Source organism: Loxodonta africana, chromosome 8 (genome assembly GCF_030014295.1).
Source record: "Loxodonta africana isolate mLoxAfr1 chromosome 8, mLoxAfr1.hap2, whole genome shotgun sequence".
Classification (NCBI taxonomy): domain Eukaryota; kingdom Metazoa; phylum Chordata; class Mammalia; order Proboscidea; family Elephantidae; genus Loxodonta; species Loxodonta africana.
Genome location: NC_087349.1, coordinates 87048837 through 87193015, shown reverse-complemented (window position 1 = coordinate 87193015; position 144179 = coordinate 87048837). Strand labels below are relative to the sequence as shown.

Here is a 144179-nt window from a genome sequence, read left to right as displayed (position 1 = left end):
ATCATCCAGAGATATTTTTATTGCTGATTGCAGGTGTAAAGAAATTTACTTTGAGACAGAGACTAGAGGAACCCCCCAGACTATGGCCCTAAGAGACCCTTCTGACCTGGAACTGAAGCCATTCCTAGAGGCTACTTTTCAGGCAAACCACAGGCAGGCCCATAAGATAAACAATAACACCTGCGAGGAACGAGTTCCTTAGGACAATCAATTACACGAGATCAAAAGAGCAACATTTGCCCAAAAGCAAAGATAAGAAGGCAGGAAGGAAGGGGTAGAAAAGAAGGACAGAAAGGAAACGAGGAACCTAGGGCAGAAGTGGGGAGAGTGCTGACACTTTATGGGGAATGAAACCAATGTCATGGGAGACTTTACACACAAACTATAGAATGGGAAAATAACCCGCTGTGCAAACCTTCACCTAAAGCAAAATAAAAATTTTAAAACAAACAAACAAAAAAAGGTTTACCTTGTCCAAAGGTGTCTCTCAATGCATTGAGTCTGCTAATCTCCGTTTGAAAACTCGATTATAGCAGCATATCTAATCATAGAACATTTCAACCTGCAAAAGAAAGTACTCTGGGAGAGATCATCTCTGATTCTACCAGGAGGTGAAGAAATACCTGTGCTTCTTAAAGCAGCCACGTTGGCCATTGAAGAATTGCGTTGCCTGTTGCATAGCTTTGGTGGTTCCTTAAGGTCTGATGCTAAAATGTTGCTACCTAATGAAACTTATTATCTATATTTTATCCTCAAGATTGCTTATATTTTACACCAAGGAAACAACTCTGAGGTATTCTGCTGTTTCAGATCAAGAACAAAAGGAAGAAGTGTTTCCTTCATTTATACCATTGCCAGGATGCCTTCTCTCAGGGCCTTTGGAGGACGCTGCACTCTCTGTAGCTCCATGGTATGACGTAGGGAGGCTTTTCTTTCTCAGCCGTTAAATGACCCTTACAGAAAGTCAACCTTCTGCATGCACTCTGAATTTCATTCACGGGAGATGCCAAGTATTTTCTAAGGCAAAAGAAAAAAAAAAATTTTTTTTTTTTTTTTAAATTTCTTTGTAGGAACTCTTCTGCTTCACCTTGGTGATCTGATTCTTTCATGAACTTGGAATGACTTTTGCAATTTTCTGTTGGGCTCTTTTTCTCCCTCCTCAGTTTCTACCTCAGTGGTAGATGCTTCACAAGTTTTAAGTATTGAGACACTAGTACAGCTCACTGGGTATGTGGGACTTGTTCAAAGCTATTTTATTGGATTAGAAACTTGAGATTTCAAGTCAATTGGTGACATGTCTAGATTTAAATACAGTCTACTTTGAGAAATATTTCTACAATTGGGTCTTTCAAATGGCACGAAGGCCTTAGAAACTGATCCTGTTTTTTCTAATAATTTCCTCTCGTTTCAAATTTTAGTGACAGGTAGGTAGGTCCTATTACCTACATATTTAGAAGGATTAGGTTTGCAGTTATTTTCTCTTCATACATTGGTATTATTATACTAGATATACAATTCTGTAGCCTTTTTGTTATTTACTTAACATTAGATCATTCCTTCCTTCTTCATTCGTTTGTTTGATCAGTTCTTGTTGAGTACCTGGTATGGCCCACTTTGCTATCAAAAGCACATAAGCACTTTTGGAATATTAATCCTGAGTGACATAACCTTGTTCTTTCTTGAGCTTCTCCAAGTAGAAACCAAACTCTACAATCACAACAGCTCCAGAAATATCAACTAAACAACTGCTGTGAAGTTAGTCTCAATAATCTTAGAAAATGGTCATGACAAATGTTTGAAGGTGATGTCTTACCAATCATGGACTAACAAACAGCATTACTTTCAACTGGTGCTCATGGTCCCAAATGGGTAATTTTGTTACTCCTGGCCTTCACTGGTATAGAAATATCCAAGATCTCTGACACCTAATGATATATATGACAATCTCGGTCAGTTGCTGTGCTTCATTCTGGTTGAGGAACACACTCTTTCACAATGAACATTCTTCCAGAACAATCTTTACTCTCCCCCTTGAATCTGGGAGTGGATCACTGATGAAGGACTCTGCAGTCTGAGCAAGGGTTCCATGTCCCCAAAGTCCTGACAATAATTTGGGATTGACACTTCCTCAACCCAGGCACTAAGAGTTCTCTGTCTTCATGCTGTTAACAACCTTCTGCTGTCCTTTGATTTCTGAGGAAATTAGAAATTTATTCTTACTGACTAGCCTTTGCTCCATGTCAATGAAACCATCAAATTTGGTTCAGTCATGAGTCCCACCTGAAGGTCTTTGTCACGGATTCCACATACAAGGTAATCACATAGAAAGTTCTTTTGGACAGGTGGCCTGACTGTGAGGTTTTAGCAGAGTGTTCTCAGGCCACTTGCTTTCATATGTAAAATTCAAATATCCACAGAGTAACTGATATGGCCAGCAAGACACCCTTCTTCAATGATTCTATTATTTCACCAAACGCTTTCATCTTAGGGGAGTCACTGGTGACAAGAAATGTTATTATGGCACGTGTTTGGTTCTATAGGCAGTCTGCTTGTGTTTTATTTTGTTTCTAGATAACCTCAAATACCACTTGTAAAACCCTGAGTCTAGAGACTAGGGGAATTATATAATTAAAGTTCATCTAGAAGTTAGCACAGATTTTAGCCAAGTTCCTCACTCTTTGGAGTAAGACAGGCTGGGTAGTAATTTTCAAAGCATACTGGTGTCAGCTTGGAGGGAGGTCTCTAATTAATAGGCCCCAGGGTTCTCTCTTTCTTTAGATAGACATTGCCTCAGTTAAAATGTTTCCCTTTGCCATAGATGAAAAGATAAATGGCACGTTTATCTAGGCCGATGAAATTCATTCAGCGCGTGAATTCCAGGAAACAGGACACTGACACCCAACTTTGCAATATACTTTGGAGAAACCATTGAAGCGTGTCTGTGCAAGTTTGAGAGTGGAGGTAGGATTTAACTGCCCGTGAGGATAATCATCAAAAATGTACACAGCCTGCTGTTGTTTTGTTTTCTTTTTCACTTGTCGTCAGGAGCCATCGAGTCAACTTTCGACTCATAGCAACCCAATTTGACATAGTAGAACTGCCCCATACAGTTTTCTTGGCTGTAATCTTTACAGAAGCAGATTGCTAGGTCTTTTCTCCCGTGTAGCCACTGCAATAGGTTTGAACCACCAACATTTCCGTTAGCAGATGAGTGCTTGACCATTGTGCTATCAGGGCTCCTTCATTCTCACTAGTATCCTCTTTTCTTTGCCAAAACCACATGCAGTGCTTGAGGTCACAATGAGTGGACTGGTAGGTAGTTCCGGCAAACCATAGCCAGCCACTTGCTGTCATCGTAAAGGGTCACCCTGAGATATCACACACAACATAGTGCTCCTAGGCACTAGAATGGAATATAAAGTCCTTACAGGCAAGTCCAAGTCCTGTAGCTCACAGGCCTCAGGATTTTAGAGCTGATAAAAAGGTTAGAAATTATCTAGCCCACATATTCCATTTTACAAATGAGGCACTTTAAAGCAACAAGATTTCCATGACTTACAGATGCCTCATTATAATTCAGCTACAGAGTCTGAATGAGAACCCCAGTCCATCCCAACATCTCACTCCCTTCGCACTCTATAGCTCCTTATAAGTAGGAGGGGTCTCCCCTTGTGCTCCCCATCCTTCCCCACAAACAACCCTTAGGAGCCATTCACACCAGCATTTCCACAAAGCCCCACCCCTTTTGTTTGTGGTTTCCTCAGTCTGGAAGTCCTTCCCTGTTGGTCTGGAAACCCCTAATCATCTTCCAAGATCAAATATCAAATACCTTCCCAGCTCAAAAAACAAACTTTGGGGAAACTTTACTTACTGCTTCCAAGTTGTTTGCTCATGATTCATCTTACAATGAGCACTTTGCTGGTACATCTCAGTTTCTTCCACTGTGAACTCCTGGGAGTGAGGATTAAATGCTAGTCATCTTGACTCCCCAGCTTCAGGTAGAGCCAGGCACAGTAAACGACCAAATTAAAAAGGAAAACAAAACCAAAAACCCTCTAGACCCAGCTCCACGCTCAATTCTGTGGACGCCACAAAGATAAGAGAGAAAGCTTCTGCTCTCAAGGGGCTTACAATCCAGTGGAGGAGTCACTGATAACTTCTCTAAATATTTGCTAAGTGATGAATTAACGTGACCCAATTTTTAATTCCAAGCCTCTCATGTTGATAGCCTAATATCAAAATTCAACCGAGCTCAGTGTGTCTTATGGATCAATCATTTTTTATCTTGACTAACAGGACTTCCTGCTTGGTAGCTGACTTCCATACTTTACTGCTTTATCACTGCCCCAGTGCTGGGCTCCCACCATAAAGCTGTGCCGAGAGCTTGATGGGTAAAACTGACTCACACATAGGAAGTAGCCTCCACGACAACATGCAATGTTGGCCTGGAGTGGGAAAGTAGACACATGTCCTGTTAGTTAGAGTGTAAGGTGGTACAACTATTATGCTGACCAACTTGGCAATATGTATCAACATTTCAAATGTACATCTCTTTATTCCAGTACCTCCACTGCTAAAAATTTATCCTAGGAATATTCTCGCACAAATTTGCAAAAGCAAATATATAAGGACATTCATTGCAGCTATGGTTGAAATAGCAAAAAACAAAAACAAATTGCTACATCCATACCCTGGAACTCCGTGCAGTCATTACAAAAGATGTGATAGATCTAAATGTGCTGAGAAGGAGAGATGGTCAATATATTCACTGAAAAGTACAAGGGACTGAAGAGCAATGTTTAGTATTAACCCACGTGTGTAAACAAAGGATAAATATATGTATTTGTATATGTATAAAAATTACTGGAATAATACACAAAAGATATATTAACTGTGGTTATAAGAGTAGATGGTACAGAAGAGAGAATGGGAGTGATGGAGGAAGAATTTAATTTTTTTATTTCATATGCTTCTGCAGTGTTTGATTTACTTTACTACTGAATGTATTACTTTCATGGTTTTTTAAAAGTGTTTTCCATCTTCTTACCACCATCTTCTCATTTTATAAATTTCACTTTAGCCAAATAGGTTTTCTCAGCACCTAGGGTATTTGTTCCCTATTAATGCGCTCTCAAACTCATATGCATATCCCAAGCCTAGTCTCCCTAAACCACTATTCTTTTTACGTATGATGTTTCCTTGGTCTTCAGCTTATGATTAACCAGGTGAAACTGTCGATACCAGAACCCCCAATCTAGGTACCGAATTCCAAAAAGTACATTTGGGGAAAAAAAGAAAAATTCTAGCTCAATTACTTCAGTTAAAACATTAAATGATATTAAAACAATAACAAACATTAGTGATGTCGCAATGTCATCATGCAGAAGGTCAAATACCCATGCACTCTGCACCGGGAGCCACGGTGGGGCTTAACTGGGACAGTTCTGGTTCTGCCATTAGGACCATGAGCACGCCAATCTCAAGGAAATGCCTAAGATACCGCCATTATCCCCGGATCATTGCCACCATAGACCCAAACAACTCCAGTCTGTCGTGTCAATGTGTATTCGGGGAGCCTTTACCGCACGGATCATTGGCAAGCTGTGCCATAAAAGCCCTGTAGGGGCTGTGGTGTGTGTGGAGTCAATGCACACTCGGGGACTCCCCCATGCCTGGATCATTTGCAGTGCATCGTGTCAATGCATACTCCGGGAGCCCTTACTCCACAGCCCGTGCGTGCGGAGGAACACAATGTACACCAAATATACTTATGGAAGAGTTGTTACAGTGCATACACAGTATTCACTTTTCTGAACAGCATGTCAGCAAGTCTAGCGTGCGACAAATAACTCCTAAAAGGCACAAAACACTCCTGGAGACCCAACTTCCCACACTGGAATGGCCCATGGAACCGTGGCATGGCCATAGCAGGAGTGTGGGTTTTTCTTTACATGAACAAAAAGGAAAAGGGACAAATCGTTCATGCAATCGAAGCCACAACTCCAACTCCATGTCGTCAGGGCTTCCAATGTAACCCCAATTAGTTCCTAATTATTTTCTTGGGCCTTTTTTTGATACTTCAGATCAAGGATCTTCCATCTAACCTTGTCCTGTTCCAAACACCTTGGGTCTTAAGCTCTAGACCAGCGCTGTCCAGTAGAAATATAATGTTAGTCAAATATGTAATTTTAAATGTTCATTGCAGCCACATTCTTGAAAAAAGAAAACGGAAACAGATTTAATTGATTTTAATGATATATTTTATTTCACCCAATATATTCAAAGTATCATTTCAACATCCAATCAATATTTACAAATTAATGTATGTTTACGTTCCTTTTTTCACATTGTCTTTGTAATCCGGTGTGTATTTTATACTTAAAGTACATCCTGATTCAGACCAGCCACATGCGGCCAGTGGCTGCGGTAGTGGATAGCACAGTCACAGAGGCCTCGGAGAACGCATCAGGGGCTCAAATGTTCACGCCCCTCCTTCACTGTCCACTCCCTATCTCAAGCCAGGTGCGTGCGTGTCCTTCCACCTCACTCCCTTACCAGTGCTGCACCTGCTGAACAGCCTTTTCTTCCTACCAGCTGGGTGCATGCGTGTGTTTTGGTTTTTAAAATCGTAAAAATGACCACAAATTCGCATTTAGAAGGAGGGAAGAAAACTTACTTTAGCCTAAAGGGATAATGTCAGTATCCAGGCATCTTTCTTGAAAACGAAGACAAGAGGGTGGGGCGTGCTGGAAGAAGGGAGAGGGAGAGAGAAAGAATGGCGTGAAGTGTGAGGGTAGTGACCTCACTGTTACAATCTTCTTCCCCAAACATGCTGTCAGGAGGGTGGCAGGCCGTGCACCTCGGGGTTTGCGGGCTCCCTGACAAGGTAGCTGGTCTCTGGTGCCCAGTCTTCCCAGAGACCCAGAAGGAAGGGTGGAAAGGGGAGGGCAACAGACAAAGACGCGGGGGACGGGGCCAGGATGGGGAAAGGCAGAGGGAAGCGAGAGCGAAGGCGAGAGCGGGGCGCGAGGTGGTGGTGGAGGCTCTCCACAGACAAAGCGGGGGCGCGCGGGCGTCAGGCGGGGAATGGGCGCAGGGCCGCCGGCGGGAGCGGCGCGGGAGGCCGGCGGGGCCGCGCCAAGCCGGGGATTTGCCGGCGAGTTTTGGGGACGAGGCGGGGAGGTAGGGGGAGGCAGGGCGAAGCGGGCAGGGCTATTTGAATATCAGGCTCTGCCACACTCGGGGCGCTGCTGACAACTTCATTACCTCCGCATATAAAAATGACTGCCGGGGAATGCAAATGGCTTTCCCGTCTCAGCCGCCTGCCTCCGAGCTGCCGCCGGCTGCGGGCGGAGGCCCCGGGAGCCGCCGCCGCCCGAGGCGCAGGCACGCCGCTGTACGAGATAATAAACGGCTCCCAGCTGGCCGGGCCGCTCCTCCGCCCGGGCCCCTGCGCCGCGAGACCGCTGACCCGCGTCCCGACGCCGCCGCGCCGCCGAGGCTGCAGGGAGGCACGGGCGCCGGGCGGGCCTGGGCTCTGAAGGCAGCAGTGGAGCCCGGTCTGGAAAAAGAAAGGGGGTGGGGGTGGGGGTGGCCAAAACTGCTCATCTCCTAAGATGTGCTCAGGAGTGTTCAGCAAATGCCCTCTTAACTTTGTGATCTAATTAATGCTATGAAAACGCCAGAAAAAATGTAGTACTCTGTGGGTATGATTCATTAACATTGAATGAAGCCTAATGGAAAAGGTAGGACTCGCACTCGTCTCGGCCACCCCCCCCATGTTGATTACATTGGACGTGAGCATCCCCAGCACCCTATTTTCACCTGGCGAGTAAGCTGAGCAGGTGAAGAGGACGTGTGACGATGCTGAGTCACTGTCCAGAAACCAAACCCGTTGCCATGGAGTGGATTCCGACTCAGAGAGACTCTACAGGACTGAGTAGAACTGCCCACAGGTTTCCAAGGCTGTAATCTTTATGGACGCAGACTGCCACATCTTTCTGCCATGGGAGTGGCTGGTGAGTTCCACCACCGACCTTTCAGCAGCCAAACGCTTAGCTACTGTGCCATCAGGGCCCCTTCACTGTACAGAACCATCTCCCAAGTCCCTGGCCTAGCTGAGCTCCTCATGGGGCGTGTGCAGAAGGAAGAGCAGTCTTTACACAGCATTTCTCCTTCCTTTGGAATAAAGAGGGGAGGGCTCACACCTTGGCAAGTAGTCACCGCCTTTCTTGTGTGACAGTTCCAGGTATCACATCTGAACTTGCAAACTCCTGGAGGGCAGGGGCTAGGTCATTTTTATTAATAACAGCAGCGGCAACAACAAAATAATAGCAGCAAACATCTTATTGAGGGCAGTTCGAACCCACCCAGTGGCACCACAGAAGAAAGGCCTGGCAATCTGCTTCCACAAAGATTACAGCTAAAAACACCCAATAGAGCAGGTCTACTCTGTAACAGAGGGGGTCACCATGAGTTGGAATCCAATCCACTGCAAGGGGTATTATGCACAAGGCACTATGTCAGGTGGTTTACCTAGATTCCTTCATTTTTGTCAAAACTGCTCTTCTGGAAATTGAGGCCTAGAGAAGCCCCTGCAAGGGGTTCAGGGTATCCCAGCTAGGAAGGAGTGTAGCACGGGTCAGAAACCAGGCCCGTCCCCACTAGAGCCTACGTTCTCAACCACTCTGCAATATTTCTTTTCTGGGTGCAGCTCCAGCAGCTGTGCCCCACACCTGCAGCCATCCCTCCCTTTCCCATGTGACCTGGGGTAGATCCAAGTCCCTTATGACCTACCCCTTCCTTTTTCCAGGAATTGGTTCAGAAAAGGCCATGTGACCAGTCCTGGCTAACCCTGTGCAAGTGTAAATCTGCTGGGGGTTTCTGGGAAATGCTTCCTTCCTCTGAAAAAAGGCCACACAGGAGTGGTCCCCATTTCTTCTGCTAGATGATATCATGGCCAGGTGTGATTCCTTACTGGATTTATGGAGTTAAGTTACACGTAACACAAGGGTTAAAGTTGAGGAAAAGTCTTTCAAGCCCAGTCTGCCAGCGGTGAAATCATGTTGCTTCATGTTTATTCCAGGTTAAGTCCTTTTTGGTATGAGAGAAGATATAAAGAAATAAACAAAAACAACTGAAATTTGGTCAAGTCTTTCCCGTTCTACTTTTTCACCTCTTCATCTATAAAGGAATGAAGAACATCTGCTCCAAGCACCTATGGCAGAACCTCACACTTCCAGTCTCTCATCCTGGCCTCTCATCTCCAACCTCATTCAGTCTCCAGGCTCTAAGCAGCTTTTCTTCAACTTCTTTTCTCTCAGGACAGCGTCTCTTTGCTTACCCAGGCAGGCATCTCTTCTCTCCAGGAACATCAGAAGCCACGTCTAACCTTCTCTTTTCCCAGCCCCAGGCATTTTAGCTTAACTGCTTTTGAATTGTTGTTTACTGGCCTCCAAATGGTCTCTCTGGAGCACTTACGTCTTTGTTTGTTTGTTGAGGTGCAACCGACAACTATTCAGTGGCATTTATTCACTATGTTGGACAACCACCACCTCTGTCTAGTTCCAAAACATTTTCATCACTTCAGAAGGTAAACCCCAGTACCCAATAAGTAGTTGCTCTGCATTCCCCCCTCCTCCCCTCCAGCTTCTGGCAACCAATCTCTGTCTGCCCTTCGTTTGTGTTTTAACTTTTTGGAAGACAATGGTTACCAAACCAGTCACTAGTTTCACCTGGCAACTGCTTTGAAACATAGAACCCAAATTGGAATGGAAAATTGAGCGTGATTTTTTTTGTTTGCTTAAAAATCATGCACACTTTTCATTAAAACATGCAAAAATAAATAAACCATACAAAAATATATACTATAAAAAAAAATACTATATGCTTTATTAATTCATTCCAGGCCAATAAATGATGACCAGGTCAAATATTTCTAACATTTCCCACCACCAAGAAAAGAAAGCCTGAAAACTCCTCAGCAAGGTATTTGTGACTTTCCACAGTCTCTGCCTAACCCATCTCCAGCCTTATTTGCTTGAGCCTTAGTGGCATAGTGGTTAAGAGCTCAACTGCAAAACAAAAGGTTGGCAGTTCAAATCCACCAGCCGCTTCTTGAAAATCCTATATGGTAGTTCTACTCTGTCCTATAGGGTCATTATGAGTCAGAATCTACTTGAGGGCAATGAGTTTGATTTTAGTTTTAACAAAAAAAAATCACTGCCCCCCCCAGTCAATTCCAATTCATGGTGACCCCATGTGTTAGAGTAGAACTGCCCCATAGGGTTTTCTTAGCTCCGATCCTTATGGAAGCAGATCTCCAGGTCTTTCTTCTGAGGTGCCACCTGGTGGGTTTGAACCACCAACCTTTATGTCAGTAGACAAGCACAAACCATTTGGGTAGTTCTCCTCAAGCCTCAAAATGGCTGCCATTGTTCCAGGCATCGCTTGAAGACAAGACAAAGTCCAACCAAAGAAGAGGGACTGTTCTTACCTTAAATCTCTTAAGAATGGGGGAATTACCCCCCAGAGGACCTTTCAGAGGATCTTTTCTTGTATTTCATTGGTCAGAGCTGGGTCACATGCCTATCTCTAAAATTACACTGGCAAGAGAAATGAGATTATCACAATTTGTAACTAGTCAGGATTTATCCTTCAGGCATATGGGGGAAAGAGCAGGGGACAGGCAAGTAACACCAATACAAAAGCTGAATTTTAACCAGTCCACCTTCATCTATTCCTGCATACAAGCCACCCAAAGCATAGTGGCTTAAAGCAATAATTTATTTTTCTCAAGAATCTGGGCTGGGGGTGGGGGAAAGGGAGATGACTCACAAGGAAGAAGGAGGGATTGTTGCTGGGTTGTTGTTAGCAGTGGTGGAGTCTGCACCCGACTCATGGCGACCCCACGTGTTACGAGGTAAAACTGCTCCACAGGATTTTCTTAGCTGTAATCTTTAGAACTGTTCTATAGGATTTTCTTGGCTGTACTCTTTAGAACTGCTGCATCAGGTTTTCTTGGCTGTAATCATTAGGCAAGCAGATCAGGCATTTCTTCTGAAGAGTGATGTGGTAGGTTCAACCCGCTGAACTGATGTCAGCAGCCAATCGCAAACCACTTGCACCACTCAGGCTCCTTCTCCAACTTGTGATGGTTTATTATCTGAAAGTTAAAAATAATCACATTTAGATTATTCTTATGTTGGTTCTTTCTACAAACAAAAATATGTTTGGAAAAAATGGTATATGTTCCTTTAAAAAAACTAATGTTCCTTTACTCAACAGCAAATTAATTGGCTGAATTCAACTGATTTTTTGGTGGGGTGGTGGCGAAATCATGACTTTCTTTAGTTTTTTGCTTTTGTTTTGTTTTGGTTTTTTCAATATAACTATTTCATGGACTGCATGTAGGGTTTTTTCTTTAACGATATTAATGCTTGACTGAATTATACCATTTTTTCCTTCCATTCTTTGTTTTATAATGTCACTTCCCTAACCTAAATAGGCATTGTATTCTCTTTTTAATTCTTTTTATATGTAGGGCAAAAAAGTTCTTTGATGTTGTCTACAGCTAACCATCCAGATTCATGTCATTTACTCAAATAGCACATAGACTTCCTTTTGTGATATCTTTCATCTTTTAATAAACGTATAACTGCTTCTATAACAATACCTAGTCAGATGATAGATGTTCAGATAATACTATTACCTTCTTCTTTTTTTTTTTTTAAGAAGTCCATGGAACTGATTGCATCAAATTTGATGAATTATAACACCAATTCTGTGAATCATTAAAAGCCAGAAACACAGCCCACTAATTTGATAGGTGAAGAAACTGAGGCCCTAGAGTTTAGAGAAGGAGCCCTGGTGTCACAATGGTTAACACTTAGTTGCTAATCAAAATGTTGGTGGTTTGAACCCACCAGCAGCTCCAACGAAGCAATCTGCTTCTGTAAAGATTGTTGGTGTTCTTAGGTGCTGCAGACTCAGTTCCAATTCATAGCAACCCTACATACAACAGAACAAAACACTACCAGGTCCTTCACCATCCTCACAAACTTTGCTATGCTTAAGCCCATCTTGCAGCCACTGTGTCAATCCATCTTGTTGAGGGTCTTCCTCTTTGTCGCTGATCCTCTACTTTACCATGTATGATGTCCTCCTCCGGGGGCTGGTCCTTCCTGATTACGTGTCCAAAATACAGGAGAAGTATCTCGCCATCCTTGATTCTAAGGAGCATTCTGGCTGCACATCTTCTGAGACAGATTTGTTTGTTCTTCTGGCAGTCCAATTACAGCCTAGGAAACCCTACGGGGCAAATCTACTCTGTCCTATAGGGTCGCCGTGAGTTGGAATTGACTCGATGGCACACAACAACAACAAGAATTTAAAAAGGAGTCCCTGGGAGGAGCAAATGGTTAAGCACTAGGTTACAAACTGAAGGGTTAGTGGTTCAAACCCCCTCAGAGGCACCTGAGAGGACAGGCCTGCTGGTCTGCTTCGGTAAGGTCGCGACCTTGAGAACTGCATGGAGCAGTTCTTTGCACACGTGGAATCACCATGAGCTGGAACCAACTGACAGCAACTAACAACATCAAAGAGTTTAGAGAACTTTCTGGAAGTTGCCAGGCTAGTTAGGAACAGAGAATGTCTAGAATCTCATTGTCTTGTTTTCTGGTTGATTGCCCTTTATACCACACAATGCTATTAATGATTACCATTAAGAACAGAACTAACTCCATCCATGTTTTCAAGTGAGACACCTTAATATGGAGTTGGTACCCACTCAGCCAGGTCCCTGCAGGGCAAAGTTCTTACTATATCCTCAGGGACAGACAGTGTGTCTTCTAACCTCCAGCCCATTATACCCAGGGACCCCACCTAGTGCTACTGTCAAGCCCTACTCACCACTGCACGCAAAAACAAACAAACAAACAAAAAAAAAACAACCCAAACCATTGCTGTCCAGTCAATTTCAACTCATCGCAGCCCTATAGGGCAGAGCAGAACTGCCCCATAAGGTTTCCAAGGAGCGGCTGGTGGATTCAAACTGCTGACCTTTTGATTAGCAGCCAAGCTCTTAAGCACTGTGCCACGCGGGCTCCTCTGCTATAGGAGGCCTCCTCAAATCCCTATTTCACTACATGTCCCAGGCAAGCCCAGGCTACAAGGAATGTGCCTGACGAAGTGCTGCTCCGCTTCGCCCCCACTCAGCTAGTGAAGAAAGGGGAAGATGGGAGAGTCTGGCTGACAATCTACCGCGTGCCATCTTTTCACCATCACCTTGAACTTAAAGCCAGATCTTAAGATTAGAATCTGACAGTTGAATCATAAAAGTAATTTTTTCCTTCTCAAATGTTAGCTGAATTTTCCCCCTTAAGCAATTGTTTGCATCTAGAAACCTGGGGCCTGTCTCTTTTTAGTATGGTATTTTTCCATTTGTAACATTTGTTCAAAGCATCCATTCCTAAAGAGAAGGGAAAATGTGCTCCCGTTCACTAACATTTTTGAGTGATTAAAGCACAACTAAGAAAATGAACCCTGCCTCCTCTTCTTTTTCTTTTTTGACCAACAATTGCTATAATCCACACTAATGAGTAGCCCGTGTTAAGAATTTTCTTCACTTAACATTCCTCATTATTAATAAATTTTACGCTGACAACTATAAAGTGAACACTTAGGATTTATGCACCTAACCTAATTACATATGCTGCGTGCACGCATTTCATTATTTACTTGACAGATTCATTCCTTGATATCATAAATAATTAAACAAGAATCAAATATTAACAATCAGATACATGTTAATTCTCCTCAAATCTGTGGAAACAAACTATATTTTTCTCTTCAGTTCAACAAGCACTGATTAAAATTTCTTCATTAGGCAAATTTCATAAGCACAGTTCTTGATCTACTTCTCTTACTTTCACTGAAAATTAAACCTGGAACAAATTATTTCAAGATGACTTCCTGGAAAAAAAAAAACAAAAAATGAATAGAACGGTATTTCCAGCAAAGCCAATGGATTAGTGCTCTTTCCGAAGCACCGCTGTATCTGATACAGGAAACATTAATCTTTATGTTTGTTAAGAATTTTCAAATACGGTTTTTATTATAAGCTAGAAGCCAGCACCATATTGGCTGCCAGTAGTTTATTACCAGAGAGGTGTCTTGTCTTGTGGGATGATGGTTTTAACCTAACAATTATTTTATAACTTGTTTAAAGAATAATTTCTAGGCATTTTGGATGATAATAGTAGAACTAAATTTATTTGGGGTGAAGATTCACCCCAAGGTCAAAGTATGGCTGTTGGTTTTTCCACTTTAATGAGCTGGGTTTAAATTTTTTAATTCATGTATAGCAACATCTTCATTGATCAAACTATTCTCACATTTTTATCAAATTTGCTTTGGGAGAGCATACCATACAATTTCATCATTTAAAAAATATTAAAGATTCATAGATAGCCACATTATTCATAATACAAGATTAATGCCAGGCTGACAGGTTTTTGTAAAGATCTGACGCTTTTTTTCTAAGTGCATATACCGTATCTATGTGAAATGTACCTCTGATGTTGCATATTGATCATTGCCTTCTCTTCTCTTCTGATGCTAAACAGAGAATATTATGGAATGATTGTCAGGGTTAGTGTGCCTCTGACCTACACATGTACGATTAATAATTTATGAGCTGATTTGAAATACAGCACCAAGAAACCAACTGAGGCCCACTGCTGCTGCCTCGAATGACATAGACTTGGGATTGACAGCACATGCACCCAGATTTTGAAGTTCTGTGTGTTACAATACACAGAGACACACAAATGCTCTGAGTGCGGTAGTTAACTGCATGGAGGGGAGCCATGCTTCTTTGTTAGAGATTTCAAGTAGCTACATTTTATCTCTTTCATCCTTTCCTTTCTATGACATGAGATTTCCTTTTTTAAAGTGTTTAATTGGGTTGCCAAGTTAATTTAGTGTCTGTAAACACTAGAGAATCTAAATTCAAATAATATGGAGGTACGTAAAACCAAAATACCAAGTCTTTTTCTTCTTCACCCCATACCTTCACACCCGAGAGGTTATTTGGTACATGTCCTTCCAGACTGTTCTCTATGTCCGTACAAAGATAAAGGAGGTGAAGAGAGAGTTCTTCACACCCTCAAAATGGTGACACACTCAATACACTGTTCTGCAACTTGTTTTTCTCACTCCACAATATACTAGACGTCCTCCACACCAACACATTCATTAGTAGCTCATTTCTTAAACGACAATGTAATGTTCCATTCCCTTACTAATAGATTGTGAAACTGTCACAGATTTTTCACAATGAAAAAGCAAGGTCACATACACTGAATGTATCTGCTTACCCACTTGTTCAACTATGTCACTAAGATACAGTCCTAGAGATGGAATGTCTAGGTGAGTAATTGAGTTTTTAAAAATCTCCTTAATCCATTAAATAGGCAAGAGTAAATAAATATTCCTATTTGGGATTTAAGTATGGCAATCTGATATATGCTAAAATTAAATAGAAACAAATATTTAAGTGTATTTTTGAAAAACTCTACTTTTAAAAATTTAATAATATGAAATAATTTAGGAAAAGATTACCTAAAGCTTTAGTTATGTTAATTTCATGTGAGAATAGATTTATGCAAAAGCAAACTAAAGTCTGAGTTGTTTCTAACGCTTTAGCTATGTCATCAAGCCACACGTCTGTATATATTATTTTGAACATCTATGTCCAAAGCAGCCAGTCTTCATTTTTGCAACGTTGCATTTAACTAACACTTTAAAAGTGTTGATAGAGACTGACAACCGTTAGAGCACTGAATGCTTTTCAAAATATGTCCAAAGGATTTTATGTTTGAAAACATTTCATCTAGAAAATGTAATTAAAAACAATAGCGTTGTGTTTATTGGAAACCACCACAAGGCAAGTATATTTATAAAATTCTCTGCTTCTTACCTAAATTGGTTGAAGCCTTCTACAAACAGTGTAATGGTTACCTAGTGTGTCTGTCAAGTTCTGTTATATGAACTAGAACATGCTTTCAGAAAAGATGCCTTGCATTGGATGACAGGCACTTCCTATTTGCTAGGATTCATAAAAATTGGAACATTGATCATTTCATGTAGAGATTTTCTTTAGCAAGAAGATAAAAGAAAAACCTTGTTATGCCAAATGACTTACTAGTCAAAACTAGCCAGGACACTGAAACCTGAAAACTAGTTAATGGTTTGTAACAAGTCAGAAATAAAGATGTTCAACCAAGAAAATGACATTAAGCAGCACTGGCTACAGGAGAAAAGAGCAGCCTGTCAGAATCAGGCGAGGGCTGTGGTGACAGGTAGACAATAAAATGGGATGACACTGGTTCCTCTCAGTAGGGGTGTTTCAACAGCTTTCTCTTAGGAGTTTCCATGCACTTCCTTTGTAGGAACCTTCCCTCTAAAAATGGCAGCAGATCCCTTGGAGGTCTTATTAAAAATCTCCTTCTGTGTTATAAAGGGTGTTGTATGGGGCAGGTGACAGTACCCAAACAGTTAATTCTTCATTACATGAAGGAAAGTGAGGATGACAGTCATGCCAGTAAGGTAGCTAGCTCTGCGGCTGACATATCCCAGCAGTAATGCACAGTGGGCATCATGGAACAGGAAATGAGTCGGGGGGCAAACGCAGTTCACAGTCCCACCTAAAATGGCAGACAGCATGAATCCAAACAGAGAAAACATGGTACGTAACGAACCCGTCATATTCAGATTAGTATCCATTATATCTGCAAACAAATTTCATAGACTAACTTAAATCTCTATAGTGGATAGTCCAACAGCTTTATTAGGATGAACATTGTTTCCATTTTTCAGAGAAATTTTCTTTCATTTACTCTCTGCCACAAGACTGAAATTCTAACGGTGTACCTCTACCTACCTCAATATGGGCTATAAAGGGTATGCTAGGAATGAGTTGAATGGAAAGCAAAGAACTCAGCAGTTGCCCAATGAGTTCCTCAATATCAGTAATTTCAAAGACTGTATCTCTGCTTTATCCAAAAACGACAACTGTTGCTGTTTTCTTTCTTTTTAATTCAGCCCTATTCCAATGTAAAGTTATATCATTTCATATATGTCTATTTAGAGTGTTATAATACCAGTAAACTCATTTCCAAAAGAGTAATAAACCCATTGCCATTGAGTGGAATCCGACTCATAGTGACCCTATAGGACACAATAGAACTGGCCCAAGAACTGTTTCCAAGGAGTGGCTGGTGAATTCAAACTACCAACCTTTTGGTTAGCAGCCGTAGCTTTTAACCACTTCGCCATCAGGGCTCCAATAGAGTAATAGCTGTTACAATATAGTCTTTTAAACCATCTCTCTCTCTTTTTAAATTCTATTTCCAATGTATTTTAAGCTATGTGACAAAATAAACATTTCGTAACCTTTTTAAGTTAAAATATGTTTCTGCTAGTGTTCATTTCAACCAGTGGGAGGTCTGTTTTCCACACTGCAGTCTACATTTCAAATTCTTTCTGATATGGCTTAGCTGCCCCTTAGTGAGCTATGAAAGACAAAATCTTAGCCTCTTTAAGCCTGTCTTGTTTGACAGCTTGCGAGTATTTACATGAAATAAAAAGCAAATATTTGTTCTTTTCATACAAGCTGTCAGCACAAACTTCGGTTGTTTGGAAACAGAATTTTTTGTTGTTGTGCCAACAAACAGAGTTGGTGTTTACTACATGACAGATGTTACAAGGTCAGAGATAGGTAAAATCAAAGATTATTTAAAAAAAAAAAGAGTTGACACATTTTTGATCATGTTATACCATAAATCAGGCAGTATAATGACAATTGAAACAATAATTTATTCTTTTCATTGCTTCTTTGTTTAACAAAGCATGGGCTTAATTTTAGGGGCTTGCTTAGCAGAGTATTAACTTTTGGTCCACCGAAGAGATAGGTATAAGAAAATGTTGTTTGTTACCCTAAAAAGTTTCCAATTAAAGTTGCTTTTTCAGCTTTTCTCTCCAGGCAACTTTCTAATAACAAATAGGAACATATTCTGAAGTCAGGCATAGTGCCCATTTCTGATGTCGCTGCCACCTAATCAGGGCCTCAGAGCCATTACTCCAATTGCCCAACAAAGCCACACTTCTGCTTAAGAAACTGATGGTTCCTGAGTTTGCAGAAGTAGTGATTTACCAAAAGATGCTTTTAGAGGCAAATTTACTTTCTTCCTACCTCTCAGATATGAACTATCATGGCTTCTTTGGGAAATGCCTCCATCTTGGGGCCAAATTCCACCTCACCCCCAGACCCACTCTGCTCTGAAGGCCCAAGGACACAACTGACTCTGCTTCCTGTGGACAGTGTCCCATCTGCTGAACACACATTTTAACACATAAACTCTATTTCCAGGGATAATACTTATTGCTACTAACAAGAAAATAGCATCGCTACAAGATTCCCTGAAAAGAAACCCTGTCAATGCCACTCATTCTAGCTTCAAAGACAAGCGCCTGTAATTACTTTCTCCTCTTCCTTTCCTTGTCTGGATAAAGCAACCAGATCAAGAGAACCTATCCATTTTCCCTAGATACCTTCCAAAATGTGTGTCTGCTTTGCAGGCTGGGCTCAGAAATTTCATTATCTGTGTTTGTATTAGTAATTCACGGCACAAAGGAAACAGGCGGCCAGAGGAGGAGAGCAAGCATGGAAGCAAACATCAGACAGACAATTGTATATATGCAAATGCTTGCAAATTTCTGCCAGCACCTCCCTATCTATAACCAAGCAACATGGAAGCCTATTCATCCCTCCAGCTTCTCTGTTGCCAACGTGGTTGTGGTTTTGGAGGAAAACATTCAGAAAATGTTGAACTTTCAGCCACTGGGACTAAATCCAACTCAGAACCTACTACATAAAAAGGCTAATGTGTAAATACAATCAGTGGTTTTTCTAGAAAGACAGGAGATGTGCAATCTACTGGCCACAGAGGGTGAAAAACAAGACGCCTGGGAAACGGGTAGGGGAAGGGGATGGTTGCATGCAGCTCTCCAGACCAGTTGACAGAGAGCTGAATTGCTGTCTCTTGTCTTTGTGGTTGTGCATTTGCATAAATAGCCAGGGCCAAAAGGGGTATGGACAACCGGAAGCAGAAGTAATGAGGACAGTGCCCCCAATTCACGAATGCAAAGAGCTCACTTTCAAATAAATATGTATGGTGTTTAAAAATGACAGCAAGAATTGTCATGTAGTTTGTTTTGCCGTGAAATCAATGATTTCCAAATAATTACGTTGATAGAAATCATAACTTACTTTATTTTTATATACTTATTCTCCATATTTATTTTACCCGCTGCAAATCAGTCACAATGGTAATTGTTCACACGTATAGCAGCCCTTTCACATATAGCAATTAATTGTATCCTCAAAATTATGCTTTGAGGTAGGGTCGATATTATATCCATTTTACAGGTACCGAAACCGAGTTGCAGATGTTCAGGGATTTTCCCAAGTTTATATAACTCAGACTCTCATCAGTTGTTTCTGAAGCCTGAGCTCGACCACATGTGCTGCCTTACCAAGGAGAACTCACTCCAAACGTAATGGTCTTGGCCATTTTTTTTTACCACCAAGCAACATTTGACCCTACTACCCACTACTTCCTTCTTGAAACCCCTCTGCTTTCTTCTATGCTTGGGGATTGCTCTTTCCCAATTTGCCTTCTGCCTCTTACACTTTCTTAGCCATCTCCAGGAGCTCCTCTTCTTTGGCCTTCTGTCCACCTTATTGTAAATCTCTGCCCCCAGTGAGCAATCTCATCTACTTCCATTCCTTCATTTATTCATTGGACAAATCCCTTTTAAGCACCTCCTATTTAAAAAAAAAAAAAAAATGAGCCAGGCATTAGTCTAGGCCTGGGGATACCACAGGGAAGAGTGACCTATCTGTACAAACAGAGCTTACACTGCAGTGGGTGTGCAGAAGATACAGATAAAAGCAAACACCTAAGTAAAATACATACAGGAGGTAAGTGCTATTGTGAATATGAAACAGGGAAGAAACATGAAGACAAACAGGGAGGACACAGAGGAGGGGTTGAGAAAAGATTGCAATTTTAAATAAGTGGTCAAGGAAGGCCTTACTGAGATGATGTGTGAGCAAAGGTTCTCTTAGTCAATTCTCCCCTCTCAGGATTTCTAAATTTGCATCTCTGCCCTTTCTCCTGATTCCAACCCCAAATTTTTATCTCTAGGCCTATCATCTCTTCCCGTACCTACATCCCAAAGTCATCATTGCCACACTTGAACTCATCCTCTCCCTCCTTCTTCCTGTGCCTCTTCTTGGGCTCCCCACTCTAATTAACAGTACAGTATCCTTTGCATCATAAATATGCACTTCGTTGATAAATATATAAGGAGTGCCTTCTATGTAAATGCGCCATTCTAGGAGCTAAGAGACTACCACATCGGTCAATACAAGCTATTTTCTCCCTAATAAACTTGTCTAGGAAAATCATATAGGGAAATAATTAAGGTTTTAGAAGCAGACCTGCGTTCAATTCCAACACTTCCATTAATTAGCAGTAGGATCATCTATACAATGGTGATAATGCTACATCCCTCATATTAATGTCACAGGGATTGAATGCAACAATGCAGGTAAAGTGAACAAGTGAGTTGGTGAATGAGTAAACAAAGGAACGACGTGCTTACTGCAGCGCTTGACACGGGAAGTACTTAACAGGCTTACGTGACGTTATTAAGACTCCCTCTCTTCATCTCGCTCCTCTATTAGTTGTTGTGTTGGCTCCATTCTCAGGCAGGCTGTCCCCTTACAGTGACAAGATGACTTCCCATAGCCCCAGGCTTGTCACTGATCCCAGACACCCTAAAGGATGAAAGAGAATCTCACTTCCCAACAGTGGCACAGAAGTCATTGGTTTTGATAGGGTCATATGCCCACCCCTGAACCAATCACTCTAGCCAGGAAAACATCACCGCTCTGATTGGCTGGGAACCCTGGTGGCAAAGTGGTTAAGTGCTACAGCTGCTAACCAAAGGATGGACAGTTGGAATCCGCCAGGCCTTCCTTGGAAACTCTATGGGGCAGTTCTACTCTGTCCTAAGGGGTTGCTATGAGTCGGAATTGACTCAACGGCACTGGGTTTGGGTTTTGGGTTTTAATTGGCTGGGCTTGGGGGGATGGAGATTGAGTCAGGTCCACTCAAACCACACTGATGAGAATGAAGTGGGGTGGTCTCTAAGAATGAGAATGAGAACAACAGTGGGCAGGTAAAGCAACAGAGGTCCACTACCCTCAGCTATGGCATTAATTCAGCCTGTCTTGCGGTATGGTTAGATGTTTTCATATGTATGGGCCCTCAGAGTGAGAGCCTTGGAGAACAAAGACTATATGCTTGTTATCATTATATTCCCTGGACAGGGACAGACGACCCAGTAAGCAAGGTGTGCATGAGTTTCACCCATGTAGGTAGATACAAGTAAACTCGTGCGTACCTTGCTCACTGTAAGCCCTGTATACCTTGCTTACTGGTTAATCCGCCCCGCCCCTGGAGGACCCAGTGTAATCCTCTGAATAGTACATGTTCAATAAATGTTTCTTAATGTAAATTGATTTGTAGTAGTCCCTGGGGAAGCAAACAGTTAAGCACTCAGCTATTAATGGTTCAAATCCATCCAGAGGCACCTTGGAAGAAACTCCTGGCAATCTTCTTCTGCAAGATCACAGCCATTGAGGGGAAAACGATAAATTGATTTGTTGAGCTAGCTCTTCTTTTGCTCACTTTAAGATTGGTGGAGTCTTAGTCTCTTTTTGTTAGATGAAAATACATAAACTTTAAACACACATATACCCTTTACAACCTTAAAAGACATAGGATTACAACAGCAAATGCAAATAGAGCATCTTCATGATTTCCACATATGTTGACTCTTTCTCCTCTAAACTCAGAATCTCAGCTAATTTTACAGTGAAAGAGCAAGATCCTGTTGTGTCTTTCTAAGCCACTTCATCTTGCTGTTCTGTTTTTGTTCAGCAAATGTTGCATTTGCTGAAAACCCAAAGGTATGACTCTCACTGTGGCTTTCACAAGGTATCAAGTAGTATGCAGTTATCATCCCACTGCAGCATAAAACCAACAGAACCAAACCCGTTGCCATCAAGTCAATCCTGACTCATAGTGACCCTATAGGACAGAGTAGAACTGCCCCATATGGTTTCCAAGGAGTGGAGGGTGGATTTGATCTACCAGACCTTTTGGTTAGCAGCCAAGCTCTTAACCACTATGCAACCAGGGCTCCTACTGCAGCATAGAAATGTTCATTTCAGTCTTTATGGTCTTTCAGTGGTTAAGCGTTTGGCTGTTAACCAAAAGGTTGGCAGTTCAAATCCACCAGCCGCTCCTTGGAAACACTATGGGGCAGTTTTATTCTGCCCTACAGGGTTGTTACTGAGTCAGAATCGCCTCTAGGGCAATGGGTTCATGGGTTATGGGCTTTCTAAAGGACTCCCCCAACCCCACCCCTCAAATCCGGTGATCTCAAGTGTGGCATTCTCCCTCCTGGGCACATGGCCACCCAGCTAGAGACATTTGCCAGCCTTGCTTACAGCTGGGCATGGCCATGTGACTGAGTTCTCACCAACCGACATAATGACACGTGCAATTTCCAGAGCACGTTCTTAAAATGCTTGCCCCAGATGTTTGGGATTTGATTTAAAACAATCCATCAAGTACAAAGAACATATTTGGAAAATATAAATGATACAATTTCATCCAATATGAAGATAATTGTTTAAGCTGAGTGTTGGCTACATGGGAATGGATTATACTATTCTGCCTACTTTTGTGTATGTTTAAAAATTTCCACTGAGAAATCGATTAAAAGGTGTTTGCCCCAGATTTGTTCTCACCTTTCCTTCTTACCAGCTGGAGGGGAGGATGACTCGAACAACCTTGGAGAGTGCATGTTAAGGATGGCAGAGCCATTCTGCCAGCCTAAGTCCCTGAGTGACTTCCCGGAGCAGGGTTTACCCGTCTGCCTCGGAGAGTTACCTGAAAGAGAAAGCGATTTCTTGTTTATTTGGGGTCTTATTTGTTTGATCCCTTGTATGTTGGGGTCTCTTTGTTCCAGTTACAGCATTCTCCATGTAATTCCAATTCCCTATGTACTTACATCCCATTTCAAAATATCTCCTTTACTCTAACAAACAGTATTATTTCACCTGCCTTCGCCATTCCTTTGTTATTCTCTGGCTCTTTTTCAGGTCAGTACACTGTTAGAACTCAGTAAATGTTTATTATGGTTATATTTTTTGTAGCTCTGAAGGTCAGACTGGACCACAAGCTACACAAATACCTAGATTGAATTAAGACAACCTTAAACTGCTCACAGTACAATTCACTGTCAAAATCTTTACAAATACGTCCCTTTTGAGTTTGGAAGTCTATTACTTATACTAATAATTAAAAAAAAAAAATCATTGCCATCGACCAACTCATAGCAACCCTATACGACACAGTAGAGCTGCCCTATGGGGTTTCCAAGGCGTGGCTGGTAGATTCGAACTGCTGACCTTTTGGTTAGTAGCCAAGATCTTAACCACTGGGCCACCAGTGCTGCTTATTTAATATATTTGTAGAGAAACTTTTGATACAGGAAAAAGCCATAAACTATTATAGTAAAACATAGGATGAAATAGTAATGTTGAGAACATTTAGACTAGTGAATAAAAGGTTGAGAAAAAACTTAATTTTTCATATAAAATATTTTTATGTTCTATATTTTAGAAATTCATTTAGGCACATTTAGAAAACATGTCTATAGACACATTTTTGTCTTCCCCTCTCCGTTTCTGGCATAGTCCAACGCAGCATTTTAAGACTTTGAGCTTCAGTGTTCTAAGCTGGGGATACTCTCCAGTCCCCCAGTTTCTGCTATTCCCTGCTGCCTCATATCAGGCCCCTCGCACAGTTACGCTGCCTGCCTGGCCCCTGAGGCTTATGTGATCTGGCATAGGTTGGGCCTAAAATGTAACGTGAGGCAATGGACTTAAATAATTTTCTAAAAGAAGTAGTTAATCCTCGTAATGGATTACCAAAGGGGTTGCAGATTTTTTCTCCAATGGTCCTCAGAAATAAGGTAGATTTCACACGGTGGCTTTTAGGTGAGGGCCCCTGTAGGCAAGAGGGGTGAACTTGGTAAGGAGACCTAAGAAAAAAAAAGAAAAGGAAAGCAAAAATTGGGTGCCTATTAAAAAAAAAGAAAAACTAGTGCCTATTAATTGAACCTAAAAATGTTAGGAGTTCCAGGAAACTCTATTTGCTGAGTTAGCCTGCTGGGTTGACGCTGTTCACCACTGTGACAGAGAAAAAAAAACCAAAAACCTGTGAGCACTGCCACTCTCCACGCCTCCCCCACCACAGCCCACTCCCCTCAATCCACCCTCCCTCGTCAGGAGAATTCTGTCTTTGCCAGACGAGCTCCCAGCCTTGGCTGCTGGCCACGCAGGTTGGGATTAGTGTGGGGAGGAGCCACAATGATCTGAGACTGTCTTGATGGGTTTACACCAAAAGCAAGAGGAGTAGCAAGAACAGATATGGAGGGTTAGAGAAAAGGGAGGGGAATACAAGGACCAGTGTGGGCTGGGGTTGGACATTTCGAAAGAGGACGTTTGGACATTGTCAGGAGTTTGAAAAGAAGCTAAAGAAGAATATATACGGACATATACAGGCAGAATGTAAATATATATGTATATATGTACACACACACAGAAAGATATATATGTATTCATATATATCCAGAGAGAGAGAAGGGGACAGATGCTCTTCAGAAGTTGTTTGTAATTAAAAATGACTCTATTGGTGTTTTTTAGGAGACTTCAGTAAAACTCTAAATATCAGACCGGGTGTCTGCTTTATATGGAGTTGTACAACAATGGACTCAGCATACCAAAAATCACAAAGATGGTGTAAGATCGGGCAACGTTTCCTTCTGTTATACATAAGGTCATGAGCCAGAGCTGACTCAACGGCAATTAATAACAATAACAATATGATGTAGCAACATACATCTGGAGAAAATACTAACCTGTCCATATACTTAGAGGTGACAGCTACTTAAATATTTCAGCTTATTCATCAACCATTTATTGAAGAACCATTCTACTACAGAAATCGTTTGCTAGGTACATCAGAAACAAGTTGATTGAAGGAAATATTTCATCAAAAATTTTCATTGGTCTCTTTGATCAATGAGAAGAGTAATCTTGAGCAACACATTCATTTACTGTCATGTAGACCTCACAAATGGGCAGTTATATTACCATTTCAGAGGTATGCCTCCAAAGAGAAATGAGAAACAAGGCACTATAACTTGGACTGTAGAGTACAAGGACAGTGGAAGTTTCTCAAGTTCAAGGAGACACCCATACTGGAATTACCTACTACCATACTCTAAGCTCTTCTTTTGCCACTTTTGCTGGGTCTGCCTCAGGAAAGGGGCTTCAAGAAGCGCCTAAAAGTCCCTGGGTGGCACAAACAGTGAAGTGTTCAGCTATTAACGGAAAGGCTGGTGATTCAAATTCACCCAGAGGTGCCCCAGAAAAAAAGTCCTGGCAATCTACTTCCGAAAAGTCAGCCATTGGCAACCCTATGGAGTGCAGGGAGTCATGGGGTCGCCTTGAGTCAGAATGTACTTGACAGCAACTGGTAACTGGTGAGCCTTTTGCTTTAACTGATAGCTCCTACCACATGACAGTAATTTACCTTTGACTCTGCAAATGTGCTCTGTATTAAACTGTGGGCTGGTGCTGGGGTGAGGTCAGAGATGAAATGGAGTCCTCCCCTTCCAGTGGATACTGGACAGACAGAAGGGCAGTCGAGCAATGCAGTATAGGGGTATGAGTGCTGTCAGAAAGATATGTGGAGATGTGAAGTGGGGAGATCTGCAAAAACACTGAGAAAGGGCCCCCTCACTTGGGGTGGGTGATGGAAGAAGGCATCAAAGCAGAGGAAACATCTAATAAGAGTCAGGAGTAACTAGTAGGAATTAGCCAAGCAAGGTGTTGGGAGGGGGAAAGAAAAAGAGACTTTCAAGTGGAGGGAACGTGCAGTGATTTCATCTGTACCTCATGCCTGCCCTCAAGTTGAACTATCCTTGTGTTGTATGTTGTAAACGAAGAAACAAACTCCAAAAGGTTAAGCAAGTTGCCTCAGGTCACTCATCTTGCAAGCAGTGAAAGTGAGAATTAAATTCAGCACCATACTCCCTGTCTCTCTACAGAACCTGGTCTCTGAAGGGAATCCTTCTCATTTGGTGATGTCCACACGTTCCTTACATCCCTGGCTTCAAGCTGACCAAAGAAGAACAAAATTGTCTCTTAATTATTCTAGACATAATCCAAAGTATTACAGATCCCAACGATGATAGAATTTTAGATTCTCTTCTTGGAATCATTTTAGGAAAGCAGTACACAATACCCACCTCTTCGAGATTTCACAGTGTATGTTAACACACGAAAGGCACTGAGAAGTCCTGCAGAAAATTAATGTTAAACTGTGGTTAATCCAATGTGCCTGAAATGTATTTCACCATGGAAACTTCCACTCTCTCCACCTTTTTTTTGAGTAACACCTACTACCACAGGAGAGGATTACTCTGTAAGCAAGCAAGTACAGGTTTACTTGTGCTTACTAATCTGTAGTGCACAATTGCACATGTGAAATTGTGCACTACAGATAAGTATGTAGCAAAAGTAAGCTCATGCTTATTGGGTGTCATGGATTGAATTGTGTCCCCCCAATGTATCTGTCAACTTGGTTAGGCCTTGATTCCCAGTATTGTGTGGTTGTCCTCCATTTTGTGATTGTAATTTTATTTTAAAGAGGATTAGGATGGGATTGCAACATTCTTACTAAGGTCACATCCCTGATCCAACGTAAAGGGAGTTTTCCTGGGATTTGGCCTACACCATCTTTTATTTTACAAGAGATGAAAGGGAAGGGAAGTGAGCAGAGAGTGGGGGACATAATACTATCAAGAAAGCAGCACTGGGAGCAGAGGGCGTCCTTTGGACCTGGGGCTCCTGCACGGAGAAGCTCCTAGTCCAGGGGAAGATTGATGACAAGAACCTTCTTCTAGAGCTGGCAGAGAAAGCCTTCCCCTGGAGCTGATGCCCTGGATTTGGACTTGTAGCCTACTAGACTGTGAGAGAATAAATTTCTCTTTGTTAAAGCCATCCACTTGTGGTATTTCTGTTACAGCAGCACTAGATGACTAAGACACTGGGTAATCCGTCCCTGTCAGGGATTGTAAATTTGAAAAGAGGCTTTGATTCTGTAGGGAGGTGCTGTGGGGTTGGGAGGGACGGATGCTAGCCACACCTAGAAGCACAATCTTTGATGTGGTGGGGAAAAAAAGTGAAACCGTAAACTACAGATGATCTGGTAAGCAAGGTAAGGACTGTGCTTACCTTGCTTATTGGATAATCCACCGCTGTTAACTAGCGTTCCTCAAAATTAGTGTTCTTGTCCTATATCCTTTGGAACATTCTGTATCCAAGAGCTATGGCTGCTAACCAAAAGGTCAGCAATTTGAATTCACCAGCCACTCTGCTCCTTGGAAACCCTATGGGGCAGTTCTGTTCTCTCTTATAGGGTCGCTATGAGTCGAATCGACTCAACAGCAATGAGTTTGGTTTGGTATAAGGAAAAAAAAAAATTTTTTTTTTTTTTTTTTAATAAGGAAACTGGTTCAGAGAGGTTGGGAGCTGCCCTTGGGTGCATGCTAGGGGCAGATTCAGAACCCACTTCACTAGACTTCATCCAGACCAAAACTCGCTCCAGTAAATCACACTTTAATATGTCCACTCCACAGCTCTAATACAGAAACAGTACACACAGCACATGAGTTGATAACCTTGCAATCGTCAAATTAGGAATCATCACACTTTAAAAAGATACAAAGAAATTCTGTATCTCCACTCTAGGTGAGAGCCGAGATCCTGTATACAAACTTGAAGTGTGTTTATATACACTATTAATCCCCCTTGTCATGGTTTATACTGGTTATCTAAGCCTTCCTGATACCAGTTGTTTATCTTCATAGCTTTCCCACTGAAATAATAATATCAGTAACAACTACTAGCTCTCTTTTTGCTCTCAACGTGAAGGATAACATTAATACATTGATGCAAATTTCTAGTGTTTATCTTTACGCATTCATTTAAATGGAACTAAAGCTGAAGAAATCACTCGTTAACAAGATAATCACAAACAAATCGTCGTACCAAAATGCTACATTGATAGATCAAATCCCATTATTACAAACTAAAAAGAAAATGATGTATTTTGGAATTTTGTTGGCATCAAGACAGCAAAAAAGGGAGGGAGGGGAATGAAAATCTTTGTTTTTGCTAAGATTTATATTGTGGCAATACTCGGTATGTTAAAATTTAGGTTGTGTTTGACTGGAAAATTTTGAAAGGCAATATATGTATGAATTAAAAACATATTTCAAGAGCAGTTGAACATTCAACTTTAAAGAGCATTTATGAGTAATAACATTAGGAAAGGCCAACTGGTGGCTTTCTGAAAGTTAAATATTCTGTGTCTGTGCTCTGCGTTTGTTACCAAAGGCTTCTTTATCAGCAGAAAGAGGCAAATGATACCCTGAAATGTTTTAAATGCACAACTTTGCTTATCTTCCTGTATTAATGATCCTCATGGCAGGTGTTATATTAGCTTTATCACGTAGCACACCAATAAGGGAAACTTACCGTGAAAGAAGAAGGAAAAAAAAAAAAAACAAAAACCACTTAGCTTAACTTCTGGCACCTTTTTCCAACCTAGTAATTTTCCCGTTGTCAAGTGGGAAAAAAATGAAAGTTAGATTTTTACTGAGTTTTCTTAAAATTCAAAGAAGGTCAACATTTCCAAATGGATGAGTCATTAAACATTATACAATGTGAAGGGGACACGTAAGTTTTCGACTAGATTCTTATCATGGGAGTTCCGGGTTTTGTGGGGGTCCACTAAGGAGCTCAGACCAGGAGACAGTAAGTGGCTCTCAGAAAGCCCATCTCTCCTTCAGTGCTTTGAATTGCTCATTTATGTATATGACATTACAAGAAATTCCATTTGCCCCTCACAAGCCTTCTATTTCCTTCTTCATACAGTCTCTGTGTGCACATAGTGGAAATTCAAAGGCTCTGTCTTTTAACTTTGACAACAATACCAAACCTGACCCTGAGACCCCTGGACCTTCTTGTTCTCTTAAGGTGCTTGAGAAACCGCGTAACTTTATGATTGAAATTAACGTTTTCATTCAACTGCAAATGCTTGAGCTCAGTACACATATTAGCAGAGTGAGCACAAGCCCCTTCGGCTCTTTCTGCCAGGTAATATGCCCCCCCCCCTTTTTTTTTTCATTATCCTTTTAATGCAGAGCAGGGCTACTGATTACAAAGAAGCAGTTTGACTCTGGCAATAGGTCTTCTTCACTAATTCTCACTGTCATGGAAATTCCAGCTGCTACAAGAATAAGAGGCTCAATCCATATTTGCCAGCTCTAATATGAAATCTGTCAGAGCCCAAATTAATGAGTTCCAAATTCCTTACATCACGATAACAGGTTAAGACTGGTCAATTAATTACATAAATCCTTCCCGATCCATTGTGCGTTTGCAGCCCAGATCGTGTCTTACATTACTCCATGACACAAGGCCTTTTGGCTCCTGTTGTTCCACAGAAAGGCCCCATTTAAGTGGAGGCTGCCTGCCACCGCAAAATGTTAAATGTCACACGTTAAATTTGCACTTTTCTGTAATTGCTTTTGTTAAAAAAAAAAAAATTAAAGCACAGGGCTCCCAGTACACCACTGTACTGGGATCGTACTGAATGGACCCCAGAGCAGGAAAGTACCTGTCTTTTACCTCTAACAGTTCACACAGACTTCTCTGTACCAGGTGCCTGATAGGCAGAGGAACCCAGAACATGCATATGTCTGAAAAGAGACCCAGTTTCCCTAAGGTCTGCAGCAGAAGATTGTTTTCTTTAGGGAAGGATTAAAACAGGACTCTTTATATAGCCATGAAACCCTGGTGGGGTAATGGTTAAGAGCTACGGCTGCTAATTCGAATCCACCAGGAGCTCCTTGGAAACTCTGTGAGGCTAGTTGTACTCTGTCCGATAGCGTCGCTATGAGTTGCACTCTACTGGACGGCCATGGGTTTGGGCTTTTGTTTATATAGCCGGTTTTCCTTCACCAGTGAACGTATGAGATAGATAAAACACTGTTGACCTAATCATCTTTTCAGGAACATATTGACAAGTAGTCCGTGTGTGTGCACACATTATACTTGTGTAGGTCTTTTGCCTTCAAAATGATGTTGCTGGTGGCTTTGCTATTTGGATTTGTAACTGGTCCACCACTTACAGATGGTAGAATCACTGAGGTTTAGAATCTCAAAGGACCTCAAAAATCATCCAGGCCAATTCCTTTCCCTTTAAAAAAAATCAAAACGTCCTTGGAATCGGTAGTTAGGAGAACTAGACCTAGAACGTAGGGCTTCCAAGCCTATCTTCACCCCACTGAATTTCCTTGTGGAGTGGACTTTAGGAGCCCTGGTGGCGCAGTGGCTAAGAGCTGCGGCATCTACCCAAAAGGCTAGCAGTTCGAATCTACCAGCCACTCCTTGGAAACCCTATGGGGCAGTTCCACTCTGTCCTATAGGGTGGCTATAAGTCGGAATCGACTCAAAGGAAAGAATTCAGGCTCTCTGTATTAAATGGAACCAGGGCAGGTTGTGTTTCCTGCATCACGCAGGCAGCTCCAGGGGTTGGCGCGATTGCGGGCTTGGGGTTCTGCGAATACGTGAGCCAGCAAGTGATGCTCCTGACCACGGACAAATCTATGTAGGACGTAGGTTCCTTCCACTTGGGGGCTCTACCACCAGCCCAAGACGCAGACAACTAGCCAGACTCAAGAAGACGCGTTCCCCGGCAAGCTGCTGTGGCCATGCCAGCCCGGCAGCGCCCCCCTCTGTCTGCCGGGGGCCGTGCACCCGCTATGCGAGCCGGCCGCGCACTTGTTTCCCCAGGCAAAGAACGTAGCTCTGTTTCTGGGGCCCCAGCCTAATGGGGTGGGGGCTGATCTCTCTCTGCTCCCCCATCATTAACCCCTGACTCAGGGTCGTTTCTGGGGAGGCATGCGCTTCTTTCCCAGAGGCCCAGTCCCGCCACTAGGCGCGACTGTCCCCTCCCTCCCCAGTCTGGAGGGGGTAGGTTAATGCGACGGCGTGCCCAACGGACGGCTTTCAGGGTCTTGGGGAGACTAAAAGAAAATGACATGAACTTGTGTAGGCGATGCATATGCAAAAAAAAAAATTGGAACGAGCAGGGTTTGCTCCATCCCCGCTGCGCCCCGGGGCGCTCATGGGGACCCTGCAGGTCCCAGCCACACCCAGGCCCCTGCGGCGCGTCGTCGCCATCTCAGGCCGGGCGGCGGGGCGCGGGGGTCGCAGCGCCGCACGAGCATCTGGAGAACAAAGACTCGGGTCTAGTCCTAGTCTGGGAAGCTCCAACGCCGCCGCCGCCGGCGGGGGCGGCTCCAGCCGGGGGACCCTGACCCAGCTGTCCGGAAAACCCACCTGAGCAGCAGGGGTCCCCGGGCCACGTGTGCACACACACCCAGCGGGGCCCTGGATACGATTAAGCCTGAAGGCCCGGAGTGTCATCGGTATTCAAAGCTCCCCCTCACACCAAACCCACCATCCAAGGCCTTCCTGCACTATTATTACTTTATTATATTCCTCAAGCCCAGAGTTGTCGTTTTAACGCTGGAAAGGGGGCTCTCGGAGCCCACATTTGAAGCAGGTGGGGCAGGGGAGAGAGCGCTGCAGGTCTGCGCTGTAAATCGCTGTCTTTTTGTGGTCGTTGTTCCCACTCACTACCCGCCGCCCCCCTCCACTCGGTTTTCTCCGCAGCGCAGTTGCCATGGGTTACCAGGGCGGTTGCCATGGGTTACCGGACGGCGGCCTGTTGGCTCGCTACCTGCCACCCAGTTGCCGCCGCCGCCAGAGCGGCCTGGGCGGGAGGCGGCGGGAGCGCGCGTGTGCGGGACGCGGCGCCGTGGAGTGTGCGCGAGCCGCGGAGGCGCCGCAGCCAACAGGCGGCCGAGAGTGCAGCCGCGGGAGCGCCACCGCCAGTGGGGTGGGGGGCAAAGCTATAAAGAAGGCCCGGAGGTAAGAAACTAGCAAAAACACAACCACAAGTTATGCCCGGGCTGTGCTTCTAGCAGCAAAGACAAGCGGTGTGGGGTTTTGGATGAATCTACACTTCTCGTCGGGGCAAAAAGGGTATTTTCCTCTTTAGCATAAGCTATTTGCATAGTATCTTTAGACCGGAGTATAAATTCCGAAGAAAACTGTAGCTTAATTTTTTCTCTGTCTTTTTCTCTGTATCTTTTGAAAAGAAGTCTTTGGAATGCTGGAGAAAGAGAAAAGGGTCATTAACTACCAGACTTAGAGCAGCTAAAATAAATTAGTGTCCAACGCACTGTTCAAAACAATGATCTAGAAAAGTTTCCAGCAAGACTGAAGAGCAATTGTGTCTGACTTAAAGGCACAACTGTGACTCGTTTGTAAGATGCATATGGCAAAGAATAGAGCCAAAATCCTTTGTAAATATTTCAAATTTTAAAGAAATTGTTTCTTATTTACATCCTTCTAAATTTTTTTGAACTCCACGCTATTAAAATGTATTAATTTCTTATGACCTTTATTTGCAAAGAAAGTTGTATCTATGCTTTGAATGTCAAATTGCAATAACTTACTTCAGACAGCATTTTGTATTTGAAAATGTGCTTATATGTAACAAAGAAAGGGTCTGTATTCCAAACAAAAACACAAAACTGTTGAAATAAATTGTTTCCTCTGCTGAAAAGATGCTGCATTGTATTCACAGGATACCAACCAAGTAATTTAAATACTAAGAGAAAGACTATTTAGAAGCAGAATAAGCTTTTTGTCTTATTTTTGCCTTAAAATTTTAGAGGCCTTTCCTGAAAACGTTTCTTCCATTACAGCTCAAATACTGAAACCCGTATTTGTACCAGAGTAGCTCAATAATGATGTCCTTAAGACACCACAAAAAAAAACAAAAAAAAAAAGGAAAAAAAACCCCATGAACTGAGTTCAAAACAATATCCAATTTACTGTTGGATATAACAGTAATTGTAGCTTGGATAAATGAATTTGTTTAAGTTCTTAATAGCCATAAAGGAAATTTTTATTCTTTTGCTTTACTATTGCATATCACTTGTTTGTATTTAATTATTCAGTAAAATGTGAACTAGAATTGAACAGCTCCCCCAAGATATTTAATCTTAGAAGACATAAATGCCTACTGATAAAACAGGTATGTTTTCCTTGGTAGTTTTTTAAATTTTGAAATTTTAGCTACAATTTAAATCACTTTCCTCCAAGTGATACTTTAAAAGAAGCCTAAGTAACAGGTTGTGGACTTCCATGGTTGGCACCTTTGGGGTATATGTAAAACCAGTTTTAGAAGAAAACACCAAGTGGCTTTATAGGTGAATAGTCTACCCTTTCAGAGCTGGCCAGGGAGATGCAGTTTTGCTGCAGGTAAATCACAAAACATTCAGAATTAGAATTTTTAAATATAAGTCATATTAAAAAAAATCTTTTTGATAAATATCTAGTTACTTCTACAATTATTTTCTTTTTCTAAAGAAAGCTTTATAAAAATATGACAGGGAAAAATAAGAGACTTGAACAAAAGCAAGAAAACCAGTGGGGGCTACAGTTCAGCTAAACCATATCTCAGCTTCAAGAAACCAGTTTTAAGAAGCCAGTGCTTAGATACCAAAACAAAAGGATAAAAGTTCCAATTTTGTATAACCATAGTGAAAAATTAAACCACATTTTCCAAAGTCCTTTATAAAAAAATTCTGATAATCTAAACACCCTGGATTTAGATCTAAGTCAGAAGAAATATATTCTGTTGTATAAAATAAGTGATCCAACAAACTAAGGTTGTTGTTTCCATGTTTAATGTGAAAACAATGATTTAATGATGTTTACGTGCCCAAGTAGTAGGCATTACGTAGTACCAATTCTGACAGCTATGTTACAGCATCGATAAATGACAATTGGTGGCGTAGTACATGCTTTTTTCAAAACTGCCATAAAACAGAAATATTGTGAAATCAAATACATATTGCAAAGAGGGTTTGGGTCATTCTTACAAGCCTGATGGCAAGCTTTCCGTGTTATCAAGATAATAAGAAATTGCTAAATCCACCCCCCCAATCCTCTGTATTCAAATAATCAGTCTCAGGTAATAGGATCCAAGATACATCAAATCAGAATATTTACAAAAGCTTAATAATATTTTAGACCAAACAAAAACAACAAGAAGGAGGAATTATGGAAATCATTCTTACTCTGAATTTAACTTTTGTCTGTTGGTTCTTACTTACAAGCATTTCAAAGACTTTTAGATAATAGTTAAACTCCTAGTTAAAATAAAATGCATTTTGTAGCAGCCTCTGCGACCCTCCAGTTAGGTCAGATAACATTTAATTAAAGCAACAAGTTATCCCAGTTCCATGAGAAAAACATCTTCCAGTTAGTTTCACAGAGATATTGTGAACCATTCAACAAGGAAGAAACTTGGATAGTTATCTCAAGAAAATGCTGCCTCATCTAAAATTTTGAAGTTCAAAGTGGTTTATCTAAGACACTTATCGTTAGGTCGCACATACACAAAAAAGACATTTTATTCAAATTATACCAATCCTCAGGTAGATGCATAAAAAGAAAAGACTTACAAATGAATTATTAATTCTGAAATTAGTAAGTTAACATCCTTTTCTAAATTACAGGACTATTTACTGGTAAAATTAAATTAATTTTTATAAAATCTTTCTTCTGACTTAAAGATAAGTAACAATTAACCACTACTGATACTGAACGTTACCTAGTGACAAGAAATTGCATATTTAGCCAGAAATAAATCATTAACCTGTAATTCTAATTACATAATGATAATGAAAACAAATGATTCATTTCCAGAAACCATTTGCTTAAGCTGATTTTGGACAATGAAAATGTATTTCTGAGTCTATATATTGTAAGTATAAGTGAAATTACTAGTACTATTTCTTTTCTTCTCTAAGATGTAAACAGTATTTTAACATGGTCCTATTTGTAAGATATATTTTTCATCTAAATGTGAACGAGAATACTGGAAAGGTTAAACACTCTTACTGTATTTCAACAAAACACCCAAAAGCAAAGTGTTTTCCCAGTGCAGGAGAGGTATCCACAAAATACCAACCACATGTCTGAGAGGGGCTGTGTGCTCTACACCGACACTCTTTCCATCGTGGTTAACGTACTTGCTTTCCAAATGGGTTTATGATAACACTGCCCCGTTGATAGAAGGAGGAACCCTCTATCTTGATTTTAAATGCTATGATCTTTTTTTTTTTTTAACTTATCTTTTAAAATTCAATAAAGCCAACTAGGTTTTTTTCCAAACATATAAAGCATTTCATTTGAGGGCCGGATCTTGCTTACCAATAATTTTTGCCCATAAAGGGTCAGTATGGCATTCACAGGCTTTTAGCTTTTTACAGCAGCTTAACCAAAATAAGGCAACATAAAAATGCCACTAATAAACAAGCCAACATCTTTAAGAATTTAAATACCTCATATCATGACAGTGAGCTTTAGGTAAGAATATATTATTAGCAAGCTTTCTTCTCTATGACTGGACAGAATTTGCTATGACTGGGATAGTAACATTAGAAGTGTTCTTCAGGACTCCTGGGGAGCAGTGGTGGTTTTACATCCCTGTGAACTGCTGTCATCACTACTGTGTCCAAGCCCAGAGGATGAACTGGAAAAGAAGAGAGGGGGAAAATAATAAAAAGAGGAAATTGGTTTTCACAACACACTCAAAGCCTGAGTAACAGAGGAGAACTTTAATTATCTCCAGTCACAAAGAGAGACAGGAAATTTGGACTTTTAATTAGCCATTTGGAGTGCAGTTGGATATTTTTTTAGCTAGATAATTTAAACGCGAATAATTCAAGTCTGACTAAATGAAAGTCACATAATCAGAATGCAGATAATTGAATTTCTACTGCATTCATTAATTCAGTGTGGAGGTGTGTGTGAAGACTATGATGAGCTGTCACAGCTCAATAAAATCTCAGTCAATTAATTTTTCCATTATCTTAGTATTACATCAACAAAAAAATGAAGTGTGTGTATATATCTATGCACGCATATGGGCACGATGTGTTACATAAATACGTATGTATTAAATCAAAATGCAAGGAAATACCTTTCTGAATCATAATCTATATCGTTTTCTCTTTTTCTTTCTTCCTCTTCTTCAGGGAAACGTCTGTTCATCAGGGCAAACTTGTGAATTGCTTCTTCCACAGAGTATTTAGTCTGCCCAGAAACGCACGCCTCGATGTCTTCCGAATTCAGGTGGCTCTGCAGGAAGAGGTGAAGCCTGCTGTCCGAAAGCAGAAGCGCGTTCTGTAGGACCCTGTGTGACGGAAAAAGGAAAAAATGACAGGGATGGACAGAAATAACAGGGTGGACAGTGATGGGTGGGAGAGAAAAACACAGTAGAAATATACCAGTGAAGTCATTTCTCTACTACGGCAAACTTCACATCATCACGGACTATGCCTATTAAAAGGATGAAAGCATATGTTAACTTTTATTCAATTATTTGGAAATTTAGGTGAGTGAAAACATGAAGCTAATAGTTAAGAACATCTGTTAAAAGAATAACTTCAAGGACATTTCTTCCATTTAACCATCTGTTATGACCATGTGGATTAATTACGGGACTATTTTGCTTATATAGTCATAGAAGTTTTTTCTACTTAAAAAAAATTTTTACTGCCAACGAGCATGTCAATTCAGTGATCTTTATTGGAGAGGCTGTCATAAAACTTCAAAACTCAGCTACCTGTGGTGCTAAGACTTTTTTTTTTTAAGCCAATACATTTCTCAGCATGTTTTACATTTTAAAACTTTATGAGTATGCTTATATATGTAAGTACATGTTTACAAGGGCTGAGTTGTGAGATGGCTTTTTTTAGTACCTAAGTTTGACTAGAAATTTCTCCAAAGTCTTCTCAGCTATGCTGTCAAAATGAGCAACCAAATAAAGTTGCTCCCAGCCCATCTTACTATATATATGTGTGTGTGTGTATATAGGAAACCCTGGTGGTGTAGTAGTTAAGAGTTTGGCTGCTAACCAAAATGTTGGCAGTCTGAATCCACCAGGAGTTTCTTGGAAACCCTATGGGGTGGTTCTACTCTGTCCATAGGGTTGCTGTGAGTTGTAATTGACTCATTTTTTTTCAACGGCAAAGGGTTTGGTTTACATATATATAGTAAATATGTATATTTAAAATATGATGATTTTGTGATAAGTACACACTAGGCTTCCCACATTCAAGATCAAAGTTTATAAACATTGTACAGATTTCAACTAGTGCGTCAGAACTACCTCATGTGGAAGATTAAAGAGTACCCTGTAACAAAATCTACACATGTTCAAATTCATGTTATCAGTGAATGTGCTTTTTTTCTGAAATGCCTATCTTAGAATAGGAAATCAAGTGAGAGTACACCCTTACATTTAAATAAAAACTGGTTTTATCTTTTTAGCAAAGGTTTGGATGTATGATAATCTAGTCTCTTTAATAGGCTATTAATGACACAACCCAAGATACTAAGACCAGATATACAGGACAAAACTAGAACACTGAAACCCAAGTATAATTCTGCTTAACTTGGGATTTTTCACAGAGAGAACGATGAAATACAGATCATGTATTTCAGACCAAATAAACCTTAGCTTATTTTTTGCATTTTAAAACAAATCATTAGAAAGGTACATTTCTTTCAGGCACTCGTATCAATGTACTTAAAATCCAAGGTTATTAGAATACCACATCCTTTTCTTCAAAATAAAATACAATTATTTCTTCAACTAAGCAAAGGTCAAAAATGCAGAGGACCCAAGCCAAAATCTAGCCGCCGTCCCTTTTGCTTCAAGAGGTTTTTACAAATGCAGTCTGAGAAAAGAGTCTCCATTGGCCTCCTAAAAGGAAAAGTAAAATGTTTGCACTTTTTTAAAGACAAAACCTCAAGCAAAGCAGCTAAATACATCCTGTCCCTCCATGTCCTCCATCCTGGGTTCTCCCAGAAGATGACCGTTTGTGTCACATGATAAAGATTAATTTACCAAGTACAAATAGTACAGTAGTAAATCCCTTTTACAACTCTTCAAGATTTATTTGCTGCATTTCCAAATGTTTACCACTCTTGTTTTAAACAGTTCAAATTAAGAGAAGAGTTATATAGCAACAACTCATTAATATTAACTTTCGTTCGCTGTGAAGTTTGAGCAGTGTTTCCTGTGTCCTTCCGACAGTGGTTTCCTGCCAGCCATCGGACAAGTAACTGTTCATGGGTTATACTGCTTTGTTTCTGCTGGAAATGTGTTTTATTTCCTTTATAAAATAATGGGTAATCTTTAAAATTGATTTTAGATGGTTTGAGGCATTACACCACAAAAGTAATGAGCACTAATGCCAATGATATTGGACACAAATTCATTTTAGCTTTATTTCATGTCTAAAGCAATTCTACTGAGCCTTGAACTGCTTACGTGCTGTTATTAACTTGCTAGTAACCTAACACATGGGTACGGCAAACAAAAGTGATCAGAGTCCAGGTTGATCGGGACCTCAAGGCTACTGTCCTTTTTCCTGAGCTATAATTCAATTTCCAATTTTACTGTACATTAGACTCATTATTTCCCAGGGCTTTCTTTTCTGCTCAATACTGCCATCTGGAGGACATACAGGTGAAGAGAGGGAGCCAAGTCCACCCAGCTCACAATTCAGACAAGAGAGGGAGATGGTCGGTGAAGGGAACATCTGAACACCCACACTGACCCAGGGTTCAAAAGCAGTGCGCCTGCACTCTGACAGGGATCACAACAGAGCGTCCCGGACAGCACAGGAGAAAAATGTACAACATAATTCAAATTCATGAAAAGAGATCAGACTCAGACTGGTCTGATAGAGACTGGAGGAACCCCTGAGATTACGGCCCCCAGACACTCTGCTAACTCAGAACTGAAACCACTCCTGAAGCCCACTTTTCAGACAAAGATTAGACAGGCCTATGAAATGAACAATAATAGATGTGAGGGACATGCTTCTTAGTTCAATCATGTATACGGGACCAAGTGGGCAACTCCTGCCCAAAAGCCAGAGGAGAAGGCAGGACGCGACAGGAACTGGACAAATGGACACAGGAAATCCGGGGTGGAAAGGAGAGTGTGGTGTCACATTGTGGGGATTGCAACCGGTGTCACAAAACAATATGTGAATAAATTTCTGAATGAGAAATTGAGCTATAAGCTTTTACCTAAAGCACAATTAAAAAAAAAAAACCCGCGTCTGCTCAGCACCTGTTTGCTGTCTTCAATCTCCTCTGTCTTTTCGGCTACATTTATGCCACCATATTCCGTGGATATCAGTCTTAAATAAGCAAAAATAAGTTCTTAAAATGTACTTGTGCTTTTTATTCTGTGGTCATTTCATTTCAAAATTTAAAATGCAAAATTTTGAGAGTGCGTTCCCATTTGGTTTATATACGTCAGAGTGTGGTGACTACCAGCATAATAATATTAAGTCTTTTTTTTTTCTCTTAGTCACATTTGTGCCACTTTTTCCACAAACAAATCTAATACCAGAAAATCAACTTCAAACTTAATAGAAAGAGTATTCTATAAAACAGTCAATAAAATGTTATTTTTAAAGCCTCCATAAAACCAAATGTATATGATTTTTAAGCCTTTAAAAAGGGAATGAAAAATAGCCTCTAGAGTTTTAAAGGAATTTCTGAAAAGGTATTTATATTTCTTTCCCTATAAAAACCTTAAACTAAACAAAACAAAATCTGTTTTTCCCCTGAACTGCTGAAAATCTGGTTTTCCTCAACATGATTTTATTAGGTATATTATATATTGGCTTAGTTCAGAAAAACGTATAGCTATGCAAAATCACTTAATCCTAACTGAGGATGTCCTGTGTCTCCTGAACCCAATATAATGATATATATGCACATGTGTGTAATGTGTAGAAGACTGGCAGATGGATGCAGATAAAAGTTTTCCAACTCAGCCTGTTTACCTTTTACCGTGAGAAAAAAAAAATAAACCTACAAATATTCACTGAAGACATTCATGGTCTGTGCTGTGGTGCCCTCTATTGAACACAAAGACATTTAAAAATATATAAATACATATATGTACACACATATATAAAAACCATATATTCATACATATACGTATATACATGTATACGTGTGTGTGCGTGTATACATATATACACATATACACACACACACACACATAAAGCCCTCTGCCGTCAAGTTGATTCCGACTTATAGCAACCCCATAAGACAGAGCAGAACTGCCCCGTGGGGTTTCCAAGGCTGTAAATCTTTATGGAAGCAGATTGCCACATCCTTCTCCAGAGGAGTGGCTGGTGGATTCGAACTAACAACCTTTCAGTTAGCAGCTGAGTACTTTAATCACTGTGCCACCAGGGCTCATATAAACAAACAAAAAAACACCTGTTGCTGTTGAGTCGGTTCCTACTCATAGCGACCCCATAGAACAAAGCAGAACTGCCCCACAGGGTTTCCAAGAAGTGGCTGGTGGATTTAAACTGCCGACCTTTTTGGTTGGCAGCCGAGGTCTTAACCACTGTGCCACCGGGCTCCTTAAGAGTTCTGCTACTTATAAATTTGCCAGTTTATTTATAATGTAGTACCTCCACCTTTTCTATTATTTCCTTATTTATAAAATTGAGATAATAATACCCAACTCCCAAGATTGTTATAAGTACTGAGATTAAACATGTAAAATGCCAAGCTGGTAGCAAGCGTTCAATAAATGGCATAAATTATTCTTACTTGGCACTTAGTCAAAGAAACAATTTTCTAATTCTTCTATGAAGAACTGCCTGGATATGTACTTTGTTATTAAGTATGTATTATTAAACAAATGACTTTAAAATGAAAACACATTTGCATATTTATATTATACACACACACATATGCACAGAGACAGCAGTACTTTGGTTTCAAAGGGTTTGACCATATAGTGCTTTTGGTTTACAACTTCAAAACTTACATAAAAATCAAATTTTAAACATGCATGCTAGACCCCTATAACTCAAGCATATTTCCTCTTCTAACATCATGGTAGCTTCCGTTGCATGTTCCCAAGTGCTCTACAAACAAGCAAGATGAGGCTGTTGATGAGGTGACCCTACTTAATGCGCAGCCAATTGGACTTCAGGGACGGCAGGCAGAGGTCAGCACCACAGCGCCCCAGTTGCAGATCACATCCAGTTTCTCAAGATGAAATGGGGAGGGGGGCGCGGTGGCGGCAGTGGGGAACACCAGGGGCAGAGGCATGGAACTGGACAAAGAATAGGAGAGCTATGCACCAGGTTCTGAAGGGCACAGGAAGGAGGGGAGAACCAGGAGGGGCGCAGTGTTCAGGTCGGGTCTGAATCCAAGCATGTAGTATTAGACTCCTTGTTTCCTTCATATTCAAACCACATAGAAAAACCAGCTTTCATTTTTTTATATAAAACTCATTAGCTTGGAGACAAATGGTCACATAACACAGTGGAACAAATAACATCACAAGAGAACCCAGTGTCCCATGATTTGGCCTCCAGAGGATAAATTAGAAACCAATTGTAATCATAAAAAAAAAAAAAAATTTTTTTTGCTATCTAATCAATTCCAACTCATGGCGACCGCATGTGTTTCAGAGTAGAGCTGTGCTCCATAGGGTTTTGAATGGCTATAAACCTATGGAAAAAAGTCGCTGGGTGAGACAAATGGTTTGCTCTTAGCTACTAACGTAAAAGTTGGTGATTCAAACCTACCCAGCAGCACCATGGGAGAAAGGCCTGGCAATCTGCTTCCATAAAGATTACAGCAAAGAAACCAAACAGAGCAGTGCTACTCTGTAACACATGGGGTTGCCACTGAGTCAGTATTAACCCAAGCCTTTCTTCTATGGAGCAGTTAGCAGTGGTTTTCGCTACCAGTAACCCCAGTACTAGGATGGAAGCTTCAAGAGGACAAGGATTTGTGTCTTATAGTCCCCAAACCTTGCCCAGAGCAATCACTTAATAAATATTGGTTGAATGAATGACAACTGCATGGCTTTCAGAGTCCTTTCTGAGCTATCATTTAAACAACACAGTGACCCAGTGAGGTTGGCAGTGCACGTGTTACATGATCCTATTCTTTATAAAAAACCAAGGTCCAGCGGAATTAAGTGATTTTTTCCATGGTCATGTAGCTAGAAAAAAATCAGGAGCCAAGATTCATGGGGGACCTGGAAGGCCATTTTCTACTATGACATTTGCATCAGATACAACCAGCAAGTAGCTGAAATGTATCGTGGGCAAAAACAACCTAGTACAACATAACCCGACTGCAGCTGAGACACACTGGGCCATTAATTTTGGTAGATCAGCTGTGGAAGAAAGGGTTGTGTTCAAAACAATGAAGTGATTCCTGGTCAAAAACACATGGCCTGCACTTTACTAGCAACATAAACACAGAGACACATGCTGTCCTCTGACCTCAACTAAGGAGACTTTTACTCTACAAAAGACAAGCAGCTCCCCAATGCTGACAGGGACTGCAGGATTCGGCCGCCCCCTGCCCAGTCCTCACTGGTGATGGCCAGTCTGCAGCATCCCTGGGGAAGCACCTGGAGTGAGGGGCCGCTCTGCAAACCTGAGCTGCAGAGACATTTTAAGGGAGAGGCCATCAGCCACCTGGACCTCATGCAGACAACAATTAAAATTAGAGCTGTCCCCAAAGGGAAGGGCAGAAACAACCTGACCGGATCTTTGTTCTGTCATGCCTGTGATACCCAAAAGAATCCAAGCCAAACCAAACCCGCTGCCGTCGAGTCGATTCCGACTCACAGCGACCCTATAAGACAGAGTAGAACTGCCCCATAGAGTTTCCAAGGAGCGCCTGGCGGATTTGAAAAGCCGACCTCTTGGTTAGCGGCCGTAGCACTTAAGCACTACCCAACCAGGGTTTCCACCCAAAAGAATACCGCTGCCATATTTTCCGAGGACTGGCTCAGCCACTGTTTCACTGTAATCGGTTCTTCTGGTCGCTTCTCCTCTTTTTTGTTCTTCTGCCTTCTTTTCCTTTCCCCATCCTCCCACAATTTATAATCTTGGATTATTTCTGTACGTCTCCATGACCCCTTCAAAGGAAAGGCACTATGTCAATCTAATAGCAATAAATATTAATATTCATGTGCATACTTAATATCCAAGTCCTTTCTGAGTGAGCCATATGGGGAGAAGGCAGTGTATTATTTCAGGCTAGCTCCAAGGTACAATTTCGTGAACTCAAAGGAGATTACTTCAGATTCTGAAAAACAAAGAGGGTTCAGGAGACTGGGGCCTGTCACCAACTAGCAGTGACTCAGCCCACTTCCTCATCTATAAAATAGAATGTTAGAAAAATTAGCTGAAAACGGTTCCATTTCTAAGTGTATTAAAATACTTCTAACAGCCAACACTTAGTGCACATTATATGCCAGGCACTGTTGTGAGTGACTTACATACATTCACTCATTTAATCTTCTCAACAACCTAATGAAGTTGGTACTATTATTAACTCCATTTTACAGACAAGAGAAATACAGGCACAGAGGAGGTAAAGGACTTGCCCAAAACCCCAGCAAGTAAGTGGCAGAGCCAGGATTTGAACCCAGGCAGTCTGGCCTCAGAGTCTGCATGGAAACCACGGTGATGTACTACTTCCCATGGGATAGGTATTCTAGAATTCCAAAGAGTGGAATAAAAGGGAGATGATAGCAGTTATGAATTCAAATAGCTTTAACTGCAGTAGCCACCATCACAGAATACTCCAGAGTTAATAACCCACCGAGAAGACTATTCGAATGCCAGTAACTACTCCCTTATAAGCACTCCCTACAAACAGTAGAGTTAAACCATTAACTTAGAGCAGCCCACTGTAGAGCTGATTTTGGTCTGTCAATGGTAAACGTTGTAAATAAAGACCATATCTAAGAAGTGCCTTTCTAACTAGGCACATTTGTTTCCCGGCAAATTTCACTTTTGTCAGATAAACTCCCAAGTAATTTGGAACTGTTTTACAACTTATGGGACTGTATATTTATTATGTGACTCAATACATTGCTTTCTTTCTGGGCTTGGTCCTAGATATGTGCCATATGATATAAGCCACAAGATGGTGCTCTAATATAGGAAATGAACTGAGTGTCTCCCTAGAGCAATTATTAGCAATGCAAACACAGTAACAGTCTCCCCCACGTGATCATGACACCAAAATCTTGCAGAGTGCTTTGTTCACATCTGTGACCCGACCACAAGAATTTCGGTACACTTACTTTCTGAGGAAATCTTCCAAACCCTGGCGACGCTGATCTACATGTTGGCGATTGTTCATGTTGAAAAATAGGTTTTTAGATGGAAGCTCTGGCAGTTGCCTTTATAAGAAAGAGGAAAAAAAAATTTTTTTTTTACTGATCAAATCAGGGCGGTTTGGTTACAGTGAGGCAAATTATGCTTGATAATAATTATCGGACAACTATTACTAAAGGTACGAGGATATCAATTAAGGAGAAGCCTATCTTTTAACATTTCTGAAGCCCTTCACAGTCCGCGTCCATAAAAGCTGGTGGACTTCAAATGATCAATTTTAAATTCAGATGCGGTAACCACAACACTAACTAAAGCTATATACTGTAATCAGGAAGAAAGCCTACAAAGCCCTTCACGCCTTATCTTAATGCGTACGAATTTTTCGTTATTGAATATAATGATGTCTCCACAATACACCTTTTAAGTCACTTACACCAGCAATGCATTGCTTTGGAGCCTCTGCCTCAGCCACACAAATTCTCTGTATCTTCTCCGAACACAGGATGTTTTCATTGTAAAACACATGCTATTGGTCTGTTGAGAGAAATAGAAAAATAAATACCAGCCTCATCTGAGGGAAAAATGCTTTTCTTATATCTACAGTACGCTATATTAAAAAAAAAAAAAAAGTTGCCGTGGAGTTGACCCCACGTGGCTCAGAGGAGAACTGTGCTCTGTAGGGTTTTCAATAGCTATTTTTTTAGAAGTAGATTACCAGGACTTTCTTCCAAGGCACCTCTGGGTGGACTCAAACTGCCAACCTGCCAACCTTGGGGTTAGCAGGGGAGCATGTTAACCATTTGTGCTATCCAGGGACTCCTATAACTTACTATATGCTTCAATATTCATTTTAAATAGGAGTTAAACAACCAAAAGTGTATTTACATTCATTCCAGTACTCTCAAATCTTGCATTTAACCCACCCATACGACCGTCCTGAAGACAGCTGGGATGACATCCATGAGCAGGTGGTATCCTGGGGTGAGTTCTAATCTGGCCACTGCCTAAACCGTGGAACAGCTTCCTGCTTACCTAGCTTAGCACTTGCTTTCAAGAACAGGTTGTCAAAAACAAATTCTAGAGTATTAATGACTGATGAGAGCTCAGAGTCATTTGAGGATAAGGGACACCTTCTCATGGTCCTTGACATGACATCACAGAAGCGTCCCCTCCGGATTATCACAGAAATCCTGAAGTTAAGAAAGGAACATTTCTCTTCTCTACTAGACATGTCGGGAGTATGGTCCAAGTTAGAAGCCTGTGGTGCCCCGGAAGGAAGGTCGGCCTGGAGGAAAGCAGCCCCTAATTACAGCCCAGGCTCTGCTACAGGGCAAGTCGCTGAAGTCCCCTTTCCTGAGTGGTAAAATGGGAATAAAATAGGACATACCTATTTCATAGAGTGATTGTGAGGACTGATAATAAGCACCTGATAAATGTTGTCCGTTAATGTCATTAGTTACAAAATGCTGGTTTCCTTCCAGCTGCCCTAAGGCAGACTTGTAAAAAGCCACCTACAGAGTCCTTGTCCTAAGCTAAACCACAGTGTTTCTCCTTTGGGTAAACATAAGACTGACAAATATGTGTGCTTCTCCTCTGGCTAAAACACAAGACTGGCAAATATTTGTCTACTTGTTTAAAAAAGTATCTCTATTCTCTATATTTATTTCAAAATTCTATTTCACAATCTTTACGCTGCTGAATGAGAAACAATTTTTGTGTGTGTGTCCCTACATTTGTATGATTTCAAAATTGTTATTATTCTACTGGCAGTTGTTTTCTCCTTGGAAATCTAAGCAATTATGTGCATTAATTCTCTAGCTGTTCACATAAAAATGTATAGTGCAGTTCCTTATATTCTGGGTATAAAGTTCAGAAAAGCTCAGGATGCAGTGAGGTTGACAGACTTGTCCCAAAGTAGCCATTAGTCCAAATCCCATTATCTTGGGTGATACGGCAGCAAAGCATACAGGATGGAGCTTGCTGCACAACAACAGTCTGTGGGTGGGGTCCAAAGCACACCAGAGCCTCCCTCTAATGTGTTCCTTGGGGACTGAGCCGGCAGGCTGTGTTACACCAGAATTAGTGCCCTAACAAGGCTGGGGAGGGTCTCCTCTCAGCTGTCTCTCCCCAAAGAATACCAGGCCAGTGCAGGGACTCCTGTTTCCTCGGTTACTCCCTTTAATTCTCTGTTTAGAATCACCGTGAATGTCAGTAACTGGAGATCCACCTGGCACCTACCTATATCAGCGTCTGTAAATCTTTCATTTGCAGAACAAGTTCAGAACAGTTATATATGATAGGCTATCTGGCTTTAGTTTAAAATTCCAAGTAATTGTTAAGATTTCTGAATTGCCTGATATCATTTCCCTTGAGGTTAACTTAAAACAGGTTAAACACCAGCGTCTCTATCTTCACAGCTCCATGGGTATAATCCAGGAGAGGCAGGCTAGACCTGTCCAGCCCAGCCACCTACTTTTCATCATACAACGACAAGCAGAAGGCTCTTCCAGGGCAGAGTATACAGAAATCGCTAACTGATTAAGTTCCTCTAAATTTATTTGCTTGTTTCTGCTACCCATCAAGCCAAGATTTATTCACTGTCATTTATTCATTGTCAATTTATTAGCATTTCAGACAAACACCAGAACACCATCAAACAATATGCGCTGAACCAATCATTTTTGGCTTGAGATGAAGATTTCTGAATGCACTTCATGCCATTTATATAGTAGAAAAGAATCTATACTTTCATTAACTCCCTTAAAAATAATTAAATTTCATGCCTACCATAAAGTATATGATAAAGGCTGACATTTTTTTTTAAAGAAAGTTAAGAGGTAATTTAAAATTTTCATTTTAAATATGCATTTAAAATGCTTATTTTTATGTACTCATGTTATACCTTTCCACACAGAATGCATCTTGGTGTGAGTTTATAAGTAAAACCAAAACCAAATCAAAATACACAGCATACTCTAGCAATGGTCAACAACACAAGCAACAAAAAAGCAGCTCTGAGATTCTACTTTGCTTATTTTCTCAGTTGGGGAACCTTGAAAGAAAAAAGAAAAAAAAAAAAAAAAGGGAAGGAGGAAATAAATAAAAATTTTATGGCTGGTGTCCAATATACCCATTTAGCTACTTACAATGGGAAGATTAATTAAATGATGGCTAAAATCTTACTTCACTTGTGTTATCTGGCCACAGATACAATCTGAGCCAGTTCCTTTGGACTAAAGAAGTCTAGACTAAATCAGATGGAAAAAATGACTATTACCAAGATCAGGGGCTGATAAGTTATGGTGGACCAAATCTGGCCTGCCACCTGTCTTTGCAAATAAAGTTTTATTGGAACATAATCATGCTCATTCATTTACACATTGTCTGTGATTGCTTTCACCCTGTATCAGAAAACTGAGTAGTAGTTGCAACAGAGACTATATGGCCTGCAAAGCTGAAAATATTTATTATATGGCCATTTACAGAAAAAGCTTTCTGACTCCTGTTCACAATGGTCACAGAAGGTCACGTACCACACAACATTGTTCAAGAGATTATGATAGAGTATCAGTTCCAAATAAAATACATCATTTCTAATTATTTGCTTATAAAGTTAATTACTCAGAATCTAAAAAAAAAAATGGCAAATTAATTGTGCATATTTGTTTCCTACTTTCTGATTATACACATCTTTTTTTTTTTTTTTTCCAGAGACCTTTACATCCTCTCAAAACTAAAGATTTATCAGGCAACATTATTCAGAAATATGCTATAACAAATTCAAAAGAAATACCGTTAATGAGCTATCCTCTTTAACCAGGAATCTTAGTTGTGTTAGCATCTTCCTACATGAAAGCAATAAACCTTAAACTCTTAACAACAGTAATAAGGAATTCAAAAAGGAATTTTTAAACTTTAGGAACCATCTTACTACTTCATTTAAGATATAAGCATTAGTTGTAATCACTGAAATTCAGTTCTTTGAACTAAGAGAACTTTTATAAATTTCAAGTACATCATAAGTCTCATAAAATGTATGCTACAAAAAATTACTATGATTTCTATTGACTATTGACTGTATACTTACATGAATACATATCTCATAGTCAATATAAGAATGCCAAAAGTCCTCCTTCTGAATCCTAGGGTCTCGAACCCAGACACTTACAAATTCCTGTAAGGGCATCATAAACAAAGAAAATGTTTCAGAATTTCAAGAAGGCCCAGAAGGAGCGAAGAGGAATGACTGTACTAGAACAGACCTGAAGCTTTAACCAATGTGGTTGTAATCCTTTAAAAAAAAAAAACAAGAAGTGAAGTTAATGAATCAGACACCACAGGCGAGTCCAAAAAGCTTTTTTTTTTTTTTTTTGCCACAGTAGAATTTATAAATTAAGGCAAAATTGGGCTGGGGCACTTTTGGATAGCTTTACATAAGGTTATTTGTAGACAAATAAGAAAGTCTACTCAAACACTGATTTTTAATTTTTAATCATGAAAAATAGGTTCATATTTTTCTCAAATTTTAAAAGCTGTCATTTCTTACTTTCTTCATCTCTCTAAATTAAAACTCTAGGCCCTGGCCCTGCCTGATAAATCACTCCTAGAACTCAAGAAATGGGAGCAAAGGGCATGCGAAAAGTAAGCAATGAGAATTGAAACTGACTTTGTGTATGCAATCCAGCCTCACAAGAATGGGTAGTAATAACTTATTAACAGAAATGTGCACACCTTCTTTTACGTCCCAGTATACTAAGTCATTTCATCTTCATAATAACCTTCTGTTACAGGCAAAAGAGATGGTAAAACAAAAAAACCATATACAGTGGATAATTTTGTCCTTTGTTAAAATAGTAAAATTAGGAATATGGAGTAAAACTTAAAACAATATTTTTCAAAAAACGGTCTTTACTAAATTAGATAGGTTGGGTTAAAAGATACAAAAGCATGGACAGCCAAAGAAATACTCTATTTGTCAGGATAAATGTTTCAAAATTTTAATTTTAAAATGTAGTAAAAATGTTAAGATGATCATAAAAGTTACTAATTGAATTTAATTTTGAATATTTTAACTTTTTGTGAAGATTGGGGCTTAGAGGTTAAAATTTTAGGCATCTCACACTGCTTCACTTTGGCAAAGTTGAGAATCAGGCTGTAAACACTTCAGAGCAGAAGAGGAAAAAAGAAAGATCATGGGGTTTTCTGGATATTGTGGCTCCATTTTGTTTAAAAAAAATAATAATTAGTAGAGAGGATTAAAAAAAAAGCCCACACTTCGTTCTTGCATTTGAGACATCTGCCCCGCTGCCCGTCCTCAGTATATAGGGATTGTGAGCCAATGTCCTAATACACTGTACTGGACGATCTTTTCACTGTGTAATTTTAAAATCATTTAGGAGACAGAGAGAATAAGAACAAAATAACCATACAGCGATGTGGCAAACATTCTGGTCATTATTCCTTAAAAACACATTCTAAATCATAAGAGGGACTATAAAACAATTGTTAAAACAAAATGGCTGTAATACCTCCACATAACTTAAAGGGTGATTGTGTTGGGGATAAAGCAGATCCTGCCAGGGGTGGAAACAGGAACAGTAGGTAACCCTGCTCTCACTCTGTACGCTTTTCACCTCCGCCTCTTGGCAAGCTGTGTCTCTGTAGGTGTGTATTTTAAATGCAAATTCCTGTGGTATTTTTCACAATTCAGTTCTTAGAATGAATGAAACAACCAATTCATCAACCAATGAACAGAAGGACAAGTAGGTTAGGAAAAAGGGAGAAAACCAGGAGTCCAGGGTAGGCCATGTGCTCCCACATATACTCAGGGCTACATTCTGACTTTCGTAGGCCCTGAGCACTTTTTCCGTCATGGGCCCGTTCTGCCACAAAAAGAAAAAAAAATCTATTAAAATAATATTTTATGACTGCATTGGTATAAAAATAAATATACTAATGTTGTTGGCTGCCATCACGTCAGCCCCCAACTCATGCCGAATCCGTGTACAGTGGAACAAAACATTACCCAGTCTTGCACCATTCCCATGGTTGGTTGTGGATTGGACCATTGTGATCCATAGGGTTTTCACTGGCCAATTATTGGAAGTAGACTGCCAGGACTTTCTTCCGAGTGCATTTCAGTCTGGAAGCTCCACTGAAACCTGCTCAGCATCACAGCAACATGCAGCCTCAAGTGACGGACAAGCGGTGGCCATGCATGAGGTGCGTGGTCCAGGAATCAGACCTGGACCTCTCCCAGGGAAGGCGAGAATTCTACCACTGGCCCACCACTGCCCCTGATATATTAATAGTGTATACTAAAACATTTCCTTTGACCTGAAAGTTTATTTTTTTTCTTCTGATTTTAAGAAATTGTTTTCCTGGGCTCCTAGAAGTACAATGGGCCCTGGGCACTGTGCCTACTGTGCTTACTGGAGAAGTCAAGCCCTGCCTACAAGCTGAGCAAGGACAGAACATTGACATCAACTGACGAGGACACCCTACCCCCCCGCCCCTTAAGCCAAACTACTGGGCAAGGCATCTACTCATCAGGTCACATGTAAGCCACACTCCCTCAGAGGGTGTTGGTAGCTCTACTTTCCACTGGAGAGGCTGAAGTTCTTGAATACACCCAAAAGGAGATAAAATATTTCCAACAGCTCAGTGTTCCACATGAACAGTAGAGGGTGTGCAGTTGTTACTGAAATAGTGGGCCTTTACCCAGATTAAACAAAAATGAAAAGACAAGGAAAGACATTTGTACATTTTTTACAAAGTTATACTTAAAAAAAAAATGTTTCTGAACTAAAATTATAAATTCACAGTTACTACAGTGCCACATACCCTCTGACCACTCGCTATATTATTAATTGATGACGGTAGTAATGACAAATAGTTCTAAAAACAATCTGGGCTTTTTTCCCCCTATTTGCTAGCTATTGCCAAATCGTTAACATACAGACTTTGAGCAATCAGTCCCTTTTCATGGAAAGAGCACTGAATTTATGGTCACAAGACTAGGGGCAAATCCTGGCTCACCCACTTCCTTAAATATGAACTTACTCACTGAGCCTCATTTTGCTCGTTAAGAAATGAAAATAATGCCTGCGCAACCTTTCGGAGCTGTTTGTTAACCAGTTGAACTAGTTGCCTCATGTGTATCACATGCTCCATAGGATTTTCAATGGTTAACTTTTCAGAAGTAGATTGCCAGGCCTTTCTTCTGAGGCACCTATGGGTGGACTCAAACCTCCAACCTCTCAGGTAGCAGCTAAGCACTCTAACTGTTGTACCACCAGGGACTCAGCTGTTTGTTAGGAGGATCAAACTATAAAATACACATGTAAGCACTAGGAAAATTTTTATAAAGTGCTATATGAGTGTAAAATAGTGTTATATAGAAAGGAAAAAGCTTATGAAGCCAAAGCATTGAAGTCTTCCCACAGACACTGGCAATAATCAGTTAAGAGAAGCTAAACCAACTGTATACCTTTATTAAAGTATAAATTGCTAATTTAAGAACCCAACAGCAAACACTCTAACACTGTAGTTTTGCAGGGAAAAGCAGAGTGACCTAAAGTGCTTGCTCAGAGCAGGCACTTCATAATATCTGTAGAAGGAATGGGCAGCATAATACCAAATTAAGGCAAAGAATCTATTTTCCTCATCTCAATGGGTTAGAATTCTTGAAGCCTACCATTATTATTGCTCCTGAACTCTAATCATTATCTAGGGAAGGATACGTTGAATACATATTCTAAAACCATGCTGGTAAGAAAATGTCTTCTAAGAACACAGCAATGCATTTTAAATGCCACACTGAAAACTAACTGCTGTGCTAAGACTTCAAATATGTTTTCCCATCCTGAAAACCTTTGTTAACTTGGTTGGAGTGCTGAATATCACAATTCTTTTGTGACTGGCAAACTCTTCTGCTTTCTCCATTCCCTTAAGCATTGCTATGACCCCAAGAGTCATCCCCAGATGCTGATCTTCACACCTTGTTGAAATTCCAGGGTGACATCATCCAAACACATGGTTTTAACTACCCCATGTGAGCTGAGGTGGTTGTTGAAACCATCAACTGCCTCTCCATCCCAGCTCAGACATCTCTCCCACATCTGGCTTCTTGCTTCGACAGCCCCACTCGGAAGACCCACAAGCACTCAGAGTGGAGTCCACGGCCCTCTCTCCACATCACACTGCTCATCTCAGTGACAGACATCCACAATAACCCTAATAACCCAGCTACAGCCCAGTTACCCTGGTCGCTCCTCTCTTTGATTCGCCCCCCAAATCCACCCTGATCAAGACCTTCAGATTCACCCTCCTTTGAACCACCTGCAACTCTATTTCCTCTGCCACTGCCTTGGTTCAAGGACCTCTCGCTCAGCATCAATGCAAGAGCTGCTAATTGATCCTCAGGCCCTTATCCAATTCATCCCTGTGCACTACGACAAGAATGGCTTCGAAGCACACACCTGAGGATGTCACTTCCCTGCTGATAATCCTTCAGAGCCTCCCCCCATAATCTTCATGAGCAAGTTCAAACTCCTTAAGTAGCACACATAACCTTCCATGAGTCTTACTCCACCTTGCTCCAAAATCCAAGCTCAGGTCCCCAGATACAACATGCTGTTCCCTCTGCCTAGACTGCTGTCCCCACTCCACCTCCTGCTTTTTTTCCTTTTCTTTCTTTTTTGTTTTTTGCTAACTTTAATTCATTTTTGAAAATTCAACTTGGTCACTGTTCCCTCTGGAAATCCTTCTAAGATTCACCCAGTCTGATTTATTGGACCCTCTGCTCAGCCCCTCATGCTTTGAGTCATGCCTTGGTCAAGTCCCTACTCACCATGCTGTACTGTGCTGCAGTTACCTGTAGGCCTCCTCTACCAGGCGCTAAGCTCCTTTAGGGCAAGGCTGTCTTGTGAGACTTGATTGCCTAGCACATCCAATGCACCCCATTAATATCACTAAATGAATAAATGCAGGCATGAATGAATGATTTCAGGGGAAAAAAGATCAAACTTTTATTGAAATTAAAACCTCATCCAGTTGGGTTCTTGGACTCTATGAATTAATTATAAGTTTTTTTTTTTAGCAGCTGGCGTAAAGTTTATCTTAACAAACCCATTCCTCTAAGGGTGTGCCAATTAACAGCATAAGGCTACAAGAGCAATGTTTAAGATCTATGAGAACAAACTGTTTCCAAGCACCCTAAAGGACTTCAGAAGCACCTATTTACATAGAAATAATCGAAAATCACTCTGATAGCATCGGTAACTTAGTGATGTTAAGGTCCCTTAAGGCATGTGCCAGACAACAATTTGTTAGCCTACTTGGAGTTAAAATATGTACTTGAAAGTAATAAAAGTACATTTATTTTAAAATATTCTATAATTCTGAGGGGTCTCCCTTCCCCCACCCTGCAATTAGTAGGAATTAGTGAAGTTTCACCACACTTGCAGCTATGAACAGCACACCCAGGAAGCCAAGGTTCACCTACAATCCCTTAATTAGACACATCCCTCACGATGCTGCCCACCATCCTTCAAAGCAACGCTGACAGCCTGTCAGCCACAGAGGACATCTCTGGAGTTCCATACCTAGAATCATATGGATTTCCTATGAAAATTGCCTCCGCAGCAGCAGTTAGTCAATTTAATAACCTTATTAAACACTTTAATGACTTCTTGGGCCTAATGACTACATCTAGTGTGAAAGAAAAAGCCAGGCAGAGTGGAATTAAAAATTTAAACTAACCGATCCCTACTGTTCTCCATGTAAAACAGGCTTCTGAAGAGAGACGGCTAGACTCTGAAAATCTAACTCCAGTGTTCTCTTATAATAACCACTCTTTGATTTCAGTGTACCCTGTTTTCCCATCCACAACCTGAGGTTCAATCTTGATTCATTTCTACTTTGTCTTTTTTTTCTTATCCCTAATACAAGGTGAAGTGTCCCTGGGTTGTGCAAATGATAAAGGCACTCAGCTGCTAACCAAAACGTTGGAGGTTTGGGTCTACCCAGAGGCCCCTGAGAAGGAAGGCCTGGTGACCTACTGCTGAAAAATCAACTGCTGAAAACCCTATGAAGTACATACAGCTCCACTCTGACATACATGGGTCACCATGGATTGGAACTGACTTGAAGGCAACTGATTTTAACATGAGGCAAAATTAATAAGAAGAATAGCTGTACACCTATTCCTCGCTTATCGACTACCTCAATCATCTGACACTTCACATTTAACAACAGTAAGAAATATATTATCTGACTATTTTTGCACATTAATGATGTATGTCTGGCAGTAATGAATGCCGAGGTGAGAGGCGACAGCAATGCTGGCCTCTCAGCAATGATGGTTAAGGTCATATGTCAACTTGACTGGACCATGATTCTCAGTGGTTTAACAGTTATGTAATGATGTAATTTGGCTTATGTGATGATGTGATTTGGCAGTTATGTAGTAATGTAGAAATCCTCCATTTTTGTGATCTGAGGTAGTCATCCTCCATTTTCCCATAATGCTGGTTTTCGCATAAAGATGTGGTCTTTGGAACCTAACCATGTCAATAAGTGAGGAGTAGGTGTACTGCATAGGGCATTGACATGTGCCAGGCACTATACTAAACATTTCACGTGTGCTTTCCGTTCATTCTTAACACAACCCTAGACGTATGCACACCTATGTTCACTGCAGCATTATTCATAATAGCAAAAAGATGGAAACAACCCAAGTGTCCATCAACGGGTGAATAGATAAACAAATTGAGGTATATACATACAATGGAATACTAGGCAAGTATAAAGAATAATGAGGAGTTCATGAAACATAACATGGATTAATCTTGAGGACATTATGCCCGGCTACCACTACTGGCCATTCTGACTAGGGACACAAAAGAAGTTCCTGGTAAAATGGGAGAAAAATATAGAACAAAACTCAAATTCCTAAAAAAGGCTAAAGTTACTGGACCAACAGAGACTAGAGGAACCCCTGAGACTATTGCGCTATGATACCCTTTGAACGTGGAACTAAAGCTACTCCTGGAGGTCACCTTTCAGCCAAATAGTAGATTAAACCAATGCCAATAGTAGATTGGCAAATATATAATATCACTCATGAGTACTGCGTTCCCTTAAACAATCAATTATGAGAGACCAAAGAGTCAACGTTTACCCTAAAGCAAATATGAGACAGTAAGGAGGGGCAGGAAAGCTAAATGGAAACAGAACAAACAGAATAGAAATAATGAGATGGTGACATTACGGAAAATGTAGCCAACATCACAGAAAAATTTGTATTAAAAAATTGTTAAATGGGAACCAAAATTGCTGTGTAAACCTTCACCTGAAACACAATAAAATATCTTTGAAAGAAAAACAACAATTCTACAGGTAAAATTATCATCCAATTTTATAGATAAGAAAAACGAGGCTTCTTAAGCTTAAGCAATTTTCCCAAAGTCAAATGGCCAGTAAGTGGCTGAGCTTGGTTTCAAACTCAAGTCTGCCTTGCTCCAAAGCCTATGCTGTCAAACATGTTATATTTAGTGGCTTTTTAGCAATAAGTCATAGACAATTTCCAATTTCACTGTTACTGTGCTGTTTAGAGAACAAAGACCATGTTGTTTCAGAGGGAAAAAATTATCTACTTTGCTACTAGCTAAAATACCAGTTCAAACTCTGTCCCCTGAACCTCGCAAAGGATTTGTGTTTCATTTTATATTTCTAGCACCAAGCACAGTAAAAAAAAAAAAAAAAGGCACATAATATGTGCTTATTAAATATTTGAGAATTACTCAAAAAATTAATTACAAAAAATATTTAAAAAAGCAAAGAAGGTACAGGATTTGTGTGCTGAAAATTTTAAGATGATGTTGAAATAAATCAAAGACCTAAATAATTGGAGAGACATACCATGTTTATGGTTTGGAAGACTCAACATAGTAAAGAAAAATATTCTCTCTAAATTGACTTATAGGCTTAACACAATTCCTATCAAAATCCCAACGAGATCTTATGAAGACATACGTGAGCTTATCCTAAAATTTATATGGAAAGGGAAAGACCCTATATTAAAATCAAACACAATGCCGTTGAGTCAATTCTGACTCACAGAGACCCTATAGGATGGAGAAGAACTTCCCCATGGGATTTCCAAAGAGTGGCTGGCACATTCGAGCTGCTGTCTTTTTGGTCAGTATTGGGCTCTTAACCGCCGTGTCACCAGGGCTCCAGAACAGCCAAAACAATTCCGAAAAATAAGAATGAAGAAAGAATACCTCCTCTGGATTCTAAGGCTTATTATACAGCTACACTAATCAAGGCAGTATGCTACTGGTGAAGGGATGGACACACAAATCAATGGAACAGAATAAAGAACCCAGAAATAGACCTACACAAATATGTCCAGTTATTTTTGACAAAGGTACATATACAATTCAGTGGAGGGGGAATGCCTTTTCAACAAATGTTGCCTGAGCAACTGGACATCCATAGGCCCAAAACTGAACTTTGACCTAAACCTTACACCTTATACAAAAGTGAACTCAAAATGGATCACAGGTTTAAATGTAAAACATAAAACTTTTAGGAAAAAACCTAGAAAAAAATTTTTGAGACCTAGGACTAGACGAAGAGTTCTTAGACTTGATACCAAAAGCACAATCCATAAAAGGAAAAAGTGGGCCTTATCAAAATTAAAAACTTTTGTTCTGCAAAAGAACTTGTGAAAAAGATGAAAAGGCAAATTACAGACTGGAAGAAAATGTGTGTAAATCACATATCCCACAAAGGAATTATATCTAGAATATATAAAGAACTCTCAAAACTCAATATTAAAAAAGGAAAACAATTCAACTAGAAAATGGGGAAGAGACATTTCACCAAAGAGGATATACGGATGACAAACACATGAAAAGATGTTCAACATCATTAGCCATTACGGAAATGCAAATTAAATCCACAATGACATACCACTACACACTTATCACACTGGATAAAATAAAAAATAGTAATAATACCACTAGAAACTGGATCACTCATGCATTGCTGGTGGGAATGTAAAATGGTACAGCCCTTCTGGAAAACAGTTTGGCAGTTTCTTTTAAAACTAAAAATGAACTTACCATGTGACCTGGCAATTACACTCTTGCAACAACTTGGATGAACCTCAAGAGAATTGTACTGAGTGAAAACAGCCAGTTTCAAAAGTACTGTACTGCAGGATTCTATTTACATAACAATTGTGCAATAACATAATTATAGAGATGGAGAAAAGATTAGTGGTTGCCAGAGGTTAACGATGGGTGAGGGAGGTGAGTGTGGTTATAAAGGGGTAGCAGGAAGGAGCCATGTGGTGATGGCAAAGTTATGTATGTTGATTGTGACGATGTTTACACGAAACTACACACATGAAATGTAACACATAAACATAGATATCCTAGGCATTAGTGAGCTGAAATGGCCTGGTATTGGCCACTTTGAACTGGACAATCACATGGGATACTATGCCAGGAGTGACAACTTGAAGACAAATGGTGTTGTACTCTTCGTTAAAAAAAGCATTTCAAACATTCTGCATCCCACTTTGAAGTGTGGCGTCTGGGGTCTTAAATGCTGACAAGCGGCCATCTAAGATGCATCAATTGGTCTCAACCCACCTGGAGCAAAGGAGAATGAAGAACACCAAGGTCACACGATAACTATGAGCCCAAGAGACAGAAAGGGCCACAGGAACCAGAGACTTACATCATCCTGAGACTAGAAGAACTAGATGGTGCCCGGCCACAATTGATGACTGCCCTGACAGGGAGCACAACAGAGAACCCCTGAGGGAGCAGGAGAACAGTGGTATGCAAGACCCCAAATTCTCATAAAAACACCAGACTTAATGGTCTGACTGAGACTAGAGGAATCCCGGTGGTCATGGTCCCCAAACCTTCTGTTGGCCCAGGACAGGAACCATTCCCGAAGACAACTCATCAGACATGGAAGGGACTGGACAATGGGTTGGAGAGAGATGCTGATGAAGAGTGAGCTACTAGTATCAGGTGGACACTTAAGACTGTGTTGGCATCTCCTGTCTGGAGGGGAGATGGGAGGGTAGAGAGGGTTAGAAACTGACAAAATCGTCATGAAAGGAGAGACTGGAAGGAGGGAGCAGGCTGATTCATTAGGGGGAGAGTAAGTGGGAGTATGGAATAAGGTGTATATAAGCTTATATGTGACAGATTGACTTCATTTGTAAACGTTCACTTAAAGCACAATAAAAATTATTAAAAAAAAAAAAAAAAAGGCATTTCAAGATCTATCCTGAAGTATGATGCTCTCAGTGATAGGATAATATCTATATGTCAACAAGAAAGACCAGTTCATACAACTATTATTCAAATTTACACACCAACCACTAACACCAAAGATGAGGAAATTGAAGATTTTTACCAACTTCTGCAGTCTGAAATTGATCAAGCATGCAATCAAGATTCATTGATAGTTACTGGTTATTGAAATGTGAATGCTGGAAACAAAGAAGGAATAGTAGTTGGAAAATATGGCCTTTGTGATAGAAAGGAAGCCGGAATTTTGCCAAGACCAATGCCTTCCTCATTGCAAATACCTTTTTTCACCAGCATAAACGGCAACAATACATGTGGACCTTGCCAGGTGAGATACACAGCAATCAAGGAGAGGATGGAAAAGTTCAATATCATCAGTCAGAACAAGGCCAGGGACTGATTGCAGAACAGACTATCAATTGCTCATATGCAAGTTGAAGTTGAAGCTGCAGAAAATTAGAACAAGTCCACAAGAGCTAAAGTACAACCTTGAGTATATTCCATCTGAATTTTGAGACCATCTCAAGAACCGATGTGACGCATTAAACACTAGTGACTGAACACCAGACGAGTTATGGAATGAAAACGTGTGAAAAACGCAAAAGGTCATTAAAAGGACAGAAAAGAAAAAAAAAAAGACTAAAGTGGATGTCAGAAGAGGCTCTGAAACTTGTTCCTGAACAGAGTACTAAAGCGAAAGGAACAAATGATGAAGCAAAAGAGCTGAACAGAACATTTCAAAGGGTGGCTCGAGAAGACAAAGTATTACAATGAAATGTGCAAAGACCTGGAGTTAGAAAACCAAAAGGGAAAGTACATGCTTGACATTTCGCAAGCTGAAGGAACTGAAGACAAAATTCAAGCCTCAAGTTACAACACTGAACAATTCTATGGGGAAAATATTACACGATGCAGCAAGCATCAAAAGAAGATGGAGGGAATACACAGAGTCACTGTACCAAAAAAGGAATGGTCGACGTTCAACCATTTCCGGACGCAGCATATGATCAAGAGCTGATGATACTGAAGGAAGAAGTCCAAGCTGCAATGAAAGTACTGGTGAAACAGAATTGACAAAATCCCAACTGAGATGTTCCAACAAACAGATGCAGCGCTAGAGGTGCTCACTCATCTATGCCAAGAACTTTGGAAGACGGCTACCCGACCAGCTGACTGGAAGAGATCCATATCTGTGCCCGTTCCAAAGAAAGGTGACCCAACCAAATGTGGAAATTATCGAATAATATCATTAATATCACACTCAAGTAAAATTTTGCTGAAGGTCATTCAAAAGCGGTTATAACTTTCCCTTAAAGCACAATTAAAAAAAAAAAAAAGTGGTTATAGCAGTACATGGACAGGGAACTGCCAGAAATACAAGCCAGATTCAGAAGAGGACATGGAACAAAGGATATCACTGCTGATGTCAGATGGATCCTGGCTGAAAGCAGAGAATACCAGAAAGATGTTATCCTGTGCTTTATTGACTATGCAAAGGCATTTGATGTGTGGATCATGACAAATTATGGATAACACTGTGAAGAACGGGAATTTCAGAACACTTAATTGTTCTCCTCAGGAACCTGTATGTAGACCAAGAGACAGTCGTTCAAACAGAACAAGGGGATACTGCGTGGTTTAAAGTCAGGACAGGTATGCGCTAAGGTTGTATCCTTTCACCATACTTATTCAATCTGTACACTGAGCAAATAATCTGAGAAGCTGAACTAAATGAAAAAAGAACATGACATCAGGATTGGAGGAAGGCTCACCGACAACCTGCAATACGCAGATGACACAATCTTGCTTGCTGAAATCGAAGAGGACTAAAGCACTTACTGCTGAAGATCATAGACTACAGCCTTCAGTATGGATTACACCTCAGCATAAAGAAAACAAAAATCCTCACAACTGGACCAATAAGCAGCATCATGATAAACAAAGAAAAGATTGAAGTTGTCAAGCATTTCATTTGACTTGGATCCACAATTAATGCCCAGGAAGCAGCAGTCAAGAAATCAAATGATGCATTGCGTTGGGCAAATCTGCTACAAAAGACCTCTTTAAAGTGTTAAAAAGCAAAGATGTCACCTTGAGGACTAAGGTGAGCCTGACCTAAGCCATAGTATTTTCAACTGCCTCATATGCATGTGAAAGCTGGATGATGCATAAGGAAGATCAAAGAGGAATTGATGCATCTGAATTATGGTGTTGGCAAAGAATACTGAATATAACATGGACTGCCAGAACAGAACAAACAAATCTGTCTTGGAAGAAGTACAGCCAGAATGCTCTTTGAAAGCAAGGATGGCAAGAGCTTGTCTCACATACGCTGGACATCTTATCAGGAGGGATCAGGCCCTGGAGAAGGACATCATGCTTGGTAAAGCAGTCAGCGAAAAAGAGGAAGATACCCAATGAGATGGACTAACACAGTGGCTAAAACTATGGGCTCAAGCATAACAATGATTCTCAGGATGGCACAGGACTGGGCAGTGTTTCGTTCTGTTGTACACAGGGTTGATATGAGCTGGAACTGACTCGGTGGCACCTAACAACAACATCAACACATCTGATAAAATTTCACACACACAAACGCGCACACACACAGAGTGCATGTATAAACGCTATAAACTGTACCAATGTCAATTTCCTGGTATTGACATTGCACTATAATTATGCAAGATGTTAACACTGGGAAGACTGAGAAAGGTACATGGGACCTCCCTGGACATTTCTTTCAAATTCCTGGGTATTTATAAATATTAAAAAAAAAAAAAGTGAACAAAGAGAGAGACAGAAACTTATATTTTAACCAGTGATTCAAAATTCAGTGCATTTTAAGAAGGCAAGACTTGGCTTCAAGGCAATTACAAAACAAAAAAATCTCCACCAAAGTTTTTTTTTTAAAGTTCATTTGGTAGTGTTAATTTTTCTTCAGGAATGTTTCCCTTTTTGCCAGAGTAAAACAGTCTCTACTCTCTTCTAGCTTCAATATACTTTATAGCTCAGTAAAGGTGATTACGTGCTAGCTATAAAAATATTTACTCAAAGATTATAAAAAGATGAATACAGAGAAAAGCTAGTAACGCAGAACCTCTCTAGGTACTAAGTATTAATTTTTCATAGTTTAGATAAGAAATTTGACGAAGATTACATTTTCTATCACAAAAATGCAAAGCTGTTTCATTTTGTTCTTACTTTCTCAGGATTTTTTTTTTTTTTTAATTCCAAAGCAGTGTTTAATGTGTTTATGTATTTAAACTGGAGACTCATTCATTCAATTAAAATGACTTATGTACCAATTATGCACTAGGCATTGCTTTACACAGCCAACAACTACAGAATCTAACCGATGTCTTATTTAGCAGGGTGCTATTCAGGTCCCCAACCCCCCTAACTCCCTTCCCTACCCCCCATGTTAGTCATCCAGTGCTGCTGTAACAGAAATACCGTATGTAGATGGCTTCAACTAAGAGAAATTTATTTCTTCAGAGTAAAGTAAGCTAAAAGTCCAAATTCAGGGTGTCAACTCCAGGGGAAGACTCTCTCTGTTGGCTTTCTCATCAATCTTCCCCCGGACTAGGAGCTTCTCCACCAAGGGACCCCGGGTCCAAATGATGCACTGTGCTCCTGGCACTGCTTTCTTGGTGGTATGAGGTCCGTCTCCCCCGCCCCGCTCCACTCTCTGCTCACGTCTATCTTTTATATCTCAAGAGACTGTACCAAGACACAATCCAATCCTGTAGATTGAGTCCTGCCTCACTAACACAACTGCTGCCCATCCTCCCTCATTAACGTCACAGAGGCAGGATGTACAACATATAGGAACACCACACAATACCAGCGATCATGACCCAGCCAAACTGATACACACATTTTGAGGGGAACACAATTCAATTCATGACATTCCTCCCAATGACAATCAATCTTGAAACTAAAATCCAGCCCATTTCACCCACTACTTCCTTTACAAATAACTTGAAAAGCAGATGGAATTACCAAGTAACTTTCCTTTATTTCCTAATAACCACCCACCCACCCAGTGCCCTCGAGTCGATTACAGTTATGACAAATAGCCTTAAAGACATACTATTAGGGATGTTACTTGCCATTTTACAGCTTAAAGTGTGTTTAAATGCCATCCCCTGGTGGTTTTGAAGGATAGCTTTTAAGAAAGCTTTTATTACTTCAGGGTAAACAACTATGGATGAGATTCAGCTAGGCCTGCCTTTTACATGACATAAAAGTTCATAATGTTGCAAGTTTCTTTACACATGTAGTGCCCCAAATTAAGGAGAATTCTGCTTGTGTATCTCAAAACATATTAGGAAAAGTACAATGAAAAAAAATTATTTGCAACAAGAAATAATTGCCAAGCTGTGTTAAATTACACCACATGGATGCAATCAGCAAGAACCAGAATGTGATAAACTCAATAGGACAAAAGATGCAGTTTCTTCAATAAATAAACTGCAAAACGGAAAAAGGAGGATAAAAGACTTAAGCAAAGTATCAACCAAATGCAATGCGTGGGCCTTATTTGGATCATGACTCAAACAACCAACTGTACACATATTTTTCAAAATAATCAGGGAAACTTGAACACTAACTGAATATTTGATGATATGAAGGAATTAATGTTAATTATTGAAGATGCGGTAATGTGGTTTGTTTCTAAAAAGGGTCATTTTTTAGAGATACTGAAATATTTACAGATGAAATTATACGATGTCTAGAATTTGTTTCAAAATTATTTAGTGAATGGTAGTAAGAGGATCTGGGGGAGGGGAGAGTTTGGTCATCAGTTAATAATTGCTGAAGCTGAGTCATGGGTACAGGTGGTACAAAAGGTAACATGCTCAGCTCCTAACTGAAAGGTTGGAGGTTTGAACCCAGAGGCACCTTGGAAGAAAGGTCTGCCATCTACTTCCAAAAAACTGAAAACCCCATAGAGTCCAGCTCTACTCTGATACACATGAGGTCGCCATGAGTCAGAGCGGCAACTGGTACTGATATCTGCTTTGTGTGTGTTTAAACTTTTCATAATAAAACATTAAAACTAAAAAGTAAAAGAAAGGAAGGGAGGGAGAGAAGGAAGAGGGGAAGGGGAGAGGGAGGAAGGGAAGACGTGGGAAAGAACAAGGCAACAAATTTAGGTCTGGGAGAGTGGGAGAGTGTTCTGTCGCTTCTCCTCAAAGTCTCCGGCATCCCAGGACACCAGGTGGAAGCCCTGGGTATGGGAATATTTTTAAATGATATTCACTGGTACCCAGCCCAGTCAGTTCTAATCAGTTTCCCAACATGAAAATCATGCTTTCCTAGGGGAAGTACAGAATGTTATCATCAGTCAACATAAGCATTATCTTGAACATATAAATGCTAAACTTAGAGACAACACACCCAAAATGGCAGCACATCTCTCTCATCTCTCCCTGTAGGGTCCTGTCTCCTCCCTCGGTGGTGGGGTCCTCATGCTCCCTGGAACTTTCAGGAGCCCACTTGGGCCTGCTCCACTCAGGGAATCCCCTGCCAAGGAGCTGATGGATTTACTGTCACTAAGGTGACAATAGCTGCCTGGGAATTAGTATTACACTCAGAATGAAGGAGGTACATTTGGAAGAGAAAAAAAAACTTTAGCCTAAAGGTATAAATTTCTAAAGGTAGAATTCAGTCATCATGATCCAGAATAGCTGGGAAGATATGCCCCACCTCACCCAAACACACACATAAAAGCGGTTCCAGGCCAACCTACAGGTCACATGACACAGGTAAGCAAAAAAACCAAACCTGCTGCCATCAGGTTCATTCCAACTCATGGCAACCCCATGCGTTACAAAGCAGAACTGCTCCATAGGGTTTCTTTAGCTGTAACCTTTACGGAAGCGATCGCCAGGTCTTTCTCCTGCAGTGCCACTGGGTGGGTTCAAATAGCCAACCTCTAGGTGGGTGGTCAAGCACAAAACATTTGTGTCACCCAGAGACTTTTATGACATGATAGAACCATTCTATTTACACCACGTGGGCTCTGGGTTGAGGAACAAGCCCAGTGCCCTTATGGGGGAAACGGCAGCATAACGGGTACATGGGCTAGAATGCCAGGCTCCAAGAAACAGGCCGTCCGGCAGGGGGAAACTGCTTCTTCACACATCACAGAACATAAGTTCAACAACGCTGGGGCCAAACCAAAAAAAACCAAACACACTGCCATTGAGTCGATACCAACTCATAGCAACCCTAGAGGACAGAGTAGAACTGCCCCATAGAGTTTCCAAGGAGCGCCCAGTGGGTTATGAACTGCCGACCTCTTGGTCAGCAGCCGTAGCACTTAATCACTACACCAGCAGGGTGGCTGGAGCAAGGGTTCTTGAAATCAAATTGCTTCTTCTGGACATAAGAATATAAAAAGAACAAAAATGCCTGACTCCACAAAAGACATTGTCTGAAACATGTTCCCTGTCACAGCCACCTGCCTTTTCATTTAGAATCTGGTTTCTGTCTCATTAAACAGAAGAGTTGATTCAGTTGGGTACATCTAATTATTCTTATTAAAATATGTAACCATAATATTTTAATTGTAAATTAAAGTTGCATGCACGGATGAATCTGAATTCTTTTTAATTTTACAGTGGCCCAATGCCAAGGCCTTTTTATGGGGAAAATCCATCAGCTGGGATAGTGCTCTCCTGGGAATTCAAACCAATGCACAAACGGAAGATGTTTAACTAACATGGGAGATTCTTACTTTCTTTTCTCATCTCTCTAGATTTATTACAGTAATAAAGAAATTTTAACAAGAGAGACTGCATTTGACTCCCACCCCCAAAATCTTTAATAAAAAAAAAAAGAAGCCGAATTACCAAACTTCTACACTGGCACTATCAGGTGGGACCGAGATGTCACTCCAGCCTTTCAAATCTTGAACAAGGATGGTAAATAGATCTCAGATGAGGTACCAACCTCCTGATTAATTAGTAATGTCTGCCGTGGACACCAAGAGGAAAGTGTTTACACACATCTCACCCTTGATCTAGATTCTAGAACAATCAGTGATATTGAATTTGGCCTTCACATAAATGATTAAGTGGGACCTGAGTTGTTTTCCACTGACAACCAGTCAACCACTAGGATGTTTAAAGCACTTCTAACATGCATTGACTACAGGGTGCTGTTGGGGTAGGCAGCAAGGTGAAAATAACTTTTATAACCGAGGAATTTGGAAAGCCTCTTCTTGACTTGGAAGCTGAGGCCTGAAGGGTAAGGAGGTGTTAGCCAGTCAATGTGGTGTGAAGGCTGGGGGAAGAGAGATCACTCCAGGCAGAGGGAAACACACCTGTGAAAGCCCAGGAGTGTGAAAGCACACAGGGAACTCAACACTCCAAAATCAACTCAGGACGAGAGGGGTGAGGGGTGCACTGGGGTGGGGAGTGGCAGGAGATGAGCCTGAAGTAAAAGGCAGGTTCAGATCCTGCAGGGCCCTAGAAACCACATTCAGGAGCTTGATTTTGTTCTAGGAGCAACAGAGACCTACTTAGAGTTAAGAGCCAGGACATCATCCTGGCTACATATGGGAAATGGATTGATACGTGTTGAACAGTAATACATTATAGAATATCCAGAATCTTAGGGCAGTGGTTGTTCAGTGGTAGAGTTCTCACCTTCCCTGAAAGAGACCCAGGTTCGATTCCCAGCCAATATACCTCATGCACAGCCACCACCAGTCTCAGTGGTGGCTTTTGTGTTGCTATGATATACTAAACAGGTTTCAGACTAACACAGACTAGGAAGAAAGGTCTGGAAATCTATTTCCAAAAATCGGCCAATTAAAACCTTATGGATCACAACAGTTCGATTCCATTGTGCATGGGTTGCCGTAAGTCAGGGCCCCACTCAATGGCAGCTAATAACAACACAGCCATAAACTAGCCTTGTGATGTTCAATTATTGCTGACAGAGGCTATAAAGTAAATTCCTGAACATAACACCTCTTTTCTACTTGCAGTAGTTTTTTTTTTTTTCCTTTTCAGTTGAAGAACTGTGGTTAAGAGCTTGGCTGTTAACCAAAAGGCTGGCAGTTCAAATCCACCAGACGCTCCTTGGAAACCCTATTGGGCAGTTCTACCCTGTCCTATAGGGTCACTAGGAGTCAGAATTGACTCCACGGTGACAGGTTTGCCTTGGTTTTTCTAATGTTACAATATTATTATGTAATTATTTACAATAAAGGACTTCTTCAAGGTCAATAATGGCTTTTTTATGTAGTTGGTTAAAATCTGTGTCTAGTTTTTATTAACTGAAATGAGTTTTTATAACAAATGGAACAAAAGCCTCTTTTAACTGGAAGAAGTCTTTGCTATTATGATATTACTATGTAATTATTTAGAATAAAGGATTTTTTCAAGGTCAATTAAAGGCTTTGTTTATGTTGTTGGTTAAAATCTGTGTCTAGTTTTTATTAACTAAAATGAGTTTATAATAAAGGGGGAAAAAAGGCCTCTTCTGGTGGAAAAAGTCTTCGTTGCTGCTTTCATTGGTAGTTTCTTCCCCCCAAAAGAAAAACTTTTAAAATATGCCTTGGGAATAGTGCTGGCAGACCCCGCTTCCTGGGCACAGGCTGCCTGGTGGTGTCAGGCCAGTGCCAGTATTTCTTGGAGCAAACATCTCGGTCCCAATGTTGTCTAAGACAGGAGTGGGGAAGTATGCTTGGTCTTTGTACTGTAGGGTTACCTCTTGGGGTTAGAGGCAGGAGGGCTGACTGGAAAGGGGCACAAGGGCACCTGCTGCAGTGCCAGAAATGCCTACACCTTGATTTGAGTGGTGGCTGCACAGATGTTTACATAGGTAAAACTCCATTAAGTTGTACATATAAGATCAGAGCATTTATGCATTTTACTGTAAATATATTGTAGCCCAAGAAAAAGTTAAAAACAAAACAAGCAAACAAACAAAAAAAACCACTGCCTTTGAAAATGAGAGAGCCCAGCCTAGAATTAAGGGTAGAAATGGGCTAGGCTACTGAGGAGAGCCTGAACTCAAAGGTAAGGATGAAAGAAAGGATTTGAGATCTAGCAAAGGAGTTTCAGGAAGAAGTCTCTGAGACAGATTGTTTAGTGTCTTTAACTTGGGCAAGGTGTGCCCAGGACTATGTGACTGTGTGAATGTGTGCTCCCTGAACAGACCCATGTGCAGTTTCCTTGGCTCATCAGACAACCATGTGTGCAGTACTGCAGTAGTCAGGGTGGGCAAGTGGGGACTTCCTGGGCAGGGATCTTCAGGAAAGGTTTGGTGCCACGGTGGTCCTAGCCTTCTCCCAGTCAGACAGAAGCTCAAGAAGCTAGAGTTGGAGGCCTGGGAGGTCAGGCTGCTGTCAGAAAGGAACAGGTTTGTCCGCATTGTGTGAAATCAACCCAAGAGATCCCAAAGACAACAGGCAGAGCAAAACTGAGACTAACAGCATGCAGTTACCCCCGGGGTGTTACCCAAAAATGAGAGGATTCAGGTATGAGGCAGTGGAGTAGAAAACCAAGAAAGCAGACCCAAAAGAGCACAAGGTGGGAGGCTGAGCCTGAAAAAATGCTGAGACACGAGGAAAGGCATTGCTTACAAGCAGTGGGTGGGAAAGAGCTATACAGAGGACTCCACAGCTCAGTCATTGGAACTAAAAATGAAGGCAGAGGATGCACCAATGAAGAGGAGTGGGGAGAACGGGTGCTGGAGGGTAGACATTTTGTTTTTTCAATAGCCCTCCTCTAGGACTGCCCCCCAATATCTTGACTCTCCACCAAAGATTTATGGGTAGTGAACGAAGAACTAACCTCTGGTAAGTCAAGGCTGAGGTTGGCTGCGGTTTTTAATATCAAAGTACCCTCAGGGATTATTTATTTATTTTTGGATTTGTGATGACATACCTCTTTCTGTTGTTCTGGAAACATCTTCAGCACAGGACCCAAACAATCTGAAAAATAAGAAATCCACACTAGGTGATTTGGAACTCCCATCCTGGAGCAGATATGCCTCTAACAGTCTCCCACCAGATCTCTCGTGAGAGAACCGACCTACCCACAGTCCCCAGGAGGCTAGCTCTGCTCCTCCCTCCTATCTGCTGCCGACTGGACCAAGGTGAACATCGGTCCACACTGGGGACTGGAAATTTGGACCATGGAACATCTGAAGCTGTTGGATGATGACAGGCTCTCAAACAGGAAAGCCAGGGAGAACCACACTGAAGCTGGCACCTAAGCGAGTCAAAGGAGTCAGGGTATTTCGTTTATTTCCTTACTTAAGAACTGCAGCCTATATACCACAAAGTTAACAGCGGTCATTTCTGAGTGGTGGGATTATGACTGGTTTTTACTTCCTTCTTTTCTTCATTTTTCCAAGAGTTCACAATACATTTGTTACTTTTAAAGTCAGAAAAACATGTATTTTAAAAAAAAAACCTAATATGTTCAATTACTTTCATAATACCCCCCCAAAAACAAAGTTACTTTCAGTTTTTGTGTTTCATTTCCTCCTAAAATGTTAAGCAATTTTCCTACTTAAAAAAAAAAAAAAATCAACTTCTTACTTTCATCTCCTGGGGATATTCCTTCGGTGAGGTAATTTTAAATTCAAATTTTACCTTAGTGCCAGTTTTCCTTATCTTTGCTCTGGAGGCTCCCTCTATCCTTTGCCCTACGTTGGGCATGTATGTGGCAGTGCCAAAGTCTTCCCAGACCTCATTCTCCTTGGGGGAAGCTTTCGGACCAGGGTTCCTGCTCAAGGGGAGTTGTACAGGGAGCCCTGTTTGTATCATCTTGTACTCTCTTCTCCTGATACCTCTAGAGAAGCCAATCCACAGGCTGGCCAGGTACCTAAGGCGCAGCCTGGCATGAAAAGAGCCGGGCAATGGTTCCCTCCCAGCATCTGGACTAGGAAATACCTTGAGAACTGGCAGTTCTCTTTGGGAACTGAGGCCTGACAGGGATGAGAGAAAGATGAAGAGATCATGATGAAAGGCTTGGAGTTCTGAGGGCCCAGAGGCTGCAATGTAGATAAAAGACCTTGTGACATATTAAAAGCCAAAGAGACTGGCAGCCAGAAAAGCTGAACTACAAGAGACAGCCTTGGCAGTTGACATCTGCAGGACCACCCTGGAACCAGAGCCAGTTGCAAGGTCGCCTTTCCCTGCGGCCTAAGCGAACCTCCTGGGTTCCCATGCAATGTTCTTCCAATAAGCACCCCATTACTGAAGGTAGCTTGAACTACAACATACTAGTTCCATTTATGGTCATGAAGATGATAGTAGATCAAATTTAGGGTTTAAAATCTAGTAACAAGTAAAAAAAAAGCTGTAGAATTTTAGCCTCACAACTATTTTGGTGGCATTTAGGGAAAGTGGTACCTTAGACTTAGACATAGTGCATACTGGGCCTGACCACCACCTCCCTTCATACACAACACACTACGGAGGGCCACTGTGAAGATGTGTGAGGGAGGAAGAAAGATAGGGCTAGAAGAAACAGAACTGAAGAAAAAACACCATAAAGAAACAGATGAAAGAGAGGGGCACTGACCACAAGAGCTGAACTTTCCAACTTGACATCCTCTCCCCTCAAACATAACCCTAACTTAGTCCAGGTCAAACCAAGAATATTTCTCACGCTTACAAAGGTGCTCCTAATTACTGATTCATTTGGGCTAATAATTTTTCTCTTTTAAAAAGGCAGATTTCATGGCCCCCAAACCCTCCGTTAGCCCAAGACTGGAACCATTCCCAAAGCCAACTTTTCAGACAGGGATTAGACTGGACTACAAGAGAGAAAATGATGCTGGTGAGGAGTGAGCTTCTTGGCTCAAGGAGACACATGAGACTATGTGGGCAGCTCTTGTCTGGAGGCGAGATGAGAAGGCAGAGGGGGACAGGAACTGGTTGAATGGACACAGGGAATACAGGGTGGAGAGGGGGAGTGTGCATTCACATTGCGGGGAGGGCAGCTAGGGTTACATAGCAAGGTGTGCATGCGTTTTTGTATGAGAGACTGACTTGAACTGTAAACTTTCACTTAAAACACAATAAATAAAAAGGCAGATAAATCTCTGAAGTTGGGGAGAGTATTGGTAATTTACATATTAGTGTAAATTAGTCCACTCATTTCATTCCTCTTAACTGAGAGCAGCCTCCCCTGCCTGTCCCTGCCACCACACAGGGGTTTTGAAGAGATGAGAAAGAGGGGAAACTGTTTGTACTCGGTTGTATGGAGCTCTCTAGAGGCTGACATATACCTGAGTGTCCTGCCACAGGAATGTGTAAGGCTTGACAACACAGCCTCCTAAAGAACAGCAGAAAATGCCCTGCCTTCTCTCCTACCAACAGTTGGAAAGACATTTCTTTCCAGCTCACTCTACCCCTTCACATAGAAAGAGGACTTTGCAGAAGTATTGCATCGTCTTCCTAGCAAAGTATTACCTAAACATACATTAAACAAATGAATACCTATGTCTACTAAAAGACAAGTACCAGAATGTTCACAGCAGCCTTGTTCATAATAGCCAAGTATCAGAAACAACCCAAATGTCCATTTACTCATTTACAGAAGAATCAGTAAACAAATTGTAGTAGAGTCATACAGTGGGATACTACACAGCAATAAAAAGAATAAGCCACTGATAAACGTGATAACAAGGATAAGTCTTAAAGGTATTATTTTAAGCAAAAGAAGACACATACATAAGTGAAAATACTGAATCATTCTATCTGAATAAAGTTCAAGAAAGGCAAAATTAAAATATGGTGATAGAAGTTAGAACAGTGGCTTGGGGTAGAAGATTGCAGATAATCACCTTGAAGCTCAAGAGATAGGAGGAAGGCTTTTCAAGTACTAGAAATATTCTATATTTTGATTTGAGTGGTGGTTAACATGTGTGTGTATAACAATTTACTGAGTTGTACTCAAGATTTATGCACCTTACTATATGTATGTTATATCCCCTATAAAAAAATTTTTTTGAAGTCCTAACTGAAATCCTGAGCCTGAACTGTTTCATTCATGGCCCTAGTATCCAGATACCTTCATCCTGTGAACCTCGATGTCTGTCCAAGCTGGACAGTCCTCCAGCCATCATCTACCCTCTGGGGTTCTCTCATCCCTACCTGGCTCTGACTCCATCTTCCCCTACCATCTCCTCTTCTAACCTTTTCTTCCACTATACCTCTGTAACTCTCCTTCTAGAGCTAGCAAATGTCCCCACATTTGTATCCATCTCAGCAGCGTTACCTTACCTATGCCCTGGCTTTTCTACACTCCCCTTCCCCTGTAACCTGCCAAGTAAAAGCTGCTCATTTCCGCAGGCACTCCCACATCTCAGGGCCAGGAGAAAACCATGTTTCCCTGCTGACTAGTAGCTCCAGACAATAACCTATCAAGATGTCCTTACAACCTAGGAATATGACCAACTCCCTCCTCCTCACGTATGGCATGATTTATTTCCCTCCAGGACCCTGCTCCTCATTCCTATGCTTTTACCTACCTCCTCTACATGTTCTTCCCGACTTTCTCCTGAGCTGCTCCAGGAAGAGCCTTATTCATGCGTAATAACTTAACATTCCCTAGTCTTGCCTTAGACTGTCCCCTTCATTCCTGTGACCTAATCCTTCATTTACCAAACCCCATGTGGTTACAACACCAGACCTGGAGCTATTCTTTGAAATATACAACTGAAAGCTCCTTCTGAGTACAGAGGTCCCCCTTCCTTATTTTACTTCCTCATTCTCACCCATTCTGCTTTTAGACTTGAATGAAATCACCAGGACCTTGATCTTACCCTTCTTATTTCTCCCTCTGGACTTCAATTCCTTCTACCCAGCCTGGAACTAATGGTCAATCATTTCAAATATTTTGCCCTCTTAGCTTCCTGCTCCCATTGACAGGTCAGCTGCTTCTACCAGACAACCCCCAAACACAGACCAACCTAACCTCTGCCTCCTCCATCTTCTCTTGTGCTGCCCACCACTGAAGAAAAATCCTATCTGTCGTTTCTTAACTGGATCCATCACCAGGTTATGATTTCCAATATCAGTAGGGCCCTCCAACATTCAGGAATCCTTCCACTCATCCCATGTAGCTCCAAAACTTATATCTCACCTCCAGCCTCCTCCCTTCTCTGCCTCTGCTCCCCCTCTGTCCTCTGATAACTGTATCTCTCACTTCATCAAAACAGTAAGACTATCAAGTTTAAATTCCTTCATCTTTGTTCTCTGCTCCCTTGAAATCTACCTATACATACACTCACTCTCCTGCAAAGCAAAGGACCAAACTGTTCCCTATCTTCCTGATCTTATCCCCTCTACCTCCTCCAAGGCCTTTGTTCATGAATCACCCCATTCCCTTAACTACAACCTCTTCCTTTTCACTAGTTCCTTCCTCCTTCCCCAACAAACAAGCTCAAGTTCCTCTCGTTCTAGTTAGATGGGCAGCCCTGGCTAATTCATTCAATCAATATTTACTGAGTAGCAATTAAATACTAGGCACTGATGAAGGCATCAGATAGGACAGTGAACAAGATGACCAAGTCCTGGTTTCAGTTACATCACAGTGGGACAGAAAGTAAACGTGTAAACAAATAAATAAGATAATGAAAAGGTTTTAAGAAAAAAACAAGGTGATAGGATTGAGGGTGACATTGTGGACTTGGAGACTACTTCACCTTTGGGTAGTTAGGGAAGGCTACTCCAAGGAGGTAATAACTGAGCTGAAATTTGAAAGACAAGAGGAAGCCAATAAAAGAGGCGGTGTGGGGAAAGAGCACTCCAGAAAGATTAAAAAACCACTGCCAAAGCCCTCAAGTGGAACAGCCTGGCATATCTGGGTAACAGAAGGAAGCCAGTGTGATTGGAGTATGGTAGACGTGGACAATAAGTTCAGAAAGGGAAGCAGGGACCAGGTCACATGGGCCAGACAGACCATGATAAGGAATCTGAAAGCCTTAGGAATGTTTTCAGCAGTTGAGTGACATAATATGACTTGTTTTAACAGGGTCCCTAAGTAGGGCACGGAGTGTGGGAGCCATGGCAGAAGCAGGGAGACCCTTCAGAGGCTAATGACACAGTCCAGACCAAAGGTGATGGTTGGGGCAGAAAAGTAGCAGTGAAAGTGTGTATGAGGTCAAGTGGTTGTTGGTGTGTTTCCTTCCTTGTATTTATCCAATGGGGGAGAGGAAAGGTGATGATGCACATGGCTTGGAGAAAGGCACCATAACATCTATTCAAGAATGACTCTGTGAGACATGTTGTGGAGGAAGGGAATGGGCACTCAGTGCAGCTGAGGGCCTCACAGGTAACACGGCAAGGCCTAGAATGGGGGAAGGGGCATTCTCCCCACTTCTGCACTGACACCCCAATGGCTGGCCTTCAAATGCACAGACAATGGCATGTTCATGAAGGGGGCTGTCAGCAGTGTCGGTGGTGACGATAATGGCGTGTTCATGGTAAGGGCTGTGACACACCACACATGGCTTCCCAGCAGAAGCCACAGACTCAATGTCATCTTCCACTTCAATAAGGGCAGTTCCCCAGCAGACCCCTGGCAGCCCTCTTTTCTTCCTGCTCCACACTCTCATTTTGGCTACAACTCCCATATCACATGCAAAGCAGTTCAGAAACAGAACTGCTTCTGAGGCCACCACCTACTGGGTATCTCCACCCAGACATGCTATTAAAAAAAGGCCCTGTTGCCACTGAGTTATTCCAACTCTCAGCAACCCAATAAACATGCTATAGGCACTTTAAACCTACTGTGTCCAAACAAGCTGGTTGTCACACGGTATCTTTTCAAGCATCCTTACAGTGTCTCAAGCAAGAATCCCAGAAACTGTCTTTGATTCCTTCTTTTCCCTTACTTTCCAAATCTAATTGGTGAGCAAGTCTTAACAATCCTTTCTCTAAATGCCTCTCAGTCCATTCCTTTCTCGCCAGCCCCATTACCCTTGGCCTAGTTCTGACTCTCTCATCATTTCTCTCCTGGACTCTAGTTAGAATAATAGTAGATTCCAGGACCCAACATATTTAGCAGGTAATCAGTAAATGTGTGTTGAATGAGAGAGTATATAAATGAATGAAATGACTGAATGAGGAAATGAATGAATAAACAAAAAATGAATGCAACGTATATAGAGACAAAGAAAAAATGGAAGAAATGCAACCAAGTAGGCACAAGACATCAGGTGACAAAGAGAGTGTTATAGGAGGAGGAAGACATAAACTAACACTTGTTGAGAGTCTTCCAAACTAAACCAGGCACTTTACATACAGTGTTACTTGTGATTCACTCAGTCAAAAACCAAAATGGCTGCTACAGAGTCAATTCCAACTCATGGCAACCCAATGTGTACAGAGTAGAACTACACTCCATATGGTTTTCATGGTTGTGACCTTTTGGAATTGGGTCACCAGACCCTTCTTTTGAGGTGCCTCTGGGTGAACTTGAACTGTCAACCTTTGCGTTAGTAACCCAGTGCTTAACCATTTTCGCCACCCAGGCACTCTGATTCACTCAACAATCATTGCACTCCAGACAGAGAAAGTGATGTTCAGAGGAGTTAAATACTATTCAAAGTCACCCAACTTTTAAGTGGCAGGGTTCAGATTCAAACCTAAGTCTGTAGGCTCCAAATTCCATGCTGCTCAGTTCGTATAGGGCTTAAAGGATGGGCCAGACTTCAAAATAGCCAACACACAGAGCGCTTCCATCAGACAGTCACTGTTCTAAGCACTTTACATACATCCTCATAAAAATCCCATGAGGTAGGTACTAATATTATCCCCATGTTACAGATAAGGAAATGGAGGCACAGAGAGGTTTTCAAGTAATTTGCCGAAGGTCATACAGCTTCTAAGTGGCAGAATTGGGATTTGAGCCTAGGTAGCCTTGCTCCTCAGCTGGAGAAGGAGGTGGGGCTGGGGGCACCATGGGGTAGGCCTTGCTAGGATGAGGGACTTGTTTAGAATCGGAATCAGAATTAGAGAGCCCCTTCTTGGCTTTGCAGCTTTTCTTGCTTGATGTCTCCTCCCTGGTGAGCGTGGTGGATCTGCGCCTGGTTACCTCGGAGGCAGGGTCTTCGTAGGGGATGTTAAGGCTGTTGCTTGCGGGGGCATTCTGAGCCGTGGCATTGCACTCAGAGGATCTGAGGAGCTCTCACCCCTGGGGGGTCTCCCACTGCACCTGTGAATCTTCTAAAGAACAGCAAAGGCAAGAATTTTGCAAGGCCAATGACCTCTTCATTGCAAACACCTTCTTTCACCAACATAAACGGTGACTATACGCACGGGACCTTGCCAGATGGAACACACAGAAATCAAATTGACTACATCTGTGGAAAGAGACGATGGAAAGGCTCAATATCATCAGTCATAACAAGACCAGGGGCTGGCTGTGGAACAGGCCATCAATTGCTCATATGCAAGTTCAAGCTGAAACTGAAGAAAATCAGGGCAAGTCCACAAGAGCCAAAATATGACCTTGACTATATCCCACCTGAATTTAGAAACCGTCTCAAGAATAGATCTGACGCATTGAACACTAGTGACCAAAGACCAGACGGGTTGTCAAATGACATCAAGGACATCATCCATGAAGAAAGCAAGAGGTCACTGAAAAGATAGGAAAGAAAGAAAAGACCAAGATGGATGTCAGAGGAGACTCTGAAACTTGCTCTTGAACATCAAGCAGCTAAACGAAAAGGAAGAATTGATGAAGTAAAAGAACTGAACAGAAGATTTCAAAGGGCGGCTCGAGAAAACAAAGTATTATAATGACACATGCAAAGAGCTGGAGATGGAAAATCAAAAGGGAAGAACACGCTCGATGTTTCTCAAGCTGAAAGAACTGAAGAAAAAATTCAAGCCTCGAGTTGCAATAGTGAAGGATTCCATGGGGAAAATATTAAACGATGCAGGAAGCATCAAAAGAAGATGGAAGGAATACACAGAGTCATTATACCAAAAAGAATTAGTCGATATTCAACCATTTCAAGAGGTGGCATATGATCAGGAACCGATGGTACTGAAGGAAGAAGTCCAAGCTGCTCTGAAGGCACTGGTGAAAAACAAGGCTCCAGGGATTGATGGAGTATCAATTGAGATGTTTCAGCAAACAGATGCAGCACGGGAGGTGCTCACTCATCTATGCCAAGAAATATGGAAGACAGCTTCCTGGCTAACTGACTGGAAGAGATGCATATTTATGCCTATTCCCAAGAAAGGTGATCCAACCGAATATGGAAATTATAGAACAATATCATTAATATCACAATCAAGCAAAATTTTGCTGAAGATCATTCAAAAACGGCTGCAGCAGTATATCGACAGGGAACTGCCAGAAATTCAGGCCGGTTTCAGAAGAGAACCTGGAACCAGGAATATCATTGCTGATGTCAGACAGATCCTGGCTGAAAGCAGAGAATACCAGAAGGATGTTTACCTGTGTTTTATTGACTATGCAAAGGCATTCGACTGTGTGGATCATAACAAACTATGGGTAACACTGCGAAGAATGGGAATTCCAGAACACTTAATTGTGCTCATGAGGAACCTTTACATAGATCAAGAGGCAGTTGTCTGGACAGAACAAGGGGATACTGACTGGTTGAAAGTCAGGAAAGGTGTGCATCAGGGTTGTATTGTTTCACCATACCTATTTAATCTGTATGCTGAACAAAGAATCCAAGAAGCTGGACTATATGAAGAAGAACGGGGCATCAGGATTGGAGGAAGACTCATTAACAACCTGCATTAAGCAGATGACACATCCTTGCTTGCTGAAAGTGAAGAGGACTTGAAGCACTTACTAATGAAGATCAAAGACCACAGCCTTCAGTATAGAATACACCTTAACACAGCCTTCAGTACAGAGTACACCTCAACACAGCCTTCAGTATAGAGTACACCTCAACACAAAGAAAACAAAAATCCTCACAACTGGACCAATGAGCAACATCATGATAAAATGGAGAAAAGATTGAAGTTGTCAAGGATTTCATTTTACCTGGATCCACAATCAACAGCCATGGAAGCAGCAGTCAAGAAATCAAAAGATGCATTGCATTGGGCAAATCTGCTGCAAAGGACCTCTTCAAAGTGTTGAAGAGCAAAGATGTCACCCTGAAGACTAAGGTACGCCTGACCCAAGCCATGGTATTTTCAGTTACACCATATGCATGTGAAAGCTGGACAATGAATAAGGAAGACCGAAGAAGAGTTGACACCTTTGAATTGTGGTGCTGGCGAAGAATATTGAATAGACCATGGACTGCCAAAAGAACGAACAAATCTGTCTTAGAAGATGTGCGGCCAGAATGCTCCTTAGAGGCAAAGATGGTGAGACTGCGTCTTACATACTTTGGACATGTTGTCAGGAGGGATCAGTCCCTGGAGACGGACATCATGCTTGGCAGAGTACAGGGTCAGGGGAAAAGAGGAAGACCCTCAACAAGGTGGACTGACACAGTGGCTGCAACAATGAGCTCAAGCATAACAACGATTTTAAGAATGGCGTGGGACTGGGCAGTGTTTCGTTCTGTTGTCCGTAGGGTCACTATGAGTCAGAGCTGACTTGACGGCACCTAACAACAACAACAAAACCTTACTCCAGGGTCCATGTTGGTAGTCCCTTTAATTTCCTCAATGATGAAGGTTAAATGGAGAGGTGGAAACCAGGTAGAGGGAACAACATGATCTCATGCATGGAGGCAAGAAAGTGCAGGTCAGGTTTGGGAATAAGAAGTGGTTTGTTATGGCCAAAATTGAGGGTACAGTGGAAAACGGGGTGGGAGAGAAACAGTGGGACCAGACGCAAATCTTCCTGTTGCCTGGTTCATGGCCACATGCCTGTCTTGTTTGATATTTAAAGTGCCTCAGTCTTAGTTTCCTAGTGCTGCTGTAACAGAAATACCACAACTGGCTGCCTTTAAAAAACAGAAATTTATTTTCTCACAGATCTGCAGGCTAGAAGTCCAAATCAGGGTCTCGGCTATGTCGATTCGTTCCTTGTCGGCAGCGCCAGGGGTTCCTTGGCAATACTCACATGGCATCTGTCTTCCCCTTCTTGTATATGTCTCTGTGTCTAATCTGCTCTTTTCATAACTCATAAGTGATCAGATTATGATCTAACTAACATACAAAGAATACTCTATTTCCAGAAAGGATTACCACAGGTATAGGTGTTGCGATTCCAACACATGTTTTTTGCGGTGGGGACACAATTTAATCCATCTCAGTGTCCATCTTTCACAGGTAGTGAACAGTTAGATGAGGGGATGCCCTTTATTTTCTTAAACAACAGATTTAGTTCTCCTGCATTTCAACATGGAAAAGTTAAAAGCCAAGGAATAACTGATTTTTTCAAGGTCTCACCAGTAACTAAATGGTACAAGCTGCCCCTTTACAGTTCACAGAGGTAAACACTGGCACCCTGGCCCCTTGGAATTTATTTATTTTTTTTTACAATTTTAGTTTTTAGAGGCTACTTACAACGTATTTTTTTTTAATCTCTCTCTAATTTTGTCTCATAGTACTTCAAATTTGAGCCAATAAATTATCTTTTCATGCACAAATCAGTCAAGAATAAATTTATATTAGGGAAACTTTAGTAGAAAAAAACTAAAGAAGCAGACCTTGAAAATTAATCTTTAACTCTGACACTGCCTTGGGGAAGGCAAGAGAGAACAGGTTTATCAAGATATGTAAGCAAGCCCTTAACTTAGGTCATTTTAAACCTACTAGGAGCCTAGTCTTATCAGTTACAGGAAAAGGTCATCGGAATCTGTACATGCCATTCTAGTCTTTCCTTCTTGAAAATCTAGGGAGGGAAAACAAGGATTCCCAGCTTCATTATAGCCATCCTTTGAGACCAATGTCCCCATTATCATTTCCACCACATGGAGAACAGGAGAAACTTAAGTGCGGGATGAAAGAGCCTTTGGAAATGTTCTCTGACCTCTGAGAGTAAATATTCTAAAGCAAGGTAATTCTTCTTACATATTTTTTATTTAAATGAAATTTAAAACAGTACCTTTCAGTAAGTCTGGAAAAATAAGAAGGAAAAAAATGTCACTCTTATATAACTTTTTTTTTTTTCTTTTTTATATAACTAGAGTGACCTTATCCCCCATGTTGCTCAGGACAGTCCTGGTTTATACCTGACCCAGTGTAATTACTAACAGCCCCCCGCAACCCTGTTGACGAAAAATATTGAATATGCCATGAATTGCCAGAATAATGGACAAATTAGTTTTAAAAGAAATACAAGCAGATGGCTCCTTAGAAGTGAAGATAGTGAGACTTCATCCTGCTTAACTTGGACATGTCATCAGGAAACACTAATCCTTAGAAAAAGACATTGTGTCTGGTAAAGCAGAGGGTCAGGAAAAATGAGGAAAACCCTCAATGAGATGGATTGACACAACAGCCTCAACAATGGGCTCAAATATATCAAAAGCTACAGAGATGGTGCAAGACAAGGAAATATTTTGTTCTGTTATATATAGGGTCCATGAGTCAAAGGTGACTAATAACAAACTTCCCAACATACACACACAGTTTGAGTGCTCAAAAGTGTCATGATTTAGATGATAAATTATTTCTTGTCACCCTACCCATAACCCACCACTATAAACAATCATTATCACAGTTTTAGTGTATTTCCTTACGCATATTTTTAACACTATAATCAAAAGTGTTTCACAAGTCTCTATTCTTTTCTTCAATATTCATTACAACGAAAACATTATTCTATATTTCTAGATAATCAGTCATTACACTGAGTAGACATTTCTTTTATTGTTGAACATTTAGGTTGCTTCAAGATATTTGTAATGGAAATGAATTTGTGGGGTGCTTAGAGGATCAACATGTACACCTCAAGAGGAATTCCAATCTAAATGAGGGAGAGGGAAAAATAATAATAACTTGGAGAAAATATTACAAATTCCATTTTCATGAATGCATTCCCTTCCTTTAACAAATAGATTTATTGAGCACCCACTATCTTCAGGTACCGTACCAAAAAAAAAAAAAAACAAACCCGCTGCCATTGAGTCAATTCCAACTCATAGTGACCCTATAGAACAGAGTAGAATTGCTGCATAGAGTTTCCAAGAAGCACCTGGTGGATTAGAACTGCTGACCTTTTGGTTAGTAGCCGTAGCTCTTAACTATCACGCCACCAGTAAGAATAAATTCCAAATTCCATGCCATGACTTACAAGCCCCATGTGACACGTTCCCTGTTTACCTTCTGGCTTCATCTCTGTGCATTCTCCTACTCTCCCTTACTCTCTGCCACTGTGGCCGCTTTTCTGTCCCTCGCACACACCAAGTTCATTCCACCTCAGGGCCTCGGCGCTTCCTAGTCCCCCTTCTTGAAATTTTTTCCCCTAGATCTTTTTTCTGGCTCACATGCTATCAAAGTCATCTTCTCTGAGTAACTAAAATTTCCTCCCCTAAGTCACTGTCTGTACGGATTAAATTGTGTCCCCCCAAAATATGTGTTAGAAATCTGTCCCCTATACCTATGGATGTAATCCTGTTTGGATTACATCCATACCTAGTAGGGTGGGTTCTAAATGTAATCACTTCTGAGTTATAAAAAGAGCAGATTAGACAGCGATATGCAGAGATATCTGTGGTGAGGGGGAGGGAACAACGGTGGAGGCAAACATCATTTGAGGATATCTGCCAGCCAAGGAACCAAGGAATGCCCAGGACTACCTACAAGGAAGGAATCGATACGGCAAGACCCTGGTTTGAACTTCTAGTCTCTAGAACTATGAGAATATAAATTTCCTACTTTTGGGGTGTCAAAACCGTCATTCTGTTATAAAATGACAATGATTCCATCTGATTGGTCTGGGGGAGAGTTTCATGTCTTTTACATGAAAAATACAAACTTGACAATCTTACGTAAGACCCCCAACCTAGTTTCTGAAATATTAGTAACCCAAGAGCTCCACAAATCTGGGTACCACTGGTTTCAGCACTACCCTACCCCTCTCAAGTGTGGGCCCTGACTGGCTGGAGTGTTTCAGAACGATTCAGAGGGCCTGTCTGACTCTACGGGAAAGGGGCCATGATCAGTGATGTCTGCATGGATGGGGAGGAGGGTGGTAAGGAGACAGGAAATGAAGCAGGAGGAGTGTGACAGGAGTGATGCATATAACAATGATTACCCCTGGCCTACGATGAGTCAGGACCCAATATTAAAGCTATTTGGTAAAATAGAACTGAAAACTTTAAGTGACATGTACAGTGCCTTAACATAAGTCATTGCTGAGGACGGAGGAGAAGAGGGCAATGAAGTCATGAGGGCACAGAGTGGTCGGACAGTGGGGATCCCTCACTACCTCCTGGTAGGTGGTTCATTTCCTGCCTCAACAAAATCTTGGGAAGCTGTCAATGGTAACTACATTAACTTAAGGGTCTGCACCTGAAAGGAACACTTTCCCCAGGTAGTTGGGCCACAAAAGGGTTGAGTAGTAAGGAAACACAAAACTAACCAAATTAAACAAAGCCAGAAGGAATCTTTTCCAAAGAAAGCTAATCTTGTGATCCTGTCAGCAATTCAAAGTCCAAAGATTAAGAAAATACCAAGGAGAAAAACCAGTGCAGGCAGAGAGTGGGAAAGAAAACCAAGACCAGTATTTACCCTAGGAGGTGACTTAATATATTAGAGTTCTCTGAGAATACGTCTGGACTGAAGCAAGATTTGGGAACATTTAGAAAGTTTTTACCTTTATAAATTTGTAAAGAATGAGAAAGTTGGACGAACTGTCCATGTCTACACTCCTAGAATCATCAGCCCCATCAAATAACTGTGTAGACACACAGGGCTCAGGGCTATATCCAACTCTTTCCCCGCCTTGTGGACACAGAAAGTCAAAAAGACATGATCCCATCTGAGACAGGTCAATGTTCACACTTCAATACTTCCTGAATTAAGGGTTTCGTGAAGGTTACGCACTGAAGTCCCTCAAAAAAGATGTTTAGGGGCCAAGAAGGTGGAATAGCCAGACGCTTCCTGTGATTCCCTCTTACAACAAAGACCCGAAAAAACAAGTGAAACAATTATATTTATGACAGAGCCCTGAACATCAAAGGCAAAGTCAGAAAATGGACTGAGTGGCAGGGGGTGGGAGACACGGCTCGGAAGTAGAGAGGAGTTGCCAGACCTGAATTGCCTGGATCCCTCAGGCACCATTTCCGGGAGCAGCAGCAGCAGGCTGGTAGTAGCATTTGGCCAAAGTTTCCTCAGGGAGAAGGAGCTAGCTGCACAGCCTACTCACATGTCCAGAAACAGGGAAGAATGGCGCTCTCAGCAAAAGCTAAGTACTTGCATATATTTTACTGGCAAAACCTAAGTACTTGCGTATATTTTACCACCACCCCCCCTCCTGCCCCCAGCCCTGAAGCTGACTTCAGTAGCTGTTGATTTCCCTGGGCCTGAGAAAGGCCCTGTTGAGTACCTGGAGCCATCCTCCAAGCCTTGGAGAAGGAATAAATTTGCAACTGGGGGAAAAGATAATTTGCCAGCTCCAATAACCTGGGGACCTCAAAACAGAAGTGGCTCCTGTCCAGGCATAAATGGTCTGTGGACTTTCAATACCTTTCCCCACTGAATGGACCTGTGTGGGCCTATTTCAGGAGAATAGGCCCTTGTTGGCAGACGACAATTGTTTCAGCTGTGTGGTGGAAAGGTGGGTATTTGATGTTTGACACTGCTTTGCCTATTAAACAAGGTCCTTACCTACTCACATCAGGCGCCTAAGGATTGGTGGCTCCACTCAGGTCACCCAGCCACGTGCGACAGGAATCCAAGGATAACTGGTACCTCCCAGTCCTTACAACCAAAAACATTGGGTGCCCATGGTCCATCTGCAGAACCCACCCACCTGCACACTCTAGGGAAGAGGGACATGCTTTCCTCAGAGTCACTTGGGGGACAATTCTCAGCCCCCTGCCTTGTTCAGAGCATGACCGCTGCTATAACCAGATACTGGTACCTATACCAATGACCCCTGCCCCTCTAAGACTGTACGACAGAGCCTGTACCACACACTTGATGATCAGCTACCTGGACACCTGAGCTGACTTCATACAAGAAGAGTGAAGGGTCTCCTAGACTGATATACCTGATAACAGCTCTAGCCATCTTGGGACAGGACGTCAGAGCTCCAAAGGTGAAAATAATCAAGCTAGCTCACTCAAGCAACCCATTTGGGCATATAAAAACAAAACAAAGCAAGAAGACAGGATACAGCAAACAAACATAAAATAAACTAATACAACAACTTAAAGAAGGCTCAGACACAACAGTCAATATCAAGTCACATAAACAAACAGACCATGATTGCCTCAACAAGCTCTCCAAAAAAAGAATCAACTAATCTTCTGGATGGAGGTGCCTTCCTGGAATTACTGGATGCAGAATTCAAAAGATTAATATACAGAACTCTTCAAGACATCAGGAATGAAATCAGGATGGAGATCAGACAATATGCAGAACCAAGGAACACATGAAGTAGCAGAAGAAATTAAAAAGGTTATTCAAAAACCTAATGAAAAATTTAATAAGCTGCAAGAATCAACAGAGAGACAGCAATCAGAAATTAAGAAGATTAACAATAAAATTACAGAATTAGACAACTCAATAGAAAGTCAGAGAAGCAGAATTGAGCAACTGGAAGGCAGAATTGGTGAACTTGAAGATACAGCACTTGCCACCAACATATTTCAAGAAAAATTGGATAAAATAATTTAATAAAATGAAGAAAACTTAAGAATCATGTGGGGCTGTATCAAGAGAAATAACCTACGAGTGATTGGAGTACCAGAACAGGGAGGGATAACAGAAAATACAGAGAGAATTGTTGAAGATTTGTTGGCAGAAAACTTCCGTGATATCGTGAAAGATGGGAAAATATCTATCCAAGATGCTCATCAAACTCCACATAAGGTAGATTTTAAAAGAAAGTCACCAAGACATTAAAATCAAACTTACCGAAACCAAAGAGAGAATTTTAAGAGCAGCTAAGGATAAATGAAAGGTTACCTACAAAGGACATTCAATAAGAATAAGCTCGGACTATTCAGCAGAAACCATGCAGGCAAGAAGGCAATGGGGTGACTTATATAAAGTACTCAAGGAAAAAAATTGCCAGCCAAGAATCATATATCCAGCAAAACTGTCTCTCAAATGTGAAGGTGAAATTAGGACATTTCCAGATAAACAGAAGTTTAGGGAACTGGTAAAAACCAAACCAAAACTACAAGAAATACTAAGGGCAGTTCTTTGGTTAGAAAATCAATAATATCAGATATCAACCCAAGGCTAAAAGACTGGACTGATCAATGAGATGTGAACCCAGACAGGGAAATCATAAAAATAAATCAAGATTTAAAAAACACTCAAAACAGGGAAACAGCGATGTCATTATGTAAAAGAAGACAACATTAAAACAATAAAAAGGGACTAAGAAATGTAATCTTAGATCTTTCATATGGAGAGGAAGACAAGGCAATACAAAGAGATAAAATTTAGGCTTAAATTTAGAAAAATAGGGGTAAATATGAAGGTAACCACAAAGGAGACAAACTACCCTACACATCAAAATAAAATACAAGAAAAAAATGGAGACTCAGCAGAAACAAAATCAACAACAATGAATATGAGGAAAAGACAATATAGAGAGATAAACTACTCAGCATAAAAAATTAAGAGGGAAAAAGAAACTGTCAACAACGCACAAAAAAAGACATCAAAATGACAGCACTAAATTCATACCTATCCATAATTACGCTGAATGTAAAGAGTAAATGCACCAATAAAGAGACAGAGAATGTCAGAACAGATTAAAAAACACAATCCATCTATACGCTGCCTACAAGAGATACACTTTAGACTTAGAGACACAAACTAAAACTCAAAGGATGGAAAAAAATATATCACGCAAACAACAATCAAAAAAGAGCAAGAGTGGTAGTATTAATGTCTGACAAAATAGACTTTTAAAGTTAAGTCTACCACAAAGGATAAGGAAGGACACTATATAATGATGAAAGGGACAATATACCAGGAGCATATAACCTTATTAAATATTTATACATCCAATGACAGGGCTGCAAGATACATAAAACAAACTCTAACAGCATTGAAAAGTGACATAGACAGCTCCATAATAATAGTAGGAGACTTCAACACACCACTTTTGGTGAAGGACAGGACATCTAAAAAGAAGCTCAATAAAGACACGGAAGATCTAAATGCCACAATCTTATAGACATATACAGAACACTCCATCCAACGGCAGTCAAGTATACTTTCTTCTCTAGTACACATGGAACATTCTCTAGAATAGATCATATATTAGGTCATAAAGCAAGCCTTAGCAGAATCTAAAACATAGAAATATTACAAAGCATCTTCTCTGACCAAAAGGCCATAAAAGTAGAAATCAATAACAGAAAAAGCAGGGAAAAGAAATCAAACACTTGGAAACTGAACAATACCCTGCTCAAAAAAGACTGGGTTATAGAAGACATTAAGGATGGAATAAAGAAATTCATAGAATCCAATGAGAATATAACACTTCCTATCAGGACCTTTGGGACACAGCAAAAGCAGTGCTCAGAGGTCAATTTATATCAATAAATGCACACATACACAAAGAAGAAAGGGCCAAAATCAAAGAATTATCCCTACAACTTGAACAAATAGAAAGACAGCAACAAAAGAAACCCTCAGGAACAAGAAGAAAGCAAATAATAAAAATTAAAGCAGAATTAAATGAAGTAGAAAAACAATTGAAAGAATTAAAAAGACCAAAAACTGGTTCTTCGAAAAAGTCAACAAAACAGATAAACCACTGGCCAAACTGACAAAAGAAAAACAGAAGAGGAAGCAAATAACCCAAATAAGAAATGAGATGGGCTATAATACATCAGACCCAACTGAAATTAAAAGAATATCAGATTACTATGAAAAATTGTACTCTAACAAATTTGAAAACCTAGAAGAAATGGATGAATCCCTAGAAACGCACTACCTACTTAAACTAACACAAACAGAGGTAGAACAACTAAATAGACCCATAACGAAAGAAGAGATTGAAAAGGTAATCAAAAAACTCCAACAACAACAACAAAAAAAAACAGCCCTGGCCCGGACAGCTTCACTGCAGAGTTCTACGAAACTTTCAGAGAAGAGTAAACACCACCACTACTAAAGGTATTTCAGAGCATAGAAAAGGACGGAATACTACCAAATTCATTCTAGGAAGCCAGCATGTTCCTGATACCAAAACCAGGTAAAAACACCACAAAAAAAGAAAATTACAGACTTATATCCCTCATGAAGTTAGATGTAAAAATCCTCAACAAAATTCTAGCCAATAGAATTCAACAACATATCAAAAAAATAATTCACCATGGCCAAGTGGGATTCATACCAGGTATGTAGGGATGGTTCAACGTTAGAAAAACAATTAATGTACTCCATCATATAAATAAAACAAAAGACAAGAATCACATGATTTTATCAACTGATGCAGAAAAGGCATTTGACAAAGTTCAACACCGATTCACGATAAAAACTCTCAGCAAAATAGGAATAGAAGGAAAATTCCTCAATATAATAAAGGGCATTTATATAAAGCCAGTAGCCAACATCATCCTAAATGGAGAGAGTCTGAGAGCATTCCCCTTGAGATTGGGAACCAGACAAGGATGCTCTTTATCACTATTCTTATTTAACATTGTGCTGGAGGCCCTAGTCAGAGCAATTAGGCTAGATAAAGAAATAAAGGGCATCCAGATTGGCAAGGAAGAAGTAAAAGTACCTCTATCTGCAGATGACATGATCTTATACATAGAAAGCCCTAGGGGATCCTCAAGAAAACTATTGAAACTAATAGAAGAGTTCAGCAGAGTACTGGAATACAAGATAAACATACGAAAATCAGCTGGATTTTTCTCTACACCAACAAAAAGAACATGGAAGAGACAATCACCAAATCAATACCATTTACAGTAGCCTCCAAGAAGATAAAATACTTAGGAATAAATCTTACCAGAGATATGAAAGACTTATACAAAGAAAACTACAAACACTACTGCAAGAAACCAAAAAAAAAACCTACATAAGTAGAAAAACATACCTTGCTCATGGATTGAAGACTTAAAATTGTAAAAATGTCCATTCTACCAAAAGCAATCTATAGATACAATGCAATTCCAATCCAAATTCCAACGACATTTTTTTAATGAGATGGAGAAACAAATCACCAACTTCATATGGAAGTGTACGAGGCCCCGGATAAGTAAAGCATTACTGAAAAAGAAGAAAAAAGTGGGAGGCTTCACCCTATCTGATTTTAGAAGCTATTATACCACCACAGTAGTCAAAACAGCCTGGTACTGGTACAACAACAGATACACAGACCAATGGAACAGAATTTAGAATTTAGACATAAATCCATTCACATATGAGCAGTTGATATTTCACAAAGGCCCAAGGTCAGTGAAATAGGGAAAAGACAGTCTTTTTAACAAATGGTGTTGGCATAACTGGATATCCACCTGCAAAAAAAATGAAACAAGACCCATACCTCACACCATGCACAAAAACTACCTCAAAATGGTTCAAAGACCTAAATATAAAATCTAAAATGATAAAGATCATGGAAGAAAACATAGGGACAATGCTAGGAGCCCTAATACGTGGCATAAACAGTATACAAAACATTACTAACACTGCAGAAGAGAAACTAGATAACTGGGAGCTCCTAAAAATCAAACACCTATGCTTATCTGAAGACTTCACCAAAGGAGTAAAAAGATTACCTACAGACTGGGAAAAAGTTTTTAGCTATGACATTTCCAATCAGCGAATGATCTCTAAAATCTACATGATACTGTAAAACCTCAACTACAAAAAGACAAATAACCCAATTAAAAAATGGGCAAAGGATATGAACAGATACTTCACTAAAGAAAACATTCAGGTAGCTAACAGATACATGAGGAAATGCTCACAATCATTAACCATTAGGGAAATGCAAATCAAAACTACAATGAGATTCCATCTCACTCCAACAAGGCTGGCATTAATCCAAAAAACACAAAACAATAAATGTTGGAGAGGGTGTGGAGAGAGTGGAACACTTATACACTGCTGGTGGGAATGTAAAATGGTACAATCCCTTTGGAAATCGATTTGGTGCTTCCTTAAAAAGCTGGGTTTAAAAAGCTAGAAATAGAACTACCATACAACCCAGCCATCCCACTCTTTGGAATATATCCTAGAGAAATGAGAACCTTTACATGAACAGATATATGCACACCCATGTTCACTGCCGCAGTGTTTACAATAGCAAAAAGATGGAAGCAACCAAGGTGCCCGTCAATGGATGAATGGATAAATAAATTATGGTATATTCACACAATGGAATATTACGCATCGATTAAGAACAGTGATGAATCTGTGAAACAGTTCATAACATGGAGGGATCTGGAAGGCATTATGCTGAGTGAAATTAGTCAGTGGCAAAAGGACAAATATCATATAAGACCACTATTATAAGAACTCAAGAAATAGTTTAAACTGAGAAGAAAATATTCTTTGATGGTTACGAGAGCAGGGAGGGAGGGACATAAAGGAGTATTCACTAATTAGATAGTAGATAGGAACTTTTTTTTTTTTTTTTTTAGATAGGAACTATTTTAGGTGAAGGCAAAGACAGCATACAATACAGGAGAGATCAACACAACGGGACTAAACCAAAAGCAAAGAAGTTTCCTGAATAAACTGAATGCTTTGAAGACCAGCTTAGCAGGGGCGGGGGTTTGGGGACCATGGTTTCAGGGGACATCTTAGTCAATTGACATAATAAAATCTATTAAGAAAACATTCTGTATCCCACTTTAGAAAGATGGCATCTGGGGTCTTAAACACTAGCAAGCGGCCATCTAAGATGCATCAATTGGTCTCAACCCACCTGGTGCAAAGGAGAATAAAGAATACCAATGACATAAGGTAATTATGAGCCCAAGAGACAGAAAGGGCCACATAATCCAGGGACTCCATCGGCGTGAGACCAGAAGAACTAGACGGTGCACCGCTACAACCAATGACTGCCCTGCCAGAGAACACAACAGAGAACCCCTGAGGGAGCAGGAGAGCAGTGGGATGCAGACCCCAAATTCTCGTAAAAAGACCAGACTTAATGGTCTGACTGAGACTAGAAGGACCCCAGAGGTCATGGCCCCCAGACCTTCTGTTAGCCCAAGACAGGAACCATCCCCAAAGCCAACTCTTCAGACAGGGATAGACTGGACAATGGGATGGAATGAGCTTCTTGGATTAAGCAGACACATGAGACTACATTGGCATCTCCTATATGGAGGGGAGATGAGAGGGCAGAGGGGGTCAGAAGCTGGCGGAATGGACACGAAAAGAGAGAGTGGAAGGAAGGAGTGTGCTGTCTCATTGGGGGACAGCAATTAGGAGTATACAGCAAGGTGTATATAAATTTCTGTATGAGAGACTGACTTGATTTGTAAACTTCCACTTAAAGCACAATAAAAAATTAAAAAAAAAAAGATGTTTATACAACTTAACAAAAAAGACAAACCACCTAATTTAAAAATGGGCAAAGGACTATAATAGTCATTTCTCTAAAGAAGATATACAAATAGCCAATATTCATATGAAAAGATGCTCAAGGTTGTCAATCATTAAGGAAATGCAAATCAAAACCACAACGGGATGGCTATCAGCAGAAAAATCAACTAACAAGTGTTAATGAGGGTGTGCAGACATTAGAACCTTCATCTATTGCTGGTAGAATTATAAAATGGTGCAGCCACTGTGGAAAACAGTTTGGCAACTCCTAAAAAAGCTAAACAGAGAATTACCATGTTGTTATTGTCGTGTCTTGTTGAGTCAATGCCAATTCAAAGCGACCCTATAGGACAGAGTAGAACTGCTTCACAGTGTTTCCTAGGCCATAAATCTTTACAGGTGCAGATTTTCAGGTCTTTTCTCCCACAGAGTGGCTGGTGGGTTTGAACCACTGACCTTTTGGTTAGCAACCAAACACTTAATCATTGTGCCACCAAGAATTACCATACCAAAAAACCCAAACCTACTGCCATTGAGTTGATTCTGACTCATAGTGACCCCATAGAGGTTCCAAGGCTGTAAATCTTTTTAAGGAAGCAGACTACCACATCATTCTCCCACGGAGCCACTGGTGGTTTCAAACCTCTGACCTTTCGGTTAGTGGTCGATTGCTTTAACCACTATGGCACCAGAATTAGCATACGACCCAGCAATTCCACTCTTAGGAATATACTCAAGAGACTGACACCTGTACACCAATCTTTACTGCAGCATTATTCACAAAAGCCAAAACGTGGAAAACCAAATGTCCATCAACAGATGAATGGATAAACTAAATATGATACTGTATATATGTACACTGCAATGTTATTCAGCCATAAACAGAAAAGAAATTCTGATACATGGTACAATATAAAGGAACTCTGGAAACATTATGCTGAGTGGAATAAGTCAGTCACAAAAGGACAAATATTGTATGATGCCACTTACATAAAATATCTGCAAGAGGCAAACACAGAGAGACAAAAGTTTACTGGTGGTTACCAGAGGCTGGGGGAGAAGGGAATGGGAGCTACTGCTGAAGGAGTATGAGTTTCTGTTTGAGGAGACACGAAACGTTTGGAAATGGATAGTGGTGATGGTAATAAATGATGTCACTGAATTGTACACTCAATGGTTAAAATGCCAAAATGTTAGTTATATATATTTCACTGCAAAAAAAAAAAAAGTTGAAGTCCTAACCCCAGTACCTGTGAATGTGACCTTGTTTGTAATAGGTATTTGCAAATATTATTAGTTTAATGAACTTGAGGTCATACTGAAGTAGGGTGGGTTCTAGTCCAATATAAGTGGTGTCCTTATAAAAGAAGAAACAGAGACACAGAGGAAGGCAGAGACGGCAGTGATGTATCTACAAGCCAAGGATTTCCAGAAACTACTTTTCTTTTTTTAATAGAAGCTAGGAAGAGGTAAGGAAGGATCTTCTAGAGCCTTCAGAGAGAGCAGGGCCCTGCCAAGAACTTGATTCCACACTTCCAACATCCAGAACTGAGAGATAATAAATTTCTGTTGTTTTAAATCTACCAGTTTACAGTACTTTGTTACAGCAGCTATCGGAAACTAATACACTGACTTTGAAGTCTACAGCCCACATACCCTCTGACCTAGCATGTCTACTCCTAGGACATTCTTTCAGAAAGACTAGCACCCGGGCACAATACTACATGTGTGAGGCTGCACATAGTAGCCTTGTTTATAACGAAAAAAGCTGAGACAACCCAAACGCCCATCAGTAAAGGAATGATTACATAAAACAAGACACACTCACAGAGTACCTTGTAGTTGTTCAAAAGAGGTAAATCTTTACATGCTGGAATGGGAAAATGTCTGTGATGCAATGAGAGTATGATTTCCCTGTTTAAGTGTGTAAAAATGTGTGTGTACGTATGTTTGTATGTGCACAGAAAAAGGCTCCAGAAGGATATAAGCCAAAGTAAATGGAACTGGGGGGTGAGCGTGGACAGGGACTTTCATTTTTTCCTTTAAAACGTAAACAACTTTTATATTTTGTGACACATTACTTTTGTGATTTAAAAATAGAAATAAGATAAATATATAAATACATAAAATAAACAAGAGCCCCATGCATTTTATTCCTCTTCTGCTGAATCAGGAAAACCAATTTACTAGGAAAGTAAGCAAGGTTTGGAGAAGTGAATGCCTGACTTCCTCTCTTCAGCCACTCTTGATATTTCTCCCTTGTTTAGCTGGCACATCACGTTATGTTTTTATTTAGCTCTGATCAGTCAAAAAACCACCTGAATTGAGGAATTGAAAAAACAACAGGAATTGAGGCACAGAAGTGGTTAAGAGTGAGGAAGAAGCAAAAATGTTACTATAAATACAAATCTAACATTCCTAAACAATTTAACTTTCAGTTGATACACACTAGATAGAACTCCTAGTTTACTTCCGTACTGTAAATCCAAGGTTTATAATAACAATCAGGAAAACAACAATCAGAAAGAGATTGCAACAACATCCACTTCTACTGATTCAACAAATAAATCTAAGCCCAACAAGATTCTCCATGCTTTCCAGGGGCCCCTGACATTTTTCATAAGCTACTGTCACGATGATAGAAGTGTAATAGGCCTTTTGACACACACCTACCTTGCTCTACTGACAAAGGGATTTGGTCATCTTCAATACTTAGCTTTAAGACAGCATCAAAGGGTTGAGAGCTCAGGTTTGGAGCCAGTAACATCTGAATTCAAGTCCCAACTATGCCAGTCAGGTTGTGTGACCCTGAACAAGTTACTTAACCTTTCAGAGCCTCAGTTTCCTTGTGTGGAAACACCTGTTGCCACCAAGTTGATTCCAATTCACAGTGACCCTATATGATAGTTTAGAAGTGCCACATAGGGTTTCCGAGGAGCAGCTGGTGGATTCGAACTGCTGACCTTTTGGCTACCAGCTGAGCTCTTAATCACTGTGCTACCAGGGCTCCAAACCAAACCCATTGCTGTCCAGTCAATGTTGACTCACAGCAACCCTAAAAGACAGAATAGAACTGCCCCCATAGGGCTTCCAAGGAGCGGCTGGTGGATTCGAACTGCCAACATTTTGGTTAGCAGCCATAGCTCTTAACCACTGCAAAAAGGGATCATAATAGGAATTCATACAGTTGCTGTGACGATTAAATCAGACAATGTACTGAAAGCATTTAGCAAGTGTGCCATAAAAGTTACATGTCACCGTTGGCTGAATTTTTAGTATGTTTTTTCTTCAAGATGCAAGAACAATGGAAAGTGAAAAAAATTGTATGACTTCAATAAAAAGCTAGATTGGATATCTGCACATATATTTTTATCTCCAAAGATCGGAGAGAGAGGGAGTGAAGTAAGGCTTGCCTTTCTTAACCAATGCACAAGAAAGTAAGCCAAGAAATCAATACAATTTACAATATTCCCCAAAAGGATAAAAAATACCAAGGCATAAAGCTAACCAAGGATGTAGAAGACTTATATAAAGAAAACTATAAAACACTACTACAAGAAACTAAAACAGATCCACGTAAACGGAAAAACATTCCACGCTCATGGATTTGAAGACTTGTTGTTAGGTGCCATCAGGTCAGTTCCAACTCATAACAACCCTATATACAACGGACCAAAACGCTGCCTGGTCCTGCGCCATCCTCACAATCACTGCTATACTTGAGACCATTGTTGCAGCTACCGCGTCAATCCGTCTGGTCAGTCTTCCCCTTTTTCCCTGACCCTCTACCTTACCAAGCATGATGTCCTTCTCCAGGGACTGGTTCCTCCTGAAAAGATGTCCAAGGCATGTAAGACGAAGTCTCGCCATCCTCGCTTCCATGGAGCACTCTTGCTGTACTTCTTTCAAGACAAACTTTTCATACTTCTGGTAGCCCATGGTATATACAGTATTCTTTATACCATAATTCGAAGGCATCAATTCTTCTTCAGTCTTCCATATTCACTGTCCAGCTTTCGCACACATACGAGGTGATCAAAGATATGGTTTGGATCAGGTGCACCTTAGTCCTCAAAATAGCATCTTTGCTTTTTAACATTTTAAAGAGGTCTTTTGGAGCAGATTTGCCTAATCCAACACATTGTTTAGTTTTTTGACTACTGCTTCCATGAGCACTGATTGTGGATCCAAGTAAAATGAAATCCCTGACAACTTCAATATTCTGTTTATCATGATGTTGCCTATGGGTACAGTTGTGAGGATTTTTATTTTCTTTGTGTATTTTCTTTTTCATCGGTGTTGATTTTGTATTTGCTGAGTCACGTTTTTCATCTTTTTTATTTTGATGTGCATGTAGATTTGTTAGTTTCCTTTGTGGTTACCTTAAAATTTACCTCTATTTTTCTAAGTTTAAACCAATCTTTTATTTCTTGATATCGCCTTAACTTCCTCTCCGTATGAAAGTTCTACGGCTACAGTATTTAGTCCCTCTATTTTGTTTTAATGTTGCCATCTTGTACATATTGTCGTCTCTGTTTCCCTACTCTCAGTGCTCTGGTATTGACTTATTTTTGTGACTTTCCTATCTGGGTTGATATCTGGTCATTCTGTCCTGTGTTCTACTCTTGGGTTGTTATCTGATATTATTGGTTCTCTGGCCGAAGGACAACCTTTAGTATTTCTTGGACTTTTGGTTTGGTTTTTACGAGTTCCCTTAACTTCTATGTATCTGGAAATGCGCCCTAATTTCATCTTCATATTTGAGAGACAGTTTTGCTGGATCTATAATTCTTGGCTGGTAATATTTTTTTCCCTTCAAGGCCTTATATATGTCATTCCATTGCCTTCTCACCTGCATGGTTTCTGCTGAGTAGTCAGAGCTTAGTCTTATTGACTCTCCTTTGTAGGTGACTTTTCGTTTACCCCTAGCCACTCTCAAAATTCTCTCTTTATCTCTGATTTTGGCAAGTTTAATTATGTCTTGATGACTTTCTTTTGGGATCTACCCTGTGTGGGATTTGATGAGCTTCTTGGATAGATATCTTCCCATCTTTCACGATATCACGGAAGTTTTCTGCCAACAAATCTTCAACAATTCTCTCTGTATTTTCTGTTATCCTCCCCTGTTCTGGTGCTTCAATCACTCGTAGGTTATTCCTCTTGATAGTCCCACATAATTCTTAGGGTTTCTTCATTTTTTTTTTAATTCTTTTATCTGATTTTTCCTCAACTAAATTGGTGTCAAGTGCTTTATCTTAAATTTCATTCATTCTGACTTTCATTGCCTCAATTCTGCTCCTATGACTTTCTATTCAGTTGTCTAATTCTAAAATTTTAATGTTAATCTTTTGGAGTTCTGTTTGCTGTCTCTCTATGGATTCTAGCACCCTGTTAAATTTGTCATGCTGTTCTTGTATAGCTTTCCTAAATTCCTCTTATTGCTTTGTCTGTGTGCTCCTTGGCTTGGTCTGAGTTTTGCCTCATCTCCTTCCTGATCTGTTTAAGAGCTCTATATAATAATTTTTTGAATTCTACCTCCAGTAATTTCAAGGTCTTTTCTTCCTCTGGGAGATTTCCTGGTTCTTTGTTTTGGTTGCTTGCTGGAGCCATCATGGTCTGCCTCTTTACGTGATTTGATATTGACTTGTCTCCGAGCCATCAATAAGTTATTATATTGATTTATTGTATGTTTGCTTACTGTGTCTTAGCTTCTTGTTTTGCTTTGTTCTGATATGCCCAAATAGGCTGGTCATGTGAGCTACTTTGTTAACGTCATCTTTTAAGCTCTCATGTCCTGTCACCAGGTGGTTAGAGCTGCTACTAGGTATGTGAGCCTGGGAGTCCCTTTACTTTTCTTGTGTGGATTCAGCTCAGGTGTCCAGGTCATCAGTCATCAAGCGTGTGGTTCAGGCTCTCACCTACAGTCCTAGATGAGCAGGGTTACATAGGGGTGACTGGAGCAGACAAAGGTATCTGGCTGTAGTAGGGGGTTATGTGCTAGGCAAGGTAGGTGGCTGACAGCTGCCCCTGAGTGTCCAGATGGAAGGCATGTCCCTGTCCCCTAGAGGGCATAGGTGAGTGGGTTTTGCGGCCAGACTTTGGACACCCAATGCTGTTGGCTGTAAGGACTGGGAGGCACCACTTATTCTCAGACCGCTGTCATGGGTGGCTAGGTAAGAATGGGTGAAGCTGCCACCTCTCAGGCCACTGATGTGGGTGGGTGAGGACCCCACTTAATAGGCAAGGCAGTGTCATATATCATGAGTCTGCCACTCCCCTAGTTGTTGCAGTAGAAAATATGCCTCAGGTATACACCCTGTTATGCTATGCTAATAAGGGCCTATGCTGTTGAATGGGCCCACACAGGTCTAGGCAGGGGTGAAAGGCATTTGAAGTCCATGGACCCCTTATGCCTAAGTTCCCAGTTTAGAGAGCATGGAGATTTTTTAAAGCCGCAAGACTGGTTTGGGTGCAGTTAACCCTGAGCTCCCAGCTTAGGGGAGCTGGCAGTTTCTTTGTTTTGTTTGTTCATTTCTTTGTTTGTCCCCTCCAAAGGCAGGAAACTGGCTCAGGCACAACGTGTCCCACTTCTGGCCGGGGTGGGTTGGGGGGGCGGCAATTGCTGAACACTGCCAGACCAGGACGGGAGCAGAGCAGGGAGGAGGCAGGTGAGGGGAAGAGGCACTTCTTCGTTACAGAAGTCCCAGGGGGGAAAAGGTTATTTTGATCCCTAGTGGTAGGTTAGATGCTTGCACTTAACTTTCGCAGACCCCGGGCCACTTGCCCCTGCCTCCAGAGGCTTATACAGACTCTTTGCTGCTTGGTTTCTTCTGATGTGATAAAACGAGTCCCGAGTGCTACTGCTTGCCTCAGCCCACGTGTGCCAAGCTTCAGCCTGCAGGGTGCCAGCTAGGTCAGGTCTGGCACTTCTTCACTGCTGCTGAACTCTCACCTCTCCCCTGCCACTCAGTTCAACTTCTCAACTTTGTCTTTGATGTCCAGGGCTCCTAGACTGTCATATATAATTAATTCACTTGTTTTTTCAGGTGTTCATTGTAAGAGGGACCACAAGAAGTGTCTGACTATTCCACCATCTTGGCCCTGCCTCTTTGTTTTCTTCATGTTGAGGTGTAATCCATACTGAAGACTGTAGTCTTTGATTTTGATCAGTAAATGCTTCAATCCTCTTCGTTTCCAGCAAGCAGTGTTGTGTCATCTGCATATGGCAGGCTGTTAATGAGTATTCCTCCAATTCTGATGCCACGTTCTTCATATAGTCCAGCTTCTCAGATTATTTGCTCAGGATACAGAATGAATAAGTATAGTGAAAGGATACAAACTCTGATGCACATGCATTTCCTAATTTTAAACCATACAGTATTTCCTTGTCCTATTCAAACAACTGCCTCTTGGCCTATGTACAGGTTCCTCATGAGCACAATTAAGTGTTCTGGAATTCCCATTCTTCCCAGTGTTATTCATAATTTGTTATGATTCCACACATCGAATGTCTTTGCATAGTCAATAGAACACAGGTAAACATCTTTCTGGTATTCTCTGCTTTTAGCCAAGACCCATCTGACATCAGCAATGGTATCCCACATTCCACGTCCTCTTCTGAATCCAGCCTGAATTTCTGGCAGCTCTCTGTTCATGTACTGCTGTAGCCGCTTTTGAAAATCTTCAGCAAAATTTTACTTGTGTGTGATATTAACGACGTTGTTCAATAATTTCCACATTCTGTTGGATCATCTTTCTTTGGAATGGGCACAAATACGGATCTCTTCTAGTCAGTTGGCCAGGTAGCTGTCTTCTAAATTTCTTGGCATAGATAAGTGAGCATCTCCAGCGCTGCATCCATTTTTTGAAACATCTCAATTGGTATTCTGTCAATTCCTGGAGCCTTGTTTTTCACCAATGCCTTCAGTGCAGCTTGGACTTCTTCCTTCAGTGCCACTGGTTCCTGCTTATATAGTTACCTTCTGAAATGGATGAACACCAACCAGTTCTTTTTGGTACAGTGACTCCATGTGTTCCTTCCATCTTCTTCTTCTCTACCATCCAATATTTTGCCCGTAGAATCTTTCAATATTGCAACTCAAAGCTTGAAATTTTTCTTCAATACTTTTGGCTTGAGAAATGCTAAGCATGTTCTTCCCTTTTGGTTTTCTAACTCCAGGTCTTTGCACGTGTCATTATAATACCTCACTTTGTCTTCTCAAGCTGCACTTTGAAATCTTCTGTTCAGCTCTTTTACTTCATCATTTCTTCCTTTCACTTTAGCTATTCTACATTCAAGAGCAACTTTCAGAGTCTCTTCGGACATCCATTTTGGTCTCTTCTTTCTTTCCTTTCTAATGACCTTTTACTTTCTTCATGTATAATGTCTTTGATGTCATCCCACAACTCATCTGGTCTTCAGATGTCAGTGTTTAGTGCATCAGAACTATTTCTAAGACAGTTTCTAAATTCAGGTGGAATATACTCAAGGTCATAGTTTGGCTCTTGTCACTCATTCCGATTTTCTTTAGCTTTACCCTGAACTTGTATACGAGCAATTGATGGTCTGTTCCACAGTCGGTCCCTGGCCTTGTTCTGACTGATGATATTTAACTTTTCCATCGTCTCTTTCCACAGATGTAATCAACTTGATTCTTGTGTTTTCCATCCAGCGAAGTCCACATATATAGTCGTCATCTACGTTGTTGAGAAAAGCTTTTGCAATGAAGAACTCATTGGTCTTGCAAAATTCTGGTGTCATTTCTATCACCAGGGCCTTATTTTCCAATGACTGTTCCTTCTTGTTTCCAACTTTTGCATTTCAATCACTAGTAATTATCAATGCATCTTGATCACATATTTGATCAATTTCAGGCTGTAGAAGTTGGTAAAAAATCTTCAGTTTCCTCAATTTTGGCATTAATGGCTAGTGAGTAAATTTGAATATTATTATTAACTGGTCTTCTGTGTAGGCATATGGATATTATCCTATCACTGACAGTGTTATACTTCAGGATAGATCTTAAAATGTTCTTTCTGATGATGAAGTCAACACCATTCCCCTTCAATTTGTCATTCCTGGCAGAGTAGGCCATGTGACTATCTGATTCAAAATGGCCAACACCGGTCCATTTCAGCTCATTTATGCCTAGGATATCAATTATTATGCCTTTCATTTCATTTTTGATGACTTCCAATTTTCCTAGATTCATATATCATACATTCCAACTTCCGATTATTAATGGATGTTTGCAGCTGTTTCTTCACATTTTGAGTCATGCCACATCAGCAAATGAAGGTCCCGAAAGCTTTATTCCATCCACATCATTAAGGTCGACTCCACTTTGAGGAGGGAGCTTTTCCCAGTCATATTTTGAGTGTCTTCCTATCTGAGGGGCTCATTGTCCAGCACTATATCAGACAATGTTCTGCTGCTATTCATAAGGTTTTCACTGGCCATTTTTTAAAAAAGTAGACCGCCAGGTCCTTCTTCCTAGTCTGTCTTAGTCTAGAAGCTCCGCTGAATCCTGTTCACCATGGGTGACCCTGCTGGTATTTGAAATACCGGTAGGACAGCTTTCAGCATCACAGCAACACGCAAAGCCACCACAGTATGACAAACTGACAGACGCATGGTGACATAAGACTGTGAAAATGTCCAGACTACCAAAAGCGGTCTATAGATGTAATGCAATCCTGACCCAAATCCCAACAACATTCTTTAATCAAATGAAAAAACTAACCTACGACTTTACAAGAAAAAGAAAGAGGCCTCGAATAGCTACAGCAATATTGAAGAAGAACAAAGTAGGAGGCCTCTCACCTCCCAGTCTTAAAACTTACTATACAGCCATGATAATCAAAACAGCCTGGTACTAGTACAATGACAGACACACAGACGAAGGGAATAGAATTGAGAATCCAGAGGCATATCCATTCATCTACAGGCAGCTGATCTTTGACAACTGGATCAAAGTCCATTAAATGGGCAAGAAACAGTCTCTTTAACAAATGGTGCTGGCAAAACTATATATCTATATACAGAAAAATTAACCAGAATCCATGCCTTACACCATGCACAAAAGTAACTCAAAATGGATCAAACACCTAAATGTTAAAGCTAAAAGCATAAAGTCCCTGGAGGAAAACATAGGCTCAAAACTAGAGGACCTAATACTCAGCACAAATAGAATATCAAACAAAACAAAAAATGCAAGAATGACAAAAGATAAATTAGATAACTGGGACCTCCTAAAAATTAAATACCTATGCTCATCAAAAGACTTTACCAAAAAGAAATTACCTACAAAAATCTCTGTCAATGACATATCTGGTAAGATTCTAATCACTAAAACATATAGAAAGCTTCAACAACTCAAAAACAAAAAAATAAAGCAATTCAATCAAAAAATAAAGGATATGAACAGACAGTTCACCAAACAGGACATTCAGGTGACCAACAAATATGTGAAAAGATACTTGCAATCATTAGCCATTAGTGAAATGCAAATCAAAAGTACAATGAGATTCCCACTTTGAAATGTGGCATCTGGGGTTTTAAATGCTAACAAGCGGCCATCTAAGATGCATCAATTGGTCTCAACCCACCTGGATCGAAGGAGAATGAAGAACACCAAGGTCACACGATAACTATGAGCCCAAGAGACAGAAAGGGCCACATGAACCAGAGACTTACATCATCCTGAGACCAGAAGAACTAGATGGTGCCCGGCCACAACCGATGACTATCCTGACAGGGAGCATAACAGAGAACCCCTGAGGGAGCAGGAGATCAGTGGGATGCAGACCCCAAATTCTCACAAAAAGACCATACTTAATGGTCTGACTGAGACTAGAGGAATCCCGGCGGTCATGGTCCCCAAACCTTCTGTTGGCCCAGGACAGGAACCATTCCCGAAGACAACTCATCAGACATGGAAGGGACTGGACAGTGGGTAGAAGGGAGATGCTGATGAAGAGTGAGCTATCTGTATCAGGTGGACACTTGAGACTGTGTTGGCATTTCCTGTCTGGAGGGGGGATGGGAGGGTAGAGAGGGTTGGAAGCTGGCAAAATTGTCACGAAAGGAGAGACTGGAAGGGCTGACTCATTAGGGGGAGAGCAAGTGGGAGTATGGAGTAAGGTGTACATAAACTTATATGTGACAGACTGACTTGATTTGTAAACGTTCACTTGAAGCTCGATAAAAATTAAAAAAAAAAAGTACAATGAGATATCACCTTACCCCTGAAAAATGGCAATGATCATAAAAACAGAAAATAATAAATGCTGGTGAGATTTTGGGAGGACTAGAACTCTTTTACATTGCTGGTGGAAATGTAAAATAGTACATCCACTACGGAAAACAGTACAGCACTTTCTCAAAAAGCTAGAAAGATTTTATGATTGCTATCCTATTCGTAGGTATATATCCTAGAGTAATAAGAGCAGTGACATGAATAGACATATGCCACTTATGTTCATTGCAGCATTACTCACAACAGCAAGAAGATGGAAACAATCTAACTGCCCATCAAGGGATGAGTGGATAAAGAAATTGTGATGCATACATATAATGGAATACTATGCAACTGTAATGAAAAATGAGGAGCTCAACAAACATAATGTGGATGAACTTGGAAGACATTATGCTGAGCGAAATACCTTAGTCACAAAAGGAACAATATTGTATGGCACCACTTTTATAAAAAGTCAAAAACAGGTATACACACAGAAAACGACATTTTTTAATGGTTATCTCAGATGGGAGGTGGAGGGAGGGGGAATCACTTTCTAGATAGTTGACACTTGTTGTTTTCAGTGATGGGATAAGCAATACCCAATATGGGTGAAGACTGCACAACCTGTCCAAGGTAAATGAAAACACTAAGAAGTACATAAGAATAAGGGACAAAATCGGACAATTTTGCAGCAACAGTAATAACAATCAATAAGATATATATGTGGTTACATGGTAGACATGTATGTACATGTGGGTATAAAAAGGCACATGTGAGTATATATATGAGCATGCATGTACAGATCTGCAGACATATGTATACACATGTTTACGTGTGCTGCAAATATATTCATGTATTTAATAAAGCACACAGGGGACACAATTAAGGAAATTTCCTAGACATATCCAAATACCTTGGGGGACTGAGTTACCCAGTTTGAAAGCTCAGAAGCATAGTCTCAGGGGACATCTAGGTCAACTGGCATAACACAGCTCATAAAGATAAGGTCCTACATCCTAGGTTGGTGAGTACCATCGGGGTCTTAAAAGCTTGCAAGCAACCATCTAAGATACAACCATGGGTCTCCTCCAATCTGGAGCAAAGGACAGAGAAGGAAACCAAAGACTCAAGGGAAAAATTAGTTCATAAGACTAATGGCCCACAAGAACAGCAGCTTCTTCTAGCCTAAGACCAGAACTAGATGGTGCCCGGCCATCATTACCGACTGTTCTGACCAGGGACACAACAGAAGGTCCCACTTAGAATGGGAGAAAAATGTAGAACAAAACTCAAATTTCTAAAAAAGGCCAAACTTACTGGACTGATAGACTAGAGGAACTCTTGAGACTATCACCCTAGAAAACCATTTGAACTTGGAACTGAAGCCACTCCCGCTGGTCACCTTTCATCAAAATGAAAGATTGGCTTAGAAAATAAAAAATATCACCTGTGAATACTGTGCTGCCTCACATTAATCAACCATATGAGACCAAACGGTCAACATTTACCCTAAAACAAAGTTAAGAAGCTAAGGAGGGGCAGGGAAGCTACATTAATGGAAACAGGACAAAAAGAATGGAAACAAGAAGAATGTCACCATTATGAAAAACATAACCAATGTCATGGAACAAGCTGTATAAAAATCGTTATATGGAGAACTAATTTGCTACATAAACTTCTGCCTAAAACACAATTAAAAAAAAAAAAGAATGCACAGGAACCCCTGCACACTTAGCTATAAGAAATATCTATACATAACTGTAAACACTGCAGCAAAAATCATTTGGGCAATATGGTACACAAAATACGCACAGACCTAGCTATTTACATACAAAGAAAGGCCTGGTAATCTACTTCCAAAAATCAGCTGATGAAAACACTATGGATCAACAGAGGAATGGATGAACAAAATATGGTACATACAGACAATGGAATAGTACTCAGCCAATAAGAGAAATGGACTCTTGATACATGCTACAATATGCATAGAACTTGAAGACATTATGCTGACTTAAATAAGCCAGTCACAAAATGACAAATATAGCGCGACCTCATTTATATCAAAAGACAAGAAGAGGCAAATGTATGGAGACCAAAGTTGCTTAGTGGTTTACCAGGGGTGGGTAGGAGGGAGGAAGAAAGTGGGGAGTTAACTGCTTATAGAGTACTGCATTTGTAATTACAGGTGAAGGAAAATCGCATTTATTAAGGGTAGGGTTGCAGAGCTGATTAATGTAATTGCTGTCAGTAAGTTGTATACTTGTAAGAAGTTGAATTGGCAAAAGTTGTGTAATAGATATTGTCATGGATTGAATTGTGTCCTCCAAAAATATCTGTCAACTTAGCTAAGTCATGATTCCCTTGTATGATTGTATGACTGCCATCTTATCATCTGATGTGATTTCCCTATGTGTTGTAAATCCCATCACTATGATGATAAAATGGATTAGTGGCAGTTATATTGATGAGGTCTACAAGATTAGATTAGCCAATCTCTTTTGAGATATAAAAGACAGAACCAAGCAGAGAGACAGGGGGACCTCATATCACCAAGAAAGCAGCGAGCGCCCAGAGCAGAGCGCGTCCTTGGACTTGAGCTTCCTGCGCTGAGATTCTTCCAGACCAAGGGAAGACTGATGACAAGGACCTTCCTCCAGAGCCGACAGAGAAAGAAAGTCTTCCCCTGGAGCCGGCACCCTGAATTTGGACTTGTAGCCTACTAAACTGTAAGAGAATAAATTTCTCTTTGTTAAAGCCATCTACTTGTGGTATTTCTGTTACAGCAGCACTAGATGACTAAGACAGATATATTGACAACAATGACAAAAAAAAGAAGAGTAGCTCCTAAAGGCTGCTTAGGTACAACAAATACCTCATGGGATTTGGCTCCTTGATTTGGAGGTTTAGGGTCATCATTTCATGGAACATCCAAGGTAATTGGCCTAATAACATATTTAGTGCTTCTGTTCTACCTCCTAGTTCACCGTGTAGTGCCCAGGGTCTTAAAAACTTGCAAGCAGCCATCCAAGGCACAATAATTGGTCTCTATTTGCCTGGAGTAACTAACAGAGAAAGAAGGAAAGTCAGGAACAGAAGGAGGATATGGAATGTGCGGCCACTACCTCCATGAACAACTGCCTCCTCTGCTGTGAGACCAGAAGAACTGGGTGGTGCCTGGCTACCATGACTGAGCATTTTGATCAAAGATTCTATAGAAGAATTCTAATCAAAGTGGGGAAAATGCAGAATGGAATTTCAAATTTTCATGGAATCCAGAATTTCTGGCGCCATAGAGGCTAGATGAACCCCCAAAACTATTGCCCTGAGATATTCCTTAAATCTTAAACCAAAATTATCCCCTGAAGTCTTCTTAAAACCAAACAACAGTTTAGCATGACTAGTGAGGAGTGTCTGCCTTGAGCATTATGCTTTTTTAAGATCTATCTACACGGGATCAACAACGACTCAAAAGTTTAGATCGGAAACTTAGGGGGCAGTGAATTGACATTAATAGGGGAGGAACAGCTCAGAAAAGGAGGGTGAGGAGAGCTGCTTAACTTGATGAATGTAATCAGTGTCACTGAATTGTACATGCAGAAACTGCTGAATTGATGTATGTTCTGCTGTGTGTATTCTCAACCCCCCAAAATTAAATTAAATAAAACGTGCAAAAAGGCCAGAAGCTGTGTAAGGCAGAAAACCCTGTCAGAAAAGGAAAAGTCAAATATTTTCCACTAATAGTGACAGAAAAGTGGTAAGACTGCACCCTGTCAAAGGCAGAAAACTTCCAAGAGCCAGAAAACCAAGGCAGTCCCGTCAAGTTCCAGCTCTCACAGGTTTCACTGTAAATTATTTTTAAAAACCCTATGGACCACAATGGTCCAAGCTGCCAAGGACCAGGCAGCGTTTGGTTCCATTGTGCATGTGGCAGCCCTGAGTCAGACAGAAGCCAACTCGACAGCAGCTAACAACCACCACCTGCTATTTGACTGATTGCCATCAGAAATACAGGAGATGTGATCTAATAACATTTGTGCTTTAAAATTCTAATTCAGTTGGATCAGAATTGCTTCCGAGAAAGCTCCACCCCGAACACGACTTCACACCAGTGGCTCTACCAGAGTCTTTCTTAGATCTTAGATTCTGAGGACACTTGGCCTATTTGAAGACCATCATTAAATCCCCCTTTAGGGTTCCATTTCTAAGCTTACTTATTCCCAGGTACCTAGTACCTCTTAGTAATGAGAATGACAAAAGGCTTAAATAAGTATCTTTTTAAAAATTTCTGGAAAAAATGAACAGAAAACACAAATAGTAATAAAAACATCTACTGCCCACAAGTGTTTCACTAGTAGTTGAGCACTTAACCATTTTCGCCACCCCACTCAATTTTGCATTACATTAATACCTTGAGTTAAAAAATACTATCACGTAAGTCTGTCTCCTATAAATGAGCACCCCAGTGATCACATCTGCAGGTCTTTCTGTGTGCACAAACACACTAATTCACTACTGACTTTTCATCAACCCAGTTAACACGTTTTGTTTGAATCTCTTTTGTGATTTGTTTTTGTTGACTCTACTACATATGACATTTCTGTTTTGATTAGTTTTCCCGCTCTTTTAATCTGCTCTCTATTCCCTTCCCCAGATATGCTTTTTCTTAATACATACTAAGCATAATCCCATGCAGTTCACAGGTTATGCTCTTGACATTCAAGAGCGAAACTAAAAGCAGCTGAAATAAAGGAAATGAGATATATACTACAAAAATCAGTAATCTCAGCACTTTTTCACAAGTCAACGTCACAAGGCAAGCCAACGATTCCAGAACGATATATTTTAAATAAGCTACAAAGCACCATCCCATCCCATACTCACTTAAAATATAAAAAAATCGAACCAGTCTGTTATGAGTGAGAATGGGCTATCCTTTGCAAACACACCCACAGACAAGCCATTTTAGTTTAAGAAAACACATTTTTAAGAAGAAAATTACATTTGCTACCTGTCTGAAATCCAGGTTCTTAAGGGCTCAGGATTTGATTATCAGTCTGAAGCCAGATTTGATTTCACAATGGTTTTATTCTTACGCCACAAGCGAGCAATGAACTTTGAGAGGCGGGACAGGGTAGAGACAAGCAGGAGGAGCTTTGTTACATCAGTGCTGGGAAAGAGGAAGAAAACAAACTTAGCACATTGGCTGGGCAGAGCTCCAAATTCAACTAAGGCCTAAACTATTTAACCCTTTTTTTTTTTAACATGCAGTCTTTACAGGTATATAAATCCTCTGAATACTCTTTTCAGAGAGTCCCACATTTTATAAGTTCTCCCATGATGGCCGTGAAAAACCCAGTTAAACAACCTCTTAATCAAAAAAAGTGCTTCAGGTGAGTGAAACAAGGGCCTCTGAGAGGAAAGACTTTGGAGTATTAGTTCTACAAGATCAGGTATCAACTAAGTGGTTTTATAATGAGCCCTTCAGGGAAGACTGGGAGAGAAATACCAGTAACCCTAATGTGTCTCAAACACAGATGCTCCTTCATGCCTCTCTACAGACACAACTACGGACATACATGCTCACACACACAACACACACAACTAGCCTGTTCTTTCTTTTTGCCAGTTAACTTCTACATCTTAATTCCTAAATGTGCATCATTTTTTCTATTTTTGTAAAAATATATATAACACATCATTCGCCATTTCAACATTTTTCACGTATACAATGTGAAAACAATTACAAGTGAGATGAGATAATTACATCAGTGAAATAATTACATCGATCATGTTGTGCAACCATCACCAATATCTTTTGCCAAATTTTCCATCCCTACAAGCAAAAACTCAATGCTTATGAAACAATAATTTCTCCCATCCTCCCACCCTCAGGAGCCCTGGTGATGCAGTGGTTAAAGCACTCCGCTACTAATGGAAAGGTCAGTGATTCAAACCCACCAGCCACTCTGCAGGAGAAAGATGTGTCAGTCTGCTTCCATAAAGATTTACAGCCTTGGAAACCCTATGGTGTTGTTCTACTCTGCCCTATAGGTTCTCAGTGAGTCAGAATCAACTCAACGGCAGTGGGTTCGGTTTGGGTTTGGGTACCCCCTTCCTCCTGTCCCTGGTAACTACTATTCAACTCTGATCTCTATACATTTGCCCCATATAAGTGAGATCATAGAGTATTTGTCCTTTTATGATTGACTTATTTCATTCAGCATAGTGTTTTCAAGGTTCATCATATTGTGGCATTTATCAGGGCTTCATTTCTCTTTATGGCAGAGTAATATATGCATCATGTATATATTTTAATATAAATACTCTGGAGTCTCAGGTTATAAGATAAACATACAAAAATCACTTCGATTCCTCTACATCAACAAAAAGAACATCGAAGAGGAAATCACCAAATCAATACCAATCACAGTAGTCCCCAAGGAGATAAAATACTTAGGAATAAATCTTACCAAAGATGTAAAAGACCTATATAAAGAAAACTACAAAGTACTACTACAAGAAACTAAAAAGGACCTACTTAAGTGGAAAAACATACCTTGCTCATGGATAGGAAGACTTAACATAGTAAAAATGTCAATTCTACCAAAAGCCATCTATACACACAATGCACTTCCGATCCAAATTCCAATGACATTTTTTAATGTGATGGAGAAACAAATCACCAACTTCATATGGAAGGGGAAGAAGCCTCGGATAAGTAAAGCATTACTGAAAAAGAAGAAGAAAGTGGGAGGCCTCACTCTACCTGATTTTAGAACATATTATACAGCCACAGTAGTTAAATACTCTGTCTGGTGTATGAAAGTAGAAAATCGGGTTCTGTTTAAGTCTGTTATTACCCAGGAGTACGCGTTAAAAAGATTCCGTTGTCACTGAGAGAATTCTGACTCATACTGACCCTACAGGACAGAGCAGAGCTGCCCCATGGGGTTTCCAAGGCTGTAATCTTAATAGAAGCTGACTGCCACATCTTTCCTCCATGCAGCGGCTGGGGGTTTGAACCACGGACCATTTGGTTAGCAGGGCTCCTTCTCAGGAGCACAGCCTCTCCAAATTTCTGCTTCCTCGCTGTAAAATGACAAGGAGGTGGGTTGTTAATCTAAAACCATGATCTCAAAGGCTGTTCACAATTCTAATGTCAAAGTTTTAAGAATTATGTGTGGCCTACACTTTGAAAGAAGTGTACCGATAGCCAGATCCCCACACAACTGCTGACATCTTGAATTTTCTCAGAATATAATGTTGAGCAATTTCACAATGGTCCTAAATCTCCAGTTACTCCTCCTGGAAATGATAATCAAATCAACAGTGACAAAAACTTCTGCCATTTGCTGCAAAAACCAAGTTTCTCTCCCCCACCTGTGCACAGGACTTTGAAGCAGCACCATGACAGCAGCCAAACCTGGACACCATGGTCACCTGTCAGAGGGAGTGTGATTCATTCTGGGAAAGTCACCATGGGAAAGCCCAGGCTGTGTACAAGTACCACCAGAGGCTAGTTGTGAGCGGTGGGAGAGTAACGAACGACAAGCTCCACTGAGAGACGAAGGCACAGGAGAAAACAAAGTCCTCTCAGGTGTCTCTCAACCCAGCACCCAGAACCAGCCTCTCACTCAACCAGCACCAACTACGTGCCCAGGCCACGTCACAATCACCATGCAGGTAACTAAATGCCACCATTTAAAATCACAACCTGTCACAGACATTACCATATATCCACAGGTTGTCATCACACAGGCATCTGTTTCTTGTCTGTTATCTGTCTCCACAAGAGAATGGCAGGCACAATGCCTGTTTCATCACTGGTTTTTAACTGGCTGCTTGGCACAGTGCCTGCCACTATGTAGGTACTTAATATTTGATGAATAAATGAATGAATGCATGAATTTTATCCTAATCATAGATGAGGACTGGTGGTTCAGTGGTAGAATTCTCACCCTCCACGTGGGATACCTGGGTTCAACTCCCAGCCAATGCGCCTCATGTGTGGCTATCACCCATCTGTCAGTGTACGCTTGCTTGGTGCTATGATGCTGAACAGGTTTCAGCAGAGCTTCCAGACTAAGAAAGGCCTGGCAATCTATTTCCAAATATCAGTCAGTGAAAGCCCTATGAATCACAACAGTCTGATCCACAACTGACCATAGGGATGGCACAGACCAGGCAGTACTCCATTCTGTAGTGCATGGGGTCACTATGAGTTGGGGATCAACTCGAAGGCAGCTAACAAGCAACAACATCCTAGTCACGACAACCCTTTGAGGTGGAGAATATTATCGTCTCTTTCTCTGATGATGAAAGAGAAACTTAATGGAGGCTGATGATTTGCCCGAGGACAAACAGGACAATGCCCTTTTCCTCATATGATCAGGTGAAGGGTGATGAATTAATTCGTTATCACCTACTTGTCCTTTTGCAAAATTTCACTTATCAGATAACGTGGAGAAGGGACCTTGAAAGACTGGCTGTCTTGGCTACCCAGTGTTGCTGTAACAGAAATACCACAAGTGGATGGCTTTAACAAACAAATCTATTTTCTCACAGTTTAGGAGGCCGTAAGCCTGAATTCAGCCTGCCAGCTCTAGGGGAAGGCTTTCTGTCTCTGTCAGCTCTGGAGGACGTTCCTTGTCTCTTTGACCTTCTGCTCCTGGGCAATCTTCATGTGGCCTGGCATCTCTATTCACCCATCTCTACTGGCTCACTTGCTTGTTTAATCTCTTATATCTCAAAAGAGATGGACTCAAGGTACGCCCTAATCCTGCCTCATTAACAGAACAAACATAACCTAATCACCTAAACCTGCCTCATTAACAGAACAAACACAACCCATTCCCAAACAGGATTATAACCACAGGCAGAGCTTAGAGTATTTTGGGGAAGACACAATTCCATCCATAACATTGGCTCTATTCCCTAAATTATGAAGAGAACAAAGACAGCAGGAGTAAGATGAGGTGAGCAGAGAGAAAGAAAGAAAGGGGCAGAATCATAAAGCTCTTATGGGGACAGAAAGCCTAGCTGGGGTTCCCCGGTTTCCGAGACGGAGCCTTTAAAATCCACAGCCACCAAGAAGAATCTAAGTGGCTGTAAGGGAAGAGGGACTTCCTGCAGAGGATGAAAGCACAGGGAAGAGATGGCTGGTCTGGAAAATCCAGATTCCTATTTCTGCTTAATGTGTGTCCACCCTGTGAGGAGCTCTGTTCTTTCAACAGGTGTCAGGATCATTCCCTCCCAGAACCCTGGAGATTCTCATGAGTCATCTGGTCAAAAACCAGCTCTACATGCTGAGAGGCCACAAACCCCCAACAGCCAAAATGCCCACAGGGAGTTGGCTTCTGAAGGACAACAGAGAAAAGCCCAGGCTGTGGTGACCTGCCAAGCCTCCCGGCTGAGGTTTCTGCTCCTCTCTCTGCAGGGACAGAGAAGCAGATAATTGGTTTTGAAGAAGCAGATAACTGCATATCGTTTTGAAGAAGCAGATAACTGCATATCCAAACATGAGAGCCAGCTATAGATAGAGAAACTGAGCCCTGGAGCTCTAGTACTGATAAGGCACTAGGCGGTACTCAGGAGGAATGGGGAGGTGATCCTGGTTAGAGGTCAGAAGGCTCAGGCTAGGAGAACAAAGGAGACAATGTGAGTGGGGAGAAGATTCCACAGTCAGAAATGATAGCCATCTCCCCATTTAGAGAAACCTGATTGGCAACCTTAGTGTGCTCATTGTACACCTGATGAATCTTCCAGGACACTAAGTGGACACTCTCAGTCCAGCCACGGTCATCTGGCTCCATACTCCTAATAGACTTTTTCTGCTTCTCCCCTGAGTGCTCCCACCACTCAAGTGAGGCCCCTCCTCTTCCTCTCCAGGCACAGTGGGCCTGTTGTCCTCAGACACTCCACCACCTCCTTTCTGCCTACCCCTGCCTTACCCACAGTTTAAGGCAAAATAACAATGGCAAAAACAATGCCTTTAAAATGACCAAGAACTACTCCAAGCATTTATACACTTTAACTCATTTACTCTACAACAGCCCTTTAGGAAGCGTTATTGGTATACCTGCTTTGCAGATAAAGAAAACTGAGGCACAGAGAGTTTATGTGACTTTCTCAGGGCCCCACAGCTAGTAAGATGCAGAGCCAAAACTCACAGACAACTCAGATGGCCACCTCCTCCCCAAGCCTTCCCAACCACCTCATGGACAGCTCCTTGAAAATCTTGATGCCACTTTCCACATTTGCTTGGCATTCTGATTGGCTAGGTTGTCTTGTCTCCCCTCCTAAATTAGAAAGCCCATGACATCAAGGTCTGAGGGCTGTTCTATATCATCTTTGTATTAGTATCCTATTGCTGCTGTAACAAATTGTCACAAACTTAGTAGCTTAAAACAACATTTATTATCTTACAGTACTCTAGGTCAGAAGGCCAACACAGGTTTCACTAAAATCAAGGTGTCAGCAGGGCCATGTTTCTTCTAGAAGCTCTAGGGGAGAATCCCTGTCCTGACCTTTTCCAGCTTCTAGAGGCCACCTGCATTCCTTGGCTCATGGCCCATTCCACCATCTTCAAAGCCAGCAACATACCATTTCTCTGATCCTTCTGCAGTCACGGAAACGCTGGTGGCGTAGTGGTTAAGTGCTACGGCTGCTAACCAATGGGTCAGCAGTTTGAATCCACCAGGTGCTCCTTGGAAACTCCACGGGGGCAGTTCTACTCTGTCCTATAGGGTCACTATGAGTCGGAATCGACTCAACGGCACTGAGTTTGGTTTTTGGTTTTCTGCAGTCACAATACCCTCTGACCACAGTAGAAGAGGACTTCACTTTTAAGAACTCATGCATTTATGTTGGGAAACACCCAGATAATCCCCATCTCAAAGTCCTTCATTTAATCATACCTGCAAAGTCCCTTTTGCCATGTAAAGTAACATATTCAGAGGTTTAGGGATTAGGATGTAAACATCTTTGGGGGCCATTATTCTGCCTACCACAGTCTTTATACATATAACTTTGAACACAGCAGTGCCCTGACGAGTATGGAGCTGAATCCCCATCGTACTTCAGTGCACCAGCCTCTGGACACTCGATTATGGTCCAGATTATGGTCCCCCCCATCCTCTGATTGTGATGTACATCAGTCCTATGCACCCGAACTAAGAGCTCTTTGAAGGCCAGATGTTCCCTCTTTTTGTTCCCCCCCAAATACTAACCTAGTGGTACTGGACTGAATTGTGTCCCCCCCAAAATATGTGTTAGAATCCTAATCCCTATGCCTGTGGATGTAATTCCACTTGGGAATAGGGTTATCTTTGTTATGTTAATGAGGTCCTAACAGTATAGGGTGTATGTTAGACCTAATCACTTTTAAGATATAAAAACAGCCTATGAGGCACCGAGAGAAGCAAACATGAATGCAGAAAGATAGATGCCACATGGCGATCTCCAAGGAACACGAGGGAAGCTGGGACAAAGATTTTCCTCCAGAGTGGAGAAGAGAGCCTTCCTCTATAGCCAACACCCTAAATTTGGACTTCTAGCCTCCTAAAGTGTGAGAAAATAAAAGCCACCCACTTGTGGTATTTCTGTTACAGCAGCCCTAAGAAACTAAGACAGTGATGATACATAATAGACACAAAGATGCTTGATAATCTGGGAATTAAAACCAATGCTAATGAATCCACAGCACTGGGTTCAATCCTTACCTCAGCTATGGTTTAATTTCTCTTTGTTTTTTATTTTATGTTTACCCTTTTTTGTATTGTTTTAGAAATGTTTCATGCAGATACAAAGTGTCTTAGTTGTCTAGTGCTGCCATAACAGAAATACCACAGGTGGGTGGCTTTAACAAAGGGAAATTTATTTCCTCACAGTCTAGTAGGTTACAAGTCCTAATTCAGGGCATCAGCTCCAGGGAAAGGTTTTCTTTCTGTCAGCTCTGGAGGAAGGCTTCTCCTGGTCGAGGAGCTTCTCAGGTAAGGAACTCCATGTCCAAAGGATGCACTCTGCCCCTGATGCTGCTTTCTTGGTGGTATGAGGTCCCCCACTCTCTGCTTGCTTCCCTTCCCTTTTACCCCTTGAGAGATAAAAGGTGGTGCAGGTCATACTCCAGGGAAACTCCCTTTACCTTGGATCAGGAAGGTGACCTGAGTAAGGGTGGTGTTAAAATCCCACCCTAATCCTCTTAACATAAAATTACAATCACAAAATGGAGGACAACCACACAATACTGGGAATCATGGCCTAACCAAGTTGACACATATTTTGGGGGGGACATAATTCAATCCATGACAACAAGTATGTAAATATATACACTTATTTATTACATGCCCTCCTACTTTTCTGTAAACAGCAGTGGCACCTACGTTTCTATGCCTCATCTTTTTTACTTAACAATGGAGATTGTTCCACATCTATCCATAGAACACCTTCTTTCTCTTTTTATGGCTGTGTCCTCTTCCACTGTGCAGGTGTACCATAATTCATTTTACCAGCCCCTACTGGTGGGCATTTAGGTTTTCTGCTCTTTTGCTATTACAAACAGAGCTCAAATACCAGTGGGAGTATATCCAGAGGATACATTTCTCTTGGTGGGACAGCTGGGTCCAGTAAGATCAAGTGAATCAGTAACTCTGTCAGAGGTTGGCAAGATGCCCTCTGCAGGGAAGCAATACATATTCACCCAGGTGTATTCTGTTTTCCCACATCATGTCAAATATGGCTGGTTTAAACATTTTTTATCTTTGAGAATCTCAACTAGGTAAAATGCGACACATTTCAGTACAGTTTAATTGGCATTCTTAAATAATGAGGGAAGTTAACCATTACCATGAGTTTAAAAGCCATTATAATTTCTTTTACATGAATCGTTTGTTCCTATCCTTTGGCTGTTTTTCCATAGAATTCTCTTTTTTTTTTTTCTTATTGATTTGTAGGAGTTCTTTATGCATCAGAGAAATCAGTCCCTAATCCATTATATAGAGTGCAAATATATTTTTCTGACTTGTAATCTTTTATTTTGCTGACAGTGATTTTTTTCTATGCTGATTTTTTTTTTTTTTTTTAAAGGGGGTAGATTTTATCAATCTTTTCCTATGGCTGCTAGGTTTTATGTCTGCTAGGAAAGACCACTCTTAAACTCCAAAGTTATAAAACCATTCTCTTTTAGATTCTTCTAGAGACCAGTCATCTGTGAGCAGTGAAATGCTCTGTTCTATCCTCACGAATTAAATCCTGGCCATATGAGTTACTGTTATGCAGATGACATTTAATTGTTTTAAAGTAAATTTTATTTTCTGCTACCTTGAAGTTTATAAAGCACTGTCCCATCCATGACAGTAAGGCAGACAAGGCAGGACTTCTTTGCCCTCTTTTACAGAATACAACACCCAGAGAGGTTAAATTACAGCCCAAAGCCACATGTGTGGTCTGGACGGAAACTCAGGAGTCCTGAATGCCGGAAGTTGTTCTTTCCTCTACCTTGCGCTGCCTCCCAACAAAGGGTCGACATCCGCGTGCAATAAAATCTTAAAGGTCATCTCTGAAGTCATTTCTAAATAACTTTCTAAAAATGTGGATAATAATTTTCTATCCAAAACAGTATTGATTCAAGTGGGTCACACTGTGACCCAATTAAACAATGACTCATCCTTAAATATCCGTTCCGATGTTCTCATCAATTAACAGTATTCTATGTTCTTCTAGTGTGCCTATATTACCCTGCAAAATTTAATTAAAAAGAGACGTAGATGTCTCCAGATTCCCAAGGATTCTGAGTCAAGTATGAAGGGCAACTGCTTATCAATTAGGGGAGGAAGAGAAGGTGAGGGCCATCCAAATCACCTGGGGCCCTTTTCAAATCACACAAACCTCAGCTGTCCTAGTCATCTAGTGCTGCTATAACAGAAATACCACAAGTGGATGGCTTTAACAAAGGGAAACTTACTCTCTCGTAATCTAGTAGATTACAAATCCAAATTCAGGGTGTCAGCTCCAGCGGACAGCTTTCTCTCTCTGTCGGCTTTGAAGGAAGATTCCTTGTCATCAATTTTCCCCTGATGGAGTAGCTTCTCAGGGGCAGGGACCCCACGTCCAAAAAGACAGGATCTGTTCCCAGTACTGCTTTCTTGGTGGTATAAGGTCCCCCTGTCTCTCTGCTAGCTTCTTTCTTTTACATCTCAAGAGATTGCCTCAAGACACAATCCAATCTTGTGGACTTCGTGTTGTGCCTCACTAACCCAACTGCTGCCCATCCTCCCTCTTTAACGTCACAGAGGCAGGATTTACAACATAAAGGAAAATTACACAATACCAGGAATCATGGCCCAGCCCAATTGATACACACATTTCTGGGGGGACATAATTCAGTCCATTACACCAGCCTTCCCTGAGGACCACCCCCACAACAGTCCCACCCAGGAGCACATCCCACACCCCCTCAGGTGTGTTGATGATGGAAAAATTTCGAAGACCACTATTCTAGAGGTAATTTGTACAATCCAGACAAGCCACATGGTCCTCTTCTCCAACCAACCTCATCTTAACACTTCTGCAGGCTCATTCTTTCCAGTTGCACTAACCAGGTCAGTTCCTAAACTTCCCATCTCAGGGCCTGTCCGAGTTTCCTCTTCTTGTTGTTAGGCGCTGTGAACTCGATTTCAACTCACAGTGACCCCATTCAACAGAGCAGAAGTGCCCCATAGGACTTCCTAGCCTATAATCCTTACGAGCAGATCATCAGGTCTTTGTCCCAAGGAGCCGCTGGGTGGGTTGAACCGCCAAGCTTTCGGTTAGGAATCAAGCACTTAACCACTGCACCACCAGGGTTCCTCATCTCATTGTTCTGGTATTACTGTAACAGAAATACAGAAATACCACAAGCAGTCACCTTTAAAGAACAGAAATGTATTTTCTCACAATTCCAAAGGCTAAAAGTCCAAAGGCCACGTTGATTCCTTGTTGGTAGCCCCAGGTATTTCTTCGTTCCTCAGAGATCCTCATTATGGCCTCTGTCTTCTCCAGTGTGTATGTATGTATCTCTGTGTCTAATCTGCTTTTTTCATAACTCAGATGTCATTAGATTTAGAACTCACCCTGTGTGAGTACAGTCTAATTAACATAACAAAGAAACCCCTATTTCCAAACAGGATTACATCCACCAAGTATAGGGGTTAGGATTCACGTATTTTCAGGAGCCACAATTTAATCCATTACAGGGCCTCTGTGCTTCTTGCTCCCTCTGATGTTTCCCCTTCCAATCTTCCCCATCCAAAGCACCAAGGAGGCTCCTTCCCATCCTCCACGTCTCAGTTCCAACATCCCCTCCTCAGAGAGGCCTTCCCTAACTACCCACTAAAGCAGACTACGCTCTATCCTTCTACTTAGAATTTATCATAGTCCGTATTATTTTTATCTATTAATCTCTCTTCCTATGTATTGTCTGTCCTCTCCAAGGAGTATGAGTTCCATAAGGGCGAGGATCTTGTCCAAATCGTTCATGCTCTGTCACTGTAGCACAGTGCCTGGCATACATATAACTTTAAACACTGGGTAAGTTAAATTTGATTAAATGAGTCCCAACTAAAAGCAACATCAGGGTCAAGTATAAGCATAACTATATCATGCTTCCTCTACCCTGCCTCTCCCGCCAGCTCACCTCCTCTTGCTCATGGTTAATCATTTACCTTTTGAGAAAAGAAACCTTTTAGCCAGCTACAGCCAAAAAAAAAAAAAAACAGCCAAGGGTAGAATAAATGCCTTGAAGACAACATGCCTTCTGTTTTTTTCTGTTTTTCCTCCTGACCTAACTCCACTGGATGGTGGAGGATGATATTGGGGAATAATGTTAAAATTAAGCCATTAGTGAGGCAGGCAGCCTCAGAGCCCAACCCTTCTAAGAGACAGTGCTGACTTATCCTCCTACACCGAGCAGAATAAGCCACCCTTTCTTCTGAAATTCTCCTTGACAAGATAACCACACAACTGGCCATAGATGGCCTCAACCCCCCTCTGGGTGGAGGCTTAACATCCTAATGAAGAAAAATTCATCCCTTCCTCCATCCTGGGGGATCAAACACTTGTCTAAAGAAAATGCATAGTCATCCCCAAGCTCTGAGTGCCTGTGTGAAGGTTGATCCTGAATATTCATAAATTTGCATTTCCTTGCCTGCTCTCTGTAAAAGCCCACCTCCCCAAGCTGCATGCCAGCAGTCTTGGAGGCTGCAGCCCCAATTGCTCCTTTTCTTGTACAAGGAAATAAGTCTTTCTGATCTCCCACCTTGGCCTCTTGTTTATTGGCTATAACAAGACACACCAAGCAAAATCTGGGATTTTCACCCAGCAACATGAGTAATCAAAAATAACAATCAAACTAAAAATAATTCCTTCCCACGTGCCAGGCACCGTGTGAAGTTTGCAAAGTACATTATCTCATCTAATCCTCCCAACAACTCCACAAGCCAGTGTTATTATTACCCTAATTGTACCAATAAGCAAACAGGGCCTAAGGTAACCTGGCTAGTAAGTGACAGAGCCAGGATCGGAATCCAGGTAGACAGACGCAGGAGAGCCTTACCACACTGTATCCTCTACATCTAACAAGGCTTCTGTTTTAGTCCTCTAGTGCTGCTATAACAGAAATACCACAAGTGGATGGATTTAACAAGGAGAATTTTATTTTCTCACAGTCTAGTAGGCTAGAAGCCCAAATTCAGGGGATCAGCTCCAGGGGAAGGCTTTCTTTCTCTGTTAGCTCTGGAGAAAGGTCCTTCTCATCAATCTTCCCCTGGACTAGGAGCTTCTCCACACAGGAACCCAGGGTATGAGGTTCCCAACTCTGCTTGCTTCCCTTTCCTTTTATCTCTTGTAAGACAAAAGGTGGTGCAGGCCATACCTCAGGGAAACTCCCTTTACCTTGGATCAGGGATATAAGGGTGTTACAATCCCCCCTAATCCTCTTTAACATAAAATTACAATCACAAAATGGAGGACAACCACATAATACTGGGAATCATGGCCCCAGCCAAACTGATACACACATTTTTGGGGGGACAGAATTCAATCCATGACAGCATCCAAGCTATATCCTGAGAAATCAACACTTAAAGGACAGCAATGAGTGGATAACACCAACCAATAAACTGAGTTATTAATGGCTCAAATGCTTTGGGGATTTGAGATGGGGAGAGGCAGAGTTCTGCCTGGATATGAAGCAGGGGATGACTTTCTCATCTTCAAAAACAAAGTAATACTGAGAAAAGTGTATTGTGTTCACAGGACAAACCTGCCCGAGGTCATCAGCCATAAGAACACCCAAGGATAACTGGAGGCCAATGGTGATGCAATTCAGAACATAATCACTGGGAGCCTACTGGGTTAGGACCTGGCTAAGGGATTTTTTTTAATGGTTAAGTAATACTCCCTGAGTTTTAAGACCTTGCATTCCTGAAGAAGCCAAGACACAGGCAGTTCCCTTATAATATAAAGCTCACTGTAAGTGCTAAAAGAAATAGCAGTGATGATAGGGCTACCAGAAATAGGAGAACAGAGAGGAGTGGCTTCATGGGAAAGACAGGACTTCACTAGTCCTTGAAACTTGCAGTGGGACAACCAGATAAAACAGAACCAGCCTGGGGTAATTAAGAAGTTGCTATGAATCCACTCCATGGCGCACAACGTCTATGGAGGGAGTCCTGGCAGAGCCACAGAGCGCTTAACTGGAAGGCTAGCTGTTTGAACCCACACAGAGACACCTCAGAAGAAAGGGCTGGCAAACTATTTCCAAAAAATCAGCCATTGAAAGCTCTATGGAGCACAGGTCTATTCTGACACACATGGGTTCCCCATCAGTTGAAATCAACTTGATGGCAAATGGTTTGGTTTGAGTTTTTTTTTTTTTTTAAGTTCCTAATGCCTTTGAGGGAGCCCTGATGGCTAAGTGGTTAAGAGTTCAGCTGCTAACCAAAAGGCTGGCAGTTCAAATCCACCAGCCACTCCTTGGAAACACTATGGGGCAGTTCTACTCTGTCCTATATAGTCACTATGAGTTGGAACCCACTCAATGACACCTAACAACAACAATGCCTTTAAGAGAAGTGAGAGGCCCAAATCCCCAGGAATAGAGGGCCTGGGTTGGCAGAATACTGTGAGGTAAGTCTGGAAGGGCTGCTATGGGCATTCTAGGGCAGGGAAGTCCCTGAATGACAAGAAGAGGAATTTGGACTTTTGTCCTACTAGAAGACAGGGCTGTAGTAAGTGGAAGCCTGACATGATTTCAGTGAGTCACCTGGGGGGGGGGGCGGTGTGGAGGATATATTGCAGGGAGATAAATTACAGGTCAAGAGCTTCATGAGGGTACTGCTGGAATGCACAGACCCAGGGAATGATGGAGAAAGAAAGTCAAAGATGACTCAAAGGCCAGTGACTGGAAGAAGAGTGGTGTCACCAGCAAGAGGAGGAAGTTGGAGAGGCGGGCCTGCTTTTGGAGGTAAGAGAATATGCTGGAAACATATTAGGATGATATAGGACATCCACAAGGAACAGTCTTAGACAGTTGGAGAACAGTTTGGGACTGGATAAGAAAAGGGTATAAGTATGGAGATTAAAGAAAAATTCTACAGTAAAACGTTCCTACTCTAAACTGAGTGCTAAAGTTCCTTTTAAAGAAAAGCACTGCAACACTCTGGAAACAACAATCTTTCCACCAGGCTCACTGCCTCTACTGCAAAGAACTGCAGCTGGGGAGGCAGTTTTCAGTTACTTAAGAGAGCAAGAACCACAGGATTGTGATCTACTGGTCAAGTTTAAATATAGCCAACATGACAGCAGTCCAAATCTGAAGAACTGGCAAGTCATTTGAGAGGTACGCAAGAAAAGAAAACTTCGCTTTTAAGCAAAGGTTGTCACCTATATGAGTAGGAACTACACAGTGGATAGGAAAGGCAGTATAGCTGTTAAAAGCCAGGCAGCTTTTAACAGCTATACTGTGAATTGTTAATCTGCCTTTTGCTGAAGGAAATCATTTAATCCTTCTGGGCCTCGGTTTCCTCATTTGTAAAGAGGGGATAATTAATTACCAATCTCATGGGACTGCTGCAAAGATCAAATGAGCAAGCTTGAAGGCACATGCCTAGTGTCTTGTTCCTTATCCATCCTCAACTTTTCCAAGGCCCTTGAGGTGAAAAATACGGAGGTTTCTTTCTCCTGATAAAGAGAGAAAGAAACTTATTCCTTTAAAAATAATATTTCTCTAAGTATCTGCTTTGTCAGGTGGGATAGTGATATACACAGAAGCAGGGTATTTAAATCTGTCTGCTCTGAAACTCAGCCCACTTGTGTCAAACCATTCACTACAGCAGTCTGATCATTTACTCGTCGATGTTCAATGTCCGATCTTGATCCAAGAAGGCTAAAACAAGACACACAGAAAGTCCTTTAAAAAGTGGTGTAAATGCCAAGTTATTATTCCTTAAACTATACTTACCAGAAGTATTGACTGTAACTCAAGGGCGTCGGACATGTGTCTGTCTACACACTCAGTGTGGCAAAGTTCTCAAAACAGAGGTCATAATTTTCAAGGTTTCCCAACCATCAAGGAAATGACCTGATTAGGAAAAGCCAGCATCCAGTCTGCTTCTGATAATAAATCAGAGTAAATTATGTGCATTCAGGCTGGAGGAGCCCAGTTTCTCAAGGTCTGATAACCCATAAATAACCCGTTGCCACTGAGTCCATTCAGACTCATAGAGACCCTACTGGACAGAGTAGAACTCTCCCACAGGGTTTCCAAGGAGTAGTTGGTGGATTTGAACTGTTGACCTTTTGGTTAGCAGCTGAATTCTTAACTACTGCACAGGGCTCCTTGATCACCTATAGAAAAGCAGATAAAAAGTCATGTTCTCAGAGACATCAGAACCTAGATCTATGGGAACCTAGAGCGACAGTAGCGAGGTGGCCACCTGTGGGTGCAGAGGAACAGCGCTCCTTCTCTCAGCTCTTCCAAATGCCACTCTACAATAAGAAGAGCTGCTATATCAAGGAGGAAGGAGAAGGTAATCATCCCAAAAAGACCCAAAGCAAGGTAATCATAGTGAAATAGGTAATTTCCAAAGCTTGTGGATCCCTTATCTACAAAACCCTTTGTTCTGTACTTTGCACTTTAATCAGGTTGGGTTTGTAAGTTGAAAGGAGGAACTGAGGAGCATCCATTATGAAAGAGGTCAAAGAATCTGAGAAAGTGAGGGGGAGAGAATGAGAAGCTGGAATGACAGATGCAGAGAGGGACCCAGGAGACAGTAGAAGGCCAGCACCCCCACAACATGACTTCTCCACTTAACCTAGTGAAGTCTCCTGAACCAACAAAACATGTGGTGGGGGTGGACTACCTCCGCCAAGGAAAAACAGAAACACCACTCAGGACGTGGGAACCTGAAGAGCAAATAAGCCTTCCTTCACTCCCAACCTGGGGAATTAGCAAAACTGAAGCACAACTTTGGATTTATTCTCAGCAACAACAATCAGTTCTCTAAGGAGGAGGAGGAGAACTGTTAAGGGGCTTGATGCTAAATGAAAAGCTGGTGGTTCTTGTCACCCAGAGCACCTCAGAAAAAAGACCTGGTGATTTACTTTGGAAAAATCAGCCACTGAAAACCCTATGAAGCATAGCTCTACCCTGACACACAAGGTATCACCATGAGTCAGAATCGACACAACAGCAACTGGTTTTTTGTTTTAAGAAACAAGAGGCTGCAGGTGACACCTGGGTTAAGAGAGAATGTGTCCTTCTTCCCCGAAAGTAATTAGGCATAGACTGATTTTACTATTTACCATCTAAATACCACAGGGATGCATTTAAAAGCAAAGAATTAAGGGACATCAGCCCTGCTTTGTTTCTGCTTCACAAGTCTTACACAGCACCCAAGCTCTTCCCATGAAAGATGGTAAGCTAAGACTTAAACAACTGGCAGTTGACGATTTTGGTGTACCTCCCCAGACACACCCCTACTTCTCCAAAACTGGCCCCCAGAAGGTCAAACTTACAGTGTGATCCCTCCCTGACCCTCTTCATCCACCCCATACCTCTGGCCCTCCCACCAGTCACAGCCATTATACAGATGATCCAATCTACATGTTGGACTAAGCAAGTCAGCGGAGGGACATGCTCTAATTTCCTTTCTTTAACAGACTACTGTGGCTGCCCTTGGGAAACTGGATGGGAGGGCACCAAAGTGGCAGGATAGTGACTAGATCAGAAGCTAATATGCAAAGAGCACAGGCAGCCTGAACTAAGGGGGAAGGAGAGCAGGAAGAGAAATGGACCAAATGGGAGAAGCAACCAAGAATCTATGATGACTTGGAAATGGGGTGAAGACAACAAATGGCCCCTGGGTTTCTGGCCTGAACATATGACTGGATGGCAGTAAACATTTATGTAGATGAGGAAGGCAGGAGAAGAATGTATTTGGGGAGAAAGTGTAGGCAGAGAAGGAAAGCATCCACACAAACTTCCATGGTCCTGTCTGTTATCTCATTTCGTATTCAGAACTTGATAGTTTTTTTTGTAAAGAGGGCCCCCAAACTGTCTAAACGTTAGTCCCTACAAACTAAGGAGGTGATGACCAACAGGGCTCGGCTAGTTAATTCGAGATGTCTGTGACACACCTAAGGGGTCACGGTCAAATTCAACGTTACATACCTGGACTCTGAATAGAGGGCTGAATATTTGCATTGTCTTAGTCCTCTTGTGCTGCTATAATAGAAATACCACAAGTGGATAGCTTTAACAAACAGAAATTTATTTTCTCACAGTTCAGGAGGCTAGAAGTCTGAATTGAGAGTGCTGACTTGCGGGAAAGGCTTTCTCTGTCAACTCTGGAGAAAGGCCCACAGTCATCACGACAGCCTCTTCTCAGCCATGTCTGCAGAAGGGCCTCTCTCTCGCTCTCCACCCCTCAGCCTGGCCTTTGCCCAGGCCCAGCCGGGACAAGTGTTACAAAGCTCTTTAGCTCAGCTGATAAGCACCCAGAGGCACCCCACTCTGCCAAGAAGCCACCTGCCTGAAGGCACTCAGTTCTCTCACCCCGTGGGCTGGCTCCCACACTGTCTTGCACCGGTTTCCTAATTCTGCTGCCACTTCTCTCTATCTTGCACTGTTTCTGGTGTTCCAGCTCTCTGTGTCTACTGGTTCTAGAAGGTTCTCAGTGCAAGGACCCTGGGTCCAAAGGACAAGCTCCACTCCTGTCTCTTCTTGCGGTACTGAGGTCCCTATCTCTGATTGCTTCTCTCTCCTTATCTCTTGTAAGATAAAAGGTGTAACTCAAGTAAGGGCCTGACTTAATAAAGGTGGTAAGAGTGGTGACTGGGGTAAGGGTGGTAACTTGAATCACACCCTGTAGTAACGTAGTGACTCAAGGTATACCCCATCCTAATCTTGCCTCATTATCGTAACAGACAACTCACTCCCAAATGGGACCATAAGCACAGGCACATAAGCCAAGATTCGTAACACATCGCAAAATGGAGGCTAATTACATCAGATCACAAAATGGACCACATGGTACTGGGACTCATGATCTAACCAAGTTGACACATATTTGGGGGGACACAATTCAATCCATGACATGCATCAAGGAGTTAGAGGTTTACTGATGATACTTAAAGTCATGGAAATAAATAAAACCAGCTTGTCCAGCGCTTGTCACTGAATCTGGATCACCTGGGGAATTAAGATATAGATTCGAGGTCTCCCCTAGACCTACCGAACTACAATATGTAGAGAGTGACAGCTGCTAAAACAAGCTTCCCAGAGGATTCTGCTGCATATAAAGGTTGAAAAACACTGATTTAGGGAGAAAGTGCAGAAACAAGAAAGAGAACCAGGACAGGCCTTGAGGAGCTGCCAACTGGAGGAGTCAGGGGAAAAGAGGAGCAAGTAGGGGAGCAGAGAGGAAGTGGCCAGAGAAGCAGAGGAAAAACTGAGTTTTGTGTCACAGAGGAAAAAAAAAGAGGGGGGTAGGGGTGAGAAGAGGTTGAGAGGCTATATCAGAGGGCGATAAACACGTGAAAGGAAAACCTTTGAAGTCAGGAACAGGCTAGCCATTTTGAGCAGAGAAAACCCAGGGAGAACGCAAGGGCAGAGAAGGGGAGTTAGAGACCTCACAATCCTTGAGAAATGAAGGAAAGGACAACTTCTATTTCTGACTTTCAATTCTAAACAGTTGCCTTGAAGATTGCCTGTGGTATCCTCACAATAAAGGAACCCTGGTGGCACAGTGGTTAAGTGCTACAGCTGCTAACCAAAAGGTCGACAGTTCAAATCTACCAGCTGCTCCTTGGAAACCCTATGGGGCAGTTCTACTGTCCTATAAGGTTGCTATGAGTCAGAATCAACAACAGCAACTGGCTTTTCTTACCCTTACAATAGGTCCCCTCAGCCGAAGTTAACTTCAGGGGGTCTCTGTCCCTCATAACCATGCTAAAGCATAAAATAAATTAATTAGCAAGAATATTTTAAGTCTCGACAACACGTAATACAGGGGAAGTCTGCACAACTGGACTAAGCCAAAAGCTAAGAAGTTTCCTGGACACAACCAAACACTTCGAGGGATAGAGTAGCAGGAGCAGGGGTCTGGGGACCATGGTTTTGGGGGACATCTAGGTCAACTGGCATAACAAATTTTACTGAGAAAATGTTCTGCATCCCACTCTGGTGGGTGGCATCTGAGGTCTTAAAAGTTTGCAAGCAGCTATCTAAGACGTATCAATTGGTCGCAACCCATCTGGAGCAAAGGGAATGAAGAACACCAAAGACACAAGAAAAATATTAGCCCAAGAGACAAAAGGGCCACATAAACCAGAGACTCCAACAGCCTGAGACCAGAAGAACTAGATGGTGCCCAGCTACCACCAATAACCACCCTGACAGGGAATACAACAGAGGGACCTTAATGGAGCAGAAGAGTGTGCTGCAGAACTCAAATTCACGTAAAAAGACCAGAATTAATGGTCTGAGACTAGAGGAACCCTAGAAGACATGGCCCCGAGAGTCTCTGTTAACAAAAAACAAAAACCATTCCTGAAGCCAACTCTTCAAAGATTATACTGGACTATAAAACATAATACTCACGAAGAGTGTGCTTCTTAGTTCAAGTAGATAAACGAGACTAAATGTCCAGAGGCAGAATGAGAAGGCAGAAAGGGATAGGAGCTGGTTGAACAGACACAGGAAATGTGGGGTGGAAAGGGGGAGTGTGCTGTCACATTATAGGGATTGCAACTACGGTCACATAACAATATGTGTATAAATTTTTGTATGAGAAATTATCTTGAGCTGTAAGCTTTCACCTAAAGCACAATAAAAAAAAAAAAGAAAAGAAGAAGAATACTGTAAGTCTTGAAAGAATAGTGGTAAAACCGTTCAAAGTCCTTAGGTGATCTGCCCCTGACAACGCTGAAGCTAATACATTTCTAACTCTCAGCAGCTAGCTTTAGCTGAGGAGAATCCAAGTAAAAGTATTACCTTGATCTGACCTTCCTTTATTTAGGGTTTGCTCTTTCTAAGATTATCAAAAACAGCTTCTGCCTAGAGATGGCTAGGAGTCCCTGGGTGATGCAAATAGTTAAGAGGCTCATTGCTAACTGAAAGGCTGGCAGTTTAAGTCCACCAAGAGGTGTCTCAGAATGAAGTCCTGGTGATCTACTTCCAATAAAACTAGGCACTGAAGACCCTACGAAGAACAGTTTACCCTGACACACATGGGGTTGCCATGAGTCAGAAGTGACTTTACAGCAACTGGTAGAGATGGTAAAATTGGGCTTGATGGGGTCAGAACCCCAGCCTCTGAGCTCCAAGATCAAGCCTTGAAGCAAAATTGGTCACAGAAACCAGAGTAGGGAGGACCAGAAAATCATGGGTGTACTATGAGTTGGAATCCACTTGACAGCAATGGGTTTACTAAGTCAAAAAGAAGACCTGCGGTGAAAACAAAGGATAAGAACACAGACACAAGATGGGTAAGAGACCCTACAAGGGTCCCAGGCTGCGCTTGGTAGATAGCTTGGTAGATAGATGGGCAGTTCGACTTATACTGAGCTTGAGAGATAGCTGTGCGAGGAGTGTGCAAGAAGAGGCCTTATTAACCCTTTAAGTCATTTCATTTTATCACAGGAATCCACTGGCAGATGGAGGCTATCTGAACGGAAAACAACAGTGCTAATGTGGGTTCCTCTTGGGTCTGCAGAGGTGGCGGCTCCCACTGTCATTGCTGGTGTCAGGCTGGGTAGGGTCTGTCTCCTGCATTCAAAGGAGGTGGCTCCTAAGGTCACGTCAGGCAAGTGCCCCACACTGATGACAGTCATGTAAGGTACAGAGCCCACAAGGCTTAAGCTGTTTATTTTCATGTTTCCTCTGATACCCAGGGAACCACGGCCAAATGCTGTAGGAACGGTGCAGAATCCAGGATGCATAAAGAGGCACAAAGAAGGGAAATGCGCACCTGAGATGGGGACAGAGGTGGGAAACAAGAATAACCTTCCACCACTGATCTCAAAGCTAAAATGCTCAGAAATTTTACATCTACTTCATGGTTTTTGTAAATAAACCAGGACAAAGCCCTTGTGGCCTGTGATGTGAGTGAAAAAATGTATGATAACCCCACCCCATAATTAGTCTTTTATAACCTACACGAAATACATTTGAGGATCACGAGTGGGAACCTCAAAGACCTATATCTAACAACCTACCCCATTTTGTTCTTTAAATTTTTCCTTGACAGTTTTATCAGTGAGAATGCCCTCTCAGCCCTAAATCCAAACAATGCTGGGAACCTTAACACAGAGCACTGAAAAAAAACAGGCACAGGATCGGCTGTGGGCTCAAATCCAGACTCTGCCACTTGTTCAAGTCATGAAAGAGCTCTGAACCATAGAAAACAGGTATAATTGATAACCCTTACTTCATAGGATTAATTGAAATCATGTAAATCAAAGTGCCAGGCAGCATGCAGTGCACACTAAGTACTGAAGAGATGTTGGTCTCCCTGTCTTTCCTAAAACATGTCATCATGCCAAATAAACATAAAATGTGCCTGGAAACAAATTAGAAAACTCTATTGCAAACATTGGGCATAAGACTGGTCCTAGGCAGTCCGTCTTTGTCCTTCGGTATCCCCTTTACCTCCCCTCACCCCTTTTCTGTTCTTCCATCCCCAGGATCCAGGGCTCTCTGATGAAGGGTGCCTTAGCAGCTAATAGGAATTTAATTGGGAACTGTCAGTCTGAACCAGAAAGGGGTTCAAGACTTAAAGTTTGGAGGTAAAATGTTCGTTTCTTATATTCTAAGGGTATCCAGGCTGCTGCGGGGGGGGGGGGGGATCAAAAGCATTGTTATGGACTGAACCGTGTTCCCTGAAAAGAAATATAAAAGTCCTAACCCCGGTACTAGGAAACCCTGATGGCGTAGCGGTTAAGTGCTACGGCTATTAACCAAGAGGTCGGCAATTAGAATCCACCAGCCGCTCCTTGGAAACTCTATGGGGCAGTTCTACTCTGCCTTATAGGGTCGCTATGAGTCGGAATTTACATGATGGCACTGGGTTTTTATTGGTTGACCCCTGTACTGTAAATATGACCCTGTTTGGAAATAGGGGTTTTCTTTTGCTATGTTAATGAAGACATATCAGGGATTCAGAGTCTTAAACCTAATCCCTTCTGAGCGGTGTCTTATTAAAAGAGCAGAACAGAGAGAGAGACACACACAGGGGGAAGAGAGGCCCATCTGTGAGGACCTGTCGACAAGCAAAGGAAGGCCAAGGACTGCCAGTAGACACCGGAAGCTAGGAGAGAGGCTCACAGAAGGAATCGACATGGCTGATATCCTGATTTGGACTTTTAGCCTCCAGAACTGTGAGAAAATGGATTCTTGGTCCCTAAAGAAAACCAACTTGTGGTGCTTTTTTTTACAGTAGCACCAGGTAACTGAGACATCTACTCCAGCTAGAAATACAACACTTCTGTAGATCATGGTCAGTTCCACTATTAAGGAGCAGGGTTTCTTGACTGCAAGAAAACATACATGTTTTCAACTCTGCATACACAGGCGAATAATATGAGATCTGGACTGTTAAGGCCAGAAGGCCCAGGTTAGACGTTCACTATGTGGGATTGGAGCCCTGGTGGCACAGTAGTTAAGAGCTGAGCTGCTAAGCAAAAGGTAGGCATTTCAAATCCACCAGCGGGTCCTATGGGGCAGTTCTACTTTGTCCCATAGGGTCGCTATGAGTCCGAATAGGCTTGATGGCAATGGGGTTTTGTTTTGTTTTGAACGTGAGGGTGGAGGTAGGGGTATGTTAAGGAAAACACCAGTGAAAGTATAACAGGACTAGAGTCTTGCTCTATACCCAGGAAATAAATGTGAATGGAGAAACGAACGTGGTTTTTTGTTTATTTGGTTGGTTGTTTTTTAATGCTAAAACCAAAACCAAAACCAAACCCAGTGCCATGGAGTCGATTCTGACTTACAGCGACCCTATAGGACAGAGTAGAACTGCCCCATAGAGCTTCCAAGGAGCGCCTGGCAGATTCGAACTGCTGACCCTTTGGTTAGCAGCCGTAGCACTTAACCACTATGCTACCAGGGTTTCCTTTAATGCTAAAGACAAGGTAATCCGAGGAAAACGTTCTTCTAAATTAAGGGATTTTGACTTCAGGAGTGATTCACACATTACACAGAATCCTCGGACTTCATGGAATTTTATCTGACGTTACTAATTGCTAAGCAAAAATTTCCCAGCACTACAATTCTACCAGGAGGTCAGAACACCCTCCTTGTACCTCACCTCAGGCATGTTCTCACTCTCTCCTCTTTTCTCCCAAGCACTGTTTATCCTCCTGGCTAAAGAGCCACAGTTGCCCATCTAAAATTGTGGAAAAGTGGCTCTGCTAAAGAGAGAACATACCAAGAATGTTGTACTGTGATGGCAGCTTCCAGGAAGCTGTGCTGGTTTCTCACATGCTGGGCAGCCTCATGGGAAAGTGGGGCGTGAGCAAGTCTGTTGGTGTTTTATAATTTTTTCAGGGGACACCACTTATGCCAAAGGGAATTACTGCGGTGTGATGGAAAGAATCTGAAACTAGAAGTCAGGAGACCTGAGCTTTAGTCTTCTTTCTACCTCTAATTAGCTGTGTAGTTCAGATTAAGTCATATCTGCCTTTCTGCTGGAGCGTGGTCGCCTCATTTGTAAAATCAGATTATTGAAATACAAAAGTCATTACTAACCTTTTTTTCCACCATGTGTGATCGTTTAAGAATCCGACAAAAGCTGTGGAAACCCTCCCCAAACTAATGCACATTTGCACATGACTATGAAATCATACATGTTTAGGGGTCCACAGACCCCTTAAGGCCTATCTCTGTATCCCTTGGGTCAGGATCGCCAAGGCCTAACACATGAAGACAAGCTTTTAAAAATGGCAGAATACAACAGGAATGTAGAGAGAATCATGAAAGCTCAAGCAAAGCTGAATCATTCAGAGAACTGAAAGCACATCCTTTGCAGACACTGGTGGGGGCAGGGATGTGTGGTTATTTAGGGACAAATAAATGAAAGCACCAATGAGAGCTGTCCTTGATTGAGGTCTTAGCACACTGATTCTGGACCCAGCTTGCCTTATTCAAATCTCCATCCCACCATTTATCTGACCTTGCTATCCATGCCTCAGTTTCTTCATTTGTGAAAAAATTGTACAACAGTACCTATCTCAAGGGTTGTTAATATACATCGGGCACTTGAAACAGGGCCTGGAACACAGAGTCCTAAATAATTATTGGCTTTTACAGAAATCTGGGACACATCTGCCAGGTGGTTAAAACTCTAGGCTGAGGAGTTTAGGGACGTCATAAACATCCTCAGGGCTTAGCTTCCCCAGATGTAAACTGACGACAATAACAGAACCTGCTTCATAAATGTGCTGTGAAGATTAATGAGATTACCACATTAAAAACTCTTCTCACAATTCTTCACACATAGTAGGAGCTCACTAAATCTCAGCTATTATTATTAAAAATCCTGAGAGGTGAGAATTATCATCACCCTTTTTTTATTTTTCAAGAAAGAATAACTCAGATCTATTAAAGTTAAGTGCCTTGCTACAGAACTTCAGGTAGCAAATGACTGTGTGGAGATTTTGGCTTAGATAGGTCTGAAACAAGAAGTTGTAGCCACTACCTCATACAATCTCTTATTTAAACAAAGCTTAGGAAAAATCGAATCTAATTCATACTCACCAGATTAGTAAGAGAAAGACTATGGGTGGTGATAACAACCCAAAATTTAGAAGATTGTCCATGGCTGTGAACCAGGACCTTGGCCAAAAGCCCTTCTTTACCACTCTTGGAAATGAAAGCCTGCCTGGGCCATGGTCTCAACCAGCTAGTTCTCTACCCTTCACAAGTAGTTGTTAAACCACAGACCTGACAGCAGAAGAGGAAAAAGAAGCCATTTCCCACAAAAGCTTGGCTAGCAAAGTGAACCCTTCAAAACGGCAGAAGAGACCCTCAGGCTGAAAAAAGATATCAAGAGTGCTCCAAAGTCATGCAGACTAGCTGTAGTAGAACACACAAGTTTGCCTTTAATTAATACATTTTTATCTGAAAAAGAATAAAGGTGTTTATTTCTATTTTTAGGAAACCGAGCTGGAGGTTAAATAAGAGGAAGTGCCTACCACACCCCAGAGTGGTGGGGGGGGAATAGCACTCAAGGGGTTGCCAGGAGGAAATGTGTCAGCCTGAGCACATCCTTCTTTCAACACCAATTTCCTCACCACTGAGATGGTAACCCCAAAGTGAGATGAAAGGACTGACAGAGGAAACAGAACAATCAGGGAATACAAGTCAACGCTAATCACGTTATTTCACATCTTCATATATTTACTTCATGCATTTTATTTTTGTATATTTAGGACAGTGCTGCTAGTCAACCTAAAAGTAGGCACATCCTTTTAAGAAAAAAAAAAGGCCAAGTGTATACAGGCCTTAGAATGAGTCTGCCTCCCTTGATCACTGTACGCAAGGCAGGAACACCTCAGGGGCCCCTCGCCTCACCCCAATTGTCCTATTGAGGACCCTGTCCCAGCTTGGCCACTGGATGAGAGTCCCCTGTCCACACTGTCCTCCACCTCACCCTCTCAGGGACCAGCCAACTCCTAGAGTGGAGGGAGTGTATGCATTCCAAAACCCTCCCCTCTCTCCACCCACCAAGGGTACAGAGAATTCCGGGGCAGGAATCAGAAGACCACCAGGTTGGAGGCCTGTTTCTCCTCCCATCTGGCTGAAAGACCCTAGTCAAGACACGCCCCTCCCCCTGCCTCGGTTTCCCTGTCTGTAAAATGAAAGATTAGAACGATATCCCGTGAAGGCCTCTTTCCTGCTCTAAATGTCTAATTCCATTATTCTTACAGGTAAACGTGTCTTGCAGGGATAGAAGCCCTTTCTTTAAAGCAGGACATGTTGCTCTACGTTTCCAGAGACTATTCCCGTCAATACTCCGTGTCATTTTAGAGTAGCATGATTCATCCAGAACTGAAGAGCAAGGCCGTTGATTTCCCGTGTCACCTACCCTGGCATGGTAGTCAACGTGGATTTTCTCTCGGGCCTTTTCCCTCAATCCCACACACACACACACACAAAACCCTGCCCACCTCCTCCTAATTTCTAAACTCAAAATTGCCGTTTCATAAATTTAAAAAAAAAAAAAAAAAACCACCTACCCAAACCCAATCTGGTGTAAGATGCCACAGCACTTTTTCTAGAATTCAGGGTTCCACCTCTACCCCACCCCCTCTCCCTGGGGTGTCTTTTTAGCAAATGAACCCCTGGACCAATACTTTGCATCGCCCTCCCTTGGTCCGACAAACCCACTTCTTTCTCCCCTGCACACCTCAGCTGGAAAGGAGTCACCTTCTTGGATCCAATCCCAAGGGACCCAAACCTCTCCGGGGCCCGCAGGGAACCGGCACCTAGATGCGGGTAGAAGGGCCCCGCGCCTCTGAAATGGAAAAAGCGACCGGCTCGCTCCGGCCGCGGTCCCCAGCCCAGGCAGTGCAAAAGAGTCCTCCCCGACAGGTCTCCTCTCACTTACCGGCCGCTTCTCAGTGCGGGGCAGGGCCGGGCAGGGCAGCGCCGGCGGGCAGGCGGCCTGGCGAACCGGCGGCGGAGTTTGCTGACTCAAAGGCGCGGCGGCTGCGGCGACGAGCTCACAGGAGCGCACACGAGCGCAGCGCCGTGCTCCCCGCGCACGTAGCTGTCCGCGCCCGTGCCCGCGCTCAGCGTCCGCCTCCCGCGTGTGACTGCCGCGTCTGGCCGCCAGGGTTCCCGCTTCCACCGCCAGCCGGGACCACACCCTCCAGCCCAGCTGTGGCCTCGGGACGCCCGCTGCGCCCCGCCCTCCTGCCGCGCAGGAGACGAAGCGGACCCCCAGCAGGCGCGGCTGGGGCTATGGGCGGAACTGCCGGCGGGCCCGCCGCGCTCTGGTGCCGCGACTATGCCTCCTTCGACCCGGAAATCGGGTTAGGGAGGAAATACCCCCACTTGCCCGGACGCTGAAGCTGAAGGTGTGCAAGCAGCATCCCCTGGAATTCTTAATGATGGGTGGAGGGACCTTAATGATGGGTGGAGAAAGAGATAGAGATGGACAGATCTGTGACAAGCAAATATAATAAAATGTTAATAAAAATCTGGGTCGTGGGCATATGGGTGTTTCCTGTACAATTCTTTCAATTTTTCTGAATTTTGAAATTTCTGCATAATAAAACGTTTGGGAGGGGGAAATAAATGAGATCCGCCAAGAGGACTGAATCAGTAAGCCAATTCCCAAATAGAACCTTAGGCTAGGTCTGACACACCCCTTTGCTGGAAAACCTCAACGCATTAAAAAAAAAAACGCGTTATGAGGTCATTTAAGCTTCTGATGGGTGACTACCTAACACTTCATTTCTGAAGCACCAGTTATCCCATTAGACACAGCCTGCTCCAGACGATTGTTGGGGGCCACGGCAGGCCCACCTGGAAATATAACATGACGGATACGCTCCACACCGAAGTTGATTTTGCGTAGCAAAACTTCTAAATCTACAATGTCGTATCTTAATATCTGGATCCTGGATTTGCACCACTGGATCATGAATCACTGACGTTGAATTTCCTATGACTGCAGCCAAGTCATAACACACAAGTAGATGCAAACATGATCACTTCTGAAAATAAAATTTAAGTATATTTTTCAAATTCTCGCCCCTATGCTCCACAAGGAAAAGCATTGGCTGGAAAACGAAATGCTGCACGAGCCTAAGATACTGAGTTGTTGATAGCTGCCATGGAGTCCCGACCCAAATCATGGGGAGTCGGTGCACAAGGGAACCAAATGCTACCTGGTCCTGTGTTACCCCATGGTCAGTTGGAGATTGGACTGCTGTGATCCATAGGGTTTTCACTGACTGATTTTCAGAAGTAGATTCCCAGGTCTTTTTTCCTAGTATATTTTAGTCTGGAAGTGCCACTGAAACCTGTTCAGCATCATAGCAACGCAAAAGCCACCACTTACAGACAGGCGACGGTTATGCATGAGGTGCATTGGCAAAGAATTGAACAGCGTCTCCCACAGGGAAGGTGAGAATTCTACCACTGAACCACCACTGCCCCCTAAGACACTAAGAGAGTCTGCAAAATTAAAATCTTTCTGAACTTGCCAAGAGCAGGACCTTACAACTGTAGACAGAGCAGCAGATAAAGCCTTGGAGATTCTATGGAAAGTCATTTAAATATCTGTTAAAATTATGACCCTAACAGAAAGCCAAAATATGACCTTGAGTATATCCCACCTGAATTTAGAGATCATCTCTAAGAATATATTTCAACACTATTCTTTACATATTGAACACTAATGACCGAAGACCAGACGAGTTGTGGAATGACATTAAGGACATCACACGTGAAAAAAGCAAAAGGTAATTAAAAAGAACAAAAACACCAAAATGGATGTCAGGAGAGACTCTGAAAGTTGCTCTTGAATGTAAATGTCTTAGTCATCTAGTGCTGCCATAACAGAAATACCACGAGTGGATGGCTTTAACAAAGAGAAATTCGTTTTCTCACAGTCTAGTAGGTTACAAGTCCAAATTCAGGACGTCAGCTCCAGGGGAAGGCTTTCTCTCTCTGTGGGCTCTGGAGGAAGGTCCTTGTCCTCAATCCTCCCATGGTCAAGGAGCTTCTCAGGCACAAAGACACAGCGTCCAAAGGACGCACTCTTCTCCTGGTGCTGCTTTCTTGGTGGTATGAGGTCCCCCACTCTCTGCTTGCTTCCCTTTCCTTTTATCTCTTGAGGGATAAAAGGTGGTGCAGGCCACACCCCAGGGAAACTCCCTTTACCTTGGATCAGGGAGGTGACCTGAGTAAGAGTGGTGTTACAATCCCACCTAATCCTCTCAACATAAAATTACAATCACAAAATGGAGGACAGCCACACATTACTGGCAATCATGGCCTAACCAAGCTGACACATTTCTTAGGGGACACAATTCAATCCATGACATTCCACCCTCTGGCCCCCAAAAAATCACATCCTTGTAATATGCAAAACACATTCACCCCATCATATCACAGCAAAAGTCTTAACTCCAAGTCCAAAATCCAAAAATTCCTCAACCGTGAAATCTAGAATACAAGTTATCTGCTTCCAATGGTACAATGGCAGAATAGGCACAAGCTAGACATTTCCATGACAAATGGGAGAAACTGAAGGGAAGGAAGGCATAATAGGCACCAAGCAAGTCAGCAGACCACAATACATTAGCCCGCAAAGCTTTGAAAATAATCCTCTGTTCTCCGAGACAATTTATGCAATGACCCTGCCCTCCAGACTCTAGGTATTGGCCACATTCTCCAGATTCTGAGTGGAGAACCCTTGGCCCTGGGACAGCAACTCTGCTCCCTTGGCTTTAGACACACCATTCTCCTAGTCCCTCTGAGTGGCAAGTCCACTCTTAGAAACACCAGAGGCCACGGCTACACCCTCTGAAACCCCTGAGGTCATGGCCCTACCTTTCGAGACTGAGGCAGCTCGGCTTCTTGTGTTGTCTCTTCAGCTTCTGCTTCCTGGTTTCTTGGCCTCTTGGCTCCTCGGGCCTCATGCCCGCATCTGCTCTGCTGGGGCAAATGTTCCAAAGCTCTGTAGCTCTACCGATAAATGCCTGGAGGCATTCCATTCCACCAGAAGGCCTCTTGCACACAGGCACTTAGCTCTCTGGCTCCATGGGTCGGCAAGCCTAGCTTCACTGATAAGTGCCTGGAGGCATCCCTACTCCTCCAAGAAGCCTCCTGCACACAGGCACTCAGCTCTCTCGCTCCTTGGGTGTGCCCCAGTGCCATCTCATGCTGGTCTCCTGGTTCTGCTGCTGCTGGTTCTCTGCCACTGCAGGTTCTCTGCTGAACTAGTCCTCTGCCACTGTCGCAACTCTATCCATTCACAGTTTCAAAACTGCTTCCACATTTTAGGTATCTGTTAGAGCAGCACCCCTCTCTTTCGGTACCAAATGCTGTCTTAGTCATCTAGTGCTGCCATAATAGAAATACCACGAGTGGATGGCTTTAACAAAGAGAAATTTATTTTCTCACAGTCTAGTAGGTTACAAGTCCAAATCCAGGGCATCGGCTTCAGGGGAAGGCTTTCTGTCTGTGCCAGCTGCAGAAGAAGGTCCTTGTCCTCAATCTTCCCATGGTCAAGGGGCTTCTCAGGCACAAAGACACAGTGTCCAAAGGACATGCTCTGCTCCTGGTACTGCTTTCTTGGTGGTATGAGGTCCCCTACTCTCTGCTTGCTTCCCTTTCCTTTTATCTCTTGAGAGATAAAAGGTGGTGCAGGCCACACCCCAGGGAAATTCCCTTTACCTTGGATCAGGGAGGTGACCTGAGTAAGGGTGGTGTTACAATCCCACCTAATCCTCTCAACATAAAATTACAATCACAAAATGGAGGACAACCACACATTACTAGTAATCATGGCCTAACCAAGTTGACACATATTTTTTAGGGACACAATTCAATCCATGAGAGAAAAGGAGCTAAAGTGAATGGAAGTGGTAATGAAGTAAAAGAGCTGAACAGAAGATTTCAAAGGTAGCTCAAGAAGACAAAGTATTAGAATGAAATGTGCAAAGACCTGGAGTTAGAAAACCAAAAAGGGAGAATATGCTCATCATTTCCCAAGCTGAAAGAACTGAAGAAAAAATTCAAGCCTTGAGTTACAATATTGAAGGATTCTATGGACAAAATATTGAACGATGCAGGAAGCATTAAAAGATGGAAGGAAAACACAGAGTCACTGTACAAAAAAGAATTGGTCAATGTTCAACTGTTTCAGGAGGTAAAATATGATCAAGAGCTAATGATACTGAAGGAAGAAATCCAAGCTGCACTGAAGGTATTGGCGGAAAAAAAAAAAAAAGGCTCCAGGAATTGACAGAATACCAATTGAGATGTTTCAATAAATAGATGCAACACTGGAAGCGATCACTCGTCCATGCCAAGAAATTTGGAAGACAGCTACCTGGCCAACCTACTGGAAGAGATCCATGTTTGTGCCCATTCCAAAGAAAGGTGATCCAACAGGATGCAGAAATTATTGAACAATATCATTAATATCACGCTGTCTTAAACCCAGTGCCGTCGAGTCAATTCCGACTCATAGCAACCCTACAGGACAGAGTAGAACTGCCCCATAAAGTTTCCAAGGAGGGCCTGGAGGATTCAAACTGCCAACCCTTTGGTTGGCAGCCGTAGCACTTAACCACTATGCCACCACAGACACTCTCTGTCTTAAAAAAAAATTTAGGCTGGGTTATTTAGAGAAGCAAAACCAGTGAAGCGTATATACAGAGAGAGACAGACATTTATCTAGAGGAAATAACTCACGAAGTTGTAGACACTGGCAAGTCCCAAGTCCATAGGTCAGGAGTAAGGCTGGAAGCTTCTGACACATGTAACTGCAGAGGCTGATGAACCCAAGAGCAGCTGGTAAGACAGAAGTTTACTAGCTCACAGCCTGCGGAGGATGATGAATCCCAAGATCTGTAATCAATACGGCAGGCCACTGACTCAAGTCCCAAGAACCGGAGGTCAGATAATGGTGAGCCAGATGCAGGATCCAGACTAAGCAAGCAAGCTTTGCCAGAACGTCCATATATATATTGGATGCAGGACACACCCCCGAGGAGACTTCCCTTACAACTGATTGGCTGATCACATCAAATCACACCGTGCAAGATGACTACCTCATTACATAACCACCAAATTACATCATTGTGTAACTGCCAAACTACATCATTATATAACTGCCAAACCACTGAGAATCATGGTCCAGTCAAGTTGACACACAACCTTAACCATCACAATCCACTCCTTGTCAACTTAGCACCTATACACATCTCCTTAAACCATACACAATCACTAAATAAACACAATTGCAAAGTCGTACTTGCACCCAACATGATACAACTAACTTGTGTACAACCCAAAACACACTAGCCCCATTTACATTTTATGTTTTATAAGTGGAGAAAACAAAAATATTTGATGCACATGTACAAGGAAGAAATATGTAGAACAATTACAGTTCTTTCTGCAACTGATCCCATGGTCATAACTGGTATTTAGAACTACCTTCTTCCATCACCCATTTCATGTTCCCCTTACCCTCAGCAAGTATCTCAGCTGGTCATGGTTTTTGCCTGGTGGGGTGACCCAAATCTTCATTCCTGAAGGGTCTGGCCCATTAGCAGTCACCTCAGAATTGAGTTGCTGTAGTTTCCCACTGATTTTAATCACAGGGCATGGTAGCACTAACAGACACCCTAAGGGATCTCCTCTATTCCAGACATACTCTTTTTACTTCCATTATGCAACATGGACGATCATTAAGGAAAATCAAAGAATCGAGGCCTTTGAATTGTGGTGTTGGGGAAGAACATTGAATATACCATGGACTGCCAAAAGAACAAACACATCTGTCTTGGAGGAAGAACATTCAGAATGCTCCTTAGAAGCAAGGATGGCGAGGCTATGTCTCATATACTTTGGACATGTTCTCAGCAGGGATCAGTCCCTGGAGAAGGACATCACGCTTGGTAAAGTAGAGGGTCAGTGAAAAAAAGGAAAACCTTCAACGAGATGGATTGACATAGTGGCCACAACAATGGCCTCAAGCATAACAACGACTGTGAGCATGGTCCAGGACTGGGCAGTGTTTTGTTCTGTTGTGCATAGGGTCACTATGAATCAGAATTGACTCAACGGCAACAGGCTTGGTTTTAAACCCTGATGGCTGGTTAAGTGCTATGGCTGCTAAGCAAAAGGTCGGCAGTTCGAATTCAAGGCACTCCTTGGAAACTCTATGGGGCAGTTGTACTCTGTCCTATACGGTCACTATGGATCGGAATCAATGTCAACCGGTTTGGTTTTTTGGTTTATTCAATCTGCATGCTGAGCAAATAATCCAAGAAGCTGGACTATATGAAGAAGGATTCGACATCAGGATTGGAGGAAGACTCATTATCAACCTGTGATATGCAGATGACACGACCTTCCTTGCTGAAAGTGAAAAGGACTTGAAGCACTTACTGACAAAGATCAAAGACTACAGACCAGTATGGATTACACCTCAATATAAACAAAACAAAAATCTTCACAACGGGACCAATAAGCAACATCATTTGATAAATGGAGAAAAGATTGAAGTTGTCAAGGATTTCATTTTACTCAGATTCATAATCAAAGCCCATGGAAGCAGCAGTCAAAAAAATCAAACAATGTATTGCATTGGGCAAATCTGCTGCAAAAGACCCTTTTAAAGTGTTAAAAAGCAAAGATGTCACTCTGAGGACTAAGGTGCACCTGACCCAAGCCATGGTATTTTTAACTGCCTCATACACACATAGAACCCTGGTGGCAGAGTGATTAAGAGCTCAGCTGCTAACCAAAAGGTTGGCAGTTTGATTTCATCAACCACTCCTTGGAAACTCTGTGAGGCAGTTCTACTCTGTCCTATAGGGTTGCTATGAGTTGGAATCCACTTGATGACAACGGGTTTGGTTTTCTTTTTCATATGCATGTGAAAGCTGGACAATGAATAATGGAGACTGAAGAAAAATTGATGCCTTCGAATTACAGTGTTGGCATGGAATATTAAATATCCCATGGACAGACAGAAGAACAAACAAATTTGCCTTGGAGAAGTACAGCCAAAATGCTCCTTAGAAGTGAGAATGGCGAGACTTTGTCTTAGGTACTTTGGACATGTTATCAGGAGAGGCTAGTCCCTGGAGAAGTAAAGGAGAGGGTCAACGACAAAGAGGAAAACCCTCAACGAGATGGATTGACAGTGGCTGCAATGATGAGCCAAAACATAGCAACAACTGTGAGGATGGTGCAGGACACGGCAGTGTTTCGTTCTGTTGTATATAGCGTTGCTATGAGTCAGAACTGACTTGTCAGCACCTGACAACGGCAATAATGGAAATGAAAGGAACCCACGATGATTAAACACTCAGCTACTAACCGAAAGGTTGGAGGTTCAAACCTACCCACTGGCTCCGTGGTTGAAAGAACTGATAATCTGTTTACATAAAGATTAGACTGGAAAATCCTACAGGGCCGTTCCACTCTGTCTCATGGGGTCACAATGAGTCAAAAATCAACTCGATGACACCCAACAACAACAGAAAGGAATAATATGGAAATAATTCAGAATAGAATGAAGCAATAAATGGACTATTTTAATGCAATTGAGCAGTGTTTCCACTTGAAGCAACTGGGTAGTGTCTCTAATTTAAGAATTGGATAATGTGCAACCTGGATCCAGGGGACTGAACTAAATGACTGCCAGGTTATGGTAGTTTTGTTATAAGAAGCCCTGGTGGTACAATGGTTGAACGCTCAGCTTCTAACCAAAAGATCAGTGGTTCAAACCCACTAGTGGCTCCACAGGAGAAAAGACCTAGCAGTCTGTTCCTGTAAATATCACAGCCTAGGAAACCCTACGAGGCAGTTCTACTTTGTCACGTAGGGTCACTGTGGGTCAGAATCGACTCAACTGCACACAACAACAAAACAACAGAAACAATATTTTTGTTATATCATCAGTGGTCCTGTATAAAAGTGGTCCTCCATCCCTGCCAAGTCTCTTTTATGTTTCAGAAACCTTAGCCTGCTGATAAATTATTTTTAAGAAGAAATGTCAAAATTCTTAGTGAGGAATTTTACCCTAGAAAGATTGAGAAGCATGGAAATGTTTGGCAGAACCAAGTCCATAGTATTTATATTTTGTATTCAGGAATCTGAGCATATTTATAATTTTATGTACATGTAACAAAGAGCCCTGGTAACACAGTGGTTAAGTGCTCAACTAACTGAAAAGTCAGTGGTTCGAACCCACCAGCCTCTCTGAGGAAGAAAGATGTGGCAGTCTGATTCTGTAAAGCTCAGAAGCCCTATGGGACAGTTCTACTCTGCCTTACAGGGTTGCTATGAGTTGGAATTGACTCAATGGCTGTGGGTTTAGTTTGGGATACACAATATTGCAGCCCCTGGGTGGTGCAAACAGTTCTTGGCTGCTAAACAAATATTTGAAGGTTTAAGTCTACCCAGAGATGTCTCAAAAAAAGACCTGGCAACCTACTTCCAAAAAAATCAGCCACTGAAAACACTATGGAGCAGGGTTCTACTCTGACACACATGGGAGCGCCAAGAGTTGGCGTGGACTCAACAGCAACTGGTTCTGGCTTTTTTTTTTTTTTTTTAATAAGTAACATTATATGAACTCTTTATCTTTAAATTTACATGAAATTGTCCTGTGTACTTGAGATATATTGTCACAAAAGATATTCATGATGTTTTTTATCGTCATCAAACAACTAGTAATGGAATGTGAGCAAAAATTTAAATGACAAATAATTTGGATTTTGGTTTCTGATCTTATAATCTGTAATGGATTGAATTGTGTCCCCCCAAAATATGTGTCAGTTTGGTTAGGCCATGTGTGGCTGTCCACCATTTTGTGATTTTCCTATGTGTTATAAATCATAATCTCTGCCTGTGGTTAAAAGGATTAGGATGGGATGTAACACTCTTGCTCAGGCCGCCTCCCTGATTCAGTGTAAAGGGAGTTTCCTTGGGATGTGGCCTGCACCAAAATTTATCTCTCAAGAGATAAAAAGGAAGTAGAAGCAAGGAGAGAGGGGGACCTCATACTACCAAGAAAGCAGTGCTGGGAGCAAAGCACATCCTTTGGACCTGAGGTTCCTGTGCTGAGAAGCTCCCAGACCAAGGGAAGGCTGATGACAAGGACCCTTCTCCAGAGCCAACAGTGAAATGCTTCGCCTGGAGCTGAAGCATTGAATTTGGACTTCTAGCCTACTAGACTGTGAGAAAATAAATTTCTCTTTGTTAAAGCCATTCACTTGTGGTATTTCTGTTATAGCAGCACTAGATAGCTAAGACACAATCATAATCATTTTTCAATAGCATGAAGATACACAAATTAATGTGAATAAAAGCAACTACTCTTGAATATCAGTCTGTTTTTTCAAAATATTTCATCTATACAACACATGTACACATGCAAAGACTAAAAGGAATTTTGAGCCTGCTTACATATTTGCAAGAAAAAGAGGTTTAGACTTCTCACCCATCTACCTCCATCTTCCCTATTCTTGTTCGTGGTACTATTGTTCTCCCAGGTAACACCACAAAACTACTAATGTTAGCACTGTCTTTGACCTGCTCCCTTCCCCCGATCCACTCAGATGCCAGGTCCAGCATATATCCTCTTGGCCAGATCTTGGTAGATCCCATCTTCTGCTTTCCATTTTCCTATCGACTCGTCTCTCAGAATCCTACGATAGCCTCTTTACAGTAGTCCAGTTTAGTGGTTTTCAAACATTTTTAACAACTGGACCTTTTTCTGAAATCAACCCCATTTATATAACAGAGAAAAATGGTGCTTTATTACTATACACTTATTTGATGAATTCAATCGTGTAACATTTGCTTCTTATAAATAATTTGATGACCACGAGAAGCCATTTTGCTGAGTACTAACATTTGAAATCAGGGGTTTATGAATGACCATCGGAATCTCCTGTCAGCATCAACATCCCATTTATTTCTCTGTTCATATTGATTGCTCAATATTGAGAAAACCCTGATCTATTCAGAGAAGTATTGGCAAATGATAATAGGTTGCAAACAGCTTAAGATTTTCTTCAGTCTGAACTATTCAGAAGTTTGAAAAAGGAGTAGTTGAAATATTTTTTTCCACAGATGAAGTAATAAGAATATCTAACACATCCTCATTTACTTTATCTCAGATAGAAAATACAGGTAAGAAATTTCTATGTTTATGATAAATGCTAAAATGTCTGTAATACAAATTATCACCACACAACACACTGTGTGTTCTCTTGTTGTCATACAACAGACAGGAGCACACGCAAGCAGGGAGGTCTGGGGCCTTGTCCAGAATTCCACAGGCTCAGCCATGGGATGGATGCTGCAAGGGGTCTCCAGTCCATCCTGCTGTATCAAGGTAGCTTCCTTCTTCTAAAAGAAGAAGAAGAGGAAAAGAAGAAGGAGGGGGAGGAAGAGGAGGAGAAAAAAGAGACATAGGAAAAAAAGCTTCACATCATAAAAAACTGCAATAATATTTAAAAGGAATAGTTTCAATGATGAATCTTTTTTTATTATTCTTATAAACTAAAAATAATATATTGGTTGGTTAAAAATGACAAAAAAAAAAGCTTAGCACTATTGACAAATCTTGAGCATAAATCTAGTCCCAAATCACCTAATTTTTAGACCTTTGAAATAAACCTTAGCACGGTACAATCAGCACCCAAAGTCAACCAAAGAATAAGATACCGACAGAAAAGCTATCCCCATGGAGAGAGGAGCTGGGGATTCCCACACGACATGTAGCTTTTATTTTATGCACGTGGGAGTGGTCCTGGATCACGGGTGCATTTCAGTCAATAGCCACGAGATGGTAGAATACAGTGGTTAAGGCTCGGCCTCCAGGACCAGAAAGCTCCGTTCTAATCCCAAACCTTCTACTTAGCAACTACATGACCTTGAGCAAGTAATTTCACCTCTGCAAGCCTCAGTTTTTTTATCTGTAAAGTAGGCTTGGTGTTAGGAGATAATGTATATAAATAACTTAGTAATAAGTAAATAAGGAAAAATAACAGTCCAGTACTTCAGCA

The 144179-nt window shown here is 41.6% G+C and overlaps 1 protein-coding gene across 6 annotated transcripts; it reads right to left on the bottom strand.

Annotated features, from left to right (window-relative positions):
* Window positions 1-34090: 34090 nt before the first annotated feature.
* SNX10 (sorting nexin 10) lies at window positions 34091-137920 on the bottom strand. Of its 6 annotated transcripts, none has more exons than XM_023544332.2 (7): window positions 137839-137920; window positions 68891-68937; window positions 48728-48814; window positions 45074-45174; window positions 44607-44705; window positions 36411-36623; window positions 34091-35960 (listed from the first exon to the last, which is right to left on the bottom strand). In XM_023544332.2, the coding sequence occupies exons 1-7, from the start codon at window positions 137903-137905 to the stop codon at window positions 35879-35881; spliced, it is 696 nt and encodes a 231-aa protein (XP_023400100.1). In that variant the 5' UTR covers window positions 137906-137920; the 3' UTR covers window positions 34091-35878. The 6 variants fall into 6 exon arrangements, with proteins under 6 accessions (XP_023400100.1, XP_003407113.2, XP_064146169.1 ...); XM_003407065.4 differs by lacking the exon at window positions 137839-137920 and adding an exon at window positions 133013-133090; XM_064290099.1 differs by lacking the exon at window positions 137839-137920 and adding an exon at window positions 115828-116334.
* Window positions 137921-144179: the final 6259 nt, after the last annotated feature.

Excerpts from the sequence above, each read along its gene's own strand:
- SNX10 (XM_023544332.2), bottom strand. The coding sequence starts at position 137,905 with ATGTGTCAGAAGCTTCCAGCCTTACTCCTGACCTATGGACTTGGGACT. Across the intron at positions 44,706-45,073 it reads CAAAGCAATGCATTGCTGGT|GCAACTGCCAGAGCTTCCAT; the intron begins GTAAGTGACTTA and ends TTTCTTATAAAG. Across the intron at positions 36,624-44,606 it reads TTGGAAGATTTCCTCAGAAA|GGTCCTACAGAACGCGCTTC; the intron begins GTAAGTGTACCG and ends TCCGTCACACAG.